The 143,547-nt window shown below is 43.6% G+C and overlaps 6 protein-coding genes across 11 annotated transcripts in view; 3 read left to right on the forward strand and 3 right to left on the reverse strand.

Moving 5' to 3' along the window:
* The first annotated feature begins 234 nt into the window (after positions 1-234).
* oga (O-GlcNAcase) lies at positions 235-19,634 on the forward strand. 2 transcript variants are annotated; one of them, XM_088635995.1, is made up of 17 exons: positions 235-1,042; positions 2,506-2,557; positions 4,100-4,197; positions 4,383-4,513; positions 6,469-6,640; positions 7,031-7,129; positions 7,406-7,690; positions 9,096-9,254; positions 9,412-10,058; positions 10,530-10,704; positions 12,791-12,844; positions 14,546-14,631; positions 15,759-15,863; positions 16,556-16,644; positions 17,014-17,206; positions 17,638-17,797; positions 18,337-19,634. In XM_088635995.1, exons 1-17 carry the CDS (start codon positions 877-879, stop codon positions 18,471-18,473), a joined length of 2,808 nt encoding a protein of 935 aa, XP_088492121.1. In that variant the 5' UTR covers positions 235-876; the 3' UTR covers positions 18,474-19,634. The 2 variants fall into 2 exon arrangements, with proteins under 2 accessions (XP_088492121.1, XP_088492122.1); XM_088635996.1 differs by lacking the exon at positions 12,791-12,844 and having other exon boundaries at positions 239-1,042.
* A 2,769-nt stretch (positions 19,635-22,403) lies between these two features.
* npm3 (nucleophosmin/nucleoplasmin, 3) lies at positions 22,404-28,043 on the forward strand. Its single transcript, XM_088635998.1, has 6 exons — positions 22,404-22,628; positions 23,387-23,472; positions 24,139-24,258; positions 25,698-25,791; positions 27,253-27,367; positions 27,613-28,043. The coding sequence occupies exons 1-5, from the start codon at positions 22,550-22,552 to the stop codon at positions 27,351-27,353; spliced, it is 480 nt and encodes a 159-aa protein (XP_088492124.1). The 5' UTR covers positions 22,404-22,549; the 3' UTR covers positions 27,354-27,367; positions 27,613-28,043.
* Positions 28,029-44,457, reverse strand: sfxn2 (sideroflexin 2). The gene is made up of 12 exons (XM_088635997.1): positions 44,309-44,457; positions 41,359-41,523; positions 40,254-40,424; positions 37,205-37,303; positions 36,304-36,379; positions 32,737-32,822; positions 32,301-32,361; positions 31,090-31,156; positions 29,974-30,023; positions 29,019-29,068; positions 28,788-28,835; positions 28,029-28,705 (listed from the first exon to the last, which is right to left on the reverse strand). Exons 2-12 carry the CDS (start codon positions 41,511-41,513, stop codon positions 28,606-28,608), a joined length of 963 nt encoding a protein of 320 aa, XP_088492123.1. The 5' UTR covers positions 41,514-41,523; positions 44,309-44,457; the 3' UTR covers positions 28,029-28,605.
* Positions 44,458-47,117: 2,660 nt separating this feature from the next.
* Positions 47,118-62,930, forward strand: arl3b (ARF like GTPase 3b). The gene is made up of 6 exons (XM_088635999.1): positions 47,118-47,274; positions 50,095-50,238; positions 52,853-52,969; positions 54,612-54,662; positions 55,618-55,803; positions 58,065-62,930. Exons 1-6 carry the CDS (start codon positions 47,272-47,274, stop codon positions 58,110-58,112), a joined length of 549 nt encoding a protein of 182 aa, XP_088492125.1. The 5' UTR covers positions 47,118-47,271; the 3' UTR covers positions 58,113-62,930.
* Positions 62,931-75,019: 12,089 nt separating this feature from the next.
* Positions 75,020-95,709, reverse strand: LOC148661769 (E3 ubiquitin-protein ligase TRIM8-like). The gene is made up of 6 exons (XM_088636000.1): positions 92,848-95,709; positions 80,044-80,139; positions 78,533-78,766; positions 77,688-77,719; positions 77,473-77,588; positions 75,020-76,957 (listed from the first exon to the last, which is right to left on the reverse strand). The coding sequence occupies exons 1-6, from the start codon at positions 93,418-93,420 to the stop codon at positions 76,335-76,337; spliced, it is 1,674 nt and encodes a 557-aa protein (XP_088492126.1). The 5' UTR covers positions 93,421-95,709; the 3' UTR covers positions 75,020-76,334.
* A 9,203-nt stretch (positions 95,710-104,912) lies between these two features.
* Positions 104,913-143,547, reverse strand: part of sufu (suppressor of fused homolog (Drosophila)) — a 41,199-nt gene continuing 2,564 nt past the window's right edge. For 2 of the 5 annotated variants that reach the window (XM_088636003.1, XM_088636001.1), the window contains exons 3-14: positions 142,067-142,201; positions 133,354-133,490; positions 129,309-129,451; positions 127,680-127,765; positions 124,596-124,668; positions 124,129-124,285; positions 122,273-122,375; positions 117,450-117,488; positions 113,786-113,920; positions 111,583-111,721; positions 110,855-110,923; positions 104,913-110,066 (exon numbers count right to left, since the gene is read on the reverse strand). In XM_088636003.1, the coding sequence (XP_088492129.1) occupies positions 109,977-110,066; positions 110,855-110,923; positions 111,583-111,721; positions 113,786-113,920; positions 117,450-117,488; positions 122,273-122,375; positions 124,129-124,285; positions 124,596-124,668; positions 127,680-127,765; positions 129,309-129,451; positions 133,354-133,490; positions 142,067-142,201 (1,306 nt within the window). In that variant the 3' untranslated portion in view covers positions 104,913-109,976. The remainder of the gene's footprint in view (positions 110,067-110,854; positions 110,924-111,582; positions 111,722-113,785; positions 113,921-117,449; positions 117,489-122,272; positions 122,376-124,128; positions 124,286-124,595; positions 124,669-127,679; positions 127,766-129,308; positions 129,452-133,353; positions 133,491-142,066; positions 142,202-143,547) is intronic. The other 3 variants (XM_088636004.1, XM_088636006.1, XM_088636005.1) reach the window with 3 other exon arrangements.

The raw sequence follows: 143,547 nt of genomic DNA on the forward strand, positions 1-143,547 counted from the left end.
TAAATAGCCTCATCTCATTTTCTAACCTTTCAGATATTGCAAATGAATCTGAGCGTCTCAGAATCCCACACCCAGCTTTGTCTTGTGTTTAATTATGACGCGGTACCTTTAAGAAATGCCCGTCTCCTCCCAGAACCATACTGCGCATGTGTACAAATTCGACTACAACAAAGAACCAACGAGTTGATTTTTTAAGCAGCATGTTAAAATAATTTATTCGTGTTTTATATTTTCTAAAAAATATTTGGAAACACATTTCGACGCTGATATTTTAAAACCAGCCTTACTGAACATTTTGAAATCAGTATGCCTGGTGGGTTCCCTGGGACTGTCCGGTTAGGACTGGTCTGAACCGGTTTTCTGCGGCTGCGCAGTTGGTGTAAACAGGAAGCAGTGGTGGGAGCACAGCGGAGGAGACGAGCAGCTTGAAAACAATTCGATAAAAATCGGAAAATAATTGAAAAAAGTAACGTTTCGCCTCATGATATACGTACAGCACCGGTGACGGATCGCAATGTACAGATTTTAAAGGGAGGATTGATGTTCTAGACTTAAATAATTTAGCCATACTTGTGCTGCAGCTAAGAAAACGAGGAAAATTCCGAGAAGGCGTTAATAACTGTCGTTTTAGCCGAGAACTCAGTGCACTCAACGCAATTCTGAAGAAAGAACTAAAACGTCTCCCCGTTGCCAGGGGTGGCCTGTGCGGGTACTGCTACTCCCAGGTGGTGTGACGAATACAGCTTCCCGTTACGTCTTCCAGCCGAGACTCAGACACCTGCCTTCATACCGTTTCGCTACATGGCCTGCTAACCGCTTCTCCAGCCGAGAGTCCCGCATACTTCGTTGACGTTCAGCCCCGCGCAGCCCCGGACCATGGTCCAGGAGGAGAAGGCGGCGGAGCCCCAGGCGGCCGATGGCGATCAGACCCCCAGCCCCCTGGCAGCCGAGGCGGCGGCGGACGCCCCGACTCAAGTAGAGGAGCCCAGCCTCGGCACCGAGACCACTGGTCGCAGGACATTCATCAGCGGCGTGGTGGAGGGTGAGGAGCACATCGGTCACTTCTGCGCTCGATCATTGCCATACTAAAAGAACGCCGAGATAGTGACCGTTATCATTTTTGTGACATCCGGAAGCGTAGGGTCTTATTTTTCATACACAGTGTACGATAAATCGCTGGTCTGTACGCGTATCCGGATGTATTCGTATGTTTTTTGCCTTTTAAGAATCCAGTAGGCCTATCAAGCTATCCACGAATATTAGACTGACCTTTGTTCTCTTGATAAAGGTTAATGTTACTTGTTATTTTCTGGAGGGGGGGATAGTCACTTAGAACTGCGGCAAGGGGGTACTTATTTACACAAAGGGATTCAGGAATCTGGAGCCTGTGTCATGGCTGAATGAGAAATTTATTACCACTAAATACACCTCTTAATTGTGTTTTTACTATCGAATCGTTTAAACGTTTTTATTTTGTTGAATACGCAAAATGGTAGCTAATCTAATGTGGGTATCGTACCATATCGGGTTAAAAAAACGTCCCGTTTTGTTAGCTTTCGTTAGGATTTAGTTAGTGTTGCTCCTCTGCTATTGGGGCGCGATGTTGCTTTGTGTTCCGTGTTCAAATAATTTGTTGCGACTACGTGTGACTAGTCCCCGACGTTTTTACTTATTGAAGCTAAGAACAAGAAGGAATTGCATGCAGAAGTATTTTCCCGTGTATCTTGAGATAGGGCTCTACTGTGCACGGATGAAATTTATGAGAAGCTTATTTAACCTTAACCTGTGGAATTAAGAGTTTTCTTTCTTGTACAGGTGGCGTGCAGCGTTATCGAGTTCTTCAAAAGAGCATTACTTTGTGCCTTTGCTTTTCTGCTAGAGAAGCTCAGATTGAGAGTACAATATGCTAATATAATGTGCTAGGTGATATTTATTTTATGGCATTTTACATTAGTACAAACTATGGTCTATATAAACTCCCACTGAATATCATATTTGGGTTTTAAATCGTTGTATCCAGTAAGAGACGAAATAAGGCTTTACAACATTCTTTGCTCCTTTGGGTTTGTGTGTGATTATGGAAATCGGGTCAGGTATTGGTGCTGCAATCTGTTATTTTTCTCAGTATTTCCAGTTTCCAAGCCTCTCCAATGTCAATGCATTTTTAGTTTATGCTCTCCATTAATATAGTTAAGTGTGTTTCCACCTGACAGTGAATGAACCTCTGCTTTTTCCTCATGTGCCAGTAAGCTAAAAATTCTATTACCACTAAAAGTTTCCACTTCCATGCCTTACAGTATATTGGCATGCTACAATCCTATATCAAATGAAAAACTGCCATTTTACAGATTGAAAAACTACCTTTGCGAAAAGGAGCCATATTGATGTATGCTAGGTGTGCTGGCAGTGGTTTTGAGGGGTGCTTGTCAGCTGCTAGCTGTGATAAGAATGTTGTTTTGCCATGGCAGTAAGAAAAAAACACTGGTGCTCTTCTGTTTTGCACAGGTTTCTATGGGCGCCCATGGACTATGGAACAAAGGAAAGAGCTTTTCAGGAGGTAACCTGTTGGTATTTGTATTTTTTAAGGTCTAAAGATTTATGATGCATGATCCAGTGATGAAGAGCTATAAATTATCCTAATCTGAATGACCATACTTTCTACAAGTAGCATAATAGGCATTGTCTTCCTGGTATGCTTACTGTAGCACAAGCAGTAGATTTCAAACTGTAAGTAATGGGCATTTACCAGTTTTCCAAAGTCAGATTTTAACATTCTGATAAAATCCATCTTCTGATTTCATATAATTTGTTTTTTTGGGAAAATCACACATCCAAAACTTGTGTACGGCCAGTTTTTGTATTCTACTTACAAATGGCAATACAGAGTAGTTAATTCTATCTTTGGAAATGCTGAAGACTGTATATAATCTATCATGAAAATTAGAAAATACGTGCAGAAAGGCATGACTATTAAAGTAATATATTTTATAAAACTAAATGATAAATGGAGGTGGTGTGGTGGTTAGCTGCCTCACAGCACTGGGCCCCAGGTTCAGTTCTGGACCTGGGGTACTGTCTGTGCAGAGTTTCTATGTTACACTTGTGTTCACACAGGTTTCCTCTGGGGGCTCTCATTTCCTCCCACAATCCAAAAAAACATACTGGTAGTTTAGTTGCCTTCTGGGAAAGCCATAGTAGTGAGTGAGCGTGTCTCTCCTGCAATAGACTGTTGTCCCATCCATGGTGTACTTGTGGGAATGGGGTTCGGCACCCTTTAGACTCTGAATTGGAAGAAAGTTAGAAAACCGATGAATAAATGACAAATGCAAATTCAGACACTGTTCTCAGCATGTGCATTGAAACTCTGGATTGTAAAAAGGCTGCGTGTGAGAACTTCTGTATGTCTCCATTTCCACATAGTGAACATTTCGTTTAACACACCTTCCAGTGGCAACTTAGCATGTATTATTTGATTTGAAAATACCTGGGAATTTAGAACCATTTATATGATGTAGTTAGTGTTTTGTCATGTGGTGTTGGGTAGCCTTGATCCTGGTTTTGCACATTTACTAGGTCGATTGACATGTAGACAATACTGATTGTACTTGAAACATGATCCTGCAAGTATGCAGTTGCCTTGAACTAACTTAGAGTAGTCTGTGCATGACTTTGGGAGGCAGGAAGGAATCGGAGCACCCAATGAAAGCGTCATTCAGATGCTGGGAGGAGGGTCATAAAAACTCTTCCCCAGTTGGGATGAAACGCAGCACAGTGGAGCTGTGAAGCAGAAGTATTTTGTTCACGTCCGTCAAGTAATTGACAGCTCATGTGGAAAGAAAGCTACGATCCCCTCCAGCCTTTGAGGCCCATCATTGCCCATCACAGAAATCACCAAATAGCTTTCTGTTTTGTGATTGTGTCCTGCAAAGACATTTTCAAAATGTATCCCTAACCCTATGTTAGTTTACATTTATCATGTAAATGTTAAGAAAAGTGTCAAGTTGAGATCTGTCCTATTAATGGAAAGTGGAGCAGTCATTTCCACTGCCTGTTTTATTGATGAAATTGTGTAAAGGCAGCATTTCTTTTCTTTATTCAGACTACAGAAATGGGGACTGAATACATACCTTTATGCACCAAAAGATGACTATAAGCACAGGATGTTTTGGAGGGAGATGTATTCAGTGGAAGAAGCAGGTAAGAACTAAATCAGATCTTAGATTGTATAAGACACATTGAGATCCTAGGGTTAGGAAATACCTATGTGTATGTGAGTATTTTTCATGTCATAGTACGTGGCACAGTTCATAATCTGCTGAGTCTGTTATCGTATGAATGTTAATAAGATAACATCTAAACATTTTATTTTATCCCCTTTTAAGAGCAACTTATGACCCTTATTGCTGCTGCAAAGGAGCACGGAATTGAATTTATCTACGCTATCTCCCCTGGTCTCGATATAACATTTTCCAACCAGAAAGAAGTTTCAACATTAAAGCGGAAGTTAGATCAGGTGAGTTTGTGTACGTCTTGGTGTTTGAGATAAGCTCTTTAGAGACTTAACTCCCACTCTATCTAAAATTGGATATATAGCAGAAATGTACAAGGAGCAACATGTAAAACTACTCAAATTGATCCAGTGTGGCAGTGGGTGTTAAGATGTTGTAGGGTGATATTCCTGTGTTTTAATATGTTCTAATTTAACAATGGATAGCTTTAAAATAATGGATTTTAAGCTTCTTTTCAATTTGAAAGTCTGATTAATTTGGGTTATTAGAATTTTATGCCATTTTATAGCTTTCAGGTTTCCATGCAACATGAAATCAGAGGTAGGAACTATATGTGGGCCCCCAATTTACAACTGTGTGTGAAAGAGGGCGCTTGGGCTCCTTAGAGTCTTTTATTATTTAACAGTTTGCAAGCTCTACATTTATAGGAGCACAGGCATGTTCTGCATCTGCACCAATTGCATGGTGTTCTTTGACAGAAAAAAATATTTCAGTCAAACTTAACTTTTTACAATAAAATTACACATTTTATTTAAAAAATGGAAGAGTGTTTTTTCACATTATTAAAACTTTGGTATTCTGTACCTAGTGTGTGCTTGTTAATCCTGAAACAAAGTTACAAGCTGGGCAGCAAAACTGCTCTGTTCATTGTTTTTTTACACAATTGTTTGAATTCAGTTTATTTTAAACAATCTTAAAACAACGAAGTAATTTCACCTCACAAAGTCTTACTAAATAAGTAATTGGAAGGTTTCAGAAAAAGTACAAAAAACAAACAGTCTGTAAATTGTCCATAAGTCTGTGTCCTACAATGGACTGGCATCCTGTCCAGGGTGTGGTCCTGCCATGCTCCCTGTGCTTCCAGGGTTGGATCCAGGTGGCTGTGAGCCACACTAGGAATTAGTGACTGTTTGATGATGGATCAAGAATGGATATCAGATCCTGAATTTAATCCAGTGATAGTGTTCTGGGAGAATTAGCAAGGAAGTCAACTAAAACAAGATCATTCACACTTGTGGTTGTTGTTTGTTTCAGATTGTACAATTTACAGACTGTCATTTGTATATATGAGTGTATAATCGATTAGAACACAAAACAATATGTGTATATTCAAAATTTTGATGAAGCAGAGTTCTCTTGTTAATTGCATACAAAGAAGAAATTAAACTCCTTACCCCCATGCTGTAAACTATAACTATAAAAGAAAATAGTTATATTCAAAACATCTTAGACATTCAGAGTAGAGATAACTGAATTTGAAAGACTTCAAAATCAAAATAATCAAAATTAGAACCTTGCATGAATTGCAGAGCTTCAGTGCAGAGTAGGTCTTGTAGATATACGATCTGAATCACTGAAAAGGGTTTATGAGTCCTAGAAGGCATTTGCTTTGACAAATGTTTTCAAGAGACTAGTTTGTTTTGCTTGAATTGAGTAATTTTCAAATGCACTCTTAAATGGGGAAAGCAATGTGTGTAAAAAATAATCTCGGAATGCTTTAGGAAAGGTATGTATAAAAAAAGGAAACAATTTCTATGGGGAAATGTCCTCCCTATGGGGGGGGGGTTCCATTTCTCAACTGCTCCCTGTGCTCAGCGTACCTCAGCGTACCTTGGCACTGCTGATCATGTTGGCAGTGCACCTCTGAGGTTGGTTGCTGCCTCCAGCAGCTGGCAGGCACCCTTGGCCAAGTGGAGAGGTGGTGTTTCCCTCTGTGACATCACCACAAGTCTTTAGGCAGCTAAGAAGTCACAGCAGCTGCTGTTTCACAGGGAGCCTAGCAAACTGTGACTAATCTCCACTATATCCCTGTTGGCACTGGGCCAAATCTGCACAATATGACCCACACTTGAACTCATGGCATCTGTGTCATCAATGTTGAGTGCTCAACATGTGCCCAGTGTAAGTGTTTTTGGAGACTGAAGTGTTTTTGATTCCAAGCTTATCTTTCTTTTGCTAGGTCTCTCAGTTTGGATGCAAGTCCTTTGCTTTGTTGTTTGATGACATTGATCACAACATGTGCCCAGCAGACAAAGAGGTTTTCAGTTCATTTGCCCATGCCCAGGTCTCCATCACAAATGAGATCTTTCAGTATTTGGGAGAACCTGAGTCTTTTTTGTTCTGCCCTACAGGTGAGAATATAAGCATGTTGAGATGTGATCTCTCATTGCTCTCATGACTGGGGTTTCCACCCCATTTTAGAAAGTGAAATTAGTTATAACCAAGTATTCTCATGGACAGTGCTGCTTCAACAGCATGAAGCTAATGTGGAGGCCTTGTCACATATTTTATATAATCTGATGACCTTATCAAAAATTACAACATTAATGTCTGATTTTTTTTTTGCTGGTGGCAATTAAAAAAGGAATAAACTAAAAGTTTACATGTATCATGTATCACTAACATATATGTTAGCAAAACAAAATCCTAGTAATTCTCTCAAGATATTGGTATGAAAAGCATATACACTGAACAGCTTAACTGTTTTACTATATTTAATTTATTTTGTGTGTCTATAACAGAATACTGTGGAACCTTCTGTTATCCAAATGTATCTCAATCCCCTTATCTGCGGACAGTTGGTGAAAAGCTTCTTCCAGGTATTCAGGTGCTGTGGACAGGTGAGGATACATTAGAAATGCAATTTTTCCACTGTTTTATTTGTTGTGATTCATAATGCATTGTTCTACGGATCAGAAAATGTTCTCGTCATTGCTGTTGTTAATATTAAGGAAAACACTCTTAATATTTTATGTGCTATTTTAGCTGGTAAACAAAAGGTAGAGTTTTGTGTGGCTTTACTTCTGTTGTAGTGTAGAACTCGGGACATTGTTTTGGAATGTGTGTGATGTATGTGTGGGTTTTAATCATATATAATTTCTGAATGGTTTTGACAGGTCCTAAAGTAGTGTCAAAAGACATTACAGTGGAGTCCATTGAAGAGGTATCCAAAATTTTGAAGAGGGCTCCAGTTATCTGGGACAACATTCATGCCAATGACTATGACCAAAAGAGACTCTTCCTGGGTCCATATAAGGGGAGGTCCACAGAACTCATTCCCAGACTTAAGGGGGTCCTTACCAACCCCAACTGTGAATTTGAATCCAACTTTGTGGCCATCCATACCCTGGCCACCTGGTACAAATCCAACATGAATGGAGTACGAAAAGATGTTGTAATGAGTAAGTACTGCTGTGTATTGAGTTGATAGGAAGTTCGTTAGTAGTTTAGCTTATTTTTTGTTTGCTCTCTGTAACACTTTGTAGCCCATTTTAAAAAATATATGTGGCTTTAAAGTACATTCACGTGGTGACTCATTTGTTGTATACAAGGCCATCGTTGAAGATGACAGCATTAAAACATAACTGAACATTTCGCATGTGACAAATATCCTCTACTAATCATGCACTGGCTTAATAGTCTAGACCAGGGGTGGGGAACCTTTTTTCTGCCAAGGGCCGTTTGGATATTTATAACATCATTCGCGGGCCATACAAAATGGATCAATTTAAAAAATTAGCCTGCTATATTTGGTCAAACATTTAATTAACTCACCCCTAATGTGATGGCTGGAACTGCATCTCTTTGAGGCATGTGATGTTAGCTGGTATTGATGATGTTGCTACTCGCAACTGCTTTTCCAGGTTTGCGTCGGTCAGTCTGGAGCCCAGTCGATCAAACAGCCACTTGCTATCATTGAGTTCCCTGACAGGTTTTCCCTTCACCTCCATGAACTGCTTGACTTCATCCCGCAGTTCGTAAAACACAGTGTGTTAACACTTTCGCAACGTGTACACTCCCAGCCTGCCTGGCACTGACTGTCCTCCGAGTCACCGCAATACAGGCAGACGGGCCACGGGCAGACGGCGAGAAGCATGCGTGTCTGTCCCGTCATGTACTCGTATGTGTCCTGTCTATCCCGTACGTTCCTGGACGTTCCTTGCTTGTCCCTCAAAATTTAAGTTATTATTATGATTCACTTAATATAAATTTATATTGCTATGAAAAAAGCTCCTAGATTTATTGAATTTCAAGTCCCGCCTGCGTAGGGCTGGGCGATATGGCCAAAAACATTATCACGATAAATTTTGTATCAGTCGATATCGATAATTATCACGATAAATGTCAAATCATTATTTCTTTCGAGTTTAAAGGCAGATTTTTTTCTCCTGAGTGAAAGTTGAAGAAACCAGACAGTTAATTGGTGAATTAAACATCTCTTTATTTTAAGAACACAACACTTGCCAAACAGCAGAAACATTAAACAAATCTGTTAGCTGCCCGGTCTGCAACACGCACGCGCACTTGCGCAGTTTTTAGGGCGCATGCGCGTATCATGCGCAAAGCATGAACATTTATCGAACTTTTGTTCAAATTATATCGAGGAAAATTATATCGCGATAATTATCGTTATCGAATTATCGCCAGGCTCTATGCCTGCGGTTGCCTTGGCAGGGCTGGACCAAATGATTTCGGGCCGGATGTTCCCCACCCCTGGTCTAGGCCCTGCCAGAGTTGCATGGCTTCATTAGCCACTGGTATGAGCTGCCCCTTATCACGCTGTTCTGTTGTGTGTTTTTCTCACAGCAGACACTGAGGACAGCACAGTGTCTATTCAGATCAAGCTGGAGAATGAAGGGAGTGATGAAGAACTAGAGACAGATATGCTCTACAGTCCACAGCTGGCCCTCAAACTTGCCCTAACAGAGTGGCTGGGGGAATTTGGAGTGCCACATCAGTATAACAGTATGTAGCATCTTGTTTTTTTTATTACTTTTCTGAGTTAAAAGATAGGCAGGAAGGTGGGGATTTAAATATAGGTAAGAAAAATGATGGAGCATGATTCTTTATTAACTGACTTAAGAAGCTCAGTTATGAACATGATTGGCTTTCTATTTGATAGGTCGGCAGGTACCTCACAGTGGAGCAAAGAGTTCAGCTCTAGATGTGGCCTCCCTAGGGGCACCAAATCTTGGATCCTCCACAACCGTGACCACTGTCTACCAGCAGCCAATCATGAGTCAGGGGGCGGCACTTAGTGAGGAGCCCCAGCCACTTGGCAAGGAGGAAGAGGAGGAAGAGGTCGAGGTGGAGAAGAAGGAGCAGTTGTTGCTGCAGTCAGACGAAGAACCCATGGAGATGGTGGTGGAGAAGCAGGATGAACCAGACACCAAGAATGTCAACCAGATCCTGACAGAAATCGTGAAGGCAAAGATGACGGAGGAACTGAAGCCCATGGACACTGACAAAGAGAGCATTGCGGAGTCCAAGTCCCCAGAAATGTCCATTCAGGAGGACTCAGGAAGTGACATTGCCCCCATGCAGACTGATGAACAGTTAAACAAAGAGACCTTTGTGCCAGGCCCCAATGAGAAGCCCCTGTACACAGCAGAGGCGCTGACACTGGAGGACCTCACTCTTCTGGCAGAGCTCTTCTACCTGCCCTATGAGCATGGTCCCAAGGCTGTGCAGATGCTGAAGGAGTTCAACTGGCTCAGGGCCAACAGCAGTGTCGTCAGTGTCAACTCCAAAAGGAAGGAACCTGAAAAGGTGAGCATGGACGCCGTTTTGACACTTCAGTGTTTAGTTTTCTATTAACATTATTTCCTAAATTAAGTGATTGGGCTGTAATGGGATACCTATCTTAATGCATACTCGAGGTTAAGTGTAAATAAGTTCAAAGCTATTATTACCTTGGAAAAAAGTTTTCAAAATGAAAATTAATATGTATGAATCTTGTTTCATATTGGTTCTAGTCAAAGATAGTATTGGTGCCTGAAACCGAATGGAGTACACTGTGCCAGATGAGTTTTAGAAATTGTCCATCAAGAAATGAATGATTCTGAATTAACACATGAATGAAAGAAATTATTCTGATTAACACAATCTGGAATGAGTTAACTATATAAAATGGTGTATGCTGTTGTAGCCCAGGTTTCAGCAATAATCGTAAACGCTACAAAACACTACAAATGCCATGTTTCTAGAAGTTTTAAAGTCTGCTTCTGTGGGTTTTTGCAGGTTGCAGAATGGCAGTCACGTGCGGAGACATTTGAGGAAATGTGTTGTTCAGTCATCCAAATGTTCACCCGACTCTCAAACTCTGCCAACAGGACAATACTCTACGATCTATATCCCTACATCTGGGATATAAAGAGTATCATCTCAATGGTGAAATCATTTGTTCAGTGGTTAGGTAGGTATAGATCCAGATACCATGCTTGTGACAATAGCAGGGCTTTACATTTTTCATTAGCCCATGAAATAAAACAAGACATTGAAAAGCCTGTAGTTTTTTTGAACAGATACATTCTTTAAGATTGAAAGATAATCTCTTATTACACATTACTGGAAAACATTTGGCTCTGTCTCAGAGTTCATTCATTTCTGTTGAGAAATTCTGGAATGACAACTGTCATTTAAAAACTGGTTCTTGTGTTACATTACTCATTTCAAAATAATGTCTTTTGAACATTGCAAAGCCTTTTTACATTTTAACAGAAAGACGTGTTATTTTTAAATCAACAGATGAGTTTTTTTTAAAGGTGCCAATTGTAAAGTCTCACATGTACATGCACACTTCTAGCACACCTTCACTTGACAAACCTTTTAACATTTCTTGGGCTAATATATTCACTAGTTTGGGTTACAGGCTGCATTGTATATATTTTTATTTTGTGTACAAACCTTCTTCTGCCTGACTGAATGCTGACTGCACTGTAGGCCTGCTCCTTTCATTGCCAATGCCCAGCTCAATCCTGCTGTTACACAGCAATTTCAGGAAGCTTTAATCAATGGAAAAACATTGGAAACTGAACGGTGGTCATCATGCCAGTAGACCCTGCTGCTTGCTGTGTCCGGTAACATTGCTGTGTTTATACAGTAACACCTGCTGTCATCTCTCTCTTGATTAAGGGCCTGGTCAGGAAGGAAAGTCGATCCCTTCCGCCCTAGCGCGCATGCGAGCTTCAAATTGAAGGCTCTGTAAGGCTATTCTGGTGCAAAAGTCTAAAAGGTTAAGGGGGGAAATTAAAGATAAATAAATGTAATTCAGCCTCTGGTCTGGTGGATTGACCATCAGTCTTTGAATATGTTCTCCACATCTTCTTTCCAGATTGTATCTGGTGAGAAGAAGTGTATTTTTAAAGATACAGGCAATTGCAAGCTCACCACAGAGATCCTCTATGCTTCTGATTTCCTAACTGTAGAAGTGTACCCAGGGCTTATTTGTATTCACTTTTAATCACAGTGTTCTTCTACACAAAGCAATGGTTACTAAACTTAATGTTTTGTTCTTGGTGATTTCTGAGCTGTTTCTCTATAACAGCTGTCAATTAAGCACATAAGATGATTGACCAGTGGAAATTGAATCTAAACGTACTGGGCACTGCTACAGTTAGAATCAATTGGATTTAAAATGAGGTATCACTGTTGGAAGCAGCTTAGATTCTTTAAAGCACCAGCATGGCCTGGGTTACAGTAGTAACCTCATTTCATTCACAGGTTTCTAGCCAGCTCTAAGGAAAGCTGAGGACTTGCAATTATTTACACAGCAGGCAGCAATAGAAGCTGGTTGGACCACTGCGGAAACAGAGTTTGGTACAACAATATTGAGTAATGCAGTGGGGTGGATTAGGAGATGGACATGTGGTAATTATATTCAGGTCAAAGTAAAGAACATCATTTAAGGGTGATGGATACAACAGGACCTTTTTTAAAAATATAGGTCATAGACACAACAGCCATTTTATGTTTATGTATGTAAACATTTTATGTTTATGTAACTATTCATCTCCCCTATCCTGATACTCATGTCTCACGCTTATGCCATAGGCTTGAGAGATGGTGTGGCTTTCATGTATAAACATGAAGCACTTCGCAACAGTTTGGAAAACCCATCACTTAATTATTCCCATTTAAAGAAGGGAGAATTAATTAATCATTATAGCCTTTGGGACAAATATTATTTTAATAGATGCTTAATGCAGGTTTTTTATTTAAAGGGAACTATTACCTAGCAACTCTGAAGTTTACAAAAAAGTTTAATTAGAAGATTAGGTGTGAAGCTGGAACTGAGGCGTTAGTAACCTACTCCCTGTAAATGTGACCTATCTTATATGTTTGTTTGAGCAGATCACATTTGTCCATCAAAGTTTTGGGGTAGTCCATGCTTTGTCCCCCATTGAACAAGTGCAGACAGCAGACTGTCAGTGTCACTGATTTTGTGCTTTGAACAATTACTAATAACCTCTTCTATTGTTTTCTTCCTTCACTGTGTACAGATGGAAGAATCCTCTGCACAAGTTTCTACTGCTATTGGAGGGACAATGGCCGATGTATGCACAGTGCTGGCGTTTTTGTTATGGGTTTTTAGTTATTTAAGTGTGATATGAGAATTTTACAGAACTTATTGTCCTTCAGTAAGATTAGAATGTATTCAAAATGAAGTCACATTTGCGCAGCGAAATTTCAAATAAGAAATAACTTTTTTTTTTCCTCTGACAGCTTACCCTAACATGTTTTTTTTCTATTATTAGGCCTAGTGAGCTAATTCTGACACAGCCTCTAATGTGCCTTCTAAGCAGAATTCATAGAGATCTTTTAAGATTCTCAAAAGTCTCCCCTCTACTCTCCTTTCATGTTGAAACTGTAAGAAAAATGGCCTAGTTCTTTTGAGAAAATGAATTTCCAATGCATTGTGCTCACTAGTGTTTTTCGGGATCTTTTTAAAGTTTGAATTCTTCTTAAATTGTGCTTTTAGGGGTTGTGTCTTGCTAGCTCATCGCTTAGGTTTTGGTGAATCAAATTTGGTGCAGGAGTGTTTATCCTGCCTTTGCGCTGCATACGTCCTGTTGCATGACTTGAAAAGGAGATACCCCTTAACTTTGTAGTACTCATCTTAAAAAATCAGAAGGAGATTAGTTGACATCTATAGTTGAACCTTTTCATATTTAAATGAAGTAATAGGTGTACCTGTCAGATGGTTCAGTTTTGCTACCTTTCCCCCTGCCTTCAGTTTCATATTTGATTATGTCTGTACCATAACAGTGGCAGACCCTTGACCTGTATACAGATTGAATTGTCTCCGAGTTTTAGTGTTGGTTTGGAACATTTTGACCAAAGATCTGAAACAAAGATGCTGTTTCTGTGCATTTTCTAGCAGAACATGGGTTTGATCTTCATTTTTGGTAGTCATGTGACAAGACAGATATTTTAAAATGTGACTTCAGATGAAGTGTGATAATTCAGGGGCTTTAATGATTCAAGCATACTAGCTTCATAACAGTCCTTTCTGGTGATTTCCCCTTGTTTATTCAAATCTAAGACAGGTTCTCACTTGCAACACAGGTTTTTACATAATACTGTGGAAGGAAATATGGGCCCTGTAATTTTGACTCTTATTCAATAAACCACACTTAGGATTGTCTTTTACATTATCTTCATCTCCAGATTAATTTTAAGAAGAAGTTTCACATGAGATAATATTGAAAATTTGTTTTTGAAAGCTTTTAAGAAATGCAAAAAAGTGTTCTTTTAAAAGAACTGAAGATTTTCTAAATAAACTCAAAATGTTCGCAAGGCTCTTCTGTAGCAGTCTTTTAAACTGGTACAGTATTATACATTATTTTATTTAAATAATTTGAAAAAAATCCTTGGAGAATTTGATTGTGATATATAAGATGTATCAAATGTGCATGCATGCACAGAAGAATAACAGTAGCATTGTAATGTTTGTAAATGAACGTGCTGCGCCAGGGTCTCTTATAGATCAGTACTTCAAACACATTTTAGATCTGATTTTTTTTTCAGATTTATTTTTGATGTAAGTGTAAGCTTTAGTTGTTAGAGCCCCAAGGTTCACTTCTGTAGTTCAGTTGAGTATGTATAGGGAAAAGCAATAGAACTGTTTAAGGCTAACTTGAATTTTCTTTGAAGTTATTGGAAATAGACACTTCTTCCCCCAGTCCCCCTTTCCCTCATTCTTTCGGAAAGCGCCCCCTCACGTAACGTTCTCCGCTTGGATCTGATCTCAACAGGGTGTCGTAGTCAATCATCAGCACAGTTCTTAAGTGGAGACCAAGAGCCTTGGGCCTTTAGGGGCGGTCTAGCAGGAGAGTTCCAGGTATCCAATATTGAATTCACAACTGATTGTTCAATTTAAAAGCAATGGTATGGCACTGATACGGAAGGATTGGTCTGTTGAAGGTGTGCTGATTGTTTCCTGTTTTGGCCCTAATGGTTATTAATCCTTTCCCACTTAAAACAACCATAACATGAGTGGGAATAATAAAAGCCCAGAATTCTCACATAGCTGAGTATTTAAAATTGAAATAAAATTACACTGTTAAAGGTTTTAAATAAGGGGGAATGGATTAACTCCCCCAAAATAAAGATTTGGCATGATGATAATCCTAATCTGATTAAAATAATTTCAAGTTTGATTTCTTTCAGCGACTGCCCAAAGGCGATTCTGCTTTTCCCAGGCGCCAGCGAGAGCGCAGCGTGGCTAGGGTTTTATTTTCATGACATCTCATTTCTTTGCAGGAAGCACAGCGCTAATTATCCCCTTGCGCAAGCGTTTGCACTGATGCGCCTGCGAGTACGCAAGCATGCGCTCCTGCGAGAGAGCTCCATGATCAATAGGACAGAAATACCGTTCCTACCCAGCTTTGGTATAGTGCGTTCCTCACACCTGATTTTGTTATGCTTTGGGTAGATTAAAAATAATTAACTTCAAAGTTACAATTTCCATTGACATGGTACTTGGATTAGCTCTGTTGTTTGTGTTATCGGAGTTTGTTCATGGAGTTTTCCAAACCCTCCTGCCCCTGCATCATTGCTTCTCTCTACAGGAATGTTGGCGCAGCGATTTGCGATGCCTTGCAAATGGGAAGGAGCATCTCCTTTAGCCAGTTAGTCCCTTTTCAGACCAAGCCTCTCCACTCAGATGTTTTGTTTTCCTTTTTCAAATCATTTTGCAATACCTGCTCTGATAAAAAGCTCTAGAAATGTGTTCAAATTTGCTATTGATGTTACAAACTGAAACACCATAAAAAAACTGGCATTTCAGTGTTATCCACATGGGCTCCTTAGAACCGATGTCAGTCCAGGGATTGACTAGCTAGCCCTTTTGGTATAAGGTTTGTACAGCAATAGCATACTAAATGTTGTAAGGACAAGCACTGCAGCAGATCAAGGCAGTGCTGCATTTGTATGCCAAGTTTCCTAAATAATATTTAATTTTCACAGCGATTGTTGCCAATTGATGGGGCAAATGACCTTTTCTACCAGCCTCCGCCTGCTATGCCAACCTCTAAAATTTATTCCATAAGGCCATACTTTGCAAAAGATGAGGTTAGTGGGATTTAACTTTCTAATGCATGTGTACTGTTATTTCATTAGGTTTTGTGATGATAGTCCAAGACTGTTTCATCATTTAAATCACTGATGTGCATAAGTGGGCTCTTTGAGGGTAATTTCGCAGTTGTATGTTTTGAATTTTGTTAGATTTGTTTTTGCAGATGGCTTACTTTTGTGCTACTTTTAAGTGTCACTTTTAAATCAGTTTTTGGCAGCTTTGTAGGAGTTTCTTTAATTGGAACAAAAACAAGAACATGAAAAAAAGCCTTTTATATAAAGTAGTAAAATGCTCTTTATGTTACCGTTTTTGAATATTTTAGTTGGAATTATACAATTATTAATAATGTAGAAAGTATGATGTATGTTTCTTACAAAAGATTAAATGAAAAACTTTTTTTACAGAACAATTTCAAAGGCTTCTACAGCAGCAGAATAAAAACAATCTTTAGAATCTGTTTCTCCCCAATTACTTTCTGGTTTCTGCCCTGGGGTTCAGCTGAGATGCTTATGGTGAACTGTGCCTTGTCAGCAGTCGCTCTACTTGAATGCATCTTCAGAGTTGGCAAGAGTGAAAGCTGGTCTTGTGTGGGGGACTCCTGGGAGGGCCTGTGTTGAAAACAGTTGTGTGAACCACTGTGTTTCTCGTAGTCTTCTAAAATGTTGTTGATTGATTTTCTTTTTCCCAGCCTGCTGTGTACAAGATATGCAGAGAAATATTTAACGAAGGAATAGATGGGGTTCCTTTCTCTGAGCAGCCAGATTTAATTGGAGACAGGTAAGTTCTGACTAATTAGATTTTAGGGGTTTTGCACCATTGCTTAACTAATATTTAATAGTTATTTACTTTAACTGTAGTTTTAGACCGCACTCCTTGAACAAATTCTGCACAATACAGAAAATGTAACCTGAGTGTTTCTTCTCATATACAAAGGCTTTTAGTTTTCCAGAAGTAACCTAATAGAAATGCATTTAATTCATATGAGACTGTGCTAGCTTGACAATGAAGGGTTTATGTGCAAAGCAGACGTATGTGCATTGTCTGAATCATGGACATTGAACTGTAAGAACTTTTTTTTAACTTTAAATGTGAAATTTAAACTGATACCACATGAATGCTTCACAGTGTTAATTTGTTGTCACTCAGGTTAGTGGGAGGCTTCTTGACATTGAGCCCAGACTATGGCTTTGTCCTGGAGGATGAAGAAGGAATCTGTGGCTATGCTCTTGGGACAGTTGATGTCAAACCCTTTGTGAAAAAGTGCAAGATGAGCTGGATCCCAACAATGCAGGAGAAATACATTAAACCAGATGTTGAGAAAGATCTCTCTGAGGCAGAGGTCAGTATTATCTGGGTGGCCTCAGGGAGCAAATCATACCATCAGTGTTATATATATATATTTTGTGATACACAAAATAATTACATCAGTAATAATTAAAAAAATTAAAACTTAAGATTACTTAAAATTAAAAATTAAGAGTTAATTGTTATTTTTAGTAAACTAGATTTATTAACATAAACTATTTTTGTCCTTTTCAAGTAAAAGTAGTTAATACAATTTAGATTTTTTTAAATGGCAATCAGGAAAGTTAACAACATATAGAGCTGGTCATTTTACAGAAGCCATCAGTGTTGCACCTAAACTTTTCAGTTTGGAGCCCTAAGCATTACTCCACACTGCTGCCAAATTCTATCAAATATTTTAATGGCCTCATAGTCATTTATATGGTTATTACTATGTGTTTTGTGTTTTATTTCCTTGTTTTCTAGAAAATGATGTTGAGTTTCCATGAAGAGCAGGAGGGCCTGCCTGAATCATTCCTCAGCAATTTCCCTTCTCTGATCAAAGTGGACATCCACACAAAGGTCACTGACCCTAGTGTGGCCAAGAGCATGATGGGCTGCCTGCTTTCGTCACTGAAAGCCAATGGTAGGTGAATCACTGGAGCTGTGATTCTTCTAATTCTTTCCAGCCTAGCTGCAAGGTTATCGTGACCGGTTTATTTGCCTTTGCAATCTGATGCAACAACTCTCTGCATACTAAAAGCATGGGTCTCTTGACTTTCACATTTTTTCTCCACACTATGTGACAGTTTTGGTAAAAATGTTATATTGTACTGGCTTTGGTTAAAAGCTTTGATTTGTGTAGGCTGAAATTTTAGGAATGTCTATCAAGTGTCTTTCATCTGTCAGGGTGGTCTCACCTAAGTCACTCCTACTTATCACATAAACAAGGTTTGGAGTAAGACAGATATTGCAAACTATTTTCTTGGTCTTATAATTATAACATTACAGATGAAGTTCAGGGAGTTTAAATGAGACTGAAAAAACATAAATCTTTGAAACTGAAAAGTCAATTCTGCATTCATTACATAGCAATTATAGGGTTAACGATGGCTCAGAAATCTGCGCTGAAATTTTAACAGCATAATTTTTTGGTGCTGACTGAAATGCCTTTTCTCTACACAGGGTCCCATGGTGCCTTTTGTGAAGTGAGGCAAAACGATAAAAGAATGTTGGACTTCTACAGCAAATTGGGCTGCTTTGAAGTTGCAAAAATGGAGGGATTCCCAAAAGATGTGATTATTATGGGAAGGAGCCTGTGAACCCCAGCTGAATGTGAAGTAAATGAATATTGCAATGAAAACTGTACAAAGCTTCATTGTGAAAAGGCCTACATGTTTGCCACAAAAACCACAAAAGGCGTAAAAAGGTGTACATATATAGTACCAATACTATCAATAGGTGCAAGTTAGTGTTTTTAAAATCTGCCCTTAATTACAAAATGCATTTGTTAAATTGAAACTCCTCCTTTATTTGGGCTTTCCTGCAGTGCCAATTAGGGACATCTGTGCTTTGATTTGAAAGCAAGGTGCTACCACTGTCTCCACTGTTGTAATTTAAACATGTAAGCTTGACTGTGTGAAGGGTTTAGGCCTTTCTGAGTACTCATCTCCTTTTCATCCGCAGCAGCTGGCTTTGGAAGTGTCATCTTGTCTAACCTTCCTGAAATTGCTCTATAACATTTTAATGTTATTTTCTCTTAGTATTTTATGTGGAAGGGCACACGAGCGAAAGGCCTCTAGTGCGAGCAGAAGACCTTGAGATGACACACCTGGGAGCCTTCTGTGTAGTTGTGCACATGACTGATCTTGCCTGGCTTGGTAATTCTCAGTTTAAACACTGTGAGCTGAGCAATGTGGCTCCACAAAGAAGTGAGAAATTTATGGTCACTGGTACCTTTCTTCAGTTCCATGAGTGTTGTGCATCTTTGTGAATACATATGTAGCCCTTAAGCACAAGAAACTGAGCAGCAGCAGCAGCTGCAGGAGAACATGGGTAAGACAGCAAAATGTTTTGGTGCTTTCACTTCCTGATGCCTTGAAGTGTGGTCCATCCTCAGAATCAGTAGTGACTTGTTAAAGAGAAAAGCATGTACTGCTTATGGAATGTAAACGATTTATACTATTGTGAGGTGAGTTTTGGTTGTGCTCAGTAAGTGATAGGGTTTACATTAAAAATGCATAAGATTGAATCAATCACAAAACATCTGTTCTGCTATTCTAGAATGACTTAGGCTGTTTTTCTATCTTACATCATGTTATTATTTGGAATTTGTATGTGTATATGAATGTACATAGTATGTATTTTTGATGGACACTTGCTGCAGAGAACCTTCAGAAGAGGGTTTCATTGTTATGTACTAAATTACAAATACAATGTGCAAATCCTTTACATCTAATAAATAATACAGATGAAGTGTGAAATGTGGTTCCTTGCTTCTAAGTTGTACAGAATGTTATATTTTTATTTTAAGTAAATGACCTGTCCCTGCAGTTGGGCCTGGGGCTTTGTAAAGACTTGAGAAGATCTAAAGACGTCTGTGACTTCTCTGTAGAGTAATTTATTTCAATTTCATCCTTGTGCCCCAGTACATGATGGCTATAATTAAAATCAATACCCACAAGAGAAAGCAAAGGATTATATTTTTTATATCAAACTTAACAGCCAGTTAACACACTCATACTCACCTACTAAGGCTTTTAAATATTTTGGTGGCACGAACTGTCGTAATCTAGCATGCTTTTGTGCCTTGATGCACGCTGATGCAACTTCATGCATTACTGCTTACTTGCAGAGGGGTGTTCACGGAGACTATCCCTGTTGCAAGTATATGCTTGTCTTTTACACAAAAGTGTCGTGATTTAAGGTATTGGTTAAGACCGTATTTGGTGAATGCTACTTTTAGGAATTAAGTGAGCTCTTTATGTAACTTTTCATGATATAAGGTTAATAAGTCCAGAAGAGCACTTACAGACACAGAGCAGAGCTATTGTCTTGAGAGGGATTTGTTCTTCCTGCATATTTGAGGAAAATTAAATGTTGCAGAATTATCTTAGAAATTGTAATCCGTATACTTTTTCCACCATTTGAAATCTAGTGCAGTGAATTCAGACAATGTATTTGAGGAGGAATTATTTTTTTCTGAGTTGAATTGAAGAAAATGCAATTATTTCTGCTTTCTTCCCAGAATTATGTACTGAAATTACATTACTTTTCTTTTGATGTAAAAGAAAAACAATTATACATTTCAGAGTTTCTTTTATGTATGTTGACTACATGGTTGTAATCTAGTTTTATTATAGTGCTCACTTGTGTTTCATTACCTGATTAAACCATTAAGTGAAGACTTTGTATCACGAGGCATGGCCTTGTTCTTGATTTGCTAAACCTAAAGAAAATTCAGTAACACGTTTTTCACTGATGATCTCCTAAAGGGTACGGCCGATATGCTCTTAGGGGTAATCTAACACAGCGTAAATTAAACTAGTGAACCATGTTTTAATTCTTAATGTGATCACCTAACGTAATTTCAATAAAAATATTTAATTTGAACCACCTCTACATCTCACCCATCCAGTTGTCCAACTAACATGATTTAGATCAACCAGAATATAATTTGGCCATTCAAGCAATCAAAAACGTGCATTTTTTTCCTAAATGAACTGTTATATACAATGTGAGCCCCTAGCTTAGTGTTTGCCACACAAGATCTAATGTGTCCCAACAGTTATTGTAATGTCATAGTTTATCTCATTGTCGAGATGAAAACATTTCTTACGGATACCTCTTCTGAGCTTAAAAAGTACTAATTCTTATTAAAGATTTGGCAGAGCAGTACCTTACCTATTACTGATTGTTACCTCAGTGTTGCCAGTTAGGTTGAAGCAGGATTGTCGTAGATTGTTGTATGATTAGCATGGTGTAAGTACTAGAAGACTCTTTCACTGACCATATCTGTACTGAATAATGTTCATTCTGATCTGTTTTTCAGTTTGTTTTATGGCATATTTCCCAGAACTAAATTGGAAGTATATTCTGTAGCACTACATTTTTTAAAAAAGGAACAATTTGGCTTCTAGAGTAAAATCATTTGCTCTGTCAACATGTTTGTTAAAGAGTGTATATGATTTATGTAATATTTGTATTTACTTATCATAGTTGGATTGAAATTAATTTAAATAGTTTAATGTTTGCACTAACTAAGCTGTGAATCCCTTTACACTCTGCATTTTAATTCAACTTTTAAATGTCTAGTTTCTCCTGCAACCTAAGAGTTTGTAGTTTTCCTTTCTTAAATAGAAAGCAAAGGGGCACAAGGCCTTGACTTAAATCAAAGGAAATATTTCCTGTTTTATGCTGTGAGTAAGGAAGATGTGCCTTTTGCTTTGTATTATTCAGAACTGATGGGCTGCCAAGAAGCTGCAACTTCTCCTTAATATAGCAAGACTCCAAGGAGGATGAATGCCTAACATGGTGCACCTCTAGATAATGTCCTTGGAGTGCTGATGGGGTGTCTTACCACTCCCATATCTGGGCCGGTCAGCACACACGAACCCCACTAGTTACCATTACTAGCTAGTGTGGGAAATGAACGCTTACTACAAACCTGTCCATGTAAACTCGACCCTGTGCCAGTCGCACGCCATTAGCTCTCCTTTCTGAAATGGACAAGAGCATTAAGGCAGAGATAATACGGGATTCAATTTTCAACTTGTTCAACAAAAGCGACCGTGGATCTGTCCCTTGCCTGCTGGTGGTACACAGAGCTTCAGGGCACTGCGACGAACCTACATTTTCAATTAACCTTTTTCAGTGTGAAAATGACCGGTTTTTGTCGGTTGACGATGAAACAAAAACCTCTTTTTTTCAGGTGTTGGAAGGACACGCACAACGTATTCTGGAAGCATTAGTCGATGTCTGTGCAGACGTTTCTGAGCTTAAGTGTTGTGCAAGTCTTTTACAGTTCGTGTACAAGAATAACATGCAAACGTACGTCGTCGTGATTGTCTTTAGGGGGAAAACACAGTTACTGTGTTGATGGTAAGAATTAAACAGATTTAGCCCTGCTCTTAATCATGGTAAAAAAAAAAACTTGCTAATTCCGATTGCTGGAACCTTTAAGAAAGAGTACCAGCGCTCCAGCAGGCACCTTATGTAAGACGTGTGTAGCATGCGGGAAAGTTAATTTTGTGACACTCCTCGTCCTCGCTTTCCGCATGTTGATGACATACACTGTTCTGCGACACTGTGTTTGGTGTCGGCGTCCAACGGTAGATGTGGCTGAACTCGGAGACAGTTTTGTATATATTTATCTGATTGGAAGCCGTTCCGCTTAGAAATGTCGTTTGTGGACGAGGAGTGCTCGGAGAGCTGTAGCAGCGCCGGAGGTCGAGCTCGGATGGAGAGTTTCTTCTTCAGTGAGTGTTGTTGGCAAAAAAACGTGCTCAGTGCGCCAGCGAATTTGGCACACGTGGGGCGATGTGCCTATTAACACAAGATACCACTGGAGTACAGCTCAGTTCAATACTAGTCAATGGATTCATTAGCTATTCCAAAATTATGTTTTTTCTCTTGTGATAACGATTCTGTCCTCCGTAGCGTTCAGTGGTAATTACTTCTTACGAATATAGCATCATCGGGGGAAAAAAATGTTAATCAAAGATATCGTTTCCAAGCGAGATTAAAAACTCTGTTCTGTTTTTGTGCCGTGAAAACGCGCACACTGCACATAAGACTTGAGTCGAGAGCCACATGTTTGTTCGCCTCTCCATGTGGTGCAGTCGGGCTGAGCAGCTCCTTGACTTTAGTTTGCTCTGCTTGACTTGCCTTTCAGAGCGTTTTGATTTTTGTATATATACATAACTCGTAATCTGACGTTGTTATGTTTGTACTCATCTTTGGTGTTATTATTCCTGCGTATTTAAGAAAATAAAGGGTTCAAAGTACTAGACGATCGACCCTTCGTGACTGTGAGATTCCCTGAATATCTCCAGGAAACTCTTGGTCGATTAGTTTCAGGCTGATGCGTCTCGCCGCGTAAAATGCCGCCTGTACTCTGTTTAAATGTTCTTTTCCATCTGTATCCAAGTGTTCCCTAGTTGCAGGAGAAACCAGTAAAGCTCTTTGAAAAAAGAATCATCTTTGGTGGACAGTAACAACATTATTGCATCTCCAGGTTGTGAACTGTCGTCCAAAGCCCCTTTTTACACATTCCAGGGTGACGAAGAGGAGGATCTGGAGCAGTTCCTGGAGTTGCGCACAGTAAGTGGTTTTCCTCCCGGCCCTTCCATTTCTTAAAAGTTTCTGAGAACACCTTCCTCCCATGACAGTCAGTGAGCACCAAAAAGGACAATAAAAAGGATTTATCTCTCAAAATGTTAATTGACAAAGTGCCATAATTGCAGAATGCCGAGTTGGTTTTATTCGTAGGGAAAATGGCAAGGAGAGATTTTTGGAGAAGATAATTCCTTATACTTATGTAGCACTTTTCTGGACACTCGCCTCAAAGCGCTTCACAGGTAATGGGGACTCCCGTCTACCACCACCAATGTCCAGCACCACCTAGATGATGCGACAGCAGCCATGGTGCACCAGTACGCTCCCACACAAAGGAAAAGAGTCATATCAGTGAATGCAACTGAGTTATTTCCTTTAGTGTTCTCTAATGCCAAGTTATCCTTTGCTATCTTTTATATAGGAATCAAAAGGCCAGTGGTTTCCTTCAGGGGTTACTGCATTGATGCAAGAGGGTCTCCATCATGCTGTTTAGATTGAAGTCATTATCACTAGAAAGAAGTGAACCTTTGTTGTGATTCTCAGTGACGGGTCTGGCAAAGAGATGTTTGACCTTTTCATTGTGGATCAAGGCCAGCTGGGCCCCCCGCCTCCCTCCCTGCTGCCCTCAGGCTCAGGTCTCTCTTTCCGCAGGTGTGCCTGGGCGATGGAGCCAAGGAGGAGAGCAATGTAGTGGAAGTGACGGCCCTGAACCATCATGGCAAGAAGGTGTCGGTGCCCGTGGCCAACTTGCACCTCTCTTGCCTGCCCATGGTGAGAACATGAGACAGGTCACAAATCAGAGGAGGCCATTTGGCCAATCAGGCCTGTTTGGTAGTTAGTAGTTAATTGGTCCAAAGATCTGGTTAGAAACTAGGGTATTGGCTTCAACAACAAGTACCACGCTCCCACTACCCTTTGTGTAAAGACATATCTCCTATTTTCGTGTTTAAACGCACTCCCCTGTAGGTTGCACTTGTTCCCTCCGTTAAGAATGTAAGAAAAAGGCTGTGGCAATCACTCACAGCCTTCACTGAGGCTGGAATTTTGTCCTAAACCTAGTTCACAAGGGTAACGGATTTCTTGACCCTTTCCTAAACTGCAGTTATTTTTTGCATTTAGATTGCTGATTTAGAATTGCCCTGCTAGTTACTAACTCTGCCTCCTGGAGAGAATATCAATGGAAAACAGTAAGCAGATACTTCAGAACTCCAAACATTATGGCTAGAATTAATCTTAGTGCCACTAGCCATTGTTGGAGGGAATGTGGGGAGAGTATAGCTACATATTTGCATGTCTTCTGGCATTGCCCTAAATTAGAAATTTACTGGCAATTGGTTTATCATGCTATAAATAACATTATAGACATAGATTTGCCAAAAGACACTGTAATGTCAATACTAGGGGTGAAACCAAAGGTTATTCATACAACAAAGCAGGCTTACTTGCTACAGATTGTACTAGAAGCTGCAAAAAAGGCAGTCACACTAAATTGCCTTAAAAAGAACCCTCCAACCTATGGGCAGTGGTTGTAATAAAATAAATGTATCTGATGGAAAGGATTACCTTTTTATTGAGATTGCAGATGAATAATTTTACTGAAAAATGGAAGTCAACTATAGACAAGGTAGCGGGACCATGGGACAAATTAGTATAACTTAAATCTCGATGGAGAATAGCAGTAGTAACCACAGGTATCGGAACAGTTCTTCCCCCAAGTTAATAGAAATATGAAAGTAATTATGGAAAAGTAAGACTCCGGTAGATCACAGCAATATTTTCAAGCTCACCTGTTTATCTTGTATGGTTTTTTTTTGTTTTTCTTGGTAGGTTTGTTTGTAATATCATTGAAATGAATGGTGATCAATTATATCATTGGTATTTCTAGTGAAAATGTACATACATGAGAATTTAATGCAAGATATCTATAAGTATAAAACACAGAGCAATAGCTGGCTATTTCACTTGAAAACCAATAATTGCCTATTCGTCTTGTGAGCTGAAACCATTATTGATACTCTAGCGAATATTTAGCCGTACTGCCATGCTTCCTTCTGTCAAGTCATTAACTGGATGAATTGTGCCAGTCAAGGGTTTCTGGTTAAAGCTGACCTATTTTAATATTTTTTAAGCTACAGCCCCGGTGATAAAGCAGGTCAGTCCATGTTATCTCTTACATTTTCCTCCTCTTCTTTTTTTGTTTCTTCACAAAGGTCAGTCTGGGAGAGTTTGAGCTGAGGACTCCAGTGACCTTTCGCTTGAAGTCGGGCTCGGGACCAATCTGCATCAGCGGGCAGCATCTCATTGGTGAGAGCAGGGCCTAGTTCGTGGGATGGGAGCCCCACTCAGTTACTACATGTCAAAGAGTAGTGTACACATTAGTTGGATTACTTGGGCAGCGCAGTAGCACAGTGGGTTGCATTGCTGCCTCGGAGTGCTGGGCCCAAGGTTTCAATTCCTGGGGTACAGTCTGCATGGAGTTTGTATGTTCTCTCTCGGTTTGCATGGGTTCCTCCCACAATCCAGTGAAATACTAGTAGGTTAAAAGGCTTCAGAGAGATGTGAGTGTGGTGTAAATGTGTGCGTATCGGTGTCTGTGTGTGCCCTGAAATAGACTGCTGCTCCTCCAGGGTTTATCCTGCCTTGTGCCCATTGCTTGCAGAGATAGGCTCCATGGCACCTCCCCAACCCTGAATCGGATAAAGAGGTTAGAAGTGCATCAAGACCTTCTCTCAGTTTGTCGTTTAAACGGGAACTGCAATTCAATTTTTGTATTTCGGGGTTAGAGAGAAGCAGCACTGAAGAGTGCATTTCCAACCACAGTGAAAATAAAATGTACACAGTAACATGAAAAGACTAATTCACATCACCACACAGACAAAATTTCCAGTAATGCGCAGCGCCCTGTTGTCGTCACAGTCTGTGATTCAGAACGAGGCAACAAAACAGCCAGTGATGTGAATCGGCCCTATTCCATTGTAAACAAGCAGGCTTGTGAATACATTCCAATAGAAATATTGCTCTCAACTTTCAAGAAAGGGTTTTGCCAACAAATACTACTTGTTAATTTTTCTTGCAGATCATGTTAGAGCATTTCTGCGGTGAAATGTCTGCTGCACTACCTGTAGTTATTTGCTCGTACATCACATTATATTTGTCATTACAGAGACTAGTAGGCAGGAAGGGCCACATCATGTCACAAAATGTGTAAACACGCGCTTTTGTCCGTGGCATGACCAGGGGTTTGCGACAACAATAACCTTACAGTAGTTACACAAAGTTTTCTAATTTGCAATTGTAACATTTTTCTGTACTTTCAATTTGTTACCAAGATTTAAGAAGCAGTCTGAGAAATAGGGACTTCAGTTTCCCTTAAACCTGAAACCCATAACAGGGTTCTCTCTAAAATTGTTCAAACATTTCAGGAAGACCGTAATCAAAATGGGACAGGTTGCCCGGTTTTATTATTCTGTACCCACATTATTTTACTTTTCACTAACCACATAAAGGGCTGCTAACCTGAATCTGACCTGACCTTAACTCCTGAATGAACAGCCGTAAGAACCGGACATCTCCGGCAACAAGTAGAGTGGGCTCATGCTTGGACCTCAGGGTCCCGGGCCTTTGTAAGCACTCGTTCCTTTTGTCATGGCTCTCGGGGAATTCGCTTTTCGCTGATTCAGTAAAAATACAGAAATAGGTGCTTCGCCACCTGTCTTCTGAGGAAGGCTAAATGTTGACCTGCGAGGTGCTCTTTTTCCCTCGCAGCATACGAAGACGAGGATTCCGATGCGACTGAAGAGGACGAGGAGAGTGAAGAAGAGATTGTTCCCATCAAACCAGCGAAAAAGAAACAGAGGAAGTCCTAACTGCGGCCATAAAGGTATTCCTCTTTCCCTCCCACTTGCAATGGCCGACTCAGAAGTGATTGTGTTCTGCCCTGACCTAGCTCTCCTAGGATCAGAATAATTTTATATTACAATGAGATCTGAACTGCAGGACTGACATATTCGCTTCATTTGTTAACTAGAAAATAAACGCCAACTGGACATGAGCAGTGGGTTAGGGCCTTCTGGAAGACAGCAGTCTTCACAGCTGGAGATCTCACACTTGCCTCTTGTTTTTCAGCTGCAGCCACCAGCGACCTTTGAAGAAATTGGATACATTTTCTAATGTATTTGATACTTTTTTTTATGATTGTCTTCTCTATTACGGTATGTCAAGTTGGGAGAAAAAGAGCCAAAGTCAACAGAGAAAGGACTGATCCACTGTCTGGTACAGGATAGGTCCCAACAGGACCTGACTGAGGTTTACAGTTTTCAAACTGTGACAATTTTCAACATGTATATGGTCTGCTGTATGCAGACTTTACCTGTCTTCAACTCGGTTCGGCAGCATGGTGGTTTCACAGCTCAACACCAGCACTGCCCTCATAGGGTGGCATCACAGCCCGTTTTCGGTGTTGAAACCATCGTTCTCCCTTACATGGAGGACTGCTGGGACTCTTTTTGTATATTTATATGCAGTGTATAAATAAATCAGTCTTGTTATTTTTAGAATTGTTGTCCTCTTTATTGTCATTTAGAGTGATATTGCACAGATGCAGATACATTTCCCGCAGCATAATAGTTTGAGCAAGATCGGGCTGTTTTGCGTTGTCCGAGAAGTCACTCAGGCGTGGACTCGGGTGTGATCTTCAGCCCAGTGTCGCTCGGCTGCGGACTTCAGCCCAGTGCTCCGTCCTACTCCAAGCTTGACCTGATACACTGTATTAACCACTGTCTGCCCAAAGGTCACTATAGGTCCTGAAGAAATCTTAGTCTCTCGTAATTCCAAGTCACCACTTCAACTAGCATTCTGACCAGCTTTAAGAAAACACTAGGAGAAAATGAACCTTTCTGCTGCTTGTTGTAACAGGTTAAAGAGGAGTTTCAGAAACCTAAACATTTAACATCTTTTAAAAGAACATTTGCACAAGCACGTTCTTAAGCACTTAGTAAAAAATCACTCCATGTCATGTTGCCCGCCCACCCCCAAACCCTCCTCAGGTCCCACAGATCCATTTAAAATCAAACTAGTGTCGCAGGATGGTCTAGGTCGTGCGTGTAGCCCTGTGGCAGGTCACAGCCCTTTGTTGAAGTACACATAGCGGACACTGTCTCCGTACTGAGAGCGGATGGAGTCCCTCAGCTCTGGTTCCAGTTTGGACACGGCCATGGAGCTAGAATTCAAGGAAACAGACCGTACATATACACTGGAGGACAAACCAGGACAGGACAAAAGCAGTATCGTGGATTCCTTACCATCTCTGGGGAAACAGGGAGCAAGCAGCAGGCACCATGAAGGTCAGACTGCAAGAGAAGGTTTGAGTTTTAAAATGGTTTCCCTCCAACAGGAGCTCTGACACTAGAGAGAAGGGCAACGTCCGGGGCAGCCGAGGCTCCTGGGACAATCCGCTCTCTTGGGAAGGAGCAAGGACGGAGGCAAGGCCGTGCCCAGCGGCAGCAGGAGCACGTGAAGCCATCATTACTTACAAAACTCCCACCATCATCACTTGTAACGGCGCGTGGAGAAAAGCAATCCTCTGCAGAAGAGAGAAAAAAAAAACCAACTTACTGGAGAAAACAAATCAAAGTCCTTGTCCCTGCCCCTTTTGAAGCATAAACGAGTTAACTAGTATCTCCACAGAAACGGTTGTGTGCATGAAAGTTCTCCTTTATTGACACCAATGTGGCCTTAGTGCCTGAAGTCTGATGGAAGAGAGCCTCTTGTTTTCAACGACTGGTAGCCCCACCACAGTAATGGACAGAAAACGAAGTTACAATGGATACCTTGTTACTTCAATTTTCTTCCAGAATAAAACCTACTTGAATCTGCTCACACCAGACCTGTTCCTCCCAGCACTCTGATGGAAACACTGTTCTGTGCTGATATTGATGTTTTAGTAGTTAAAAGCAGCATCCTGCTTCAGTAATTTTCTGCAGTAAGCCTTCTGCTATGGCCACCGCTCCGCCATCATCCTTGCACACACCCCACAGAGACGAGATTCTGCAGAAGATCCTTAGCTCGCAGGACTCTATCAGACATTTAGCAATAGGGACAGTTTTTAATTGGTCAAAGGCACAGCTGGAGGTGTTTGATTGCCACTAACAACACTCTACAGTCTGCCTGCCTGCCCTGTGAAATCACCGCTCACTTGGCGAGACGACAGAATCTGCTTTATTAAGCGTTGAGGTTTCTCCTGTGGCCATACCAGCCTCCTGAATCCAGACTCTTTCAATTCATTTCTTTAGATTATTTTAAAGACGTTATACATAACATTTAACAGCAGCTACAACCAGCAGACCTTTCCTCCTTTAGCCGATACAGCATTACAAACTCAGGATTTTTGCAGAGACAAATTTGCAGTCAAAAGATCTTGAAGCACCTGGCTTTAGGGGAGAATAAAACACACGTGCTATAGTGCTTAAGAAAGAGAAGACAACATACCTGCATGAATTTGTATTTTTCAATCCTCTGCATTACAATGGGCAGGATAACTAAAAAAAATAAGAAAAATAAAACTATGAGACCTCTGTGGAGGCAAGGGCACATTTCCTGTGGCTACTGGGGAGAGTTTCCCTTACCCCTACAACCTGTTAAGACACAAACAAGTAAGAAAAAGAATTCATAAACACACTTTTCAACACGCAATTCAATAAAACACATCCTGCTACAAGATCGGTTAGCAGAGAGCTGTGTATTCCTGGCAAGGATCACAGCAGCCTAGGTCCTGTCTTGGGAAAAAGCTGAAGGCAGACGAGCACGTACAGGGACAATTTGCAGACACCACTTAACCTGTAGTACCTGACAGGTCTCCTGTGAAACTGAATTAAAATAAGTGCTTTAGCAAGGATCCTCAAGACGTGTAAACGGACAACTGCACAACGGATTTTGGAGGAATCTTGAAATAGGTTTGTGTATGTCCAAAAATTGTCTGCCTTTTTACCGTACACACGTGATCATGAATGAATTCGAGACTTGCTTGTTATCCTGCACTCCTTATAGCAGGAGTAAGTGTCGCATACAGCGAGCGTTCTGACAGTGATTTTTCCCAGGACACCCTAGACTCCAGGCCCCCGGGTTTGTGCAGTAGTCCGCCCCCCGGTGGAGGCCCAAGAGTGAAAACTGGAGCAGGTCCTTTTCCTTCAAATACCCATCGCCGTTTGTGAAGTTCATACCATTAAGATTTATTTAACCCCTGTGGAGGGTTACAATCTGCTTTATTTCATAGCAGGAGAAATGTGTTTAGTCAGTTTTCTAAAATCGGCCGAGGAATGCTTGGCCCGTGGTTACCCTGACCCTACAATCTACAAACATGACTGGTATAATTCATGGTGTTGGACCATAAACCCCATGTCTCTCCCCTCAGTGGAGGTGCCTGTGCAGCCCCAGATGGATAAAATCCAGGAGAGCTGTGGGCACAGCCGGCTGGCAGCAGACGGCCCTGTGGCACCGGTGAGTGGGGTAAGAGGTGGGGCGAGATCCAGATGTCCTCGCCCACTCTGCTCAACAGCTGGTACCCAGCCTGCCGGACACTGCTGAGCCCTGGGGCGGCACACTTACTCATCCCCGGGGCTGCCATGGTGACACGAGAGACGACCACCTGCGCGATCCCTTTTATGGCGGCTTTCTGAAACATGGCAGGAGAGAAAGAGGGCACTCAGGAAGGGTGCACTAAACCCGCCTCTACCACCCAAACCACAGCCAAAGAAAACGGGCAGAAGACAGTCGCACAGCGATCACAAGAAGCCGACTACAGACTTCATCTCCAAAACACTGTTTGGAAACTACAGTGGTACCCAGACACTTTCTATGCGTAAGTATTTGTTAGACAAGTTTACATATACTGTATACAGGTAGTCCTCGATTTACGATGGGGTTAGGTTCCGATGACCCTGTCGTAAGTTGATTTCGGCGTAAGTTAAAAATCGCGATCTCGTGTACTACATGAATCATACGGATGCATCAAGAATTAACCTGCATAAATGCTACATGTTGTAATATGGCTTTGGTATATTTTTTCACTAAGTTTACTCTTTACTCATGGTAAAATAATACAATGTAGATATTATAAAGTGAAATACACCAAAAGTAATCAATAATGAAAAATGAATACAAAAGTGCTGCTTTGCACTTACCGTTAATGTAGTCAGCTGAATGTACACCGGGCCCGAACACTGACTTTTTTGCTTGCTAACCACCCAAACAATAACATGAGGCAGCATGGTGTCACGCAGGCTGATGATGTCATCAATGTTGGACGAAAATAATACACGATACTGTTCAGTAATACGATTAAGGGGATGGCCGTCATAAGTGCGAGTGGTCGTAAGTCGCATACGTTGTAAGTCGAGGACTACCTACAGTATATATAGCATGTCATGTACACAACTATACATGAGCTCAAAAAAAGTCTCATAGCATAGGTATAGGTGCTCATGCTCAGAAATTGTGTTTCAATGCACTATGCAATGCCATACAGTATATACTGTATATGCACTTTTACCAGGTAACAACACCTGTGCACTGTGTGTATTTGCAATACATCCAAAGGGATCCTAAATCTGGTTCATTCCGCATGAAAATCAAATGAACTGTAAAGTCTAATAAAAACATACTACCATTCTTTCAGAAATCACTGTGGGTCTAACATACACAATAGTTCCAACCGGCTTCTAAAGAGCTCATTGGCCGGAAAGGAGAGTTTTCATTATTTTCCTTCAGGATAAGAGACAGGGCCCACAGTACAGAGTGAATTAAGAGCCAGCACTCACCCTGGAGTGGCCCAGCTTGTTGCCATTCTCGTCTGTGACCGAGATGCCATTCAGGATCTCCCTGACGGGACAGGAGGAGAGAAGATCTGACAGCTGCCCCAGCTGAAACAGCCCCGCAGCCTGCCCACTGTACCATGGACACGGCGTCTGCACGTTCTGACCGCATCGGAGGGCAAAGTTCGTTTCACCCTGACTTTGCAGGGCTGACGGAACCTCCCTGCCCTTCTTCTTTACATTACAAGCCTGCGTCACTCAGAAACAAAATCATTCTATTTCTGAACTAGCAAGGGAACAAAACAAACACAGCTTGCAAGATTTCAGGAGTTTAAAATAGCCAAGAGTCAAGGAAACACTCTTGAGCAGTGCAGTGACAGTCACAGTCTATTGAATTACAAGGCCTCCGATCCCACACAGCCCACAGGACCCCAGTACTCACTGCTGCCTCATCATGGGGATGTTGACACAGTTAGCTGCTGCCACGGCGACAAAGGGCACCCAGCGGGCAACGAGGGGAGAAGCTTTCTGAGAAGGAATGAAAAAAGTGCGAATCTCACCAGGCTGAGGGCACACAAAGCTGGACTAATACATTGTTACTTTGAATTTAGTTGTTGGATGTTGTTACCCAAAGTGACTGGTATCTGTACTCATTCATGCAGCGGGGCTATTTTTTGGAAGCAGTCCGAGTGAAGCACCTTGCTCAAGGTAACGACAGCAGGGTCTCACCTGGGATTCGAGCCGAGGTGGTAGACTGGTAGACCTGAACGGTTTGTGTTCAGGTATTTGCCTTAGAAAATCGTTTGTTTTAAATTCACTGATACGCAAAGAACGATATAGTGGCGTTTGTTGAGTTGCGCCATCTCACATCCTCTCTTGCCCTTCTGCATGATAAATACACAGAGCGAGAGAGCTACACACGAGGCGTCGCGATGAAACGGTGCCATCTTGAATCTGTACATATTTATGGTTCGCCACTACATATTTATTTATCTGGTTATTATTTAAAGTTTTTGTAATGTACTGTCCACATTGTGTGGCGTCGTCAGTTGTACTGTGTCGTCTGCTGTACTGTGTCCATCCTGAGAGATGGGCGTGAATAAGAATTCCAACATACGTGTACTTGTGGCAATGAACTCCTCCACTCTACAGCTGAAAGAACTTGCTCTGGCTCAGTGTTGTATCCGTGCAGGCCTCATTTCTGTCACTCCTGACCCAGGTTTGTTTGAATAGTCAAATATATTTTTCCGCAGCATTAAAAAAAAATCTATATACCTTAATTAAAATCGAAACAGGGGCCAGCAGCCATATCACCCTGCAGCCTGGCAACTGCAACTGGCAGCCCACTGAAGCTAAGCAGGTGTGAGCCTGGCCAGTACCTGGATGGGAGACCTCCTGGGTAAAAACTAAGGTTGCTGCTGGAAGAGGTGTTAGTGGGGCCAGCAGGGGGTGCTCACCCTGCGGTCCATGTGGGTCCTAATGCCCCAGTATAGTAACGGGGACACTATACTGTAAACAGGCGCCGTCCTTCGGATGAGATGTAAAACCGAGGTCCTGACTCTCTGTGTAACCCCGACGTCCCGGCCAAATTTCCCATTGGCCCTTACCAATCATGGCCTCCTAATAATCCCCCTCTATGAATTGGCTTCATTACTCTGCTCTCCTCTCCACTGATAGCTGATGTGTGGTGAGTGTTCTGGTGCACTATGGCTGCCGTCGCATCATCCAGGTGGGGCTGCACACTGGCGGTGTTGGAGGGGAGTCCCCGTTACCTGTAAAGCGCTTTGAGTGGAGTGTCCAGAAAAGCGCTATACAAGTGTAAGCAATTATTATTATTACTATTATTATTATAAACATACGTTGCCACAAGTTGCTGCTGCAATTGCTTGTAATTTTTCCGCTCTAATAGTCCCATCCTGTGAAGTTTCTGAAATGCCCTGATTTGTAGCTGCAGCAAATTTTAAGAGGTGCCTCCCAGTCTGCGCAGCACAAACTCATCCTCAAGGCGCCTGTCAGTCTGATGCCACAGCAGCTGCTGGAGAAACACCCTTCCTGCAGACTCAGATGTGACAACGGGCCCGAAGGTGCTGTTTCTCCAGCAGCTCGGAGTGAGCTCGGTCTTGCAGACACCCCGCCAGCGCAGTCAGTGAAAAGTGACAAATTGAAAAGGAGAGACGCTGCACACTGGAAATCACACATCTCAAACCCCCGTCAGGGTCAGTGAAAAGTGAAGGCCGATGTTTTTTTAACTTTTAACTCAATAGTTTCCCAAGCCTCGCTAGTTGCTCTTAATGGACAGTGAGAAACAAAATGGCAATATCCACATTCAAACCTCAGCAGTTCTCAGGAGCTCACAACATGTGTGATACCCAGTAGAATTAACTCCATTCAGCATGCTGTATACATAGGAACAGGCAAAGGTTTATTCCATGCTGAAAGGAAAAGAAAAGAGACAACATTTCGGCTGTGGAGCTTCAGGTGTTAGCAGGTGTGAAGAAGCTCCACAGCCGAAATGTTGTCTCTTACCGGTTTCTTTGGTACCTACGCATGCTGACGCAGCTACCTACTCGAACATGTTATATACATGCTGTATTGCCAGTGAGCTTCAGATCTTAGAAGCTAAGCAAGGCTGGTCTGTTAAGCACAGAGATGGGAGACCTCTTAAAAAAAAAAACAGGTTGTAGATGCAAGTGGTGGTGTTAGACCAGTCGACCAGTAGGTGGCGCACTTCCTACTGGACTAGAATTTCCATAGCAATGTCACGGTATGCTGCATGAGATGTCATCCTTCATATGAGATGTTAAACACAGGTCCTGCCTACTTCATTGACGATCCCAGCACTATCTGTAAAAGTAAGGGTGTAAAAAAAGTTGTGGCTAAATTCCATTCCATTACAGTCTAGCCTTCCTAAAACTTGCTTTTCAAAACTGGTGAAGCAGTTTCTTTCACCTCCCCCTGATCTTCTCTGCAGTAGGTGCTGCTGGGGCAGAATGGCTGTTGTGTATCACCCATGACAGATGTGGCTGCACTGCAATGGTGAGCGACGTAGATGCTAAATATACTAAGTATCTTGGGGTAATTTTTGAAAAGCACTATATAAATTCAAGGGAAAGTAGTAACAATAACAATAATATTAATAAATAGCAGTTCTTATCAAAACGGAGTTAGTCACTCCTGTGTCAACTAGATAAATCACTTTCAATATTAATCAAAAACAGATTTGGGTTACGTTTTTATAAATGGATCATTAAGAGTGAACTGTGAGACCTGGTGCACTGTCTGACTGACTAATATGAATAATAAGTACAATACAGAAGTCTCATTTTGTCATGATTCCATGCATACATTTTACCATAATAAAACAAAAACAAACTATGTGTTCAACCTAGTGATTTCAAGCATCCATTTCAGAGTGGAAAAGTCAGTACTTTGTTGTTTTTCCTCACTGAGACAATTAGTGCATTAAGTTTGTAAACCAAACTCTTTGTGTAATCTCTCACATCCACCGTGAGCTCTTTGCTTTTCTTGGGGTATTTTCAATTTAAATCGTCTTTTCAGCTTGGAAAATGCTGCGCAATTGAAATTAGAACCTGAGATGGCTCCTTTTTTCTCCCCTTGGTAGCATGAACCCCTTGGTAGCACCGGTCTTATGTTTTGGGTCATTGTCATGCTGCACAGAGTTACAGGTTACAGGTTAGTTACAGGTGAGTGAGCCAGTGCCAGAGGCGGCCATGATAGGACCTCTCTCAGGCTTCAGAACCTGGAGAGTTACAGAATGATGATTTAGGAGTGAAGGAGGCCAAGATAAATTCAAAATGAAGGAAAGGTAAAAGTGTGGAGAAAGAAAAAGCATGGTGGAGGCATTGTTAGGATTCATCAGGAAAATGTAAAATACGCAAAACATATGAAATCTGCATGGCACACACGTGCATAAGTTGTCATTTGAAAGATTCATAAGAAGTGATAAACCATATCTTGGCCGCAATGCCTCACAGTGCCAATGCCTTACCTTAGTGTAGAGGTTCAAGCCCACTGCTGTAATGACGGCCGTGTTGGTGGCAGTCACATAGGCCACTCCAATCTGCCTGAGACACACAGGGCACGTCACACACTGCCTCTCCAACACAGCCCCAGCGGGGCAGCTGCTCACACACTGAACAAGGGCCTTGTGTCTGTCAAACGCCCGGAAACACCATGGGCTGCGTATATCCGCCTTGACCCCAGACATCAATCCAACACGGCTGTGGTCTCAGCCTCAAAACAATACTCTTGCCAACCCAAGAGTCTCAGGTCAAGCGGGTCATCTTTTCAGTCAGGCTGAAGGTCAAGTGTTAAAGATCAACAACTGCATAGCAATGGGTTCGCACAGCTGGTCTTCACATTAGACATTAAAACCCCACAGGGAGGACACTAAATCATGAACAGTTCCAGAGGTTCTTTCTGCTGCACAGTGGAGTCCCGCACATCTCCAGCTTCCACAGACTCCAAACCTGTCACATTAAACATTTATCTTGTTGATGCTTTTTTATCTGAACCAAGTTCCATTTTGACCCATACAGACAGGGCATTTACTGAAGCGATCGGAGTGAGGTGCCTTGTTCAACAGTACCCTTGGCTTTCAGTCCCCACCCCGGATTCAAACCCATAATTCCAGTTGTAGGTACTGTACATAACCACAGTGCTGCCCCTCTCACTCCTGGTCAGTTTCAGGGCTACAGTCCAGCAGGTTTTATGGGCAACTGATAAATGTCAACAAGTAAACACCTGGACCACAGACCTGAACACGGACCACTGAAGTGAACAGCTGTCTTACATTAAGAGCCAGGAAAGAATGAAATCAAGACGTGGCCAAGAGTAAAAAGCCAAAGGTTAATAAAAGAAAAATAAAGGATTGAACCTGCCAAACTTACTTTTGTGTAATGGGTGATGCTGCATTCCGATTGGTATAGTTGACCAAGGCATTGAAGGACTGGTTCACCCACTGCCAGAACACCACTGCCGGCACCGTCCTGAAAGAAAACAACTCATTGACCTCAATGACCACCGCAGCCCCGCAGAGTCAGTACTCCCCCTCACTGACCACCACAGTCCGGATGAGTCAGCACTCCCCTCACTGACCACCACAGTCCAGATGAGTCAGGACTCCCCTCACTGACCACCACAGTCCAGATGAGTCAGCACTCCCCTCACTGACCACCACAGTCCAGATGAGTCAGGACTCCCCCTCACTGACCACCACAGTCCAGATGAGTCAGGACTCCCCCTCAATGACCACCGCAGCCCCGCAGAGTCAGTACTCCCCCTCACTGACCACCACAGTCCGGATGAGTCAGGACTCCCCTCACTGACCACCACAGTCCAGATGAGTCAGCACTCCCCTCACTGACCACCACAGTCCAGATGAGTCAGGACTCCCCTCACTGACCATCACAGCCAGATGAGTCAGGACTCCCCTCACTGACCACCACAGTTCGGATGAGTCAGCACTCCCCTCACTGACCACCACAGTCCGGATGAGTCAGGACTCCCCTCACTGACCACCACAGTCCGGATGAGTCAGGACTCCCCTCACTGACCACCACAGTCCGGATGAGTCAGGACTCCCCTCACTGACCACCACAGTCCGGATGAGTCAGGACTCCCCCTCACTGACCACCACAGTCCAGATGAGTCAGGACTCCCCTCACTGACCACCACAGTCCAGATGAGTCAGGACTCCCCCTCACTGACCACCACAGTCCAGGTGAGTCAGGACTCCCCCTCACTGACCACCACAGTCCAGGTGAGTCAGGACTCCCCCTCACTGACCACCACAGTCCAGGTGAGTCAGGACTCCCCCTCACTGACCACCACAGTCCAGGTGAGTCAGGACTCCCCCTCACTGACCACCACAGTCCGGATGAGTCAGGACTCCCCCTCACTGACCACCACAGTCCAGGTGAGTCAGGACTCCCCTCACTGACCACCACAGTCCGGATGAGTCAGGACTCCCCTCACTGACCACCACAGTCCGGATGAGTCAGGACTCCCCTCACTGACCACCACAGTCCGGATGAGTCAGGACTCCCCTCACTGACCACCACAGTCCAGATGAGTCAGGACTCCCCTCACTGACCACCACAGTCCAGATGAGTCAGGACTCCCCCTCACTGACCACCACAGTCCAGGTGAGTCAGGACTCCCCCTCACTGACCACCACAGTCCGGATGAGTCAGGACTCCCCCTCACTGACACCACAGTCCAGATGAGTCAGGACTCCCCCTCAATGACCACCACAGTCCAGGTGAGTCAGGACTCCCCCTCACTGACCACCACAGTCCGGATGAGTCAGGACTCCCCCTCACTGACACCACAGTCCAGATGAGTCAGGACTCCCCCTCAATGACCACCACAGTCCAGATGAGTCAGGACTCCCCCTCACTGACCACCACAGTCCAGGTGAGTCAGGACTCCCCCTCACTGACCACCACAGTCCAGGTGAGTCAGGACTCCCCCTCACTGACCACCACAGTCCAGGTGAGTCAGGACTCCCCTCACTGACCACCACAGTCCGGATGAGTCAGGACTCCCCTCACTGACCACCACAGTCCGGATGAGTCAGGACTCCCCTCACTGACCACCACAGTCCGGATGAGTCAGGACTCCCCTCACTGACCACCACAGTCCGGATGAGTCAGGACTCCCCCTCACTGACACCACAGTCCAGATGAGTCAGGACTCCCCTCACTGACCACCACAGTCCAGATGAGTCAGGACTCCCCCTCACTGACCACCACAGTCCGGATGAGTCAGGACTCCCCCTCACTGACCACCACAGTCCGGATGAGTCAGGACTCCCCCTCACTGACCACCACAGTCCGGATGAGTCAGGACTCCCCCTCACTGACCACCACAGTCCGGATGAGTCAGGACTCCCCTCACTGACCACCACAGTCCGGATGAGTCAGCACTCCCCTCACTGACCACCACAATCCGGATGAGTCAGGACTCCCCTCACTGACCACCACAGTCCGGATGAGTCAGGACTCCCCTCACTGACCACCACAGTCCGGATGAGTCAGGACTCCCCTCACTGACCACCACAGTCCGGATGAGTCAGGACTCCCCTCACTGACCACCACAGTCCGGATGAGTCAGGACTCCCCTCACTGACCACCAGTCCGGATTAGTCAGGACTCCCCCTCACTGACCACCACAGTCCGGATGAGTCAGGACTCCCCCTCACTGACCACCAGTCCGGATTAGTCAGGACTCCCCCTCACTGACCACCACAGTCCGGATGAGTCAGGACTCCCCCTCACTGACCACCACAGTCCGGATGAGTCAGGACTCCCCCTCACTGACCACCACAGTCCGGATGAGTCAGCACTCCCCTCACTGACCACCACAGTCCGGATGAGTCAGGACTCCCCTCACTGACCACCACAGTCCAGATGAGTCAGCACTCCCCTCACTGACCACCACAGCCCCAAACTACTGAACACTGGCCATTGTATTTAAATCATGTAATTGTCATGCAACCCAAACTTTAGCTTGTTTGGCATAAGGTTTGTCTATATTTTACAAAGTTCCTATCATTGAAATCAACCATTTAATTAATTGTATACAGAATTCATTAAAATGTATTTTCCTGAATTTATGATTACAGGAATTGGATTACAACTGATCAAATGCTGACCCAAACAAAGACAAAGGTAGGAGTCTACTGTATGTGTGTTTAGAGGGCAATTTTCTTTTTGCACCAAGACTTGTAAGTGTTCGGAAGAAAGAAGTGACGGAGGTTGGGAAGGCAGCAGCTCAGGTCCTTGCCTAAATAAACTAGTAGATAAACCAGTAGATTCTGATCACTACATTGAACGAATCTCCATTTCCAAGGGGTCTGTTACACCTGGGTATAATACCTAGCCCCCTGTAACCTGCTAAGTAAACGCACAGCACCAGCGCCCAGAGCCTGCTCACCTGTAAAACTGCAGCATGAAGCCTGTGATGGCCATCCCCCCCGGCACCTGGAAAGACATCCGGCCAATCAGGTTCATGCGGTCGCCAGAGTCGGGGTGGAAGGCGGAGTCGTACAGTTTCTTGGCGTAGTGCAGCTGCTCCACAGTGGTGCCTGGGGGCACGGTGCCTGACCTGAGGGGCAACCAGGAGGGTCAGACAGCCACAGCACACCTCAAAAAAAGAGAGCCTGCCCATATCTGGACAGAGCCCCCAACCATTTGGAGCCCTCTTAGGGGTTTGATCCCAGTTCAGCAACAGTCCACCTGATTCAAAAAGGCCTTAGAAAGCTAATATCATACACCGTTTCAGATACGTTCATGAAGAGCCCACATGAATAAGCCTTTATAAATATTAATAATTCCTTACACATACGTAGCGCCTTTCTGGATACTCAACTCAAAGCGCTTACAGATAACCATCATCAGTGTGTAGCCCCACCTGGATGATGCGACGGCAGCCATAGTGCACCAGTACACTCACCACACATCAGCTATCAGTGGGGAGGAGAACAGGGTGATGAAGCCAGTTCATAGACGGGGATTATTAGGAGGCCATGATTGGTAAGGGCCAATGGGAAATTTGGCCAGGATGCCGGGGTTACACCCCTACTCTTTTCGGGAAACGCCCTGAGATTTTTAATGACCACAGAGTGTCAGGACCACAGTTTTATGTCTCATCTGAAGGACGGCGCCTTTTTACAGTATAGAGTGCCCGTCACAATACATTAGGACCCACACAGACCGCAGGGTGAGCGCCCCCTGCTGGCCCCATTTACACCTCTTCCAGCAGCAACCTTAGTTTTTCCCAGAAGGTCTCCCATCCAGATACTGACCAGGCTCACACCTGCTTACCTTCAGCGGGCTGTCAGTTGTGGCTGCTGGCTGCCAATCATTTAAAAACTGCTGTGAGAAAGGTGTCTCGGTACGACGCGAAATTGTGTATCTGTGGAGTTGATGAGTTGTAAGGCGACCTGATGGACGGGGGGGGGGGGGGGGGGGGGTGTTGGAGATGGTGTTTAGGGGGGAACAAAGGGGAAGGGGTGAGGTCGGGAGGCAGCGAGCGAGACCTGCAGCTGAGGACAAGCTCCTTGGCCTGGTCAAGATGGGCGTCGGGCACCAGCGCGGTGCGGGGGTCTGTGATGTTGAAGAAGTGCTTGAGCCGTCCCATGAAGGTGCTCTGGTCCCATCGAGGCGCATCGATGTCAAACGTGCTCAAGTCCATCCTGTCTGTCCTGTGCAGGTAGAGACCACTGCAGGTCAGCACTGCGCAACATAATCCTATCCCACTGATTTGGGTTATTTCAGGGTAATTCATGCAGAAACGAAATTTTAAAAGGAAGACAATACACAAAAGGTGAGGGGGTGTTGCTCAGCTGTAGCATTATGACAGAAAAACAAAAAGGACTGTCCTTCAAGGCTCCATATTCATGAACAACAAATATTCATAAAGTGCTTCTGGAGGATTACTTGTTTAATGACAAGTACAACATCGACATTTTCTCACAACAGTTAAATTTATACAAAAAATGAATCACACAGCATTACCGAAGCCAGCTCATTACTCTTGGGTTCGACTCTGGCGTGATGTGACGTGTGGAGCTTGCGTGTTCTTTCTGTATTTATATGGGCTTTGTAGGGGTGCTCCGATTTCTTCCAACACACCAAAGACATGCTGACCAGGTTAGCTGACATCTCCACACTGCCCCTGTGGGTGCACACTGTGACAGACCCCTGTCCCTTTGTCCCAGTGCTTAGTCCTGCCTTGCTCCCAGTGCCTCTGGGAAAGGTCCCAGGCTATCACAACGCTCACTTGGAATAAACAGCTTCCCGATAATGGATAAGTGGAACAGTTATTACATTCATACTGACAAAGGCCTAAAATCCAACTCTGTCCTTGTTTGCAGGTTAATTATTCACTTACTGTTTTTTAAAAAAACATCTTATCCTCTCCCTTTCTGCTCAAGGTCGGGTCTTTTTTCTTTTCCACATGTATCCTTGCTGCAGCAGTGGACTTGCCTTTCTCAATCAGGATCAGCACCCCTGTTTTAAGTCTATGCATCTATTATGCATGACAAGATCAAAGCCTTTAACAAAATACTGAAATATCCTTTATTTCTATAGGAGGTCCAAAGAACAGTCCAGGTCTTTACTGCATCTCCTGTTCAAATGAGCTTTTTCCAGGCTACAAAAGCGAAGCCATTACAAATATTTAAAGAGCAACCGTCAGCTCAGAGACAATCAGTCTTGAACAGAGAGGACTATGTAAGGAACCGATCCAAGTATTCAAAGTCCTCAATGTCAGCCCAAGAAAAATATTTCTTCAGAAAGAAGAATGAAACACAGGCCAGAGGACACAAGTGAAAACTATGAGGAAGTACATTTAAAACCGAGATCAGGAGGCACTTCTTTACACAAAGGGTTGTGGGAGAATGGAACAACAACCATGTTGTTGAAGCTCATTCCCTGGTTTCTTTCAAGAAACGGCTGCATAAGATCTTGGGATAAATTATCCTAGGAACTATAAACTACTAAACGGGCTTGAGGGGCTCTTCTCGTTTGTCACAGTTCTTCTGTTCTGTGTCACAGAACAAACAAGGATGAAAGCAAGTTTGTTCTGGCCAGGGAAACTGCAAGCAATGCCAGCCACAGCAGCCAAACATTAACAGGATTCTGCCTTTCACACATAGTATTTGTTCCTGTGTCATCTAGACTTGTGATGGCCAGTTTGTGTGTAGCCAAGAGTCACTTATAAAGGGATAAACTCAATCCTGTGGAGAGACCACTTTCTCCTGAACATTTTGTATCTTCATTTCAGTACACAGCCTGAAAATGATTTATTTTTAAAGAAATAAATGCCTGTACTTCTAACAAAATAAACACATAGGACCTGCAATTTAACAAACGCGTAATGAGCTAAAAAAACACCTCTGAACTATATCATCTCCTGAATTCACACTGGCAATTTCTGGAAACATGCACAAAGATTGTTATGACAGAGATCAAAATACTGATTCATGTAATGCATAAATCTATAGTCACTGGGTCGGTCAATTTTTATACTTTAGTACGTTTGCACAGTCAAAAAAACAACATACAAAATTTCAACTCCACGAGGAGAAAACCTAATTGTCAATGCCAACGTCACATACTGTAGCACAACCTGGAAACTTACAACTCTATTTGAAGACGTATACTGTGTTGGAATGTGAAGCCGTTTCGTTTTTTTTGTGATAACATAGGTTTGGGCCTGCTTTTAGAAGTTTTTTTTAATTAAAACTGTTTTTGGTAAACAATGCGACAAAATATGGGGTAAAATTATGGAGGGACTCTATTACCGACCTATGATCCTGCACAGATTTTACCCTATGTAACTTTCTGAGCTTCCAGCGCAGTTTGAGCTGGTAACTGAAGTAGACTGAGGTAACACCAGGGGATTAATTGAGCCCAAGTGTGGCTCGTTGGTCACAAGCCATGTCAGTAAAGATTCAATTTCAAGTAGATAAGCGTAGTGCTGGAAAGGCTGTGTGTCTTTTGTTTGGAAGACTAAGGAGTGATTTCATTTCTATCATTTCTTCTGATTTAGCAGTTAAGATACCCAAAGTTGATGATAAAGACAACGGGGGGCAAGACCCTAAATTTAACTACTTCGTGGGCACAAATTGTAAATCGTTCCCTCGATATAACTTTTTTTCCCCTACTGATGACCCCTCCCGGGCTCCGTACCTTATATTTTGTCGCCATTCATGCAAAATGTAACTACTCCCTCTTTACTCTGCAGATGAAAGTTGAGATCATCACAACGTAAGAGCTGTGAATAACAAGTTACCGGTTCCTTCCGATTGCACGGTGCAATTAAGAACTTGACGTGGGTTCTTACAAGACTGTGCATCTCAAAGTGATGCCTTTCACTGTAAATTGACCCCGCACTTGGAGATGCTGCCGCTGTGAACGTGAAAAGCGCTCGTACCTATCACCCTCGGGTGTTTGATAGCGCTATCATAAATAACATTACCGTACCTCTTTCAGCGTGGCAGTCCGCACAAGCAAGGCACTCTGCAGCCAGGAACCGGGGAATGGGAGCACGCGACACGTGGCACGCTCCCCTCCAATCGCAAGGAAGAGGCGTCTCCTGTTGCGTCACACCCGGCACCTGAAGTCTCACTCGAAGAGTCTAATCCGGCGGGCATAGGGTTTAGGAGCCGTTTATCCGCTGCAGGACAGCGGCTAAGGCATATGTTCTCATGGCTCTTTATGAACGCCAGTTAATCTGACCATGTCTTTGAACAGTGGGAGGGAACCGGAGTACAATACCCCGAGAAAACCCACTCGAACACGAGGGAAACATATAGACTCCACACAGACGGACCCAGATAAGGGAGGAAAAATAGTCCCCTCATAAATCCATATGCCCTTGCAGCAAAACCAGACATCGCGTATGTTTTCTCAAATAATTTTACAGTCCGATACGTTCTTCTCCTTTGAAAATAAACTACAGTTGTTTTATTTGCACTAACCCCCTAAAAGCCTGTTTCCCCGTGGATGCATTTACAATTCTTGTATTGCTCAAATACTGCGATGTGCGGGAAATATATTATTATTATATTTGTATTATACGCCATAATTTTTTGGAGCTGTTGTAGGTTCCAAGCACGCTTCTCCGGTCTGAACACAAAGTACTCCGCCATGTTTACTCAGTTTCTTTCCGTCTGGAAACAGCCTGTGTCAGCACGTTGTTCCGTTTAAGCCCTTTGGCAGAAATGCACGAAGAGTCCTTTTCGTTTTAGAATACATTAAAAAAACATCGCTATAGTCATGAAATAGTCATGAATTTCATATGACTATTGACAGTGACCTGTTCCTGGCCTGAACACATCTACACATCTACTGCTACATCTGTTCGTTTTCTTTTCCCGTTTACAACCGTTTTTTGTGCAATATATGCCAGGGACCCGTGCAATACATTTATATTTAAATCTATATTTACATCTATATTTATATTCATATTGTGCAATACGATTTTTCTGCAAACTGTTCTGTTCTATTTTGTTCTTTGTATGTCCTGGACTGTGAGTAACTCTTTTAGTGCACCCCTCACTGTACTGATTGTATTGTATGTATTGTATTATTATTATTATTATTATTATTATTATTATTATTATTATTATTATTATTATTATTGTATCATTCGTTACACTGTGGCTGTATTGTCTGTGCTAAGCTGCTGTTGCACTGCAATTTCCCTCACGGGATCAATAAAATATCTATGAAATTTATATGATGTGACAATTTTTCGATGCATGCAGCTACTCAACTAAGATCTTTATACAGCAAAGTTTTTACAGGTCATTTGTTATTGTATATGTAAAATACCAAGATAATGCAGTCAAATAAATACATTTATACATATATAATAAACTCTGGGTGGCACAATGGCTCAGTGGTTAGCATTGCTGCCTCACAACAGTAGGGCCCTGGGTTTGGTTCTGGACTTGGGGAGCTGTCTGTGTGGGGTTTGTATGTTCTCCCCATGTTTACATAGGTTTCCTCTGGGTGCTCCAGCTTCCTCCCACAGTCCAAAGACATACTGGTAGGTTAATTGGCTTCTGGCAAAACTGGCCTTGGAGTGAGTGAGTGTGTGTGGGATTATTGAATTGTCTTAATTATGTTTGATCTTTGCCAAAAGGCTACCCCATAATCCTGGCTAAACTTCCCCTGGTCTTTACCAATCATGGCCTCCTAATAATCCCCATTTATGAATTGGCTTCATCACTCTGTTCTCCACCCCACTGATAGTTGGTGTGTGGTGAGCGTACTGGCACACTCTGGCTGCTGTCGCATCATCGGAGCTACACTTTGGTCCTGGTGGAGGGGAGTCCCCATTACCTGTAAAGCACTTTGAGTGATGTGTCCAGAAAAGCGTTCTAGGCATACGGAATTATTATTAATTAATGTCTGTCTGTCCTGCCATGGACTGGCGTCATGTCCAGGGTATATCCTGTCTTGCTTCATAGCCTCCGGCTCCCTTGCAACCCAGTACTAGATAAAGTGGTTAGAAGATGGATAAGCATGCCATTTTATTACCAGCGTTGTTTTATTCTAAAACCTCATTTAACACAGTAACACAGACTTTCTTGCTAGATGACAAGTGTTTGAAAGTTAGGCTGCTGGACTCGGCCTCATTGAGCAGTTGTGGGATGAGCTGGCATGAGGCATCTAGGGCTCAGAGACCAGTGAACAGACACCTGCTTGTCCAGGCTGTAGGAGAGGAAAGGGACAGAGTCCAATTCAACAGTGTCTGTAACCTAATATTTGCCTTATACATACACCTTGTATTGCTTCCAGCAGTGTGAACTACCAGCCTATGACTTTAACAGTAAACCCCATGTTGATGACAAATATTAATCAGCATAATAAATCTTCCTATGCCATAGCTGTTCAATAAAGTACAGTTGCTACAAAAGAGATGTTATAATTTTCCTGGTACTATTGTAGAAGTGTTGCGGTGATAAGTGGTAAGAGTGATCTAAAGCTCAGACTTTTTAAAAGGGTCTGTTAAATTAGTTTGTTCTGGTTACATTTTGATTTATGCACGCGTATTAAGGGTGTAATACTAAGGAATTAAAGGTATGAATTAAGGGTATAAACTGAGAAAGTGCGACTTTTTGTTCGTATAAATGCCGGTTTTGCAAATCTGCCAATTGCACTGATGTACGCAGAGAATATGAGCGCTGCATACTCAGAGAAGAGGTGAAGAACAGTTTATTGATCCTTTTTAATGCAGAAAGAATAACTACTTTGAAATATAGAAATAAATAATAAAATATGGAAATACCCATTTCAGCCGGTTAGAATCGCTAAGGTTACCAAACATTTTGATTTACGTCATCGAAATCTGTGCTCTTTACGTCGTCGTCTCAGTGAGCTGTTCGTCATCGCCCCTAGTAACCCTTGGCGGCGTCTCGGAGAGATAAAGCTAGAGGATGGTGAGTTCATTTCGGTTTTTAATAGCTATTTGACGGCGATGTAAAGCCAGTCTTGCCAGTGATCAGCCTTGTATTTACTTATGACGACACACATCGCGCGCAGTCGAAAGCGGGGAAGGGTTGTGAAAGTGTGAAGCGAGAAAAAAATGGATTTGTTGAGCTGCGGTCTTTGTTGCAGGAGATAGTAGATTAAAAAAAACACCCGTTGGTTTTCGTGGCAAGCCACGGAGGACCTTGGAGGAATGGGTGCAGATGAGCACGAGATCGATCGCTCCTTGGTTGTTAACAAGCGCCGTGTGTGGGAAAAAAGAAGCGCATATCAGTGCAATTGGCAGGTTTGCAGGAGGAGCAGGTAGCAAGCTGGGACTCGGTGCTTGCTTACGGCTCTGGCCTGCGAACTGTAACGTGCGAGGAATTACTGTATCCCTTCTCCGCACGACCCCGGGGCCAGCAGCATATTTATTAGTGTTCATCGTGTAAGGGGGGTGAAGTCAAAATCTGACTTGACACGTATTCAGCCTGTATTTATCAAATCCTGCCACGTACTGTGCCTTTTCAAAGAATCTCAATTTCAAATTCTTCGTCATGAGTGCTTTGTAGGGATGCCAGTTAACATTAAATACGACCGTAAATCCTCTACTGTTGATGAACTGGTTTAAATCTGTTGCTGGGTTGGAGGGGGGGGGTTGATAGCGCAGGACGCGTCACTTTTACTGGAAATCGCCAGACGTGAGACATAGCGTCACGGATAGATAATACTCCCTTAAGGCCCACATGCCTCTTATTTTTCGGCTTTTATTCGGGTTACTTAAGCTAGTAAGGTATGATTCACAGCATACCTCCAACAAGTGATTCATCTTTGCCCAAGGTGATGTTAGAGTCTTGCAGGAGCCCTGTTGCTTATTTTAATAAATGTGTTGGACACTGAAGCTATTGGTGTCAGCACACCAAATACTTGGTTGTCTGCACAAATTCCACTCATTAATTATTTTGATTTAAAAAAAAATCTTTACGTATAGTGTGTTGCTTGTCTGACACAATCCTTTATGTACAGAAGTGCCTGTTGCTTGCTGTTTGAAATGCACCTCGATATGGACGCTGGAGAACACTTCTTCACACAAAGGGCTGTGAGGAGATGGAAGACGCTACACAGCCATGTGTTAATGAAGCAGATGCTCTGGCTACTTTAAAGAATCACCTGGATGAGATACTCAGATTATTTAACTCTCGGCAGCCATGCCTGTTGTTATGTTCTTGTGCTCTTATGTTCTTGTGTTGTTGTGGGTACCACAATGTGTAGTCTGGATTCCTATACTTATAAACCCATCTCTGTGGAGAGGGACACATTTTGCATTGGAATATATTCAGGTAGAGGCCGACATGGTGACAGAGTTGATTAGCATGGCTCTGTCACAGAACTGGGGTGCTGTCTGCGTGGAGTTTGTATGTTCTCCCTGTGTTTGCCGTCCGGGGTGTATCCTGTCCTGTACCCTTTGTGCTTTGGATAAAGTAGTTAAAAAGTGGATGGATAGATGAATATATTCAGGTGTACAGTAGCAGTTTCTGTGCTAATAGTGGCACTGTTGAGCAAATATTTTATCTTTTTTATGTACAACATATTTAACAAAGTAGAGAGTTCTTCAGCTGAGTGGAAAAGACATCCATATTCGGAATGGGCTGAGTGGAGGAAAAATAATCTGACAATTAACATCCAAATTTAAAACTAAGTATTAATGGAATTTCACTGATCTAATGCATTGCACATTAGGAAGCAGGCCTGGCTAGTCTCTGCCTCTGGGAAAATCCAGTTTTGTCTCTTTATTCATGCATACAACGATTTTAAGTTGCTACTGGTGGACCAGTAGGTGGCACTCTTTCCCCTGGACCAGTACTCTAGTATCTTGTTGTTTAGATAAGACATGACACCGGCATCTTGATTTCTTCATCATAAAAGATCGCATGGCACTGTTCAAAAGACTAGTAATGTTAACCTGGCTAAATTCCACCCTCGGCTGTGCAGTCTGACCCCTGAAATTCCCCCCTTAATTCAGCTGGTGATGCAGTTTCTCGCTTCTCCCCTTGACCTAACTGTGTAGTGTGACTGCTGGTGCAGAGTGGCCGCTGTGCTCCAGTAGGTCTCTTCCTGTATGTAAAGCAATTTGTGATCATTTGGGATATAAAGCTCTATGCCGATACAATGAATTATACTGGACACATGACGTGCACCATACTTTACAATTTTAAATAAACATGTCTGAGGTACATGCAGTGTACGACAGAGTAGATTCTAAGATAAGTGTTTACCTGGTTAGATGAAATCACCGGACTGACCACATGGGTCAGTTGTGTCCCGGATTCTGCAGTCAGAGCTGCATGGTCTTCATACTGTCTGCTCCAAAGATTGAGTTTGTCTGGGTCGGCCTGGGTGTCCTAGTGACCAGTGTGACCTAGCGGCCACCTGTGAGCTGAGCCATCAGGGAGAGTTGTATCTCCAGTGATGCTAGCTCTCCTGCAGTGGATGACAGGGCAGGCTTCAGAGGAAGGTGTGTGTTGTTCCTCTCCATGTTCCCTCAGTACAAGGGCCATAGTGGAGAAGCAACACCATTAGCTCCTTGCAGTTCCAAGATAGCACGGCGTTGAAAATGAAACTGGTATTTTCAACATTAGAAAGTCACAGGCTGGGCAGAGTGTGCCTGTGTCTTAGTGATGCGCGGGGTGACTCACCCCCGCGGGCTGGGGTTAAAAAAAAAAAGATTTCAGATCGGGTCAGGCGAAAAAAAAAGCCGCCCTGCGCATCACTTCTGTGTGTCTGTTTCCCAGGGTTTGCTGTCGATCCTGCGCAAGCTGAAGAGCGCCCCCGACCAGGAGGTGCGGATCCTGCTGCTGGGGCTGGACAACGCCGGCAAGACCACTCTCCTCAAGCAGCTGGCCTCAGAGGACATCAGCCATATCACGCCCACTCAGGTGCGCCACTACACCAGTGTGTATATACCTGTGCTGCTTACTGCGTCCCTGACTGACCTCGGACAACAGAATATAGCAAAGGTCGTAGACAGGAAGTGGCCACTCAGCCTGGCTGTTCACCACCGAACAACAGAAACTACACTGGGTTCACTTTGTCAGTAACTTTTCGGATTTTTAATACCCGTGTCATCTTCTCGAATGAACTGACGAGGTTTAGTTCCTTAGTTAACCTTTGTGTATGATATTCCTTTTGAACTCTGACTTCTCCTGGTCATTTACATTTAAACATTCCCCTGTGCAGCTTTTTTTTTCAAGTCTTTTTCTATTTTTATTGCTGTCTCTGTGGTGTTTGCATGTCAGCCTGGGCTGGAAATAAGACTCCCAATTCAAAGCCATTTGATCCGGTTCAGGTTTTAGAAGTTGCAGTCTCTTGTACAGCCTACCGTGGAGCTAAACAAGCAGCTGTCTCCTTTACCAGTGTTATTGCCACCGACGGGCATTTACAGAGTTATACAGTGCCTATAGAAAGTCTACACTCCCCTTGGGCTTTTTCACATTTTATTGTGTTACAGCATGGAACCATGATGTATTTAACTGAGAATTTGTGCCACTCATCAACACAAAGTACTCTATAAGGTCAAAGTGACAAAAAAAACAGACATTTTACTAATTGAATTCTAATTGAATGCACAAGTATTCACCCTCTTGCTTTGACACACCTAAATTACCTCTGAGGTAACCAACTCTCTTCTCCAAGTCACAGAATTACTTGACTGGAGTCCACCTGTGTGCAGTTGATTTTGGAATATTTCCGAATAAATACACCTGTGTCTGGGAGCTTCCCCACTGAGTTAGTGCATTTCCAAGGAAACACTACACCATGAAGACCAAGGAACATTCCAAGCAGATCCGAGAGAGGGTCCTTGAAAAATACCAGTCGTGGCATGTATATAAGAACATTTCCAAGGCATTGAATATACCTCGAAGCACAGTGAAGTCCATCATTTAAAACATACAGCAAAAGCCACACTGGAGTGGCTTAAAATCAAAAAGGTTAATGTCCTGGAGTGGCCCAGTCAAACCCCAGACCTCAATCCAATTGAGCATCTGTGGAATGACTTAAAATTTGCTGTTCACAAACGGTCCCCATCCAACTTGATGGAGCTTGAGCAATATTGCCAAGAAGAATGGGCAAAAATTCCAGTGTCTAGATGTGCAACGCTGATAGAGACTTACCCAAAGAGACTCACAGCTGTAATTGCTGCCAAACGTGGTCCTACCAAGTATTAACTCCAGGGTGGTGAATACTTATGCATTCAATTATTTTCTGTTTTTTATTTTTAATTAATTTAGTAAAATGTGTGGATTTGGTTTTAACTTTGACATTATTGATGTGTTGATGAGTGGAAAAAATTCTCAGTTAAATACAGCATGGTTCCATGCTGTAACACAATAAAATGTGGAAAAGTCCAAGGAGGGTGTAGACTTTCTATAGGCACTGTATAGCCAATAAGTACAAAATGACGTCTAGCTGCTAAAATCTGAAATGGCTCAAACTGCTAGGCACTGGAACTCCTATCACCACTTCTGCCTAATATAGACCTGAGAGACCTTTTTTTTTTCTAGCACACTTACGTTGAAAGACACATGCGTTTGCATGCTTTCCTTTATTCTGCTTGCATATATATTTAGCCCCCACACTACCAAACCTGACTCAGATGACACTCCTGCACTTGAGCTCGTGTTGTTTTTCACGTTAAATGCTGCAGTGCACCGCACCGCACTTACTTTCTACAAGGACGTGCAACGACAGTGGGCTATCCTGTAGCTGTGGTGTAAGTCTATGCACAGACGGGTTGATGTAAGAAGTTTCCGTTTGCAATCTGGCAACTGCAGACTCAGAGTGAAACAGTGAAATCTTGCCTTTGAACACTCACCCGTTCCTGCAGGCAGCGGGACTGTACTTCTGCAGCCTAGCAGGTGTAAAAGGAGAACACATACTGTATGTAGATTTGACATTTCATGCTGATTAGTGGTCAGATGACTAGGCCTTATAACCTGCTAACTTGGGAGGCAGTTTGCGTGGTACTAAGTCTAGTTGCATATGTGATATACAAAGCAGAATATGTTTTCATTTTTTTTAAAACAACAAGTTAAACTTCAAAAGAATCCATTATGAAAAATATGCTTAAAAGAATCCATTCTGGGCACTGGCCTAGGAGGAATTTCATTTTCAAAGCCGAAAGTCTGTAATCACCTAAATCGATTATAAACGAGATGTTTACCATCTTACAAATTACAGATTTGAGCCAAAAAAAATTAATCACAGCATTGAAAATTAAAGCTGAAGAAAAACATAAGAAAGTGGATGTACTGTAATTTGGTTGGTCTTATTTGATTTCATTAACAGAAGCTAATTTATCCAACCTTTGCTATTAACCTTTGCTAAGCACCTTGTCGAAGAAATAAAATAACGCTTTTCCCAGTAAATATAGTAAACTGTGAAACGACTTGAAGAGCAGTGTTTTTTTTACAGCTGAAGGCTCAGGTGCTTCAGGTGCTGTTTACGATGGACGAGATTGATCACAGAGCTTTTTGTTTCTCTTGCTTTCAGGGCTTTAACATCAAGAGTGTCCAGTCTCAGGGTTTCAAACTGAACGTGTGGGACATTGGAGGTCAGAGGAAGATCAGGCCCTACTGGAGGAATTATTTTGAGAATACAGATGTGCTCGTAAGTAAAAAAGAAGAGTGTTTATACGTCTGGCATATATCTGAGTAATGGTTATGTGACATCTTGGTCTAAAAAAAGCTTGTCCATCATTTGCTTATTTAGTTTGGTCAAGGAATTTTTCCATCTAAAAACCCTACAGGTACACAGTGTCGACTGGATCCAGCAGAATTGTTAAAGGCCTTGAATTTTCTAAAGTGCAGTAACTATAGCCTGTGTCATTTAAACCTTGCACATTTACACATCATGGGAATATGATGGAAATGTGTAGTTCCCATTACAAGCAGTTAAGCTGATCTCTGATTCACTATGTTACTGTTTAGTTCCATAAATTGAAGCTGAACATTTTCATCATCGTTATTGAAAAGTGTAAAGACAAAAAAATGGACTGCAGAGGTGTAACAAACTGTCGAGACAGAATTTTAAAATAAAGGCAGTTTGAAAATAAAAGAAAGTTTAAGGGCTACCGTAGCTCTGTAAGACCAGATTCAACTGGAAAGCTGGGCTGTGCTGGAAGAAAAGACACTTGGCAGTGGCTCAGCCAGTGAAGAGCTCCTGGATTTCAGCTTGAAGTCTATGGCTGCTGGATCGTTCCTTTCATGTGGGCTGTGTCATGTGCTGTCTGGCTGGGATTACCCGTGATGAGGCACACAAGTAGCACCAATGTAGCAGAATGCCTGGGCTCTTGGGTGGGGCTGCAGTTGGCCAGCCTTGACCTCTTCCTGCCGCAGTGACCCCTGTGGCTGGGGTGTCTGTGAGTGTGTTCTGTGCTGGGAAGAGAGCTGGAGGGGGGGGGGGGGGATTTCTAAAACATGGGATTGCAATGCAGCACAAAAAAAAATGGCCGTCGCTTCTGAATAACATATGACCCTTCTGTGGTTGACTGTTGTGGCTGACCTACAGTTTTGACTGTCCTGTTCCGCTTTTTTATACTTCAAGTCAGTTCCTACACTTAAGTTTGCTCCCTGGCCAAACTACTGAGCACTGAACAAGTGAATAGGCTCTCTTAGAAGCGAGCAACTTGCTGAGCAGACACTCTTCCATCACTTGTCCTGGCCAGATGATGCCTGAGATGTCAGTGCTGTGGAGTACTGGTAGAATACATTGGTCAATCCCACAAAACGTTTTCCTAACCCCACACACGGTGAAAAGGTGAGGCTGATTACAAGAATGGGAGGGGACCAGGCTGCACATATTTCAAAACTTGGGGAAAAGCATGTCACAGTCCTGTGCCAGCTGCTTGGCAGAGGCCCCATGTATATCATTTGGGGGGGATCCTTAGTCAGCAGTGATGACTGTATCAACATTTCTATTGCATTACACAGCATTCAACTGACTTTTTATTTTCTCTCATATAAGGATTTGGAGAGCATCAGAGGACAGTCATTGATTCCCCAGAGGTGCTGTTTTTGAATGCATCATGAGCATATTATTGGACACGACTGCTCCTTTGTTCTCTGAAATCCACCACATAAGGATTAAAACAGACTACTGGCCTTAGCCTCTCTGCCCTGTTCAATTACCTCATTCAAAGCTGGACCAAGAAGGGCCCCAGAGCCCAAAACGCCTACTTTCAGCTGAGTTTCACTCTTCTCCTTTCCCTTGAAAAGTGCAGTTGATTAAAAAGCTGTCTTTTGTGTTTCAGATTTATGTCATTGACAGCGCTGACAGAAAGAGATTTGAAGAAACAGGACAGGTAATGTTCGTTTTTAAATTTGATTATCCCTGTGAGAGAGTGAGGTGATCTTATCAATATTTAGATGTTCTTAAACCTGCTTATCCAGGGAAGGAGTATTGTGCAACTTTTTGATCCATATCTGATTCTTCCAGCTGCACGCTCTTATGTAAGCAGTCTCCACACAGATCTTGAATATTTCATGCTTTTAACCTGATCTTGAGAATGTCTGTTTAGACACACTGGTGGAGATAAAATATGCTAGTATTAATACTAGTACTAAAGTACTAATGCTTCTATGTGACATTAGTACTATGTGTCAAGAGTTTCCACCTCATAAAACCTGAAATGGTGCTCTGATATGATCGTTATCTTTGTTTCCCCTGCTGCTCAGCGAGTGGCATTCAGATTATCTGCAGAGCTCGACTGGGACAGTGTCTGGTGTCGATCGTGCCTGTCTCTGTGATAACTGTGCCTGTTGTGTGCGGGGCTCGACTGGGACAGTGTCTGGTGTCGATCGTGCCTGTCTCTGTGATAACTGTGCCTGTTGTGTGCGGGGCTCGACTGGGACAGTGTCTGGTGTCGATCGTGCCTGTCTCTGTGATAACTGTGCCTGTTGTGTGCGGGGCTCGACTGGGACAGTGTCTGGTGTCGGTCGTGCCCGTCTCTGTGATAGCTGTGCCTGTTGTGTGCGGTGCTCGACTGGGACAGTGTCTGGTACGGTCGTGCCCGTCTCTGTGATAGCTGTGCCTGTTGTGTGCGGTGCTCGACTGGGACAGTGTCTGGTGTCGGCTGTGCCTGTTTCAGGCATAACTGTGCCTGTTGTCTGCAGAGCTCGACTGGGACAGTGTCAGGTATCAGTCATGCCTGTCTCTGTGACAACTGTGCCTGTTGTGTGCGGGGCTCGACTGGGACAGTGTCTGGTGTGGGTCGTGCCCGTCTCTTGATAACTGTGCCTGTTGTGTGTGGCCATCAGGAGCTGGCAGAGCTGCTGGACGAGGAGAAGCTCAGCGGGGTCCCTGTGCTCATCTTTGCCAACAAGCAGGACCTGCTGACGGCCGCGCCTGCCTCCGAGATCGCCGAGGGACTGAACCTGCACACCATCCGCGACCGCGTCTGGCAGATCCAGTCCTGCTCCGCTCTCACGGGGGAGGGCGTCCAGGTGCGGCCCTCCTCCTTGTCTCTTTTCCCAGGCTTTGCCACAGCGTTGGCGTTGATATGCGTTGTCATGCTCTCACAAAGCCCTCAGAATAAGGCTGCTACTTCAGTGCTTCAGAAACCCTATCCAATTCTCTGTGCTCTTTGGACAAAGCTAACGCTCAAGACAGAGTAATATATTTTTGGGAAAATCGCCTCATTTATTCAGAAAAGCTTGACGATGATCTTTTTTTCCCCTTATTTTATTTTCAGTACTGTTTAATTTGATTTACCAGTCTGTCCATCATCTTAGAATAAATCATCTAAAAAGGGCCTTTGAAATGCACAAAATCTGCATGGAAGGTTTATTTTCAATCACAATGACAAAGGGTAACCTAGTTTGTAGTGTATTTCTGTTATATCTCTTTGCCTCACACTCCAGAATATCACCTGGGAAAAGTAAATGAATCCCTTTTGGTGCTGCTTTAATTTTCAGATTCACCCCCAGTCCAAAATCAGTTCCTGGTTCTTGCTGATGAAAAGACACGGAGTTCAAGTCTCAGTTCCTTCTCCCAGTTCTTACCAGTGCTGAGTGTCCACATCTTTCTGCCCATCTGTCCCTGGGCTGCTTGTGTTGCCCAGCCTCCCTTCCAGACAGTAAAGCCCTCCAGCCTGTGTGCAGCCTGTTCTGCCTTTGCCTTGCCTGACAAATGATGTTTTCTGTGGAGGGATGCACGCCACCTTACAGATCATTAGAAACGGGTTCACTGTTTAGACCAAAGAGTCGTCGTGCAGCCCATTTGCTCTAATGAGCCTATTGTCGTGTTAACGAGTAGTAGAGTGATCATGGGTAAGAGGAATACCATGGTTAGAGTGCCCTGCAGAACACCCTTATTGCTCAACAGCTCAGCCTTCTGTCTGCAAAGTCTGCAGCCACCACACGTATCAAAGCATTGCAGCCCACTGGAACAGACATCTGGCTTTAAACGACATCTTGAGCATCAGTCCTGTGAGAACAAAAATGAAGAAAAACAAATAGTGCTTTTCCAAAGGGATAGGATTTACATGTGTTGCTTAGCTTGTTGGCCTGCAAGTAATGTTTTTTTCGGGAGCAGTAAGTGGCATCGGATGAATATCCATCCATTTTCTGACCACTTCATGGTCAAGGATGAGCCGTAGTCTATCCCAGTGAGCAACAGGCGCAAGGCAGGATAACACCCAGGATAGGATCCCAGTCCATTGTCGCGCATACACTCACACCAGGACCAGGTTCCCCAGTATCTAATTAACCTTCTAGTGGGTCTTTGTCCTTGGACAGTGGGAGGCTACCAGAGCAACCGGAGGAAACCCACATGTACAAGGGGAGAACGTATAAATTCAACACAGATGGCACCCCAGGAATTGAATGCAGGGCCACAGTGCCGCAAGGCAGCGCTGCTCTGCCCATCAGAAGAACAGGTGGAAGCTAATGCTTTGAAAATGAAATGCTTGGGACTTACATCAGCACCAGAACTGGGTGAAGGACACACAGTAGTGGTCATAGGAGGTGCGGATATCATTTCTAAACTGAATTGGATATTTTCACCATCGTCAAATCCTGCGTTGCTGACGAGATATGGATCAATGATGGATGAAAAGCAAGCAAGTTTTCCCAATACAGAGCCAATTAATGAACCCTGAGGTATAGACTAGTACACAGCAATCATGGCTCCTTCAGCTAAGCTTGACTGCTCTATTATGAAAACCCAAGGAAGCTTATAAAGAAAGCGTTCAGCCCAATTGATGATCATCACTTATTTGATGTGGCATCTGCTTATTTTGTTGATGGGGCGTCACTGCTGGTAGTTCAAACCAATGAGGTTTCAGAGTATATTAAGAGTTTGGGATTTTCTATCCATCCATCGGTTTTCTTCCTCCAGTTCAGGGTCACAGTGGAGTTGCAGTCTACGCTGGTAAGCAATGGCCACAAGGTTGGATACACCCTGGACAGGATGCCAGTCCATCCGAGGGCACACACAGACGCAAACACGCACACGTGTGACAGGGTCAATTTCTCAGAAGCCAGTTAACCCACAACTAGATCTTTGGGCTGTGGGAGCAAACTGGAGCACCAGGAGGAAATCCACATGAACACAGGGAGAACATACAAACTCCACACAGACAGCACCCCAGGTCTGGAATTGAACCCAGGGCCCCAGCACTGTAAAAAGGCAGGAATGCTAACCACTGTGCTAGCATTACTTCCTACAGAGATTTTGTAATATCTGTTTCTTCTTTTGTTCTCAGGATGGCATGAACTGGGTCTGCAAAAATGTGAATGCGAAGAAAAAATAGTCGATTTGTTTCTTTCGGGGGTTCTCTTTGGACTGGCAGATGAATGTAAACCAAGATGGAGGGAGGAGACTTGAGGAGATCAGAACTGATGGACCAAGAGCAACACTAATTCCTAAACCCACCAGTCAACCACCACCACAGCAGCAGGACCTCCATGTGGACCGTCGGGTGAGAGTGATGTCTCCGCCACAGGCAAGCCCACCACTCCGCCAGCTGTCTCCCGGCAGCCCCCTCTCAGATCTGTCTCTGCTCAGGTTACTTCCCTGGAACTGTATTGACAGCGTGCTGTGTTCGTATTATGAGTGAGTTAGGCTGGGAAGTGTGTTATACAAAGTGTAATTTTAGAAATCAGGGCTTCTGTGAAATCCCTACATCAGTGTTCCTGTGAGGTTAGGCGACACTCAGGTTTTTTTTTTTCAGTTTATCCTGGTGGTCTGTAGTGTCAATTAAACTGTAGAGTCTCCCCTAGTCAGCCGTCGCTTAAGTACTAGCAAATACTAATGAGCGTGGGTCTGCTGGAGCCATCGCGGAGTAGCACTTCATTCAAGTGAACAGCAGCACTGTTTGCATCAGTGATTCGAACCCACGACCCACCTGTCATCAGTATGTGACAGCACAGAGTCTTAATTCCATTTCCAGGAAGCCCCATTCACATTTTTCACATTCACATCAACACTCAATCTCCAGGTCTGGCCGCAGTCCTGTCACAGACCTGCTGATTTTCAAGGACTTCAAAGAGCCTGGTTTACAGCATGCAAGCTCGGTGACCACCCTTCAGACAAAATGGGAAGAATCACAATGTGTCTGAAGTCTTTTCTTTCAACCAAATGGAAAGCCTGCCAATTGTGGCCCATCTAGAAAGTAAAGTGTTATAAATCACAAGACTTACTTCAGGAAATCAGAACTGGGATAAGGCAAAGTAAACAACATGTCCTAAAAGATTGCTGAAGACATCTAATGGTAAGAGACCCCTGTAAGGCATTGCTATCAGAATCATCTCTCATCCTAATACAGGGCTTACAGGGTGAAGATGTATACACATTTCAGCTTTCCCAGTAGGCTAGTTAATTGACTGCTTTCCTTAGTAACCGAGAGCCGAGCCCTCAGTCCTGGCAATAGAAAGGCTCACTCATCAGCTGGCTATGTGGCTATGGTCTTCTGTCACAAACTCACACTGCCCCAAGTGGAATGGAGGTCACACTGCTTTGTCTTCATGAGCACATTTTGTTTTTTTCTCTAAAGGTAAGAGACATCAAGAAGGTATTGTGATCAGAATCATGATAAGGCTTAAACTTGAAAAGTCAAACAAGGCAAAAGCAGCTCAACCTTTATTAGATATAAGTCAACTATTGTAAAACCTTCATATTTTAAGTTTTGTGGAAAATGTTAAGTGCTTGTTTTTTGATTGCATTTCAAAGAGTGGCAAATAGTTATTTGTGTGTGGAATAAAGACTCTTGTGATAAATTTCTGTTCTTTAGCACATAAAACAGTATTGCAACACTGTGGAGAGGACTGTCCTATACTACACTCTCCTGCCCCTGATGTGTCATGGTTTCTTGTAGAGGAGCACTGAAACACTGCGTCAAAGTGAGACACAAAAAAATCCATGTTAATCACAAGCGGAGGTACAATTAAAGCTCATGAACTCATATATAAAAATATAGAACGGTAACTACTGAAGTGCTGGAGGGCAAATGTTTCCTCTGAAGAAGTTGTTACTGTGATAGATACGTACTGTGTAGTCATCACACTTCCAGTATAACAGTTCACAAATGCAGTTTGTCAGTAAAAATCAAGGGCAAGGGAATAGATAATCAAATGAATGATCTGCAGTTTCTCTAGATGTCTTTGATAATGAGGACCTTGCACAATGTTCTTGAATGACTATAGTTTCAAAATGGCATTTGTTATATATCGGGAAGGAATTCTGAATTTCTGTCTAACCAGAAATGTGATAAATAGGAATTCGTATCAAGAGATCATATGTATACATTGATCTTTGATTTATAGATATTCTTTGCAGGATGTTGACTGGCTAGGTTAGGCTAAAAACAACTCGTTCTGTGTCTTAAGACCACCAGGACCTCTGTTGAAGATGCAGGAGAGGTTCCTTACTAGCTGGGCTTAGTTCTGAGTATGTAAATGGCAGTATCCTTTAGGCCTGCTGCAGTACATTTATTTGCATTATTAAGTTTATCTACGTTTAGTGCACATATACATATTTAAAAAGCAAGTCGGCGCGCCTCTGTGTTCTCTTTATCTCTGTAGAGACAGTCTCTACTTGGCCCTGGACCAGGCTTGTCAGTGTTTACTAGACCAAACAACATCTTAATGGGATTGGCAGAATTGAGCTTGCTTCACACTCTTTGATTTTTGATCAAAATAATTATCTGCAAAGACCAGCCTTCCAGACAGGACGTACAAATTGTAATCGCCCTGTAAGAGAGTTCCATTCTGTTCTGAAACCCTAAGGTACTGTATATCTAATCACAGCCCACCTCACGAGTGAACTCTTTGAAGTCACGTAACCTTTTTGTAACCAAGTGAGAGACAGTAAGTGGGAGTCTGATATAATTGAACAGGGTGAAGGTGAGATAGGCAGCAGGATTTAATGACCTTTACCAAAGCCATCTTAAAAGTTTGACTTTGGCTTTAAGAATTTATTTAAACATAAATTGTATTGCAATGACGTCAGGTGGGTGACAGCAGTCCATATTGGGGTCATTGAGCTTGTTTAACATTTATTCATGCTGAGACAATCCACAGTATAGCGGAAGGCACTGACTTTGGCATCTGAATGCATTGACTATGAAGCCCAGTGGGTACAGTCAGCTTTTTGGGTACAATACTTAACAAACCCTTTATTCCAGGGCATTCATAACTTTTTCTCTTTACTCTGAATAGATAGCCCAACTCTTGTTAAAACACTGCCATAATGTAACCTAGGAGTATCTTTGAAGTTTTCAGGCCAGTTTTATTCAGTTTTAGTCTTGTGACCTTTTGTTCATGTCAGCACCCGATATCAGAGGAAATTTGTTTTGGAACTGTACTTTAATTTATGAATTTAATTTAAACAGAACTGACCTGGAGAAGAGAGCAATGTTTTAAAATGGATTTAATGATGGCTGCCAAACACTAGCCGAAACAAAATGTGGGAGACTTCAGAGAGTTAGGCATGAGGGATTGATCTTTTGCTGGAGAAAAATCTCTGGAAGTCAGCCTGTACGTTTCTTTTCAGTATTCTGCAGATGGTGTGAATTGAGGCTGAAAAGGCTGGCTTGTTTGCTAGAGTCACTTTTGCGGTTTCCTGGATGCAGCCAATACTCCGTCATTTTGTTCATTTCCAGCTCTAAAATGTCCGTTATCTCTTAAAGAGGTGCTTGATTTTCCTAATGCTCTGAGGTAGATCAGTCTCAGGGTTGAAACTTCAGCAGCCCTGAAGACCTGATGCGCTGCATTCCAGCGCCTTCTTGTTGACGTGGTTGGCTAACATTGTTTTCATCCAGTGAAACTGCTGTTATGTCCTTGTGAGAAACAATACAATGTCTTTGTCTTTATTTCCCTTTCTGTGATTGAAAGGCAGTTTAAAGCGTGGGAGTCCTGGTACAGTGAGATGTTCAGCAGACAAAGATCAGTCACATGCAGTGATGAGGTGAAAGACAGTTATGTCACTGATACTCCTGGTCCTGGAGGGCCCTGTGTCTTCTGCTTCTCATTCTACCTTGGATACCTAATGGCTTAATTAGGATCATCTGATTGCTCAACTGCTTTTTTATCACCACTGTTTTCAGTGACTGAAGGAGGATAAGTTCCTTTTAAAAGGAGTGAATATCACTGGGTTAAGATCTTTGAGCTGTTTCAGTCTCCCCTTTGCCTAGTCTGACTCCTGTCAGGTACAGGAGGTTTGGTGGCCTACCAGTGAGGAAAAAAGTTTTGTTACCAGAAATTTCCTGGTTCAAACATGGGTTTCTGCCGCTGACAAACTGTCTCACCCTGAGCAGGTTACTAAAACTCTTGGTGCCTCCCTACTCTTGAGGTTTATGGATGATTGTGTCTGCCATAGTGTTCCATGCCATAGCTGTTGAGCCCACTTTTTGTACCCGGCCTGTGTACACTGTCTGGAAGGAGACAGGGCTGAAGTTTCTGCTGTATCTTGGGTCTGTGTCCCTAAGGTTTTATTTTTCTGCAAAAGAATGTGTTAAAATGTCTTTTAGAGTCCAAGCAGGTTCTCTAGAGCTGTTTTTTTTTTCTTTGCGCCTCCAGTCCCGGGGATAGTCCAGGTCTCCAGTCCAGCCAGCGTGTGGTTTCTTTTGAAGCTTTGGGTATTTCATCTACCAATGCAGCCACTCGCCTGCTCTGGGAGAGGAGCCTCTCACTCCCAGTAAGGACTGAGGGCTCCCTATCGGGGGGTCCCCAGGGAAGAGGCCGCTGCGGGGCTTTGTGGTGGCTGTCTGAGGGAGCTAGCCCGTGACTGGGGCGCCTTCTCCAGATCAGGAGGCGGCTCTCATGTCATGGTATTATCAAGCCTGGCGTAACTATGGCAACGGGACATACACAGTCCTGTTGAGCAGAACCTGCTGTATTTGTCAAACCCTCACCCGGAGCACACAGCATGCCGCCGCCTCCCATGGGCCTGTCAGCACAACATGCTGGCCTGTTGGCAATTGTTCTGTGTTCCTTTTTCTTTCTGGGTTTTGCTTTGTTTTCTTAGCTGAAAGCAAACGATGGGTTTTTGTCGTAGTGGCCTGCATCTGAACGTGTACTATAGATGTTGTACTGGAAGAAATAAACACTGTTTAATAAAGACGTTGACTTTCTGTGGAGTTCTGTGCTTTTCTGGGTCTTGTACCTGGCTTTCTGATCAGTTTGGAGGATTTTCATAAACTAGAAGAATTGCCAAGGGAGGGCAAGACTGTTAGAAGCAAAACTCTCTTTTGCTGGATACATTAGACAGTACCAAGACCTGGAAAGACATGCCATGTTATTCAGTGCTAATTGCTAAGCTCCTGGTAAAAATGTCTGTTGGGTTTATTACATTTTTAACTGCGAGACATGACAGAGTGAGAAGACGGCCGGGGACAATACAACCCTTGCCTTTTCTGTGCAACATGCGGATCCTGTCCCCAGTATTTTAGATCCAATATAATTTGACATGGGAACATTAGCTAATAAATCAGATGGATAATGGAGACTTAGGCCAGTCACACTTGAGTTTTTTTTGTGAGTCGGGTGATGCCTTAACAGACTCTGAGAATTAAATCTTACTGACTGCAACACTTTCATCTTAGCACCACCCTGACATGCTAAAACAACCTTTAAAAAGTTGGAACAAAACTCCGATAGAAGTTTCCAGTTAAAAGGATCTTGTTGTGACACACAAATATGGCCTCATCCTCCTACTTTGTTTCTCCTAAGTCGCGGCAACAATCAGCTGAGATTCAAGTGAATCCGTGTTCCCCAGGAGAGCTATGACTAAGAATATACGACAAACGAAGTGACACAATCGGCATTCAGCTGGGGACAAAATTCCAGGAAGTCCTACGGCGCGGCAGACAGGGCGGCTCTGGTCGGCAGCTGTGGTGTCAGTGCCACCACGGGGATGGCTGTGACCCCTGGAGCACACCAACTCGGAGACACAGCTCCACAGTCGGTGACACATATCGGCTCAGTTAACAAGTGCCATCACAACATCTCCGCGACAAGACAAGGCGTGCATTGTGCCCCTCGGGCTATCAAAACACAGCGGGAGAATTTTTAAGAGGCCACCAAGTTTCCCGTGAATGACGCTGTTTTCTCTGACGGGCCCCCCTGCAGACGCTGCCCACTCGGAGATGTGCTGCCACGTGGTCTGGAAGTCTGGAACAAAGAGCTCAGTCTTCGCTTGGGTCTCTTTTTTTTTACAGAGGGTGCAGGGAGGCGGGGAGGGAGGTCTTTCCTGCACACATTTTTATAGCTTAAAACATCTTCAGTTAAGCCAAAGCCATCACAATGCAAGGGGAAAGGAAGGGTCACAATTGAATCTTCTGAACCTGGCGCAGCCCAGAGAATTTAGTCGGTTGAAATATTGGCTGCTATAAGTATTGGCTCAAAGCTGTACCTCAACAAATTAATTTTTAAGGAGAAGTATACCAGGGACGTTCATTTCCCATATTTCTGTGTCATTTAGCAGTGTCACAGTGAACAGTGAAACACAATTGTATTTAAAACTGAGAACAGAGTTGTGGGAGTCTGGAACAAGCTGCCCCGCTGTGTTGTTGAAGCTGATACCTTGGTTTCTTTCAAGAAGCAGCTGGTTGAGATCCTGGGTTCAATAAACCACTTAGGATATTAGTGTCCCTGGAACCCGCTCGGAATTTAATGTGTGGGACATGATGCAGATATGGTTCTCTCAATCACATTAACTTGCAAAAGATAATTCAATAAAGCAATTAAGGATGCATTGTTTCAGGAAAAGAGGCTGGTCCACTGCTCCAAGAGGAACATATTGCAGTAGGGAGGACTGTACCAACACAAACTCCATGAAATGGTTTGGAATTTGCTTTCCCAAAACCAAGGTTTTGGATCGTCTCTATTTTGCCTTAAATTGAGCCTAAGGTCCGCTTTCATATCTTGTTACTTTTGCAGATGCAAAAGCCATCGTAAGAATTCACTCCAAAGAGTTTGGTTATTAAGAGAGCAGGTGACATATTGGAATAAATGTATCCATCCATTTTCTAATCGCTTTAGCCACCACAGGGTTACGAGGGAGCCGGAAGCCATCCTGGCACCATCGACAAGCGCGCACTCACACCTGGGTCACTTTCTCAGAAGCCAATTAAATTCCCAGCATGTCTTTGGACTGTGGGAGGAAACCGGAGCACCTGGAGGAAACCCACGAGAACACGGGGAGAAAATACAAACTCCACACAGACAGCACCTCAGGAATTGAACCCAGGGCCCCAAATGCTAACTACTGTGCCATTGTGCCACCTACCCAAACTAAACTGATGGTATTTAAAAAAAAAACAGTTATAATGCCCAAGATGACTTGCACCATAGTTTCCATAGTAACTGACAGAGCAACAACAGATTCCTGTGGTCAGTCTTAGGACCTATCACTGAATAAGGCTGTAAAGTAAGTTAGAATAGGAATAATCTGAATTTCACCCACAGCCTTCATGAACACTCATCTGTTGCTTGCTTCCATTTCTGTAGAAAGCGCTTATTCTGGAACCCTGTCAATGGCAGTTTAAGGCTTTAATGGAATTAATTGGCCGTCTTCCCAACCAATTCTTAGAAACTCTATACCAGCTAATAACCTTTAATTTATATTTACCTCTATGGTGAGCGTCCCAAAGAGTTGTGGGAACCTAGAAAATTAGCTTTTGTGTTGTAAAGTGCTTAATTTCACAGACAAATATCTCAGACCTAGTGTGTCAGGGGGCGTTGCAGTCAGACAGCATGAGCAGAGCCTTGCCAGGCAAAGCAGCCATTACAGCATGGCAAGAAAAAAGGTTTCATGCATGAAGTAAGTCCCCGTCAGGTAAGGCTGGAGGCACAGGAAGAAGCAGTTGTGTGAGAACAGATGAAGACGTACAGATTTCTCAGCAAGAGGACAATGGTAAGGGTTATGCCACACAAGGTCAAAATATCAACTGTACTCATCACATAAGTAAAGTACGGGAATAAAATAACAATCAGGAGCCAATTATCTTCTGCATATTTGAATTATCTGAATGTGTGGCGCTGAGCTGTGTTAAGTGAAAAAAGAAGGTCGGTAAGATTGCAGTTATAAAGTTGTAAAGTTGCAATGATTGTTATTTATCAAGCTCATTATTGTAAGAGCAGGTGGTAATGCTGCACCTAGCTTTTAATGTCTAAAAACATGGAATTTGTGCTCAATTGTGTAAGTAAAATATACACCTGCACCAAAGAGACTGTTTCCTTGGGATAGCTTTAACTCTTACTGATGCACACACTCTTGGAGAAAAAAACTGCTTCCCTTTCTTCATAGAGATGAAGTCATCTGCATGAGGCTACCTGCAGCTAGCTCTTGTGACACAGACAGTTCCAGTATTTATTTCAGTATTTGTTCCTGCAGAAGTGAGAGTGCTGTCCAATATCCATGGCAGGCGGTTTGCCAGTCTCATATCTGGATTGACAGCTCTGTGTTAGTAGCCAGTGGAATGATTTCGACAGCACTCTCAAATCTTGAAAGGATAAAGATCCACAGTAAGGGTGCCGTTTTTTACGGAGGGATTTCTTCAGGTCACTGAAACCAGAAGATACCACATAAGTGGGCTTGTTGATTGCTTCTCACCCAGACACAGAACCCAGCTGGGATCGATCCTTCTAATAAACAAACCGGGAGCTGGAACTCTGCTCTTTTCCAGAGACTTGGGTGAGTGGTGAAGACAACCCCATCTCACATCACAGTGGGATTATCCAGAGAGGATGATCTTTTCGAAGCTTATCTCTGTATTGTTGTCGACACTATTCATTCTGCTGTTGCTTGGCGGTACTCTAAAACTCCTCTGTGTGCTGTGGTTTCCTCCCATAGTCCTCAGACGTACTGGTTGGTTAACTGGCATCTGTAAAAGAACTGGTCCTGCTGCAAGTGTGTGTCTGTGTGTGTCCTGCGACGGACTGGCGTCCTGTCCAGGCTGTATCCTGCCTTGTGCCCGTTGTTTTATTGGAATAGGCTCCGGCTCCCCAACAACCCTTTTTACTGGATAAGCAGATTAGAAAATGGATGGGTGTATCATGTGCTTTTGTAAAGTTCATCTGGCTTGCTGTGTACACAGCATTCATTTGAAGTTGTTCTGGTGACTCTGCTTTGGACTCTTCCTATGGGCAGAAAGCCCAGTTTTGCAACAACACAGAGCAAAACTGAACTCAATATTCTAAATCAGGGGCTTGAGGTAGGTGGCTGCATCAGCATGAGTAGGCTGCAAAGGAACAGGTGAAGGTTTATTCCATGCTGAAAAGAAACACAACACTTCGGCTGAGGAGCCTTCTGAAGGAAGCTGAAATGTTGTGTCTGTTTCCTTTTCAGCATGGAAGAAACCTTTACCAGTTCCTTTACATTCTAAATGAGGTCTCACTAGTGTAGTAGTTTTCAGTCTGGGTCTTGGTGGACTTGTCTGCCTTTCAATTCAGCTGAGCTCTTTATTCATGAGACTATCCACTCCTTCCAATTCAAGGTTGCAGGGGAGCTGGTGCCTATTCCAGTGAGCAACAGGCATAAGGCAGGATACACCCTGGACAGGACGCAAGTCTATCCCAGGACAGATAGATTAACCTGCCAGTATGTCTTTGGACTGTGGGAGGAAACTGGGGAACCCAGCGGAAACCCGTGTGAACACGTACCCATGGGAGAACGTACACACAGACAGCACCCCAGGTCTGGAACTGAGCCCAGCGCCCCAGTGCTACGAGGCAGCGATGATAACTACTGTGCCACTGTGCGGCCAATTTATGAGACTAATTGAGTTAATTGAGTTACGACCATTTTTCAGCAACTGGAAGGATGAATGAGGTTAGTAACTGACACCAAACACGTCTCAGAGTATCACACCCTGGATTTAAAATCTGCAGTTTTCACTTCATTTAGAAAAGCCCATTTCTCTATATATACAAGTAGTCACTGACCATATAAAGAAGATATAATTAAACAAACACAAACCTTTTGATCAATAAAAAATCTGTCCGGTCTGGTCAGTCCTGAATAGTTTCTAAATCTTCTTGTATTTCTTTAACTGCTGTTACAGCGACAGTATTAACTGCAACCTATTTTTCAGTCTATCCAACCCATCCATTATCAGAAAGAGGCGCATGGACAATTAACCCAGCTAGAATGTCTTTGAAAGGTGGGAAGAAACACCTGGAGAACGCCCACACACCTGGATAAAACATACAAACTCCACACGGAAGGTACCGCCTCCTGGAATCAAACCCAGGACACAAGAGCTGTGAGGTGGCAATGCTAACCACAATGTCGCCTTGCCTGCCTTATTTTTGTCTTATTTTTAACAAAATTACTGTACAGAAAATCAAACCTGCCCAGCAATCAGGTGGTCATGTTGCTTGTCTTTCACCTTGCTCCAGCTGTAACAGAACCAAGCAGCCACACCTCTCCTGACTCCAGACACAGCTACATTCAGAGTCCAAATCTTCGCGTGTGGAGACGACTGCATCATCCTCTCCGAATTAACAACGCCTGCTTTCACATTTTGAACAGAATTAAAAAAAAGCAACAAAAGAGTTTCTGTCCCCTCGGTTTTGTGGCCAAAGTGTGATATGGAAGCAGGCTGGCTCCCAGGACTCAAAACACTTTGGTATGAGCTATTCTGCACCACAGGGCTGGAGAGCCAAGATTCACTCTTCATTAAAATTCTCCACCACCGTCTGGATGGGAGGTGATAGAAGGTGAACGTTTTCTGGAGTGGAGAGGAGTTTGAGAGGGGATTCGGATCCAAAGCGGAAGAGGGGCTTCTCTGGGTTCCACCCAGGGTGTGCTGGGTAATTGTTGTGAATGGAAAATGTGGAAAATGTCAAATCCCAAGGCTAAGGCAGGGCTACAAGAACACTGACTGGAGTCATTCCACACTTCAGGCTAATCACACACAAGGGGTCTAAATTAAACAGTTGCCTCCGCCACAGAGTCTACCAGATGAAATGCATGTACAACTTTTTACTATTAACACGAGCAGCCTAGGCGCTCATACAATATGCATGGTGACAGAATTTTTTAGACGAAAAAAAAAAACTACAGAAACAAACATGGTTTTGTGTGTCATGCAGGGCCTGACAGAGACGCTCATGCAGGAGACAGCTGTTTATACCACAGGACTTCTGCGGCAGAGAGATAACCAGTTCCATTAATGCACAGGGGATGCTCAGGCTGCTTTCATTACCTTGAAAAGGGTAAACTTTGAATGCAAAAAACACAGCCCTGCGTTTTATATGCTTGTGTTAGTGACTCAGCTAGGAAGCACATCCCCTCTCATTTCCTGTCTCTCATTTCACAACAGCAGACACAGTCTCCTCTCACATTGTTCTTTCATGACTAACTAGCCTTTACACTGAGGTAAATACAATAAAACACATGGCTAAAAAACAAAAGAAGGTACCTGCACGCCCCAGCTGTCTGAGGTCAGTCTGTAACTGAGCCATTCAGACAGGGTGCATAAATGCTCTCTGGGAGAAAATGCATGTGTGCCCAGGGAGATCATGCAAACCCCACACAGAAGGGCTGGTGTTCAATCCAAAACGCTAGAAATGTGAGGCAGTAGCACAGATTTCCACTCCTGGGTCTCAATACTTGTTCTTTGACATTATCTCCACATAATTAAATTATTGGTTGGATCTTAGTCTTTGAGTGTTGGAATTCTAATCTCATGCAAAAAAAACTGTGCAAAGCCTGCTGCACACCAAATAGAAATAATATATAAATGAGTAACACAGTTCTGTACTGGGCAGATTAGTCACACTTGATATTCCCCCTGGGAAACAGAATGCAAATTGGCAATGAATCCAAATGCTGTAACACAAAACCCTGCCATATTAAAATGAAAACAGGTGGATTTGTCCCTTTTTCCTTCTGTTCCACACCTGTGTGCATACCTCATCTTTCTGCACAAGTGTCAGCACCAAGCCCTACATGGCACACAAAGCCCCAGATATTGCTGGTTTGTACCTGGCTCTCAGATACTGCTGTGTTGGTGCCTGCTCCTTTAGGTGCATGGTGTTGTGCTGCATTTACTGTCACATGAAACAATACTTACTGCTTTATGCCAGTCCATCCACACAGGGCACACATTCACCAGGGCCAGGTTTCTCAGAAACCAATTAACCTATCAGTATGTTTTTAAACTCTGGCAATAGCCCCAGAGGCAGCATTGCTAACCACTGTGCCACGGTGATGCCTCATAATTATTAAAATATTATCTTCAAAGCATATTCAGAGCTATTAAGTCCTAGTTAGCTAGTTGCAGTAACGGTGTCAGTAAGTGAAATGAGTGCTTGGCTTTCAAATCCTCATGCTCACCTATAAGGTTCTGTATGGCTTGGCACCTCAGTACCTGTCTGAACTATTATCGTCCTACTCCCCACCTCGCAACCTCCGCTCTTCAAATTCTGCCCTCCTTACTGTCCCCCAAGCCCGTCTACATTGTATGGGTGACAGGGCCTTCTCCTGTTATGCCCCCAAACTCTGGAACTCTTTGCCCAAGGATATCAGAGAGTCACCTTCTCTAAAGTCCTTCAAATCCAGACTCAAAACCCTCTTCTTTAGAAAAACTTTTACTTAACTGGTTCCATTCTTCACCCCTCTGCTCTTCTTAGTACCACCATCCACGGTCTCCTCTATATATTGTCATTGTGTCTTATCTATCTTATCTTATTATTATATCTTATTCTCCTTATTTATTGTTATTGTCATCCTGTAAAGAGCTTTGAGAAGCCACCTTTAAAGGTGCTATATAAAATAAAGTTTATTATTATTATTATTATTATTATTATTATTATTATTATTATAAGCATGTGATATTGAATGCTGGTAGAGTACGTGACACCCCAATGTTGTCTTCAGTTCCCCTGGTAGATTGAACTGTGACTGAGCTCTTTAGAATTAGTGAAAAGGGATGTGCTGTTTACAGAACTGTTCTTTAGTTTCACATGTTTCATTGTAAGGAGCTGGTTGCCAGCTTGAGGTTTCAGAGATTGGAAACCAGGAAGTCGGGTGTTGGGCTCCTGGACTGGTGCTGGAGTTTCTGCGGGCCCGCGCCTGTGTGCGTGGGAGCGCTCTCACGCTCCGAGTCTGCTTGCTGGGCGGAGCCTGCTGGGCCTGACAGCTGTGCGTTGCCGTGGCAGCCTGTCTGCAGGGCTGCGGGGAGAGGCCTGGGCAAAGGTGTTTTACGGCTGTTCTCTTCTGGGGATCGGACAGCTGTTCTGCAGCTGCTGTTTGCCATCACGGCCCTGAAGGCCTGCGGATTAGCGCCGCCGCTCTCTGACAGATAGCACTTCTGTTATTCCAAACTCCTTGGCTAATCTTAGAGATCCGGAATATACGTGTCTTTGGACAAATCGGGCATGTACCCTGTTTGCAGTCATGTGGAAAGGCACGAGTACATGTCTCATAGTAAATTACCTGAGACAGAAATGAAGCCCTGCTTTTGTCTAGTCCAAAAACAAAGGGAATTACCTGTGAGGGACAGCGTTATGGTGCATTATAGTGGAAAAGCGTTCTGTCCAACTTCTGGTGCAAAAACATCCCCATATAAATTCATTAATAATATTTTGTTACCATAGATTTAGTTCTAAACTCAGACACTTTATATTGCCTTATGTTGAGGACTACGTATCCTGAACGCTTATTATTGACACACAGCCCTGCTGTGGAAAATTCCACAGCCCAAGAAACACACGTGTACAACACAATGCCAAGCCGAACAGCAGAGCAGGCACAAACACCACAGACTCCTACAGCCTGGCCCCATGCAGCAGCAGCAGGGCCCTGCCACCAAAGCTCAAGCAGACTGCCTGTCCTCATGTGTGGAAGGCCTATCATTCCACTGGGTCTGGAGGTTTGCTGGTTTTGATGCAGCAGAGCTCTGTGGATCGATGTTCTATAATCCTTGCGCTAAAGCAAGCATAGGCAGGAGCCCGCGTCTCGGAGCAGAGTGGAAAAATTCTGCCTGTTCAAATCCTGATGGATAAAGTGACGCTGTCGAAAAGTGGTTTAAAATGGGCATAGAGTTTTGGGAGCGGTGGTGGATACAGTACAGAGCTCCACTAATCAGTGTGAATCGGAACACTTGAGCCCCATAACCGACCCCTCACTGGATTATAACAGACTTTTACAATGTGTTATGATTGATACACAAAATGAACACCAGAAGTACGAAAGAGGAATGTGAAAAAAACTAATTTTCCACTAATCCACACTATTTCGTCACGGCAGCATTCTGCATGAGAAACACCAAGCGTGCCTTCCAGGTATGGATGTGTTTGTGCTGGCTCTATTTTGTGACTGGTGTTTTGTCACTGCGACAGCTCTGGCTTAAGGCTGCTTTATTTTCACATACCCACATATATAAAATTATGACAGAACCAGGAGAGAGGGGCTTGTGAACTTGCTTTGATCTGCCTGTCCCAGACTTACCTGCTCTTTCCTTTCCTGAGGCCTGTTCACTCTCGCAGGCCCGAACTCGAAGAGTTCAGAAGCTGACTCTCCCACAGGACAGCTCGCTGTGCTCTGGCCTTTACCACAAAATGGAACAGACAGAAGCAGGCCAGTCTCGGTTTGCCCCCTCCAGCACCACAGAGGACCTGACACACATTCGCATTCTGAAGACACGTTTGCGCTAAGGGGGCTGTGACGAAAGACTCATTGAAGAGCCAGGAATTTTGGAAGAGTGAGATGTCGTCTTCTTTAGCAGAACTGGGCTCTGCTCTGGGCGCACTTGGAGTGCCTTTAAGACCCCCTACTGCAGCCCCGCCCCACCCCACAGGCTTTAAGAAGATTTCGGATTATCCCACACGGCTTTAAGGATTGGAATTGCAATGTTGCTGGGTGGCAGAAATTTTAATTCTGCATGGTAAATAGATTATTCAGCATGTGAGGCCTATTATGAATCAGTTTTCAGTGGGCAGCCGTTAAAACACATCGTTTCTAGCCCCTGGCACTCTTTCACGCTGCTGCATTTCGAATCACATCCTGCAATACAGGAAGGGCAGGGAAATGGGTTAACAGGATGAAGAAACGTCAGATGAAGCCCAGGAAGGACATGAGAGTGTGGCTCACGGGTGACCGGACAGAGCAGAGGGGGGAGTCGAATGACATCAGCCGGCGAGCCCTGGCGATTTGGGTCACGCAGTGCCCAGAGTCTCCAGCTGACTCACGTGTGACTGGAGAAGATGAATGTCACGTCGGGACAGGGAGAGGCTGCACCCTGAGCCACTAGGGGGTCTGCTATCCAGCACAGTCTTAGGCCCTTTCCTGTGAAGGGCTGTTCATATGATCAGTTCTAAGGAAGTCAGAAGAAGATCACACAGCATCTCCCACAAATCAAGTGACCAAATCTGTCCCTCAACTTAGGACGTTCTCTAGAGCTCTGCCGAGAGACTGAAGGCCGATCTTAATGGGCTGGGAGGGAGGCAAGACAGGTTAGAAACATAAGGTGGGAAAGGACTTGTGTGGCACAATCTTCTTTCAGACAGAAGCTGACAGTCCAGTCTGATCACATTCCCCAGACAAAGTCTAAAAGCCTCAGGATATACACCTCTTGCTGGGAGAGACACTGGTGCTTCTCCTCAGCGACTGCACTCGAAGTTGCCAGAAAACCCCAAGACAAGCTCAAGTCTCATTCCGGCAAATGCACCCTTTTCTTGAAATGCGTTTTTACAGCATGAAAGCCAAACAAAAGAGGTATTTCTTTTCATACCCATCTCATAACTTATTTTTATCAATCGAATACTGAAGCCGGCGCCGAGTACAGCTTTCAACCTGAGCCCCAGCTGTATGCAGACTTGTTCACAGAAAAAAAAATACATCCTTCCCTCGAGTCCCAGGGATCCGTCCTTCAATGAGAACGTCTCTATCAGCTTGGCAGCAGTCAATATCCTTGGTTAAAGAGCCCGCTTCCTGGGGCAACATCTGAGATCTTAAATTTCAGTGCTGTGTTTTTAAGGGTTGCTTCTGCTTAACATGAACTAGTGGCTCCGAGATGCCTTTGCCCTACGTTTTAGCAATTTATTCTTTCATCAGAACAGGATCTACCCACCAAAACAAGCTGGATCAGATACCTAGCACCTTGGTTTGTAAGTACAATTTGGTGTTGAGATTCAAGAATTCATTAATGCACTTAGACATGTTTTAGACATTAATACTAGAATGTAGAGCTGTCCCTATTGCTCTACAACACTAAATTCGAACTCTTGATTATACAGTTGTGACATGACAGTTCATATCCATTCCAAAAGGGGCAAGAATATTGAATTAACTTGCAAGTAAAATGTACTGAAACGGGCACTACTGAACACAAGTGAGTCTGCACAGAGTAAGATCTTGGCAAAGATACTACTAAAACCTGCAACTGTGCTAGGAAAAGCCTCTGACCCTTCTCCCCCAAAGATACTTGGCTTACCTTCTCAGATCCTTTATACTGACAGGGCTTGTGGTGAGGGAGGTTTTCAAGAGTTCCAGATAAGGCCGTGGAAAGCAATTACACAAAACCCCAGATTTGATGATGGATAATGAAACAGAGGTCCTGTCTATGATATGAATTTGCATTACTACTTGCTTTATAATTGAACCCAGAGGCGGCAATGTTAACCGCTGGGCCAGCGTGCTGCCCTGCCATCATTTAGAACGTTGGAATTCTGGGAAAGGGAAACGAAGCAGAGGACCAGTGCGGAGGAGTGGTTAGGGCTCCGGACCCCTGAAACCCTGGCTGAGGGTCCAGGGTTCAGTTGGGGATACAGATGCTGCAACTATAACAAACCCCTCCGCCCGGTTGCTCCAGATGTATGAGCCAGTACCCTAAATCTGTACACAACAAAAACACAACATGTTTTATCTGCATGACACTGGGAATAAAAACAAACAAGGGCCAAACAAATTTCTTTGAAGACTAGACTCCAACAAGTCTAGTTCCCACTTCTTACATTCACTAAAGTCACTGACCAGTTAAGGAATGTCTTGAGAACAGAACCCGTAAAAGTAGGATTTAGTCATCCATTTCGCGACTGCTGCTGTGTGTACATCTGTGGCACTTTATTAATCCAAAAGGGTGTTCAGCCCAACAAGAAAGCTCAGCTACCCGAGCTGAAGAGTGCGTGTCAATTCTCTGACCAAACCAGAGCACTCTGGACAAAATCATAGTGTAAAAGCCCACAAACTCCCTTTAATATTTCCAAAAAACGATTTTTGCCTTTTTTTCAAATCACGTTGCCTCCTTTATTTGCTTCACAAAATATTTACAAAAAGATATCGGATACATTTTTCTCAACCAGCCTTTTGTTTTTAATAATTGCTTCTTTCAAGCACGTTGACCATATGGTTGTACACAAGTTGAGCAGTTCAAAGTCTTTTTTTTATATAAAACTTCTGGAAAAAAATTCACCATTGTCCAACACCCCCTCCCCCATTACACACGCACACACCCCTTTCTTACCGCTTGCAGTTCCTAGTGCTCCTCAACTGTCCCACATGCTCAAAGCTATAAACAGGAAGTTGAGAGCTCATGTGCTTGGTGCAGGAAGTGACATCATTCTGCAGGAAGTCATGTAAAACAGCAGCCCCCATCAGATGGTGATGCAGTGTCACCATATAGTCCAGAAATAGGCTCCTGGGTTCAACACTGATCACTACACACACCCAGTCTTTGTATCCAAAAGCCTTCCTCTGTACTCTTATCCTGTAAGGATTTCAGTCCACAGTGTTGCCTTCCCATCATGGTACTTGGTTATAAAATAAAATATTTAAGAGATTTCTTTGTTTTCACAACCAAAGAAAAAAAGCAAGTTAATTTAGAAAGCCACATATCGCTTGGACTTTCAGCCCATTTGATGGAGAGGGAGTCTCGACTCTCGCACGGAGCTCTCACCCAGTGGGTGGGATCCTACTGGCTCTCTATGGAGATGGCTTGGATTTCTGAGCCTGACTCATACTTGGCCACCAGCCAGCAAGAAGAGCCTGCTTGTGGCAAAAATGTCGAAAGACATCTGGAGCCACAGCTACCTAAATTTATCCTTGACCAAGGCAAAAAAAAAAACTTTTTTTTTTACTCCCTCTCCCCCCCCCCTCTGGCTTGAGCCAGAACGGAAACGCACTAAATATTCCCAATTTAAAACCCCAGCTGGAGGGGGAAAAAAAAGAGCTGCGTAAGTGAAGGGCAGAGAGTCATGGATTCAACGCCCCTGGAAGAGGGGAGAGGCGAGGGACAACGGATGAAATCCATCTCGATTAAAATAATCTGCAGGGGGGCCGACTGCTGCTGCAGCCTTTCCCCCCCCCAACCAGGATACAGCCAGCGCTAGTCTCTTCAGCGACAACAACCTTCCCTTTTATTTAACCTGGGAGTGGAAAAGTAAAGTCCGACGTCTGCCGGAAGAGCGGGGAAGAAACTGGTGGGCTTTCGACATGGTGGAACCAACAGGGGTGGGCGAGAACCCCCCCCCCCCTCCCCGGACTCTGGACTGGCACGAGCCTCTGCGCTCCCTCACGCCTGTCGGGAAGGTTAACTGGTGACGTAGTGTTTCGTGGAAGATTGGCCGTAGAGCCCGTAGAAGTCGGCGTGTCTGTGCCCCTGCGAGGCGTCGATCCAGTCCCGCATGGACAGGCCCTGGAGGGACTGGGGCACGGAGGGGGTGGAGGGCAGGGGGTGGTGGGAGTACTCCTGGGAGCTGACAGTCCAGGGGAAGGAGCTGGAGCGGGGGTAGGGCGGGTGCCCCCGGTGGTTGGAGACGGACGGCACCCCGGAGCAGTAGCAGTTGTCCACCGTGCACATCAGGATCTTGCGGCCGCCATACTGGGGCAGCACGGGCTGCTGGGAGGAGCCGCCGCTGGGGTAGTGTGAGGGGGTGAAGACGGAGCTGGAATGCACGGCCTGTGCGCTGCTGCTGAGCCCCACGATGTGCTGGGTGGAGCTGCAGGGCACCATGGCCTGCGAGGACTGGCCTTCCCCCGCCGCCGAGCCCTGGCCCAGGTACTGCTTGCTCACGGGCCCCGAGGAGGACTCGAGGAACCCGCTGCTGTCCGGGAAGGCGGCGGAGTGCTTGCGTTTCTCTGCCCCCGAGCCGCTCAGGCTGCAGGGGTAGGCTGGAATGCTCTGGAGGAAGTGGGCTGGAGCGCTGAAGGGGGCTGTAACAGAGGTCAGAGGGGCAGGTGCTTAAAAACACGTCAAAGCTTCCTGAGTCCTCCAAACCCCTGAATCAATACGACCTGGCTTTCTTCTTCAATACGACCTGGCTTTCATGATTATGCGTCCTGTACTGAGCGTGGGAGCATGAAGACTGAACCTGTGCTTTCTGACACACTGGAGGGTTAGCACCAATTGGAGGGGGTTTGCTTGGCGTCACTGATGCACCAAAAGTGCAATTAATGCCTGCTCCACCCTGGCTAGGTACAGCTACTTTGCAAAGCTTTTCAAACCTTGGCTAACCCCTTCAATTTACAAAAAGAAACATGCTTTCTGAAAAAAGCTTTTAAGAAACCTGTTAATCGTGCTTTACAGCAAAACCACGGACATTACAAGCCTGCTGCTTCCGCATGGTTACCTGTTCAGAGACGTCTCCCCCTCTGCACTATCACACTCTTCAGTTCAGCCTGATCTACTACAACGAATCAAACACAACTGCAATGCAGCGATCGGGTACCTTCAAGCATCTTGCGCAGATTCTTCTCTTTTTTCGAGATCTCAGACAGGAAGAGTTTGGAGTTCAGGTGGCCCACTTTATGAGACGGCAGCGCGCTGCCCGTACACATCTGTGCCCTGGAGACAATAACAGGCCAGACAAAGTCACGATAGAGGAAACGGATTGCCATTTGACAAACTCAAAAACGGAAAGAGAAAATTATTTTGTTTACTCACCTGTCCATTAAAATTTTTACTGACTTTGTGTTCTAAAAAGAAGGAAGAAATAATTAAATGACAATGTCAGTAACTGTTTCTTTCTATACGTTTCAAGGTAAAGACAGACAAAAGGCTCTGAAATACTCCTGACCAAAAGCATTTCATTACTGCAGGAAATTCCCTGGCATTCAGGGGAGAAAAATCCCTAAAACACCTTTGATCATTATGAATTCTCAAGGCCCTGCTGTGGTTTCCTCTACCGGACAAGTATTTTTGTGATCAGCGCTTCTTCATTCTGCCTCGTGCTGACACTGCGCAGGCTGGAGAAGAGCAGGGTGGGGTTGCGCGCTGGGAGGTGAAGAGCAGTGAATTGCGTGTGGGTGGGAGAATCGGAACAGCAGGAATCCCAGGGTGGGGAAAATCCTTCAACTCATCTCCATAAAGGGCTCGTTCAGTTACATCTGGCAAACTTATCAAAAACCAGCAGCTTCAGCATAAGAAACTCCTGCAAGGAGGTCAGCTGGGGACTTCCAGCAACTGCCAGCACTCCAGGGAGTTAGGTTTCTACTTTGGTGCAAACCGGCCTCTCCTGTCTCTCTAAAGACACGAGAGAGTTATAATTTGAATTGCAAAAAACAAAAACCAAGTAGTATTATTTTGCATAATTTTGACTTCTTGTCTGAATAATTTTTTACTTTCTGCGCTTCATTTCCTGGGGTGTGCAGTGCAGCCTAGCAGTGTGAGGCAGGAAAGGCCAAGTGACTAAGTGGAATTCACACAAAAAGAGAAAACCAATCCCAACAGGCTTTGTTACGAAAGCAAAGGCAGGTCTTCCTCGCAGGGCGCCGGGGAAAGCACGGCACCTTCATGAAGTTGATGTCCTCCGCCTTGTCGAACACCACCTGGACGGAGCTCAGCAGCTTCTTGGCCTCCTGCCGGCGCTCGCTGAGCTGCAGGGCCTGCGCGGAGTTCTCCTGGCAGAACTTGGAGCGCGCCTTGTCCAGCACCTCCAGGGTCTTGCCCAGGTCCTCCTCCAGGAGCTGGTGCATCTTCTGGTACTGCAGCCGGACCTCCTCTTTCAGCTGCTGCACCTTGTCCTGCGGGGACAGACGGTGGTCACTGTGCGGGGCCCCCCCCACCCTGCGTCACCCTGAGTCTCCCCGCAGTCACCCTGGGACACCCAGATCAGCCAGGCAAAAACATGACACTCAAACACACACTGTACTATTTCAATTCAATTCATTTCAAGTGAAATTTATTTTTATATAGCGCCTTTCACAACAAGGCTGCCCCAAGGCACTTAAAGCTGTGTGACAGTACATGACATGTACTGTACAACACATCTTAAGATCCATTGTCTTATCTGAACTCACTCCTCCATTAGTGCTGCACATCTTGTTTTAAAGGTTCTGAATGGCTTTTATAGTGCCTCTTCACTACCTACCTAGACACATTAAAAAAATCAGACTCTTAAAACTGCCCACAGGGACTTTATTGGGTGATAGAAGGGGGGTCAGGTTCTGAGCACAGCACCTCGACAAGCAGAGGGATTGCTGCTGAATCAGAAGAGCAAACAGTCAGATTCTGACGAGTAGACTGTCCTGCCCCTGAAGTTGCCATTTTTTGTCAATTCCAGGTAATTCCAGTTTTGATCTGTGAACTGGTTTTGCAATACGAAGGCTAAAAAGAAGCCCTTGAGCCCTAAAAAAACAACAGCAACTGCTTCGGCTTGTTTCCCCATACATTTGACGACTGAAGAAAAGTCACAGTTATTTTTAATTTGCTCTTCCTGCTTAGGTCAAAACATGTGCTGAAGGGGGGGGGGGGTGGGGGGGTGTCACACTGTGCCTCTGCACCAGAAACGCTGATGTATTAGAGAAGACGGACTGCTCGTGGACCAGCAGGTGGCTCACTTCCCTCTGGACCAGATTTTAAAAATGATGCCCCAGTCAGGGGACCTGGGACACTGCGTGCTGTAGGATGTTCCCTACTTGGTATGTGATGTTAAACTGAAGTCCTGACCTCTTGGTCAATAAAGTTCACCTGGCACTAACTGAAAGAGCATCCTGACTGAATTCCACTCTGGGTTCGGATAATCTGGCCTTCTAAAAATTGCTCATTAATCCTACTAGAGTTATTTCTCCCTCCTCCCCCTGATCTGCTGCAGTGGGGCTGCTGGTGTGTCACTCAGGAGCTGTGGAATCCCTTTGATGTGAAAAATGCTATGTAGTTATAATTATTATTAAAGACATGCATTTCAGAATGTTAATGCAAAAAAAGAATTAGCGATACGGTCTTTCAACAGCGGCAGCAGCTCACGAGTGACCACAATGCTCCTGCTTTCAGCGTATTCCTCCCCCCGGCCCCTCCTCACCTCCACCAGCCTCTTGTCCGACTCCAGCTTGTACAGCTGCTCCTCGATGTCCTGGGCGCGCTCCTCTATCCGGTCCTGCTGCTTCATCAGCATTTGCTGGTGGGAGAGAGGAAGGAGGAGGTTAAGGTCTGCCTGCTTTGAGAACATCTGGCTGTGTTTGCCGATCACAACGGTTCTGCCACAAGTTGGGGGTGGGTGGGTTGGGGGAGAGATCCGGTCCAGGAGCTCCCAGTGAAAGTGAAGATTTCAGGACAAAGGGATAGCCTGGCAGAGATAAATATGTATTTGGGTGAAGAAATTCATGGGATTCACTGAATTCACCGTTAGGTTATCTCACTAAGTGCTGTGTTTTGCTTATTCCTGGTAGGTGTCATGGAAACCTGGGGCCAGAAGCACAGGCTGTAAGGCAGGACGACACTTTGGATGGGACTCCAGCCCATCGCACTGAACATGGACAGAACATGCAGACTCCGTATAGAAGGATCCCCGGATGGAAAACCGGAGCATGTGCTAGCAGCCATTCCACTGTGTACTTCGCACGCATTAACAATCGACATCAAAGAGTAAGTCTGTCCTGAGGCTTGAACAGTGCCAGCTCCGAGCTGTTAGGTGTGCTGATCTTGTTCTACTTGTCCTCCATTGTTTAGCACTCTAATGCCATTAATACCGTCTATAGTTACTATAACTTTGAAGAACGTATAGGAGGTTAGGATGACATGGAAGGGCAAAGCACACAGCAGCTTATTTAAGTTCTGCAGATGAAATCCGCACTGACTCAAGGGTTGAATATGATGGCAATTGTTCAAAGCCGTTTTCTCAACTGGAAACGAAAATCACATGACCTCAATTAAAAAAAAACACCCACACGCGCTGGGCAGGACCTCAGCCTTTAAATACCAGACGCAGGATGTGCGGTGCAATGCTTGGGAATGTCCTGTTCCTCCACGAGGACCTGTAACCCAAAGAGCACGCTGGACTTTGGTTTCAGCAGAAAAACAAGAGGAGAAATAAAATCTTCCGCCTCTATTAAGTCAAATAATCTTCACAGAACTACAGAAGTTCACAGACCAAAACCGTTCCCTTTGACTCTATATATCCCATTTTTAAGAGAGAAACTGGGCTTGGCTGAAACTCCCAAGTGAAACCCTTGACTTCACAGGGTTACTGCCTTCCACTCCTCCTTGTGCAGAAAAACAACGCCAATAACAATTAGGTTATAAAGCCTGCCAAAAGTTGACATGTAACAAAGGAACAAGCCAATTTGATTCTAATTAAATAAATGTTTATACAGGGGAAAGGCTGCCTCAGCAGTGTGAGGGGAGCCGCTGTCATGACAACGGGGCTGCTCCGCGCGGCCGGCTCCGAGCGCGAGCGGTCAAGGCCCCCAGCGCAGACCCGGGCCTGCCCTGCGGTGTGCGCAGACCAGGCTTCTCGGGCCGGGAGAAACTACAGGCTGTCTAGACATGCGGGCTGGGGAGCCAGCAGTCCCCAAACTGATAGCACCAAGAGCCAGGCTGCCTCCGGGAAGCCCTGCGAGTTTATGGGGTATCAGCAGTTGGGAACAGGCCCCTCCTGGATACACGCTTGCGGCCCTGCCGAGACTCTTCGAGGTGGCCTTTCGGAGTTACACCTGCATAAAGCCTCATATATATAACCAATTCTAGTCTCTTCCTCTGCAGCAACAAAATATGAAGCCATTCTGTTGCCTGTATTGTGCTGAATTTATGTAAGGGGCAACACGCACACAGGGAGGAAGACTCCCCATCTCCTGAAATCTGACCCAGTCCAGGTCTGGGATAAATCAGCAACAGGATGATGAAGCCTTAAGCTCAGGCATTTTCAGTGGAATTGATTATGATCGAGATAATGGCCACGCTGCCCATGCCCACGCAGCATAACCAATAAAGCTGCAAAGCCCCACTTCTCCCATCATGAGTGAGTGTTCATGGTCAAGCACTGCTTGTCTCTGCTTCTTCAGCTCTTACTGGTGCGAGTATCAGCTGAATTGTCAAAGGTTAAAACAGCGGGGGATTTCAAGGTTCCAGTCAAATGGGGCGGAGCGGTGGCTCTGTGGCCAAGGATCTGCGCCTGTGGCCGGAAGGTTGCCAGTTCAAATCCCGCAGCCGACAGAGGAATCCTACTCCGTTGGGCCCCTGAGCAAGGCCCTTAACCCCAGCAGCTCCATGGGCCCCATATAAATGGCTGACCCTGTGCTCTGACCCCAAGCATCTCTCCCTGTCTGTGTGTCTTGTGGAGAGCAAGCTAGGGTATGCGAAAAGACAAATTCCTTATGCAAGAAATTGTACAGGGCCAATAAAGTGATGTTAAATCTGTTACGTATGCTTGAAAGCACTTTGATTTCAGGAGCTGTAAACCAAAAAGAATTAAAAAAACAACAAAAGGTTATTTTATATAACCAGTTACACACAAGCATGAGGTTAATATGGCAGTAGGTTCACTGGGTCGCTTCACCAGTAAGAGCTGCTCAGACCCCCAGCAGCTGGTAAAACCTGAAACGGCTCGAGCTGCTAATCAGCCGGATTCTAGTTTTCTTTCCCAGCAGCAGTCTGACCTGCCAGGCATCTACAGTCTCACACTTAAAATCTGGTCAGATCAGTCAGTCCTGTGGGAGTTACAAAGCAAACGATGATACAGAACTTCCTCCTCAAGAGGAACTAACAGGTGAAAACAGCTGATCACAGCAGATTCCACTGCACATCACTCCAGGGCTGGAGGTGGACTTTTTTAAACCACAATGAGACTTGGTGCCAAAAACGCAAAGAGGACCAGCGTTTCACTGTGTCTCTTTATAGAACTGATCCTAATAAGTACCAAGTTGTTAAAGAACAAAACAAGACAGACACGTTATCCTAGCAAAGAAGAGTACACAACAGGTATCAAAGGTTAATCTTACAGCCTGACAAACAGACATAGACAGGAAATCATATGATTACCATCTGTTTTCATATACGAGACCTGTGTATAAAGAGGATGTTCTCAGTGCATGGGTGAAGACTACAGGCTACCTGTGCAATCTTCCACCCATGTCAGTGAGGGGATCAAGTTAACAACCTGGGCAGGTGATCGAGACTGGAGTGTTTCTCAGCGGCTGCCACACTACTAATTTAAAGTTCTTAAACCCAGGGAAACAAGGCCTCCTGAAGAAGTTTCACTTTGTAAGAAAAACTTTGTTTTTAATCAAAATTCCATCCTGCTGCTAATTAATCACAGATGCACTTTTCAAATGAGTGAATGTTTATTAATAAGTTTATTAGTTCATTAGAAACATGCTTCTGTGACTAATTACCTAAAGCTTGTAATTAGGCCAGTTTTTCAAAGCTTTTGGTGGTAGCATGTGTATGTTTCATTGGGCAGCCTCAGCAACTAAATTTGGAAAGCAAGAAGTCATTCTGTTATTTCTGAAGTGCCTCTCCTAAGAGTTTCCTTAGATCTTCCTAAGAGAACAGGGAGGAACCCCAACACAGCCCCCAGCTACTATACAAAGCAAACACTGTGCTTAAATAGATACCCAGGCCACAGAGACATGACACTTGTGTAAACACAGGGTAAGTAAAAGATGGGTTTGTACACACGCACACACAGGCGGGACACACATCTGTACATACAGCTGCAGGCAGAAAGAAGCTCACATTCTTAACCCAGTTCAGTGACCAAAGACCGCTTCACCACTTGCCAGAACAAAACGCACTCCGAGTGAGCACGAAGACACTGCCGATTAGCGAGCGCAGTCTGAATCGGCGCGAACAGTGCACTACTGCTCATCTGGGACTGAACATACACAACGGGCGAAGCGTGCCAACGTCCTGCCGCCCAGGGATTTTTAGAGCTGAGTTATTAATAAAGACCAAAACGTTTAGGTGGGACAGCCTGGAGAGTGGGGTGCTTTTCAATAAGGTGTGCCATCTGGAAACGGGACAGTGCTCGTAGAGTACGGACAAGTCAATATTACAAATCCCCCATCCTTATTGGACATTTATGTTATCAAAAGGGGGACCTTTTAATACTCTTTTTAAGAATGATTATACCCATCTTGGTTTTTTTGGCCTCTCCAGTTGTGTTATTTTTTAAAGATGGTGAGTCCCACCACCACACACAAGACAAAGTGAGGACCTGCAGGACGACTCCTCCCCCCGCTCACCACATCACAGGAAGCCCCTCCCCTCGTGCCCACAAACACCCCAGAGGCTGAAGGGATAGCTGAGACCCTCCTGGCTGACTCATCCCCACCCCACCCTGAACTGCAACACGTTTACCTACAAACGTGTCTAAATGAGCAAAAATATGTTGCCGTTTATTTTTGGCCACCACAGTTAAGCAATCTTCACTACACATTGGATTCAAGCACACAGAGGCGGCGGTCCTGTGTACCTGTCCCAGAGACGGGAGTCACGCAGCATGAGAGTCCATCTCTTTGTGCTGCTCATGGAGAGTGGCTGGGTGTTTTTCCCGTGTGGTTCGGGCAGCCACACTGAGCTGCTCTTCGTCTTGAAAAGCAACGAGCCTCATTTTACAGCATGATCTCCCGGGATATGTTATGCCTCGATCGGAGGGATACGAGGATTAAGCCTGTGCACAAAGCCCATATACCAGAGAAAACTACTTTCATCAATCAACACCCCGATTTCTGCATTTTCTTGTAGAGCCCTTAAAATAAAGGTCTGATGGGAAAAGGGTATTCTTACAATATGACATTCCACCACTCCAGAAATAATACCTCCGGATATTTGTTTTCTCAGTTCTTCCTCCAGTATTGGGCAGTAGTTTCCCCCTGAGCATTAACAGAACATGCATATTCCCACACAGGGGAGTTTTACTGATCCTGCTTACAGAAGGAGGGCCCTGCATACTGTATGCTTATTTGCCAAAACAAATTAAGGCATCAACGCGAGGTATTTAATACTTCAGTGGCTTTTATAAGGTCAGGGGCCAGACAAGACCAGAACATCCACTTCAGAGCCCGTCCTTGCAATTGTTTACTAGCGGAAGTTAACTTCGGTTCAGTATTTCCACATGCATATGGACTGTGGGCGCAGTGAAACATTAAATACAGATCACAGGAGGGCACTGCCAGCTGCTGGTGAACTCAGCAGCATTCTTTCTTAACGCCAGAGGAGAAAGGAGGGCAGCACTTCCCCTCACCTTCCTGAGTCTTGCCCTCCGCAGGTCCTGCTCTCAAGGCCACCACAGGCTGCCCGCCCTGCTGCTAGGGTCACCCCTGGAGGAGTCCACCCTCAGACTCCCCCTTCTGGGGATCGGATGCAGGGTCCCTGCGGAGGTTCTGGCGGTTTCCGAGCCGCGGCGCAGGGCAAGACTTTTGGATTTCAGACTTAATTCTATTTTCAGTGGCTCAGTCAAACTCCAATAATGACGAAACAAGCGAACGACTATATGGGATAGGGTTCTTAATACTAGGGGCTTAACTCTCCCGGCAAAAGAAACGACGTGCTGGTCGGAGATCAGTGATGTCTCATCTCCCCTCACTTACAGGACGAAAGATGGGCAAGGGAGGAACTGTTGCTAGGGCGATGCTGGCGTGGAGGGAGAGGTCCCATGTTCAGCTAGGGAGATTTTATATATATAGGGAAGAGGAAGTGCGAGATTAGAATTTGACCTCCACCCGAACTTCTGTTCAATAACACCATTAATCACTCACAAAGAAACAAAACACAAAGGATAAGCCGAGTACACCAGGCAGGAACGAGGTTTCAAGCTTCCACCACTGCAAAGAATCTCATTCCTAAAACAACTGCGTGGTCTCGGCATATATGCTGAAGATGTATTCTTGCTTCGTACAGCCAGCAGTCCAATACAGCTTTGATCAAGCTTTTTTTTTATTTTTATTCATGACACTGCTTTTCGTTCAGCAGAAATCCCCGTTCTTGCAGAAGTGATTTAAAAAAAACACAGAAAATGTGAAAACAGAAAAAAAGGGAAAAAATCATCTGAAAAGTGTTTATTCACACTGGTACGCCACAGAAGCTCCGAGAAATGGCGGGGCGACTGTGTCTAGCGAGGGTGACAGTCCCGGGCCCATAGAGAACACACCTCTCTCGAACTGCTCCTCCAGGGCCAGGAACGTCCCCACAGCTGGGCCGCAGGAGCCCCAAAACAGCGTTTCTGTCGGGGGTACAGATGACCTGCATTTAAGTCAACAGCAGCAGCAAGGTGTGACCCCCTGAGGACCCTTAGTGAAGAACCATTTTTTCATTTAAAACTAAAGGACTCACAAAGCCTGAACCTGTTTATCCTGTACTGTAATACTTATTAATTGGAGCTGAACAAAGGCTGCAGCAGTTTTGTTGGCTACAACTGCAGTACTGTCTGCGTCGATAACTGTCAGTTGGACAGATATCGCAGGATAGTGCGTCATCCTGAGGATTACTGACAGGGCTCAAACTGGGCTGTCCAGTGCTTGTCTGCAGGATTTCATTCCAATTTGCTCTAATGACCTAAACTAGTGCATTATTGGCTTACGCAGACCAACTTAACCCATCCTTCCAGCTCTTCAGGTTCTGCTGCTTTAAAGAGACCAGACACACCGACCCTGCAGGACCAGGGCTGGACAGCCTGCAGACACACCGACCCTGCAGGACCAGGCCTGGACAGCCTGCAGACACACCGACCCTGCAGGACCAGGGCTGGACAGCCTGCAGACACACCGACCCTGCAGGACCAGGGCTGGACAGCCTGCAGACACACCGACCCTGCAGGACCAGGCCTGGACAGCCTGCAGACACACCGACCCTGCAGGACCAGGCCTGGACAGCCTGCAGACACACCGACCCTGCAGGACCAGGGCTGGACAGCCTGCAGACACACCGACCCTGCAGGACCAGGGCTGGACAGCCTGCAGACACACCGACCCTGCAGGACCAGGGCTGGACAGCCTGCAGACACACCGACCCTGCAGGACCAGGGCTGGACAGCCTGCAGACACACCGACCCTGCAGGACCAGGGCTGGACAGCCTGCAGACACACCGACCCTGCAGGACCAGGGCTGGACACCCCAGCTATAAACAACGTACAAAACAGGATCAGCTTATTAAAGCCACTCTACAGATAGAAACTGTGCTCTGCAAAGTAAATTGCTTTTCCTAAAGCTTAAAAACCACAGTCAATTTAGTTTTTCTTGCTATCTAGAGAGAAAATTTTAGGGCCCGTGTATAATATTCTGAAAGCATGTGGCTCTGAATCTGAAAAAACAAACTCAAGCCAAGCAAAATTCAACATTATGCCTTTTTCCCTACCCAAGGTCCAAGCTGGGCTTTAGAGATGACAGAGGAAATGGGTTATACCTTATAAATAACAGGGATAACTTACACAGTTCACCACTTTAAAAGTCGAATCTAACATGCAGTTCCCCATGCCTGATGTCATCCTACATTAATGCAAACATCAAACACTTCATTAATGATTCAAGATCACAGAAATCAAAGTCTTCGGAATAAGGCACATAATGCAGTTCTGCATGCGGTTTTATCCTTAACCTCCCTTAACTAAACCCTTATTTCAGCAGTCAGAAGAAGTTTCCAGCTACAGGAATTAGCCCACCCCACCCCCAAAAGTTATATTATCCAGTTTTTCCTGACCTCCACTGTACTGTAAATATCTATTTACGGCTTGACATTCTGTGCTGTGCCTGATGCATAAATCTGTGCTACACTTGCTGCTGTGTTTGTGTCCACCTTGTGCTTGGTGCTGCTGCACACTCGAAATTTCCTCGTAAAGGCCAGAGCTCAAAGGATGCGAGACGGGGAACACAAAAATAAAAAGACCTACCAGGACAAACGGGATTACAAATGATGACTTAAAGCCTCGTCAGTACTGGAATCGAGAAAGAAGCACGAAAGCGAAATGTTTCTATTTTAGATCACCTCTTCTGTTGTTTTTACTCCTGAGATCTTGCAGGGCGAGGATGGGAAGCGTGAATTGCCGGCAAACCGGACCTCAAGCCCCAAGCCGTGGGCTCAGTATTCACCAGATTCACACCAGCAGGGCCGAGCCCCATTCACAGGGCTGGTCCCGCCCCGCCAGACTCCGAGAGCCGCGCAGCTGAGATGAGCCGGGGCGCTCCCCATGATCTCACCGTGCCCCGCCCGGCAAAATCCCCCGCTGAGCTCCGGGACAGACGCCTCCGCCCGCCAGGAACTCGGACGATCCCTGTCCTGGGGGGAGGTGTTGGAGTGCCGGATGACTTGAGTCACTCTCAGCCTCTTGCAAAACAGCGCGAGGCGGCAGCTGCCGGTGGGGGCAGAGCACAGCCCAGCAGAGCGGAGCGGAGCGCGGCCCTCCCTCCCGGCCACTCCCGGCGCTGGCCTTCCGAGCCACGTTCCTGCACGCAGCCGGCAGCGGCTCCTCTGGATCGACACTCTGCTCCAGCGATTATCTCCACTGCAGGGGGGGGGGGGGGGCAGAAGAGAGCCGGAGCCGGGTCTGCTTCAGTGGGTTTCTCTGCCCCCGATTTGGGGGACCCAACCCAGACTGGCGGCGCGGGTCGATCAGGGCACTGCGCACCGGCCGGGGGCCCATGCCAGATCTCGCCACTGGGCCCACACGCTGGGCTTTGGCTCCGACACGGGACACAGGTTTTGCCGGCATCCGTTAATGCCAGCCCACCGCGCTCCGGGCTCCGATTTCTGTCACTTCTGTCTGCGCCTCCAGCGGTGGCTGCAGCCCTGCCCCCGGCTTGATCGGCTTCCTTTGTTTTGGCGCCTGTGCCTGAGGGCCCCCCCCGCCCAGCTCCAGCGCTCCTTCACAATCCCGCCCGCACCCCAGGAACACAGCCCTGGCAGGAGGCGCTGAAATCCCCCAAAAAAACAACAACAACCCAGCAAACTTCAGGTTCAACCCACTCCCACGGGCTCCGCGTTCAGGCCTTCGCCGCGGCTGGCTGGCGGCGCACTGGCGTGTCTCGGGCGCCTCGTCACTCAGACGCGTGGTCCCAGTCTGACTGTGAAGCGCTCCTGTGCCGCTGCTGGGGCCGGTGGAAAAGTGAACAGGAGGGCGGGTGGGCAGGTGGCAACGGGGCCTTTCAGGAGGCAGAGCTGAGTCACCAAATGTCAGTCGGGACCCATCGCGGCACTGCAAGAAGCAAGCCTCCCGTTTTTAGTTCAAATTTGTTCTCTCCTCCCCCATCCCAAAAAAAAACCTTGATCAACCTCTGCTGATCCCAATGTAGTACCGCGGTACAAATAGACTGGTTATCTACGGCAGACATCCACCAACACTTCCTGAGTGCTTTTCCAGCAGCCCTGCAGAGATGAAGAATTCAGCTCAGGGAGCCTGATAGCAATCCTGTGCGTGGCTGTTTGGCTCTTAGGGGGCTGTGCAAGGCTCAGCTCTCATGCAGAGCCTCCGGCGGCTGGAGGCTGCGGGACCGCTCAGCCGAACCAAGCCCGGATCAAACCGCCGCGGAGTCAGACCCCGGTAGGCGGGAAGGCACATTCGTGCGGTGAACGCCATCTCTCACCCGGAGCAACGGCGTGGGAACCGCCCCCCTCTTACGAAACTGAGCACACAGCATCTCTCTCTCTCCCTCGCTTCGCCCCCCCCCACACACACACACACACCTTCACGAGGATGCACCTGTGCTGGCGAGATAAGCCGTTCAGCTGAACCTCACATTGTTCCCTGCTGGGCCCGCTGGTTTAGCGCTCGAAAGGAGACGAATAAGAAAAGGGCCGGATCCACTGTCCGGCTGCCATTCTTTCGCCTCTCGCCATCACTCGCAAAACGCATTGAAAAATAAACCCCTTTTGTTTCTCCTGGACTGGCTTTCCCCAAGCACTGTCATTGCCGCAGCCTCAATCACGAAACCAGTCCAGCCAGCGCTGCTGAAGAAGTGGATTCCAGACCATGAGGTCAATCCCAGATCACCTTCGCGCACGCGACGGAGTACTCTCCCTGCACAGCAGCACCAGTTAAGAGCTACACACTTCTGTGAACTTAATTGTTGTTCTTTTACAACCGTGTAATTTTCTACGTGCAAAGAGCCTGCTTGAATCACGCGTATGAAAGGGACACGGAAAGAACCGTGAACACCGCGGGGAGTGAAGGGAGAGCGGTGCAGACGGAGCAGTCCCCAGAAGTGACATTTCCACCGTGAACTTACCAACAGACATGATTTCGGACTGAGGGGGAACTGGGAAATGACAAGGTAAAAAGAAATCTAAACAGTTCACGCTAAGTGTGAAGTGAGCTCATGGTATTTCAACATCTCGAAAAAACATAAATGGTGTTCAAGCGTTCAATAGTGAACTCTGTTTCGGATTTCTTAGCTCAGTGGGAGCCAGCCGAGTTCTTGTTTCTTGCCTCTTAGCTATGAAACAAGTCAATCCGTGCAGCACTTTTTCTGCCGGCAGGCTCATGAGAAATACGGCACAGGCGGCCGGAGAGAACATTTAGTGCAGAAGAAAGAAAGACGACAAACAGGGCATCCAAAAGACCTGTTATCACAGCAACCCCCTCCCCTTTCCTCGTCCCCGAGCTCTGTCCTTCCTGTCCAGAGCACACCGACACGCAGACCCCGCACGGTCTGCACTGGTGTCAGCCTGTTGACTTTTCCGTGGTAAATGGGCTGGGAGAAACTTCAGTGGCTCTCTGGAACAAGCATGAGGCTCGGATACTTTGAAATCCCACCAGATGTGATGGATTAAAATCAGAAATGACTTTGATAAGGCTCTTATCTCACTGTGCCTGCCTGGAATACAGCTGTGGCAGACATAACGCACTTTTAATAAGTGTGTAGAATATATATTAACATACATACTGACACACTTACGCATTACATACAGGATGATGGCTCATCAACTTCAGGCTTTATTGATTCACAGATGGAAGGAGAACTCCCCAGGATTCACAAGCTTACCAGAATACCTCAGTATATAATACAGATTTTCACTCCTATTAATTATGTAACAGAAGCCCATTAACCTACGGGGGTGTGATATTATGAAAGGCTGCTGTAAGCCTCTACAGGATGTTTGAGCTCACATCATGTTTGCACTCCTTGCCGTGGCCGTACTTGAAACGCGACCGTGCCAAAATGTGGCGAAGCAGTGCGTGGTTGTGTTCGCAAGTTCAAAGGTAACATGTACAGGCATCAAAAAAAGCAAGCAGGTTGGCCAGTTTAACAGTGCAGCCATAACGCCAGGGCTCAGCGACAGAGGGAGGAGCAGTCTGGGAACGTTACAGAAACAAGGTCTCTATGGCATTCTGCGCCCATCCATCTCGAAGCGATTCCAGCTGTGCAACCAGCAGACAGGAAACACCCGCACTGGGCTGACACCCTGCCAACCACCTGCAACGACCCAGAACAGCTACCCCAGTATCGAACGCGAGGAGACTTGCTTCCACGTAGAAACAACTGCTACGGATCTCCACACAAACACGTTCCATGGAAGATCCACAACCCCAGGTACAGACCTCACCACTCAACAGCTCTGCCCTCCATGGCTATGGTCTGTGCATCCGACTGGAAGACAAACCCATGCTGTCAGCAGAGGGTGGCGTTTTCAGACAAACCCCTGTTCTCAGCTGAGACTAAGGAAGAGAAGATACTGCAAACGTTCCCATGAGGACCGTGAGACTGCACAAGCAGAAAACCGAGAGTGGGAGCAGGACACCGATATCCACAAGGTCCAGGAATCAGCCCCATTCTCAATGGCGGTACCAGCACGCTGCATTAGTCTGAATTCATTTTAACAATGAATCTCTGTCTGCTACCGCACGGTCGTTAAAATGTATCCGCCTTTAACGACCAAAGGCCACTGCAGACCGTCTGCTTCACTCTGAAATCAGCATCCTGCACTGCGTGCTGCTGGACCGTAATCCACCTGGTAGATAAATAAGGTCGTCAACAGCAGCCAACTGCCTGCTGGTGCCTAACGTGTAAAACATGGATCTGACAGGCCTTCAGCAGCGGACTGGATGAACATTGCTGTGATCCATGTGTACCATCAGTACTGTCTGCATCGCCCTATCTCTACGAGCTGATGGCTGACAGGCCAGTGACTGACCCCTTGCCTGACAGCATCTGCCTTGACTGCACCACGTCACCCATATTCTCACGAGATTTCCCACATTTCTCATGTCCCTGTCCGACACTTGACTACGAATAATTACATGCCTTCATAAGGTCATATCTGCAAAGACAACATGGGTAAAATTTTGTCCCAGGCTTCATGAAAGCTCTTACTATTTCTGAAGCACATTCTTATTACTTTAAGAATCACTAGCCTATAGACACGAGACTGGAGAGAGTATCATGTTTCCTCACAGTAGCCTCACAATGATGGACAGATGGACCCTTTATAATAACTAGCCACAAGTATCCAGACTCGCAGACACCCATATGGAACTTCGACACAGGCATCTCCAACCTACCCCCTCGAACAGGCCAATCCAAATCTGTAGGTCACCCCAAATCATTCAATCCTAAAATCTGTATCCCATGTAGTCATGTAATACGCTCACTTAAATTAATTCCCGTCATTGGGAGCACAATTTCTCTCTGGAATATCTTGGTACGTCACGTGTACTTTAAAGCTTCGGTTGATTTATAACCGCCCATAAATATTTTAGGGATGAATACGCTTTACAGGAGGAAACGTCATCCAGTACATTTTCCACACAGTTGCCTCCCTAAATGGGCGAAATTAAAGGGAGTACGCTATCATTCTACACATGCCCACTGTCAGGACACATTAGAAATGAGGATTTACAATTAACCCACTCTGTGCTCATGGAGGCGCGTACCCCCGTGCTCGCTCGAGCCCACTCACCCTGATGTCGTTGCGTCGCACTTCCACGTCGCACACCGAGTGACCGTGGTTGGCCCCACACCTGGAGAAGCAGCAGTACTGGCAAACGGCCACTTGCTCCGCTTCACAATGATAAAGTCTGTAGGCATCGTGCTGCGGGCAGCTCCAGGCCCGTACATCCTCGGCCTCGACTAGCAAGTGCCCCGGGTTGGAAGAGGGCTGCTGTAGGTGCGTCTGAACGTGGGACTGACAGCAAGGAGCGTTACAGCGGAGGCAAACTTTCTGGGCCGGAAGAGGCGGCCCCCGCCGGCAGAAGATACACTGCAGGATGGCCGGGGTTTTCTCCACGTTCAGCGCGTTGAACTTCTCCACGATGTTGGTCAGCTTGAGGTTCTTCTCCAGGCTGGGCTTCTGGTTGTAGGCGTGGTTGCACTCCGGGCACCGCACCATGCCCGTGTCTTTGGACCAGGCCTCGCTGATACATCCTCGGCAGAAGTTGTGTTTGCAAGGCAGCTGTATGGGCTCCACGAAAACGTGTAAGCAGATAGGACAGATCAGCTCCTCCTCGAAGCAGTTTCTCCAGTTTTCGGCCATGGCAACGTCTCAGTGGAGCTTTCGGCCGATGTTCGCATTAATTATCAAATTTCTGAATTAGATAGCGAGAGTTGTGAAAGAGGAAATATCTCGATCCCCGAGTGCCGTAGTGGTATTTTGTCCGTTTCAAAATCCCAATTGACGCAGCTTAGATCAAATTCCACTAGTTTTGTTTTCCCCGTTTTAATGTTATTTTTTTCCGTGCGCTTAAAAAGATGGCTTTAGCTATGAATGAACAGCCCAGCAAAGCGCACTGAAGTCCTACCTCCCTCCCGACCTTGTTCACAATGTTGGTAAGCCTCCATAAACAACGCACAGGAGCGCCTCTTCCTCTTCACTGATGTATCTAAATTTGCACTGTTCGGTTACAGAGAAAATAAACGAATTTTGATTTTCCTTAAGAACGTGTTTGCGAAAATAGATCTATAAAAACGTACCTAGCGTTTCCCTGACACCGTCCCTTCCCTCAGATCAAACATTAACCCAGGCTGGGAATAATGGTTGAACTGCGTCCCAACTGTGACGAAGTTTAATGTAGCGGCAGGCATTCAAAAACTATTTTTTAAGCAACGTCTGAGCTAGCAAGGCACCAGAAGCGAATAACGAAAAAGAACAGAAAAGGGCGTACAGTTCCTTTTTTTTAAAAAAAAAACGTAGCTTTCTTCACAGGTTCCGGTTCTGAGAGACACTGGACGGGGAACCCGTGCGATATTCCGGATAAAACTCCAAGTCTGGCAGAAAACGGGAAGAGTTTCCAGTCATGTACTATACTCACAACATAGCAAGTGGAGTATGGTTCCTTTAATCGCGTTTTCTTTTTAATGTGGGGTCTCTCTGTGGTCAGGATGTCGACTCAACTCTGAAATAATCCAGAATTATTCACCATGCCACATTTAACGACATTGAGCGCAAACGGTCGGGAATTTCTCGAATGCAGATGACACCAACTCCCAGATTTTTTCTCCCGGCTCAGCGCGCAACTATCCGTAATTGATCCCTGTCAATTCTTACAAACGTAACAACATCGGGTGCGAAAACAACACGGACTCGAACTGCGTTGTCACTTCCCCGCTTTGTGACGATACGCCTCGTTAAAGGCGATAAAAGATACAATAAAAACGTAACTTCGCCACGACAGTTTTCCTTCTTCTTTTAAAAACGGAAACAAACCCTAAAAGAAACTGGTCTTTCCTTCGGTTAAAGTTCGTCAAAATCCCGAACGACCTTAAAAAGTACCCTTTAGCCCTTTTAAAAATACCTTTTATCACGTAGCAGCATCAAACACTAGCTGTTGCCAGCAGTAACTACAGTACAGTTTTGTGTTTTCCAAGATGTATTAAAAATATCGTATCACATGAAAACCGGATCTGTACACAAGGCCTCTGCCATCTTCCTCTCGAAATAATTTAGTATAAAAGTAAGTGAAAAATAAACATCTGCAATATATTGATCGAAATTAGACTATTATATATATAATATTTAATTTATAGCTGCTTTTATGTCCCCGTCATTTGAAAAGGAAGTCGGTCGCGCAGAACAAAAACGGCGTTTCTTTAAAATATTTCACTAAAATATACATCTATAGAGTGCTATAGGTTGAGATATTCAAAAAATAAATTACAAACTGTTTTAGTCTCCCGTTCTCAGCTCGGTATAGTAATCCGTCCTCACCTCACCTAGCTATCTGTCTTCATTTAACAACGTGAAACAATTCTCCCCAAAATACCGATTTACCATTTCTGCCTTCTCCCTCGTCTCAGAAATGCGTATCTTTAGGGCTGAGTATATTTCCTCAGAAAAGAAAGCCAGCTCGTTCCACGTATCCCGTTTTATTGTCCAACTTATATAAAAAGCGAGATTTTATACGGTTTTCTGCTCTTAAAGGGGACGGCGCCGTTCTGCCCTTTTTATCGCTTGCTGTCATCAGCCATCTTGTTTTGCTCTTTAAAAAGGGGGAAAAAAGCGACCTTTCTGCTTATTTTTTCCACCTCCTGGTTCGTTTTTTTCTCCCTCTCCGCTGTTTTTTTGGTCTGCCAAACACATATATAACATATAAAACCGAAACTTCAAATGACTTCACCGTTCCCCCCTGCGCACATATACTTCCATGGGATGCAAGCTCTCTTGTAAATCCGACGGCTTCCCCCGGTTGGTACAGTCCAGTCCGTATCGGTGTTATTATTAATGATTTTTTTTCCTTTAGAGCAATCTTTCTAGAGGACAGGAATGCAGGCACTGAGGCTGCAGGACTGAACACAGCTCGCATTTACTCCCCCCACCCCCCGAGAGACACGTGATCAGTCACCGACTTGATACATTAAACCAGGCGGAGCTGAAATGGAGGGGGGGAGGCACCACATTTAAAAGGGCAACTCTAGCTCCGGTGCTTTCCTGGACAGAAATACCTCTGCGCAGCTGCGCGGCCTCCAAAGAGCGAATCCAGTACGACCCGTCCCCGGCACCTCTCCTTTGTTCCCGTTTTAAAGAGCAGGACGTTAAGAGGTTCAAGAGACTAGCATGTTACGCATAAATTGACACTTCTGGGGCCCAGAAATGGATTGATGAATATTGTTCAGCTACCTTGTAATATCGCACAGAAATGCGTCCTCACGAAATCTTTACATTTTGTGTGGCCCAGGTCTTCTCTCGCGACTGGGATGGCTTAAAATGTTGTGAACGTGGGCTTGAAATGCGCCAAAGAAGTCCAACAATTTGAGTTTTTCATTCTTGTCATATTTTATTCCCAGTGTATTTCGGAATTGGGTAAATGCCAAAAGGAGTAAGGAAGCCAAAAATGGTATAACTATGATCCAAAATGGTATAACGAATTTTAAGGATTCAACGTGGTGGTCAGATAATGTAGTCAGAGCCTTATTTAGAAACCCCTGTTCCACGTGTGAAAGATGTACACCTACAAAGACATATATAGTGTAGGTTATATAATGGATATGCATTATGTATTGTATACAAATTACATCGAGTGCTATTAAACAGGTTCAGGTTTTGCGCTGTTGAGAGCGCCTCATTTAAAAGGGAAACTATGCATAAGAAGGAGGTAAATGGTAAAGGTTTATTAAGATCGCTGTGCCAAGACTGAGGTTAGACCGAAAAAATGACACATCAATTAACAGGCTACAGTTTGGCGAAAGAGTGGCCGGTATTTTAAAAGGGCAACACCTGTTCCGACAGCGGGAGAAGCCTCGCAGTGTTTGTTAGAAAACAGATTGCACCGGCGGCCGAGGGACAGGGGAGCCGGAGGTGGTCGCCACTGTACCGGTTAAAGGTGCAGAGAGGGCTCGCAGGAAAGACAAAGAAGTGGCTTCATGGCTGTTACTGTAAAATGGGTCATTCTGCACGGCTGGTTGAGTGTAGGATTTTTGGAATTTTCCCTGCACGGTGTGAGTAATCTAGACCCCCCACGCAGCGTGCAGCGTCACCCCAGTGGCCGCTCCCACAGCGGCCCGGGGGCCCGTCGGCCGCGAGCGGTGTGTGTGTGTGTGTCCGGCAGTGCGGTCCAGTGAGCCGGGGGAAGAAATGGGGCCCATCCCGTTCACCAGTCACATGCGAGGCATGCTGGAATGTCAACACAGCCCTGCAAGTGTGTGCGTGTGGGCGGGAGGAAGGCAGAGAAAGGGCGGTGTGTGTAACTGCCACTCGTTATCCCCGAATGAGAATCTGCTATTGAAACAGTTCGCTGTAATTTTTTAAAATATGCACGATACTTTGATCATGTACATGCAGAACCCAATGTAAAAGTGCTATTTCAGATGGGCATTATTTCAATATTTTAATAGAATTATTATAATTAGGTATTGCAATAGTAGTGACGTCTATAAACCTCTAAGGTCAATGTGTAATTTAAAATATTTGTGTATTATCAGGTGTAAAATGTAAAACCTCTCAGTAGTCTGGAGGAGAAAGTCTCAGCTTTTGCCAAATGCTCCTAAATGCAAATCAGACCAAAAACGAAGAACATCTACTTGTTTTTCTGGAAAATCAAGTAGTTAATGATGTTGTCGAAGGGGGAGGTATTCAGAATTATTCTCGGTGATGTAAATGCTAATTTATTAGGCTTTTTATGCCCTACATTATGTAATTCAACAGTGTGGTAGTAAACTTACATTTGGAGTCCTCTTACAGTCTTGCTGTTCTTCATTAGATTAAGAATATATGTCACATTCCATAAAATTAAGATTATTTTTTATATTTTTATTAACGTAACAAGGTTAATTGCCATTTGGATCAATGCAGGTTCTTCTGCATTACCTTGAAGTGATATAGAAACTGAGGCAAGGAATTAGCAACAAAGATGAATAGATTCATGTCTCCTGAGCTGGGCATTCCCACATCATCTCCAGCCCACTGGGACGGTTGGCTGTGTGCACTGGGGTCTCAACAGAATTGTAATTACTCTCACTGCATGACTACTATTCCCACCCGGAGGAAGGAAGGGGGGGCACTGTGGGTTAATTCTTTAGCCTTTCACCTGGATGAAAAGCAAACTAATTGGGATATTCTCATCCCATCCCAAACAGTCCCAAGGCAAGGGAGATGCCAGCAGCAGCACATTATCACCATTTGGAGTAAAATGTATGTTACTTTCACCATTTGTAGTAAAAGGCACATACCTATCACCAGTTAGAGCATAATTAACATTACTGTCATCATTTGTAGCAAAATGCAAAAGGCTGTTTGCATCCATTAAAGGACAGACAGGCCAACAACAAACAGATCAGGGAACTATGGAGAAACCAGCCTATGCTCATTGCCACCTGGATTAAATTTTTGTCCTTTTTTAAATGGTATTGATGCTTCCCAGACAAAATAAAAAGAGGTTTTCGTATTCATAGCTTGAAATCATTGCTGTTGAAAACAACTGGGGGGAATTCTTGTAGGTGGAAATGGTGTTATGTCGTCATAATGGTATTTTGTAAGAGATGGATCATTTCTGGGGGCAGCCTTATAGTCTCAAATGAATTCTGGAACACCGAGGTACTGGGTCTTCAGAAATCACACCTCCTGGCCGTGGTACTGACACCGCGGTTATCACAGTACTCTAGGGGGCCAACGATCGTGGAGCCTAGATCTAGTACATTGTACAGCCGCTTTAGGGGAGATACTACGATGTACAATCGCGGTTTACAAGTGCCATGGCACACATAATCAAGCGTGTCCTTAACATATTCACTGAAAACGCGGAATGCTGGTAACCAGTCTGAGGAATTGCCTCAGTCGTTTAAACTGCAGATATTGACCATGTGACCCAGAGCGGACAACATCCCTGACTTGCGCGGTCACAAGCGGAGCTGCTTGGACTGTAGATGTCCTCCCTCCCTCTACTGCCGTGACAGAACTCGCACTGTTTGTCGCGGTGTCTGTAGCGACGACCTTATTTTTCTTGTTCAGCAATTGGGATGTGGACGTGACATTGATTATCCGTAATGGGAGGGCTACATCAGAAACTGATACAGGGGGTCAGGCGTACCTTGAGATGGGAACACAGAAAAAAAACGGGCTGGCTGTGAGAAATAATAATAAAAAAATATATCGTTATACCCTTAGCGGAATGCTGTTGCCCTTTTAAGGACCAGGAAGTTAGCACTTCCCAGCAAACTTCGCAGCACACTGGACACACTGTATCCTCAGTCAATTTTGAAGCAATTGAAACTTCGGTTTTATTAAGGTCTCGAAATTTTTTACACAGTGGCCGCTTACAACCGGTTATAGTTCGGAAAATCCATTATCTGTTAATGGGCCTTGTAATAAAAGTCCTGGCCTGTCTTAACCTTGCAGTGGTATATTAATAAACGACTGGAAGAGCGGGGAGGGATACCAGTGAGGTTGAGGGGAGAATAGGTTAAACCTGCCCATAGTATTGACGAATTATTTCTTAATTCATTAAATTCAAAGGTGGATTTCTTTCTCATGAGTGTTTGCCGCAGCCCCAGGCCTAGCACTGGATTAGAGGTTGCCAAATTCGGGGGTCCGCAAATAGTCCCGTAGCGTGAGCTGGAAATTACTCATTTCCTGCTTAAGACGGCGCTTCGCTCGGCTCTTAATCACTGCGCTTTCAGTCTGGCCCCGGTTTCCCGCAACATTCCCCTAGAATCCGGGAGAAGGGAATTTCAGAACGGCTACCGGAGGTGTCATACCACGGCGTGTCCTCAATAATTCTTTTTTTTTTTCTTGAAGTTACGCCACCGGAAGGCGTGTAGATCTAAATCAGGGTAAGATGTAAGAGGAGTGTTTTTTTTTTAACAAGTGTCAGTGTAGGTGCGCGCTGCTGGGGCGGCGAACGGACAGACCGCAAACCCAGACTGAGATTTTAGCCCACTGTAATTTACCAGCACGGGTCTGTTCCTATGTAAGGGCGAGCCAGTGTGCTCAGGAAGCTATCTCACACCGTGCATAGCCAAGCAGCGAGATCCGGCGAAGGGATGTCCCTGGCGCTGCGTGTTGTGTCCTCGCCAGGATGACAGGACGCACTCCTCGCAGGGACTTCCGACACGCATGAACCGCTTGAACTCTCAAATCTCGAGTCTGAGCTGGTTGGGCTGGTTAACAGATTACCCAGAGACTGCTGGCGAGTGGGTGGCGCAGACCTGCTTTGCCCCTGGCCGTTATGACGCACTAATTTAGCCCTGATTTCAAGTCCCTCTCCGGGTCACTGGAATCTGGTTTAGTTACTTGTATGCTACCACCAGGGCTGACAACTCTTACTAAGAGTCTTAGTACGAAATCTTGCTCGGCTCGAAAGCCTGTGTGGTGTTTTCAATCCCTTGAAGAGAAGGACACGTACACATATGCACACCGAAAATGCCAGAAACAAACCAAACAGGTGTTGAAGAGACGCTTTGATTCTCGGGCGTCCCTGTAAAGACGAATTCATACACTTGCCATCTCTCTATTAGCCTGGACTCGTCTCCAGCAAATCTGTCTGAGACGATTTTCAAGTCATATTCTGAAGCTACATTCTCGGTCCAGATCTTTGTTTTTCAGTATTCCCTGGTAGACTCTGCCAAATATAGAGACAACGTGCCTTCCCTTCTCCATTATCAATTAAAAGATTTGATCGTACAAAGCAAAACCAGTGTGCATGTTTGTTCGATAGTTGTACATTATTCACAATCATTTTCTCTTAATTAGTTTAAGAAATGAGCGTGAAACATTCCTTGAGAAAAACACTTGTAATTACATTTCTTTCTACCTTGATAAACATAACTATTCTTGTGCCATTTATTGGTTTGAAGTTGAAGTTTAATTAACACATCCTTAAGTGGAAAAGGATTCTGTTATTTTGAGTAATATTGTTGTCCAAAACTGTACTGAGATTCATTTCAGTATTATTTTAGATGTTGTTAGATTTCTTTCTTAATTTCTCGCAGTGTCACTTGCTCGTTGCTTACATTTAGACCTTTTTGACTCGGAGAAAGACTGCAGGTTCCAGAGTTTGTACAAACATCCCTTGGGCCAGATGTGGGGTTGTGGTCCCCAGAGACAAGGAAGACCATCCTCAGTGAACTGACAGTGCCATGGAGGCAGGATGCAAGGAGGCCTTTGAGAGGAAAAGTGCCAAATACGTAGATCTTGCGCGAGACTGCCGAGGGGAAGGGCAGCAGATGTGGTTGTTCCCTGAGGAGGTTGAGTGCAGAGGATTCCCTGCACTGTCAGTGTGGAGAATGCTGACAGCTGTTGGGCTGCCTGGGGGGGTACAGAAGGCTGGGAGAGGCAGCAGAGAAAGCCTCACGCCGGCTTTGGAGCAGGAGAGAGGAGTTAGGCCGGGGGCAACTATTGACTAAGGAGAGCATCAGTAGATGTATATAAGACGCATTGCAGTGTCTCATGAAGCCTTGTGATATCACTCATTATCTCGATTTTAATGTTTCAGTATCAGATGAATCCTGTTGTAAAAATATAAGAAAATGTGCAAATGAGAGGAAGCCATTTGGCACATTTAGACCATTCGATAGTGGCTAATTGAGATGCTGTAGTTGACCTCACCTAGATAATTCTTAAAAAAATCCAAGGGAATAGCAACAGACAACATGGCTGGATACCTTGTTCCATTCTCCTACCACCTTTTGAGTAAAGTAGGGCCTCTTATTCTACTTTTTGTCAATGCACTTCCACATAATTTGCTGCACCCTACTGTTGCTGAAAAGAAGCTTTATATTCAGGGGCAATGAAAACTGGGTTCACACTTGTTAGTTTGATAGAACATGCATTCAGGAATCTCGCATACCACTGTCCACACCGTGTTCCTAGCAGATACACTCTGGTCTACATAATATTTTCTCTAGCAAAGCCAGATTTGCAAAACTTGTCCTTCTTGCTCTTGCTTCTCAGTTGCTCTTATCTGCAAGATATAAAAACAGGGAGGGCATGGCGGTGGGCAAATCCTGGGTCCTGGCTTTGATTCTGGAGTGGAGTGACTCCTGGCTGGAGTTTTCACATTCAGAAGGTGGCTCTGTGGCTAAGGATCTGCGCTGGTGGCTGGAAAGTTGCTGGTTCAAATCACGCGCCAGCAGAAGAATCCTACTCTGTTGGGCCCCTGAGCAAGGCCCTTAACCCCAACTGCTCCAGGGGCGCTGTATAAATGGCTGACCTTGTGCTCTGACCCCAAGCTTCTCTCCCTGTCTGTGTGCCTGTGTGTCTCATGGAGAGCAAGCTGGGGTGTGTGAAAAGACAAATTCCTAATGCAAGAGATTGTATATGGCCAATAAAGTGACCTTATCTTATCATCTGTTATGGCAGGTTTCCCCTCCTCTTCCAGACATGTTGGCTGGGTTAATCAATCTCTGGATTGTCCCTGCGTGCAATGCAATAGACTGGCTTCCCTCCAGAGTGTGTGGTCCTGCCTTGAGCCATATGCATCCTGCATACTCTCTGGGTGATAACGACCCCTACCAGGACTGAGCGGTCTTCTGATGGAGCACAGTCAATAACTCATTGACTCGATTAACTTAAACCCTAGACCAGAAACTGCAGCCCCTCTCAGACTCGGTGAATCCCTTTACATTTGGTATGAAGGCAATTTTATTTGATTCATTGCAAATCATGAATCTGCAAGTGGTGGCAGGTTAGTGTTTGCCTTCGGAAGCTGGAGCTGCTGGGACAGCAGGGGCAGTGCAGACTGGATTTTTGAGGAGACCCAGCTGCCTTGACTGCACCTCAGGACAGGTAGCTGCCTTCTGCCGTGTTTCTGATTCTGCTGTGTTTATTTCACAAGCATGTAGTCCTCTTTCGTGAGCCACAGCTCATTCTAATTTATTCCGCGCTGCCATTCCTGTACAGCCAAAGTCATTGATAAAATGATCAGAGCTCTGAGATTTCTTATGAATGACCAGTCTTGCGTGCGTGTCATGAAGAATGAATTAAAATATTGCTCTAGAACTAGACAGTGCTCAAAAACTTCACCATGCGTGACAACTGCATGATGGTATTTATTGGAGTGGAAATGACATTGGGTGGTATGGTGGTTAGCTGGGCTTCCTTTTAGGTCTTGGGTGAATGTCCAATCTGTGAGACCTTCTCTTTGGAGTCTGCAGGTTCTCCCTGCATCTCTTTGGGTCTGGGTCTAACTGGTGTCTCTAAATTGACTGTGTGGCATGATAATTTGCACACTGAAATTTTTTTACATCAATTAGGTAGCAAAAGATAAAGATGATGATGTGAAAACAGCAACTGTTTTAGCAACGTGCTCAGCCTTGCTTTGCATTTTGATATATATATATATTTGTCATCTCATGAAGTTAACAGCTTGCAGAAGTCAGATTTGCATAGAATACTTTGAAAAAGATGCTGAACATATGGACTAATATCTGAATTAGCATTATGATTTGTCACCAAGGAGGTGGTTTGTGTGTTTGCACGGGGCTAAAAGCCTACCCAGGGAGCTTGGAGAAACTCGAAAGTTGCATGATCTCAAAAGAGCAATGTATGAAGAATAAAAAGCATATCACATTTAACGTCCATAAACTGGGACCTCCCAAGAGACTCAGCCAGTGTTGGCACTTGTCAGCAGGCAGGCTAGGCTCTGGGGCCGGGGTGTTGCTGGTTTGATTTTGGGTGAGTCCTTCTGGGTGCTTGCAGGCTTGTGAAGCCTCTCTCCTCCAATCTGCACTGAACTCCATTAGAGTCTGAGCTGCCTGCGACGCGGTCACTTCCTCATCCTCTCTCCTGTACTGCTGTGAGCCGAGAGCTAAAGAACAGGCTATACAGCATACATGGTGTACGAAAATCAATCATATTGATGAACAAATCAACATGCTCGATCTGTAGGAGGTCTGTTGTGAAAGGCTTGAGCTAGTAGCACGTAGGGCCACAGTTGGAAGCAGTACAATCTGCAGATCTGTGATGGATGCAACAGTCAGCAGGTGCTGTGCAGTGGGAGTGGGAGCTTCTCACAGAAGCTGGTCAAACGTGCCTGTTCACTGGTCCCAGCTCATCCCACAGAGGTTTCACAGGGCTCGCAAGAAAGCTGTTGTTACATGAGCGGCCAGAGGATGGGTGTTGTTGAGCTGGAATTCTGTCATATCAGCCTGAGCCTCAAGGAAGGGCAGTAATGACATCCTGGGGCTCAATTACTGTAGCAGTCCGTTTGTCATCAATTCCTACAAGTGGAGTATCTGTAACAACCTGACCAGCCCTTTACATTTGGAGCTCACCATAGATTGGTCTGCTGTACACAGAGCTATCATTCTCTGTGGATATGCCACACTCGCAGACATCTGCTCACGGTGGGCAACACGACACCTAGTTTCACAACTCAAGGGGCTGTGTCACACTGCTGGCATATTCTGCTGAAGTGCTACAACAACATACTGATGCCACAGAGGCATTATTCTCTTGCTCAGGGGCTAGAATACAACTATTGTTTTTTTTCTAGATTTCCTCTCTAGGCTTGATGTTCCACAAGTTAAATGACCTAAGCATCATATGCCTACTGTATCTGTCTCCCACAAATGAGGCCATTTAACATTTCTGCAACAAGGTAACTTGTCATGACCAGGTGATCAAAATACTAAAACACTCCCGATACTTTATTTTTCCCCAATACCACACACGCAAAGAATTGAATGTTTCATTTGTTTTATGTTATTTAGCTAACGGTAGCTTAAACGTCCATTTATATTCTTAGTCTCAAGTGATTAGTGAGAGGAACAGGTCCTAGGATGCCAGAATCAATGTATTTTTTTATTTAGCACTTCTGTTTTTATCCTGAATAGATCATAGCCTAACAGTGTGAAGTCTGGGAGCAGTCCTAGGTAGGCATGAGATTTCCTATGAGGGCATCCCTAGGTGCTATTCTGGGTGATCACTTTAGAATACCAGGCTGGACACAGGCAAAAGCTGAATCCTTGCAGTCCCTAGTTGAAAAGAAAAGGAGAAACTGAATTGGAAAGGTTTTTTAGAAAAACATATTTTACCACAGACTCGACAAACCCTTAATCTAGCAGAATCCCAAAGCTGCAGAAGACAAGCCACACATGTTCTGTAAATAGTTTTTAATGCACTTAGGATTACAGACACGGGCAGTTTAGTGATTCACAAAACAAGTATTACAAAAGTCGATGCGCATTCATCTTGCACTAAAATATACTGTCACTTTTTACATTAAACTACAATATTTAAAAAAAAACTAATGAAAAACTTCTGTAGTCTCACTGCTGAGAAATAAGCAGGAGTCAGTCCATAACTGTTTTTACTTTTCCCCCATTGAAAGCTGAACATTCTCTCTCGGAAATCCGAGATTTGAACGAACTGTGAAAATATTCAGAATTACGACTAATAAAATCCAGCAACTCTGACGAGAGTGAAAGCCAGAGGTTTAAGTGTGGTTCGACTCCCAGTGAAAAGTGATTCTTTGCCAGATTGTGCTGAAACACAGGAGATAGAAGTTGGCGTCCCATGTAATAAGGATTCCAAATGCTATACACTGTGCATGACTACAAATCCATCTAGCACCCAGTATGTACCACGCAGTGCCAAGTCAAGGGCAGAGGCAGGAGAAATGTAAAATGCTCTGCATCCCAATTGAGTTGCTTTATTTGCAAGTCATCCACTGCCCCTGACTGCTATCATGCAGCAGCAGCAGCAACGCTGACACGATACTGCAGATCACGGCTGGGATTCAGAGATGGAAGCAGCACTCGAAGGTGTGAATTCACCCTTCCAAGAAGGCACTGCCAAATTTCCCCACTAAATCTTGCCTCAGGGATTGGCACTTGAGAAAGTCGACACCCTCGAGTTTGAGACAGTGCAAGTTACAGGTCGAGGTTTACTCCATGCTGAAAAAAAGAGACTATTTTGGCTGTGGCGCTTACCTCACCTGAAGAAGGCTCCACAGCCAAAATATTGTCTCTCTTCTTTTCCTTGCAGCATGAAAGGAACCTTTACCTGTTCCTTTGCAGCCTACGCATGCCGACACAGCTACCTGCTTGAAAGTGCAAGTTAACCTCAACACCTGACATCTCAATATTTAGGAGCTATTTAAGTGTTTGCTCTGAAACATCATAATTTCAAAAATGTTAACCTGTTTTTAAATTTTTTCAAATGCAGAACCTTTCTTTTTTTTTTTGCCTCACAATTAGGTCTACCCAGTTGTCACACTCGGCTCATAACCAGAAGCAATATACCAACACGGTGGGGATAAGCTTCCCATGTCTGAATGATCTGCCATTTTTCATATTGCAATCTTCTCAGTGCCTTGTACAGTAGTACAAACTGGAGGAGTGATGTCACCACTGCCTGCCTGCACACTGCTGTGTGTCAAGCTAAAGCCATTCCTACCTGAGACAGTCAGCTAGCCTGGGCTCAAACAAGGAACATATCGACTAGAGATCACTGGCTTTCAACCCAGGTCCTGGAGCATGGCTACGTTTTAAGTTTGATTCAACTCATTCGTTCATTAGAACATTTGCTTACTCCTCGGCATGCTTGTTAACAGATATTAATGTCCAATAAGTGTGTGCAGACAGGTGGGAGTGGCCCTGTGTCAGACACTGTTCTGCAGAGGTCCAATTACCTACATGAGGGCAGGTATGAAATTCAGAAAATGTTAACAGGTTAATACTAATTAATAACCCCAACCAAGTTCCTAGGAACTGAAAAAGGTCTTAATCAATTAGGCTTTGTGAAGAGCTCAGTTGGACTGTGAACCAGAGGAGATCAGGGTTCTCCAGAGTCGGGGATGAAAATCACTGCTTTACAGGCCTGACTGAACAAGGTAGGAGCCCAGACTGTGTTCAGACACGCATCAAGTCCAGAACTTAAAACTACTTCAAACTTGGCAAATGTGCCTAAAATATCTGATCTGAACTTTCATTAGAAATCAACTAAAGAAGAAAACAAGATTAGTCCTCCATCAAAGTGTTTTGCCGAAAGTCCCATCTCAACATCTGGATTACTCAGCCTGTGGCCTTTCCGCTTTTCTCGATTACAGAATTTTGCTAAAACCAGTTCTCCAAATACCTGGATCTGGATCGAAGAGCTGGTTGTATTCAGGTACTGCAATGAAGTGATTGGATGGACTACAACTTCAGAAGCTCTCCTCAACAGTATGTCAATGGTTCCCTCGCCTGTCTGATAAGCTCTTTCATGTGGTCACTCTATGACCACTGATAGGTGGCCTACAAGCAGTAAATATGCAAGTGCAGAGCTGTACGACACTCTGAAATTCAGACACACAGCTCCAGTCCTCTTAAATGCAGAATCCGACAGGTTTTCTAGGTCTCTTTAAATCCACAGCTGATGTTGCTACAAAAGTGGTCAACTGGCCTCTTTATGCTGACGACCAGCTCATTTGTTATTGAGAGCAGGGATGGAAATGAAAACCTGGAGAACTGGGGTGGAGCTGTGCATCACTGCTCAATTGTAATAACCAAGCCTTCATAAATAATATCATAAAGGTCCCTTATTTAAATGAGTTTTAGTACTGGTCAGAGAAACAGTTAAAAATACTGCTGAAATACCTAAATGAATGTGAACAGTACTAACTAGAACCAAATCTGTTTTTTCCCTTAATACAAAGTGGTGGTCATTCTATGATTTCAAATACTTGCAAAAATCACAAATATTTTTGTCTAGCCTCTTTTTCTCTCTGACACTAATTGCTGAAACTATTATGAAAAGGATCAGTTTGGGGATCCAGAAAACATTCAGTATTTTTCTTTCAGAAAAAAATCTTTTTTTTTTACCATTAATGTGGCTTAAAGCATCTTTCCACTACGCTTCAGTGCAATGTGTTACTCTTTTGCTCACAGTTACTGTATTCAATTCTAAAGGACAAAGTTCCATTAAATTTGTTTTCTCCCTTTTAATTGCATGCAGAACCAATTCTTCTTGTAAAGAAGACTATTGCTTAAGCGTTAAATGCACTGGAAACTACATACAGGCAGGCGCCTGCTGCTAGCACTGTGAACGATTTTTATCACACTGACTGCAGTGAAGCTCACAAAACATGCAGGCTGTATTGTCTTCTAACAGAGCCCTCAGCTTCTCCAGGATCAGAACCAACATGCTAACAAAAGCACATTTTCAACAAGGAAACATGTTTAAGAGTGTGTATTTTAATACAGGATTCCCTTCAAAATGATCCATCTTTGTCTGATACCACTGAAAGACACGGAAGGAGATTTTACTGACGATAAACGGATGTTTCAAATGACTTTCTGGTTTGACATTCTATTGATTTTTCAGATAAACATTTTTTAAATGTTTGCAAAAATGCTGCAGCTGTGCTGTTGCTGTTCCTTTGACCAGCTCTCTCGAGACCTTATTCTCAAGGCTACTTAAATACTGTAATGTGTTAGAATCTTAACTGTTAATCTTACAAATTCTGAAGTATTGTAGATTACCCTCTGCATGTACTGCACAAGGGAAAGCAGAATTACAGTTTTTACAGTCACTGTAACATACTTTTGGCAAATATTTTTACTCTTTAATGGGAAGAGAACTGCAGTTTTGAGGAACTACAGTTAAATGGTTTAGAATTTAGAATGCTTTTGCATTTTCATGTTAAACATTACCCGGCACATATGCAGCTAAGGTAATCCTGAAACACTAAACCATTTGTAGAGGAACTTCATTTTTATAAACTGCTTTATACACTTAAAATGGATAATTCAATAATATCAGCACAGTGTCACAAACTTCATTTAAATGCCAAATATGGATTATGATAGATTATACCAAATATTTGGAATATAATTTATTCAGTGGGTTACTAGATTAAAACAAAGGAGCTGTGACTGTCCTGGATTTATTGGAATATACATATTGGGGCCCATAACCTAGGAATCTGCAACTTTCTTTTTTTAAAGTCAAGAGAAGTGCAAAGTGTTGGAGGTCAGGGCTGTGTAGAATTTTCCTTTTATGGAATGTTTTGTACACTTACCTCAAAATGAATTTGTAGGTGTGAGAAGCACTTCAAAGAGCAAAAGGAATTAAAATATTACTTAAAATATTTAAAATAAAAATGACCTTTACAATACAGAAATAGGAATTTTGTGCTTGCTTCAACTAGAAACAAGATAATATACAGTGGGTTTTAACAGCGAGTCAGTTAAATGGTGATTTGTAATCCTAGACCTTGACAACTTGGCACTCTGTTCTGAGAACAGTATCAGCATGAACTTCTCCGTAAACCTTAAGATCCTACATCAGCCCAGGCACTGAATAGGTGAACAGCTCGTCAAGTCACAGAAGAAAAAGTAAAAAGCAATATTTCCTAGAAATTATTATAATGTCAGATATGAAACTGATTCTAATAAGTTAACCTGCCAAACGAATACATCTTTGGCATGATCGTAAGGTTCAATTTACAAATACAAAATTGCACGTGGTACAAAATTGTATGGTCTGCACTTCAGTCAACATATTAGAAAAAAACACTGATTAACGAACGGTTTAGAAATCTGCTGCACGTGTAGCTTGGGATCTGCATACCCAGCCCTTGGTGATGACACTGAACTTAATAGTGTCAGATGTGGTGACTCCTCACTCTGGTCACTTGTAGTAAACCCACAGTCCAGCACTGCCATGTGAAAACTTTGTATCCAGCTACCCAGTGTTTTGAATGGAGATCAATGCTCTTATGTTACAGACCAGCCCAGGAAAAGAGGTCAGTCCATGTGTTGCCTGGCAGACTTTGCAAACATTCTGTCACAACATGGGAATCTCTAGCCAGTGTTTGTCTTGCACTGAAAAAACCTTAATAGCCATTCTCAGTGAGATCTTCAAGAACATAGGAGTCCAAACACACTGGAACAATGCGTTTCACTGAACCAGAGTAATGGCAAAACGCACTGTTGGTTTAGGATCAAAATAACTGATTGCTGAGAAAACAGCCAGTGCAGAAGGATGACGTATTCAGACAAAGGGCAGCAAGGCAGAGTCGACAATCAGGTGTTCGAAAGAACCTATTCCCAGCCCCAAGGGCAGCTACAACACAAACAGCAAAGTTCCGGCAGGGCGATTTCAGCCTGTCTGCTCATCTCTGTTGGAGGGTCCCCTTGTCAGCTCTGAGCTGCAGTCTGGCACTGTAGTCTTCTGTGTTACTGCAGAGGGCTGTCGAACACTGAGTCTGGCAAGATGGAGATTTTCAGCTTCTTCTCTGGCCAGCTGTACTCCTTCGGCAATTTAGGCTTTAGAGAGGAAAATAAAATCATTAAAAAAAATAGATTGGGGGACTTTTTAATAAAACTAAACAGCAGGTTGTGTACTTCAACAAAAACCATACATATTCTGGGATTTGGTCAATTACACAGTCTCGTTTTAAATTCCACAAATTAATATTTAATAGATATTTTATTACTATTTACTGAAATCAACTGAAGGTTCATAGAATGTCAATAAAGAATATGTAAATGGTAATCAAGAGGATTATTTAAGATTATGGTTAGTGTGAACAATGCTCATTAAAAGCTTAAAATCTTCAGATTACAGCAAATTAAGATACTAATGATACATCATCCTACACAGGGTCCCGGGAGAACCAGAGCCTGTCCCAGCATGCAACAGGCACAAGGAGGGATACACCCTGGACAGGACGCCAGTCCACCACAAGGCACACACAAACATACACTCACACCAGGGCCAATTTACAGAAGCCAGTTAACCCAGCAATATGTCTCTGGGCTGTGGAAGGAATCTGGAGGAAACCCATGTGAACACGGGGAAGAATATACCTAACCTTAATATAAAACTTTGCAAACACTTCGTAAAAACAAAGGCCCTCTTGGATAACCGCATATACTAAGGAAACCAATATTAAATCCTTTATTATACAATACCCTAACGCACCACTCAATATTTGTCACTGACCCCTTAATTCATTATTCCTTAAACACAAACAACAAACTCTACAACCCAAGTCCTAAAGTAAAATGAGAAGAATGACTGTGTTTTTTTTTTTAAATAAAGGCATATTTACCTCCTCATGTGCAGTCAGATCTTCCAGATCTTCAAGCATTTTTTCTACAAACTCCTCAGTTAGCAATATCTGGAAAAAATAAACATTTGAACTCAACTGATTAAACCACTATGCTAGACTGATCAATTTTTAAATTCTCATATTTCACTGTTCAGCATCCTGACACATCTAGGCATCCTGACACATCTATTCTTCTTTTGAATGGCCCACTTTTTAAATCAGTGCCTTCCAATGTAGTCAGCACTGCACCATGTTCTGTTAATTTAGGGAAGGAAACTGAATTGTAACTCTGATCATTTACTATGAATCTCCCAACAACATGCTGCTTTGCCAGAGAAACAGGGAAACCGGTTTTATTTTTTGTTCCTGGTCTCCGATCCAGTGGTCGGACTTGGCTCGAGTCTGCCTTATGTAACGGTGGTTACTGGAATCCTGCTGCCTGGGGTTTATGATGCATTTTTCCTCATGTGGGAGCCACGTCTGTACTGTTTATAGCTGTGTGTGATCTACCTCACAGATCACAGCAGGAAGCAACTCCCACAGGCCCAAGAATGCTCCACCGCGTTTAGAGGGCTTTCAACTGGATGTGGAGAAGAATAATGTATTTTGACGGCAGATAATTATATTTCCATATTTGAAATGCAAGTGGGAACATTATCTCAGGGTACGAGAGGAAGGGAAACTAAATGCTCCTGGATGGGGGCCAGGCGTCCTGGCAGCTATCTTACCTGCAACCACGGCCCGTGGGCAGCATACGGGTGCTCCTCTGTGGCGAAGGCACCCTCCACTCCTGTTGACACGAAGGTGATCGCCGTGTCGCCAGTAATGCTTTTGTAGGTGAAGTGTCTTCCGTGAAGCAGCCGGCCCCTACAGGGAGGGAGCAAGAAACACTACAGCTGTCTGCCTTGTCTGATCACCCTTCTGTCTGGGATCCATCTGCAGCACAGCACGTGTGCCTGAATCTCAAACCCATCACCCATCAAGAACAGAAAAAAAGTCCCTGCATAGCCCTTTATCTCCAAAAATGAAACCTTAGTTTCCCTGTTCCCTAAAATCCACAAGTGCCTCACACTTTCCATTAGATCACTCATGATCCCATTTCCTCTTGCACAAAAAGATGACCGAAGTCTGTTACTGTCAAATGTTCTGCATCATCTGAATGCGATATTATTGTTAATTTACTGGTACTGAGAACATTAGACAGTCAGATAAAATCCTAATAAAATTATGGCAATTACTCATAATATATTTGCTCATACCAAGAAACATTGAGCATTTGTGAAAACGGGAAGCCAGCTGTAATTGTCTTGTCAGAATCACCTTCTAAATGCAGAACAGCATAAAGGGATATCAAAAGCACCTGCCAACGTTTACACTGACTGGACTCGTTCACTCTGGGATGGCCTGCTCTAGCGGTGCCACACTAAAGCAGCACTAGGAGTTCTTGGCCTCTTCCCTGGTATATCAGTGTGGTTAAGTGCAGGAATTTAAACCTTTGGAAGAAGTTTCAATGTTTTCTAGTTACTTTGGTAAGAATCAAGTATTCTATATATTTTAAACAGTAAAGTACACAACATTATAAACTATACCCAATTAAACAAGTAATAGGTTGTCTTTCTGTCTTTCTGACTGCCCTGTCTTTCTCACACCTGAAGAAGGCTCCACGGCTGAAACGTTGTGTTTTCTTTCTTCTCTTTTCAGCATGGAATAAACCTATTACTTGTTCCTTTGCAGCCTACACATGCTGAAGCAACCACCCACCTGAACTACTATAACCAATTAAGTAAACACCCACAAAAAAATAAAATTAACTGAAGTGGGAATGAACCACAAGACTTACGTTTGACACACCTATTCTCTGAGTGCTGGAGTGACTGTACATTTCTGTGGTAAGCCTTTACCAAATTACAACCATTTCAGTCACAGTAAAAGATTAAATTGAAACAAGCGTTTTCCCTGTACTGTAACTGATTTCTGTAATCAGCAGTTGTTAACATACTGTTCCAACAGGCATACCAGAAAAGGAGAGGCGAAGATAAATACACATCCCTCAAAACATCAGGTTATCTACATATTTGGACTCTGCCAGCCTTGGTATAGGGTAAAAAACTATTATATCTCACTGATACTCAGGGCTTTCCATCTACAGTGTTTAAGATGTCCCATTTAATTTATACTGAGCTACTCTTGTTTCCCAGTTAAAAAAAAACAATGAAGACAAGGCAGCTGCTTTCACATGTGGTTTGTCTCATCAGTCCCTCAAACACAACTTATAGGTGAGGCACACTAAACACTTCTACCAGAATTCTGTGTGCAGTTTTCAGTCTAGCTCCAGGTGGATATGGACCTGGTGTATGCAGCTGAACCAGTAAGAAAAAAGCAGGAATAAGTGAACAAGACTAAGATCATTCATTGCCACAAGTTAGAGAGCAAGTACTTTAACCCATACGTTTCCACTTATCATACAGCTGTTATGAAATTTTTAACAAGCATGCCTGCACTTTATAAATAGTGCCCATTAACAGCAACACGTAGTGAGTTGATCCTGGAATTGTTTTTTGTTTCATTCTGCATACATGACTTAACAACGAGTACATCACTCATGTAACTAACAAAATTGCATGCTTTCAACAAGAGATTCTTTAGTGTAGGTTGTATGAATTAAGCAAAGAGTCCCTGCCATCAATTCTAGTCCTGATTTAAGGTCAACTTTAAACAATGCGTCTATGGCAGACTGGAACTGGACTGAAAACAGAACATAGAGCTCAAGCAGGAGTAATTCAACTGCACATTGCTGTTCAAAGGCTGCTGGGCTGTTGAGAAAAAACACCAAAAATGAAAAGCCATGACACTGTAAGCTTAGAGGCACCCAGCTAACGATACTGGTCACTGCTGTGCCATATCCGCGCGAGCCTGACAGAGCCGGGGTACCTCAGGCACAGAGGGATGAGCGTGCCGGACTCCTTGTTGAACTTGAGGTGCACGCTCTCCAGCTGCCGGGTGCGCACCAGCTCGTGGGGAACGATGGCTGCAGAGCTCTCACTCTCCAGACTGTCCTTGCGACTCCTGAAAAGAGGAGCACAGTAGTTTACGGGGGAGGGGGCGGGGGAGGTTGGCCTGGGCAGGTCTGGAAGCTTACAAAACGTTTATCAAGAGTCTAGTTAGGTCCACTGCAAATTTAAGTACTCTTAGAAGGTGACATTTGGTGAAGATGGTTACTGCATTTAGACTTTTGTTGACGCATATGACACATACAAAATGTCTCTACATACATCCAATGTCAATGCTAATGTAATTAAGACACTTATTTTTGGCATACTTTTCTGGGAATCCATTTTGAAAACTTTCCTTTATGGAAAAAAGATAAAAGCTGGATATGAAAATACTAATTTCATCCGCTAACAATCACAATGAACATTTATCAGAAATATAGTACATAAATCTAACTCAAAACGTATACCTAAAACAGTCCTGAGAAATTTTTAATTCATGAAAATTAAGTAATCAATCTCTAGCAGCAGAAAAGCCCTAACAAAAGTGTCAGACAGTCCTGTGCATCTCAAGGAGGTTTTGATTAAGTGGTATGAGGTAATTCAGACATTAAAATGTGACTATGCAGACTATGCCTTTAAACCACAGAAAATTAGGAAAGCAAATTTAAAAGAGCAATTCACCAGTTTCTTATTTAGAAGCAAGACAAGTAGCCTGCTTTTCATCTTTGTTGAAATGCATTAAAACAATCAGAAGTTATTTAATTGTTTGTTTTTTGAGCTGCGGCTGAAAGTAAAGCTTAGCACAACCAGTGTGCTTTCTCCCAAACACTAGGGCTCCTCTGGGTTCACTTGCCTTCATCAAAGTGAAGGTCATTATTTCATGGAGATGCTATCTTTCCCTAGGGGTCTTCAGGGGGCATGTGATCATCAACGGGGTTTGCAGAATTTCTCTTGTAAAACACTGTATCGTCTAATGGCATCCATGTTGTTCTATGTGTAGGCATTAAAACGTGGCTTCAGTTTTCAGTAGAGAAAACTGAAAAGCCACTAAAAATGACGATTTGCAGTCACCTGCTGGCGCTGTCAACCAGACTGGCTGCAGGACAAGAGGCGCAGAATGCGAGGGCGTGACCCTGCCATTTCACTCTAAATACCCTGTAATGTGTGATGACAAACCTCACACACCAACTCTAGTGACACCCACTCTCCCACACAGAATAAGGTGATGAAATTGTCATTAGTTAAAATGATATCCATCAAGCAGTATTCATTAAATTCACAATTTGAATACGGCTGTGTGGCACAAGTGAATACGCTTAGCTGTAACTAAATTCTCAACCAGTAAATCTGCTTCATGAAAGTTGAAAGAAGCTTCTGCTGTCTGTTGAGGCTTACAAACTGCCATGAAGCCAACTCTACCGTGCTACTGCACTGTCAACAGATTGCCATGCACAATACAGACCTGCTGAGGTGAGAGTCCAGCCTCCCTACTGCTGTCACACTATAATACCCAAATGCCTATTCCCCACCACAGAAGCATGCAAGCTGACAGGAGCCAGCGCAGTAAATGTTAACTTCTACTCATCCCCTGTACAGTCTGCATCCTGAACCAACACCCACTCTACTCTCTTACTCCAGCATGCAGTTCTGTGAAGTATCTGCATAAAACTCAAATGACCAAAAACATGCAAGTACACGTTAAGTATACCAAATGCAATTGGTCAAGAACGGCACAATGTAAGGATACAGCAATAAGCATGAGTATACACCAACATCAGCAGCACCATTTTGCAAACAAGCGTGGTCCATTTTCTGCCATTTTTTCTTCAGATTTATTCAGAAAAAAATAATCTGAACAATACTAAGAACTGTCCGTGCATGCTTCTTTCCGTGTGAACCTATTCTTGGAGAGTTGTGATACGACGGTTGCTAAAACGAAATGACTAATCTGGTTCTTTTCTTCTCCATATAAGAGGCAGATGAATTCCACGTCGAGAACCAGAAAGGCAACCATTTCGGCTGCTGAGCCGTCTTTAGGACTTCAGGCTTTCTTTCCATCGCAGGTTGCGTGAGGAAGCGGCTCCCTGCCTTTCCTATATTTAGTCTCAATACAATAGGCCTGGAGTACTACAGTAAGTGAACAATGGGATATGAAAAGTATGCAACAGGAGAACTGGCTGTTCGGAAACATTCACTTCACTGTGTGCAGCAACAATGCAGTCCACCCTCCACGCTCACGTCTCAGTCTGGCAGCAGAGTTGTATACACATATTCCCATGTTACTTCTCTATAAACATTCTCTGCCTCATCTGAAGCCTATGTGAGGACAGGTTGTCAGCCACATCGGACCAGCGCTATGAAACACCGGAACCCTTACTGCATTCCTCCTCGTCTCGTTCAGTACATGTGCACAGGGCTGCTGGTCTGGTCCAAAGTCGTCATCATCATGCATTTGCTTGAGTCTAAGAGGCTCCAGACTTTCAACAGACTATCATGTCAAACACTTGCATACGTTCCATCTAACTAACACATGTGAATAGAAAATTCAGAACCTGTTTAGCAAAGATAACTAAACCAAATATCTTGGGCAGAAGCATTTAAATAAATGTAGACTCAAAACTCTGGGCTTTCCTTAAAAAAAAGATGACTGGCATAACTTTTTGAAAATACAAAAACAAAAATTATTCCACTTGGAAAGTTTTTCCCCCTTTTCTGGCAAATCTAGTAAAGTGCTTGTGAAGTTGATCAGATTTCTTAATGTAACAATATATTGCAAGAATGGAACTCTCAATAGACAGCTCTTAATAAATCTACCTGGTCCTTTGGTTGCTATACCAGCTTTACATCTTTGAGTTTCAGGGCACCTCTATTATATAGGCATAGGTACTGAGATGAAAACAGTCCTTGAGCAAAAACACTGGACGTGATTAAAACCTTGTTTATAATGTCAGCAATACTTCTCCATCAGGGACAGAGAGGAGAGTTAATGGTCTGAATCCCTGCTTTGCACCTGCAGGATGTAATTTCACCTCCACTGCCTACCTCCCCAAAATGAACAGAAGAAAGGATGATTGTCAGTTGAATTTAGTTTGTAAAAACAGCACAAAATATGAGCTCGAGCAATCAGTCCCCTGCTAACTCTTCTCCGGAGAAAACGCGTAAAATCAACTCCGCGCCCTTATTAGCCCCCCGGACAACTTCCATTAGGTATGCAGTTAATGAACTACTGAGCTGACAGCCTGCCGTGTTAACTCTGCAATGCAGGGGAGTTTTACTGTAGCCTTCAAACCATGGATTACTTATATACAAGGCAGATGCAAACGTTTTCTCTCGGAGGATTTGTTTTACACCAATTCTCCAAGATATGTTTGCAAAAGCCACTGCAGCAAAATCTAATGACAGTCTGTTGATGGCTCTGCAAAAAAACCCAACAATCAAGTGTGACTTTCCATACTAACCCCCCCACCCCAGTTTTTAAAATCTAACTCCAGCCTTCGTCCATGAGCTGAACCGTCAGAGAATCATTAACAAAAAGCTCCGTTCTTTCTGAGATGTCACAATGAGCAAGAATGATGTGTACTTTCTTCATGGGTTGCGCTTACCTTGAAGTCTGCTGGTTCTGCAAGTGGCCCACTGATTGTCTATGGAGAAATTAGGGGGAGATCTGTACTAGAGCAAAGTCAAAAATATATGATCTATAACAAGTAATACTAATGCCAAGAGAAGGTTTCAAGTAGTTGCCTTCCAAGGTCATTAATTAAAAACAGGTTAAAATCTCTTTAGTTCAATCTACTTTCTACAAACATCCTTCAAGAAAATTAACACACTGAATGGGCATCATTTAAATGCTTAATGGTTTAAATTCATTTAAATGAATGGTTCATAACCAGCTGGAAAACTCCTGCAGCTAAACATTCTATAAGGAAGTTGACACTGGAGTATAAAACTAAAACATTCCTAAAAAGAGAGTTCAGAGAAGGGAAAAAATCATTCTGTATTCTAACAAGTAGTTATGTCATGTAGAGTTTGGGGAAAAGGGTATTCTCTTCTTTGGATTACTCACTGAGAGCAGAAATGATAGCATTAGTGACCACCAGATGGCACCACAGAGCAGCCCTGACTGCCTGGCAGCACCTCTGATCTGCAGTACAAGAGCCTGCAGAGGTCCTCTATCCCCAACAGCTGGAGAAAACGGCTTGCAAAGCCACCTCTGTACAGACTACTAGAATTCTCAATGCTTACCTTTAAAAATGAAGCTGGAGGACACCTGTTAGACTGAGCAACTAAGGGTAAACAACCTAGACAGCAAATGCTCAGTTTTATCTCCCTGAATTGTACTTCCTCCTGAACGCAGGAATCCAGAAATGGCTTCCATGTGCACACCAACGTTCCGCCTGGATTCCAGGTGTTCAGAGGTAAAATCAAGTACATTTGAGAGCTAATTAAATATGGGAAAGATCATTTCACAATTTAAATCTTTCAGGTGGATTTAACTAAAGGTCATCTACACTATAAAAAACACCTCCCATATTTCCTAGCAGGGGAAGCAGCTGAAAGATCCCCACTGAGGCCCCGCGATGCCGAGCCGAGAGGCTGGCATCACATGGCGAAGCCAGACAGCCAAGACAGCTGTTCACTGTGCACAGTCCATATCAAATAGACAGGGTGCATTTGCACACACAGCATTATTTTTGACATGATCGGTCAACATTTGATCCTGTGGAGATGTTCGAAGACAGAAATATTTAATGTTTGCTGCAAAGCCTCATGTTTTGGTGGATTTAGAAGCTTTGTGGGATGACAATCTACACTTAATGTAAATGTTCAACATCGCATGATTCGTGTTTCTAGGCAACTACAAATAATCAAAGCCAGGATCGCTTAAGTCTAAGTGTGTGGATGGGAGAGAGGGACACTCCATGGCAACACCATGAAACTAAATCAAGGTCATCTACAAATAACCGCAAGATCATCAGACCAAACACTTGTGAAAAGCTTTTCTGACATCTTAAACTATGGAAATTACCGATCAAAGTACAGGAATTCAATTAATGTCAATTTTGGAAAGAACAAGCTGCATATCCCACAGATTATCACAGGAGGTGTTCTTGTGCAAGAATGAAAAAACACTTTTGCCACCTTTGAAAATAGCAGATCTCTCTCAATTTATCAGGAGTACAGTACTGTTAGCTCACAGGCTCGCAAATTCAGATTAAGCACCTTCAAGAGTTTATGACACAATCAAAATATACAATTTCCAATTACACCTAAAACATACTAGCTGAACATCATGTCCTTTGACCCAGAAAAGGAAACAGTAGGGGCTGTTTCCAGATGCTCGTGTCTTCAAAGGACAAGTAGTTTGTGGTCTTCAACGCACCCATTAACCTGATTGGTGTAGAGTCCAGATTTCCTTGCCTGAGTTTTACTCACATTGTAGGCAAGATCTGTGCAAGACCAGAAGAAACATCTTATGCTGCCTTTGAATAAAGGTGGTGAATTATTTCAGTAAGCTAGTATAGAACCTGTTTATCTTAATTTTATTAAACCTGCTGCAACATAGCAACAGAAGGCTAGGGGCCAGGATGGTGGTTCTTGCTCACAAGTCTTCAGGCAATGATCCACTGCTTGCTGTTACCCGATCCAGTGTAACCTTCGAGGTTGGTCAGGTGAGTGAATACAAGTAGGAAGCTCAAGACTTCCTGGGAGCTTCACAAATCAGCTGTTCAGCAAAGGTAATAGGAAATATCTCTGACAAGAAGAACGCAGGAATCAATCCCCTCCCCTCTTAAACAAAATGTCTCAGACATGTTATTGGCTTCCACAAGTTCAGATTAATATAACGTGGACCTCACTACATTTAAGGTCTGAGTGGAGCCTTTTTGATTTTTAATAACAATTTGGCAGCCAATTAGATTACAGTGTTCCGGGAAGAAAAAATTGTAGATATGTTCTACACCAGCAGGTCCTCAGTGACTTAAAGCTGAAGAGAAAAGGTAAAATCCTTGATTATGGACTGGAACCTGATTCCTGAATTTTGGCTAATGTACCTTAATCCTTTTTAGCTGCCAAGTTATATAATGGGAGATACGGAAGTCCATGCCGTGCACAGATTCTATCTGTGGCTTTGTAGAGGTATATGGAAAAAAAACATCACAGTTCACAACTTGTGCCACAGATGCTATTTCTAACTATGCTGAAAAAATGCTGCATTTTAGAGATGAGCTACTTTAGCAATTAATGTGCGTATGAAGAATGAAAATGAACATTTTGTATACAAATAAGTCATTTATGCAATACATTCTTGTGAAAATGTGAACTCAGAGTGAAAAGGTACACAACAGTACACCACCTTCCTTTAACAACAGTACACCCAAATCTGTACATTGCCAGACTCAGAATTAGAAATGTCAGCTTGGCATTTGTGCCCTCGATCATTCCTAGGATGAGAATGTCAGCTACAGTTTTGGAGTGAAGGGTGGTGCTAATGCACAAATCAGTTAAATATTCAATCATGTTTATTTTCACAATAAAATACTGCATGGTTGTCAAGTTGTGCCATTAGCACATTAGAAATGCAGTTGTGCTTTTGTCTGTCGAGCGGGGAGGGGGGGGGCACAGAGGTCACTTTTTAAGTATCGCTCTGAATTTTAGTAGAAGACAACTTCTCTTCAGAGACTTTTTATCCACAGAGCAAATGTTAACGGTGGTTTCCAACACCCTGGGACTAATGCAAACTACCAGAAATGGCTGCTGTAGGAGGAGGGGGGCTGAACAGGCCTGTTCAGTGCCAATCTGCAACACACAGCAAACACCAAGCCAGGACAGACACAGGGAGACTAGCTAGACAGGCACTTAATCATTTTACTTTGTTCCTCCCATTTCTGCGGAAAAACATCAGAAATGCTCCAACATGCAACATTTCTTTTTAATAGTAATACTCCCAATGCATAGCTAATTTGCCAATTCTGCCATTTTAATAGGTTTTCGGAAAAAAAAACCCAACTCCAAACATTTTTTAAAGTCTCCCTCACACGTCCCTGAAGATCTCATTATTGGCCGTCTGTTTTTGTGCTGCAACATCATTTTAGCTTAACAAGCAACTCAAGTTATCAGCTGCTTGGTGCATTTATATACAATGCAAGTCAGATAGGTGTGACATTTATTGCATTTGAAAGTTTCCAAATACAGTAGATTAACGATAAATGCCAAGCAGCAAGTCAGAAGGAAAGGTAGATGTAAATTTAAACCATCCAAGTTTACAAGCCTATGCTTTTGAGACCATAATGCAGCACGTCAGTTTTACTTACAACTTATCATTTGCATCCCTCTACAGTGTTGATCCTGATCATGATTTGTTTTGTTTTATTTCTTTTCTTTTTCATTTCCTTCTTTCCCCCCACTCCAACAGTCCTTTGTTAATCGCAAGGCCTGGCCCCTTTCTGGGGTCTGATCTCGGAACAGAAACCAAAATAAACGCTGGGGAAGGTCTAGAATCAGCACTGGGAAATCGTCTGGTTTTACCTTTGCCTCCATTTAAACTAGAAAACGAAACTAATCCCAAATTAGGTTCCCATAGTTTTAACGATAAATATGGATCATTTGAAGGGACAAAAGTAGTTGTGTGTGTGTGGGGGGGGCTACCACTTCATGTGATAGTGTGACAGTGTCTCCAGGGTCACCCATGATCAGTCGTTTATCCCTGGTAAGGGTCGCAGTGACCCGGGGACATCTTGTATGGGACACCAGCCCATGCCAGATCAGATGCATAGGCTCCCCCGTGTGCAGACAGAGACAATTTGGGTCACTAAATAAAGTAACCCAGTTAGCGTGTCTTTGAAAGCCTGGAGGAAACTAGTGCACCACAGAAACCCATGTAGAAGCAGCAAGAACCTGCAAACTCCACACATAAAGTGGCCCATTTCAGATTCCAGCCCAGGACCTGAGAGCCCTAAAGCAGCACTAAAAGCCACATGACGATGGACCAAAGTGATCAAACTAGTTTAACTTTTTATTGCTACATTATGTTAGCAATTTCAAATAATAATAATAGATTCCATAATCACAAGTTTCTTGTTACACATGACCTTTATATATTATATAAATGAATAATACGAATGTCTCTGTTGCATAATGACATCTTAGTCAATCTCCCATTCCTGCAGGAGAAGCACGTCACGGCTTTTGTTTAGGCCATCCTGCTGCCCTCTACCACCAGCAGACAGAAGACAGAGCCAGCGCAGGGTGTTACGTTTCTGGCTTGCATCAAGACACCACAATCTCCACCGCAGTCAGGCTCGTTAAATACAGATCCTCTCCGACGGCTCCAGACAGTAAACAGAAATGTACTACAGTTGTCGGGAACACTGGCAACAGCTGCTGCACTGCGGTTAAATAAAAAAAAAACCCAATAAAACAGACTTACTGTGGCCGGTCATGGTTCTGCCTCTGGCCACTGATGGGAGGTAAAACGGGTTTGCTGTTGATCTCCAATCCCTTCCGCAGGGCCTCTCTGATCTGCTCTGTGTCTGAGGGCAAACACACCAAAAATCAATTCAGGCGGTTTCAAAAAGCTGTTGTGTCCTCAATCGATTTTGCCACTTTCAGACACAAACAACATATAATAATAATAATAATAATAATAATAATAATAATAATATCACTTTATTAACCCTTTACAATTCCTTGCATTAGGAATTTGTCTTTTCGCATATCCCAGCTTGCTCTCAGGGTCAGCCATTGTACAGCGGACCTGGAGCAGTTGGGGTTAAGGGCCTTGCTCAGGAGCCCAACGGAGTAGGATTCCTCTGCCGGCTGCGGGATTTGAACCTTTCAGCCACAGGTGCAGATCCTTAGCCACAGAGCCACCGCTCCGCCCCTGTCACGTAACCCTGTCACATATGCTCGCTGTCACATAACCAAAACCTTTCCACTGTTTCAGAGTAGATGCGAGGTCGCAGTGGCAGGCGTGAACGAAACAGGCTCCCCACATTCCCCATGGAAGGTGCGCTGGGAGGGCCCCTGCTCTCCACCCACCTGTTCTACATCATGTTCTGGGAGTGTCCTGGAACAGCGTTTCTGCATACATGTACTGTATGTGACTCCTGTTTATGGACGTGACTGCTGTGACTGTACCTATTAGATCTTGACCTCTCACTGATGATTCCCAAGTTACCATCCATCTTCACGCACAGTGTCTTTTGCTTGGGGTCTAACTGCAGCAAAAAAATCTACAAGGTTCAGGGAATTCTTCTGTTCTAATGGGAAAAATTACACCTTAGGTACGTTGTGAAAGCGTTAAAACCGACAAAATGGTGAGATACTTTCTCCCACCTACAGAATCCAGTTAACCACCCTTTCTTTCTTATTGTTAGCACCTTTAAATGTGTTTATATTCTTTTCCTCCACCCAATAAAATATAAAATCTGAAAGAATTTGTTTCACCCATGAATCCAGATTCAGTCGAGACTGTCCTTGTGAAGGCCACAGCCAAAATATCCAATCAACCAAATTAAGAAGAAGTAAACGCTTCTTCAGCAATGCAAATATTAGCCATGACACAGATGGGAAAATGGCAAGCTATCGCCCAGCACAGCTGTACAATCACACTATCCTAAGTTATACACATTGAGCATTCCATCCTGGCAACAGAGAACAAACAGGAATAAATTAAAAAATGATGCAGACTTCCTTAGAAACATCAAGGACAATCATCCACAAAGGCGTGATGTATGAATTCCATGTGCATTTTTCATTTTTTTAAAAATAAGCTTTGGCATTTCCAGAAAACTCATATCGCTCACATTTCAATATTTCCATGGTCAATTGTGAACCAGGATTTGAATTAAGTCTTAGTTTTAGGAACAAGTAGATTTATTCCATGCTGACATTTCGGCTGTGGAGCCTTCTTCGGGTGTGAGAATGGTCTTATTTTTTAAACAACCTTTCTGGATTAAAATCAGACAACTTTTAAATGTACTGCTGTAATGGAGACTTACCTCCACATTTTCCATCTACATTTTAATCCTAGCTAGAATTTCAAAATCATGAGTGCTACAAATAAATGAAGAGCCCAGCTCTCCAAAAATCCAGCCTCTTTGGAAATATTTGCCATGAACTTTTACAGTGACTTTTGGAAAATTGAGAGAAAAGGTAAGTCTGAATAGAAAGATGTATACAGAGTAAGTCTGCAGCAGTGCCCCTGGAGTTTCCCAGCTCCTCTGCAGTGTCCGTTTTGCAAACTCTCTACCTCCTTGGTCACACAGAGGCGAGTGTCCTGACCTTTCTCAGACAGGCGGCGAGGCTGTGATCCGATACAGATGCTTCTGCTGTCATCCTCGTCTTCTGGGGGTCGGCTCAGGTCATCCCAGGCGCACTTAGCACTGACACCACTCAGGTTCGAGCCGTCGGTCTCAATCCCCTTGTCCACCCTCTCCTGCTTGAAGTAAACGGGGAAAACGTGGAAAATCACCACAGGTCCAGGCAGGAGAATGCATTCCAAGTACACTGAAGGCACTCCATCCACCACAGAGGATGGGCGTTTCTGCGTTTAAACAATCAGATCCTTGCTGCGAATTAATTTGGGTTCTTTATTTGCCAGTAAAAAAAACTGGGTGAGTATTTGCAAGCCTTTTTGCTCAGCTTGAAAAAATAAAGTGCAAAGAGAAACATCACCAGCAGAGGGGAGCACTGTGCTTCCATTAATAATGTATGCACACACAGGAATATTGCTCTATTCAAGGCCTTACTTGTAGGTGTGGGTCAATGTCAAATATAGTCTCGCCTCTCCTCATGTCTGTTATCAGCCAAGGGCCTCCGGCGCTTCACAGGAAAGAGGAAGAAAAGATTAGATATCGGCACAAGTAGTTGAGTTTGCTCAGACTGGTAATTACGGTTCTATATATTCAGAGATCTATGAATTCAAATTATTTCGATTAATTAAAATTTGGAACAATGAAAGAATTTCTGTGGAAAATAATTATTCCATATCTACGGGAAGAATTCAAACCTATGATCTTTAACCAGATCTTAATGGATGCTTCCCTGCATTGGTGCAACATTTTTAATATTTTGCCATTTACTTTTTCTTGGGAGAGCATACCATTAGACATGTTTTTCTAGAGTCTTCAAGGTGACAAATAAATTGTCTATGCTTTTGAAAATAGTTTTAACTGCAGGGTGAAATCATAGATAAATCATTTTCTTAAATGTAAGAACATTTTCCTTACAGATTCTCAGCATTTTGGCACAGTAGCTTAATTGATTTTTTAAAATGTTTATTGATTTAATTTTACATTAACTCAAGCAGAGCTATTTGAGATATTTGAAAAATCTGTAAGGAAGAACCCAGGAGATAGCTGGGGGACTGGAAGAACACAGACAGATCCTTCAGCTATCTTGACACCCAGGTGACTCACCTTCACCCCAGCACACAAGGAGGTTAATGTGCAGTGTGTACCGTCTCCAACACACCATCAAGTCTCCTGTTGCTGAATGCTCCCACGCATGTTACAGTGAGAACTAACTTGTCACATTAAGAAATGGTATATATTTTTTAGGTGCACTGTAAGGCTCAGGCTCAATTCCACATTTTAATTACATTGGGCGTCTGACTGAGAGCAGAAAAAAAGATCCCAAGAAACAAGAACAGATGTCAGTTGTTCAGCTAATAGGTGCACATAAATTGTGCCACGAAATATATCATTTTTTAGCTGTCTGTATTTACAAATCTGCCTGGAATTTGGCTGACAATCTTTCGCACAATAAATTTACAAAGAACGTCTGTCACAACAATAAATGAGAAATATTACTCCATATGTTAAACTAAGGGAATTTTGCAAGTAGAACCCTGCTTTATTGAGTTACTGTCAGCATATTATTCCTCGCCTTCCCAGCAAAAACTATGGAGCCGTTACTTTGGCCTGAAGAAGAAAACCCCAGGAAGATTAAAGGATAAGAAAAGTACTGATATAGCTTTAATAACAGGAAACAAGGTGGTAGAAATAAGTCCAGAATTCATTTGCACCTATTGGCTGAACAACTGACATACAGTGTAGTCTGTAACTATTTGCACAGTGACACAATTTTTGTTGTTTTGGCTCTGTACTCCAGCAAATTGTATTTGAAATGAAACAATAACAATGAGTTTAAAGTGCAGAATGTCAGCTTTAGTTCGAGGGTATTTACATCTGTATTGGGTGAACCATATAGGAATCACAGCCCTTTTTATACAGTCTTGCCATTTTAGGGAACCAAAAGTAATTCGACAATTGGCTGCTCAGTTGTTTCTTGGCCAGCTGTGTGTTGTTGCATCATTAGTTCATGCACAAGAGCCCTAACTAGTTGATTCTAGATGTGGCATTTGCATCTGGAGTCTGTTGTTGTTGTTTCTCAACATGAGGACCAAAGAAGCGTTAAGGCCATTAAAGCAGGCCATCATGAGGCTGAAAAATGAGAATAAATCAATCCGAGACATAGCCAAAACATTAGGTGTGTCAAAATCAACTGTTTGGTGCATTAAGAAGCAAGAACGCACTGGTGAGCTTAGCAATAGCAAACGACCTCGTAGACGACAGAAGACCACAGTAATGGATGACCGAAGAATACTTTCAATCGTGAAGAAAAACCCCTTTTCAACTGCTGAACAGATCAGGAACATTCTCCATCATGTATAAATGTGTCAAAGACTACCATAAAGAGAAGAATACACCAGCATAATCTCAGAGGGTTCACTACAAGGTGCAAACCTTACCACAGAAAGGCCAGGTAAAAAAAAGCCTCTAGAGTTCTGGGACAAAGCCTTGTGGACACATGAGACGAAGATTAACCTGTACCAGAGTGAGGGAAAGAGAAAAGTGTGGAGAAAAAAGGAACTACTCATGATCCAAAGCATATCACCTCATCAGTGAATCTTGGTGGAGGTGGTGTCATGGCTTGGGCATGTATGGCTGCCAATGAAACTGGCTCACTTGTCTTTACTGATGATGGGACTGCAGACGGCAGCAGCAGGATGGATTCTGAAGTGTACAGAAGCATCTTATCTCCTCAGATCCAACCAAATGCTTCAAAATTCACTGGACGATGCTTCACCTTGTAGCAGGACAATGACCCCAAACATACTACTAAAGAAACTATGGAGTTTTTCAGGGACAAAAAGTGGAATGTATTTGACTGGCCAAGTCAGTCACCCGACCTGAATCCCACTGAGCATGCATTTCACTTACTGAAGACAAGACTGAAAGCAAAAAGCCCCCGAAACAAGCAGGAACTGAAAATGGCTGAATTACAGGCCCGGCAGAGCACCACCAGGAAAGATACCCAACATTTGGTGATGCCAATGGGTCGCAGACTTCAGGCAGTCATCAACTGCAAAGGATTTGCAAACATGCCAGATTTTATTTAAGGAACAGGTAACGGGTTTATTCCATGCTGAAATGAAAAGAAAGGAAAAAACGTTTCGGCTATGGAGCCTTCTTCAGGTGTCAAATTTTAGGTGTTAAACTTTATTTAAGATTATGTTAATGTGTCCAATTACTTTTGGTCCCAAGAAATGGGGGGTCTATTTTTAAAAAGGGCTGTGATTCCTATATGGTTCACCCAATATAGACGTGAATACCCTCGAATTAAAGCTGACATTCTGAACTCTAACTCATAGTCATTGTTTTATTTCAAATCCAATGTGCTGGAGTACAGAGCCAAAACAGCTCATTGTGTCATTGTCCAAATCCTTATGGACTGCACTGTACATTCTCGGACACCCAGTTGAATTACAAACCAGGAAATCAAATCTGACACACAAAAAATAAAATGGGCTTCAAAAGGACATGACTTACACACTGACACCGCGTAACAAGTCGAGGATCCCCTGGCCGTTCCACTGCTGGGCTGCCTGCAGCTCCTCAGTACAAACGCCAACGATCTGGGGAGAGTGGGAGGGTGGGTAGGAGAACAGCACATGATTGTGGACCAGGGGAGTCAAAACTCCGTTGCTGAACAGCCCAATTTTTAAAATCTTCATTAAATAACTGCATCAACACCATTGAAAGAACCTTTAATTCGCATTATGAATGTTCATGATAAATCGGTAGATTTAAGATTTACGTTTTAGTGTATGTTTTATTACACAAAACCTGCCTTCTGAATAATAGAAGAAAATCCATGTTTCTAAGGGGGGTGGAACAGTTGCCTGGTAGTTAGCACTGGTGGCTCAAAGCTGCATGATCCAGGGTTGGACTCCCTATCTAGGGCACCTTCTGTGTCAAATTCGCCTATTTTCTCCAGAGTGCCTGCAGGCGTTCTGCCTTCCTCTAAATTGCCCGCCTGTGACAGTGATGGACTGGCTGTCGACCCGGGGTGTATTTGTGCCCTACTTAAGTGATGGGCTCCCTATTGCTGCGACCTGTGTCAGACATAAGTGGCTTTCTGGTAACACAGATGGATGCTTGAGAGCGGCTTGCAGCACAAGCGTGGCCTTGTGCCACCTACATTGCAGCATTAAGTCACCAGCAGCAGTGAGGAGGATTTGTTCTGGAGGTATTGACAATTCACTTAAAAGGGCTCATCCGGAAAGATACACATTTTAATTACCATTTCCCGATACAAACTTGAAAAACTTGAAAAGTCTGGCTGATATCTCAGTGTTGAAGCTGTATGAATTTTTAGGTAAGGTGTTCAAAGTTTAAAGATGACTGGTAACATTTCCATCTTAAGAGATGCAAAGTGGATAACACTGTGGACATCTCTGAACTGAGATACATAGAATACATCTTTTTACATATAAGGATACAAGGAAGTGGAAGCTGTTAAGCACTGTTCATCCCAAAACACTTTCTGTAGAGGAGGGGAAAAACGTCACTGACCAGTGCAGTGCAGCCCACCTGGGTGACATGCAGCAGCCCCACTGCACAGCATGTAAGATAGAGAAGTGACAAACTACTCCACCAATTAAATAAATAGCCAAACTCTTTGAGGTATTTTCTGGAATTGTTTTGTATTAAGGAAACCAGATAGTAGAATTAATCCAGAAGCGCATAGCTTATGCACTCTGTCTAAAATTATCTTGAGATGTTTAATGACTCCCACAGCAGTGTCCCCCATTCTTAATAGTGGGGTATTGGCTAGTCCACCAACACCACTGACACCACTTCCTTAAAAGAGCCTTTCCAAACCCAAGCACGCTGTACACAGTGATAAAAAAGTACAACAAAAATTGAAAGAAAAAATATTTATACAGGCTTATACAGATGCAATGTAGGGCAATCAGAGACAGACCCAAGTAAAAAAAGGAGAGTTTTAAGCATAGATTTGAAGAAAGTTAATGAATTTGTCCCTTGCAGAGTCTGAGGAAGGTCATTCCAGTCTTGGTAGGTTTCTGAGATCTGATGCCATCAGCCTATAAGGTGGTAACATTGTTGTTAAAAGTCTTTAAGATGAAGACAGACGTTTGGCACTAAATGACTCACCTGCAGGAAAGTGATGACTCCAAAGGGGGTCTGCACCGGCTGTAACTGGGGGTCCTCTGTGAGCAGCATGTGCTGGATGCGGGATTCACTGTTGTCTAAGGGACTGTGCCATGACACATGGTCTCCACTGCAAAATGTGTTTTCTGGAAGAGAAGACCAATTCTAAGTTTTAAAAAAGATTTAGCATTTGAAAATCTGAAAGAATTTGGTGATTTTTGATACTGTTGTCATTTAACATAGAAAGCCTTGCTTTACAAAACTGAAGGCCAACTACAATGAACCTGAGAAATATTCAGCTCCTTATGGAATGGCATCTTCTGCTTTTCCAGTCAGACTTAACATTCCAGCTATGAGCGTATGGCATATCGTTGCAGTGTCAAACATTTATAAGGATATGCAAACTCTAGGCTATTTGTTGGCATGAAATATCCACAGCAGTATTGTCTGCTGTAAATATGCAAATCTACTCTTTTTTTTATATTATCCTGTAATCTCTTTTGGGTGTGCTCTTTTTATATTGTTTTGTTACAGTTCACCTCCACATACTCTTTTAATAACAATTAAAAACCAAGAAAACTGGCAGAGCATGACAAGGACTTTTGTCAAGGAATAGTTTTGTTAAAAAAGGAAAATAAATTCTAATAATTTACTTCCTACAAATTTTGGTGTTCATTTTTTTCATGTGCTGAAGCAAACATTGAAAGGTACAGACAATCAAGTATAAAATAAGCAGTGTAATATATGCAAGAGAACATCTAGAACTAGAAATCTCTTTAATCAAAAAACTGAAGCAAAGATTTAGGTGATCTGCAGTAACACAGCACTATCCAGAGAAATGAAGAATGTAAACCCACAAAGAAGCCATTCCTATTATACATCTTCATGCTTGGACCATTTTATACCAGTGATTAACTTAATTCTATGGTGACCAGCCCAGCAAAGCTGTGTCCTACTGGGAATCCCTGTCCTGATGTGGCCTTTCACATGCTAACCTCACTGCAGGAAACCCACCTGTCCTAGTCTGTCTGAGACTGGCCAGACCTTCTATTCTTACCCAGCAACCACAGCTACTCTCCAGCTGCAGCCAGTGGAGATTATAGGATTAAACACTTTGCTAATAGGCTCTTTAACATTCAAGCAAGCTCACAGAGTAACTATACTGGTCTCATCCTTCAATGGATTCAATTGTTTTATTATACTCAATCCTTTGTAACTTTCCGAGTTTCAGTTGCTTTGAAAGTTTGTATAAAATAACTTTCAAAAATATTTTTCATGATTAAAGGTTTTTAAATAAAAGGGTAGATTTTCAAAGTTTCAAGGCATTTTAAAGAATGCAACAGTTAATGAACTTATATGATGTGTAAGTACATATGCGCTATGTACTTCATTAAGAATTGAAACGTTCAAAATCCAATGTTGAAATAACTTAAGTGACCATCAATGCAAAGTCCCCCAGTGACTCACCTTTTTAAGTGAACATTAACTTTCTGAAATGACTCCTTCTTAAATTAACACCCACAAGGGCTGTCAGACCCTTTAAATCTCCACTGAAGGCAAGCATGTCATCGCTTGCTCAGAGATCCCTTGAAGGGCCGCAGGACAGAGCCATTAGCCAGCCCAGTGAACTGTATCTGGAAGTGAGTGTAAAATGTAACCAGTCCCTAAATGTTAAACATCTTGTGCATAAATTCTTAATAGGAACGTAGCTCCTCACAATATGGCATTAGTGTTTATATGGTTAAATTCGTAACGTACATAATTCGTTTTGAGAAGTTTTTTCATTAAAAGAGATTTAAAGTTAGGTCTTTACTTGCTATGATCTACTTTTGAAGTGAAGCAACTTCAATATTAAAGCAGGATCTCATACAGTGAGACTGGGGGATGTTGAAAAAACCCTAATAAACAATCAATCATTTAAATGGGTTTACTTTATATCAAGAACTACAGGAAACGTCTTCTAAATACCAGCACTGCCTAAGTGGGTACAAGGCAACCGGTTTCAAAACCCCCCCTTCGTCCTAACGCCAAAACCCTCATCAGCGTTAGCTTTAAAACCTCGAGCTTAAACACCACCACCAAAAAAACAAGACAACATAAGTCCTGTGGTTTTTTAAATAATTTTATTTTAACTGTAAAACTCAAAAGCAAAAGCACCTTGTGTATCAAATTTAAACAACAGCTTGCTGAACTACTGTGAAGTGCACAAAATTCAGAAAGTTTATCTTGGGTGGTAGCCCACTGGTTTTGCATGTTCATTTGAGCGCAGTAGAAACAGTATTTTCCCGTCATATTTGAGGATGAATGTCCTGTGCTCGACTGAAGCGGGAGAAGGACAGGAAACAGGAGTGGCAAGGGCGCTCCCTGGGAATGCGTGTCAGACAGGCTGAGCACGCACAGACCCTGCGGTAATCCGTGACGAAGACCGGAGCCCACCCAGGTGCAAATTGAACCCAGCTGGAGTAGCCCGAGCTGGAGAGTAGCCTGCAGCCTCAGTCTCTGACGTGTACAGTACACAACGGGCAGCTCTGGGGTTCAGGGGGCTTAGAAAACTGACATCACGAGAACAACATCATATGTTACCATCTATTTAAAAAAAAACAACAACTACAAAACCTTTCTGTAATCTGCTCTTTGGCAAGTGCATGTCGATGTGTCAGGCTGTGTACCACAGCACCAGAAGAAAGGTATTTTAAAATTAAACTGCGCAACAGTTTAAAAAACTTTGGCTCCCCGTATGGGAAGAGGCAGCTACACTTCATGCGTCCATAATTACCTTGAAAAGTCTTGGCCTGTAATTGTTAACCTGACATTTCCATACAGGTCCCCGGGCTACTTCTGGAAACATTAACTTGACTTTGCTGATGGTGTCTCCTGACATCTCACAGTCCACTTACAAATGCCCCATTGATGTCACCGCGGGATACCGAAGACCCAGCCTTGCTGTTAAAAATTCTTCTGTATGACAAAGGGCCTGGGAACAGTAGGCAAAGAGCTCACCCTTTTGAAAGCAGAAAGCTCAGTGCTCCCTTGAAGCTCTATGGCTCAGACGCATGCAGTTATAGTGTACTTTACCAGCGATTCATGCATCTTAATGTCACATTCTGTTGATTTTGAAGCCACATCTACAACTTCAAACGGTCCATCAGAAAATGGAAATTCGATTAAGACAAAGCTTCGGCCAAATAATATTTTGAAATTCTTTTGCTAAAATTTTTAAGGGGATGAGCTTTTATTTTTATGATGCCCATTTGCTTCTAAAATGTTAACATTTTCTAGAGTGCTATCAGGATGTTCACTGGGAATGTTCCTTAACATCTTCACCTCTTTGACCCACACGGCAGAGACCCGAGTTCCTTTCATCTGAAGTAAGTTTCACAAGACCAAGAGAATGATTTAAAAGGTATATTTTTAACAGAATGCACTCCTATTAAAAAGCTTACTGCAAAGCTGTGCTTGACTGTTGAAAGAGACACTAGTATTACAATGACAAAAAACAATGGAGTGCAATAGATTTTTTTACTGTATTTTTGGCATAAAAAAGGGTGAGAAAGGGCAGCTGGCTCATGTACTCGACGACATTCGTGCTTGCTCCTTGATGAAGGGTGCACTTCAGGACAAAGGATGACCTCAGTTGGTGGTGTTAGAAAGAAATGTATTTTCTGAACAAAAATCCCTCGGGGTGGTCCAAGAGGGACCAGAGCCAATGGCCTCCTGTCTAAAGAGAAGAGCGTCTGTGCAGTAGAGGGAGCTCCAGCTCACATTGTCCATGCAACACAAATTCGGGAAGTCAGTCAGCTACAGGAAACCCATATACCAAGACTGTCGAGCAGGAGACTGAGAGTCAGTCTCATATGGATCACCACTCTAGAAAGTGGGCTAGATTTACCAAATGGCCTGGTATCTGTTCATATGCCCTTGAATAATCCACAGGCCACTGGTATAATCTTAAGGCCTCCATTCCTAGTGTTGTGTACATTTCTACAACAATCAAGCATGTGTTTTGGAACATGGGCTTCTATTATCTTGTCTCATCGAGTTACTGTACCTGACTGGAACACATATCTGGCCAGTCCTTGCATGAGCTCTGCTGGCCAGGTAGGGGGCGCCGTCTCTCCTGCTTCCCTCTTCAACCGGAAGGTCAGTTCAAACCCAAACCCACTGGCACCATCCTGTCCCGTAAATCTATTACAAATAAAATGTGAACAAGGCTTTAGAAACATCAAAGAACATATTTGACTAAGCAGCTGAATTGCCCTCAGAGAAGGTTTGAGCAGGAACTTGGACCAACCATCAGAAATCTGCAAACTGACAAGAAAGAGGTCATAGGTATCCCCATACCTTGAAGATCAGAAAGGAGAGGAGCTCAGTCTAATCAACTTCTCATTCAGAATTTCATAGATATCACACACGCAGTCGTTCGCTAGACTTCAGAGCGTAGACTTTTTGAAAAAGCTTTGGGTGAAGCAAAATTCTGGATTAAGCTTCAACTATCCATCCATCTTCTGACCAGTTCTTCCAATTCTAATTTGCGGGGAAGCCAGAGACTATTCTGGCCCATCGCTGGGCCCGCGCCTGCGCCCACGCCGAACACACCCCAACCCAGGGCCAATTCTCCCAGAAGCCCATTAACCCACCAGCATGCAACTGGAGTGCAGAAGGAAACCAGAGCACCCAGAGGACACCCATGTGAACATGGATAGAACATGCAAAGTCCACACAGATAGTACCCCAGGTACAGAATTGAACCCAGGGTCTCAGTGCTCGAAGGCAGCAATGCGCCACCCAGCTTCAAACATCAGCTAAGATCAACTAAACCCTCTCTACATATACTATGCACCGATTTGTCAAAACAGGATACTATTCAAATTCTAGCAATAAAGATCCCATTAACAATTAAGGTCTTAAACATCTGTCTTAAGGTTTTAAGTATCTGTCTTAATCAGTCTCAATGTTTTAACTATGCGTCTCATTCTTGTACTTGTTCACCTGGATGGAAAAACATTTACAAAATAATAAAAAAAAGAAAGGGTTTATGGAGCAATGTTTCAAGACCAGTTAGAGCCAATTCTTAAATGTCTGTAAAAAGCCTCCCTCATGTTAATGAAACGTTCTTCCGTTATAGAGGAGACACTTTCTCATTTCACGTGTCCAACAAGAATGAGAAAAAAAGCTTCTCCCTCCTTCTCAAAGGCTCTTGACTTGTATTTGTTTCTAGGGTCCACCCCCCTTCCTTCCTCCTTCCTAAACTAACCGCACACGAAGCCCAGCCAAGCGTCCCAGGACCTCTCCAGCGCTAGACGTCCTCAAGTCCAGTTCCCATCAGCGACAGAGGCAGATTAGAACCTCTGCTTGTGCTTGCTCTGGAATTACAAGGCACACTGGGGGGAGCTTTCCCTTTTCCTCCTCCTCTTTTCAACACCAAAAAAGGAAAGTCTCAGGGAAACAGACCCCAGACGTTCTGAAGGTGGGAGAATTGAACATCCCTAAGAGAATACCCAGAATGTTATATTCTGAATTCTACACAATATACAGCAGGAGTTTAAAGCCCGTTTTGACCAGACATTTCAAAAGAGCCACGTGTCTTAAGGGAGGGAAAACTGTTCAAATTGGGAACACCCAAAGAAACACTAAGACAATCACGTTGTCCTGGTTTCAAACAAAAAGGAGAGGTCACGGCCACTCCCTCCAGGCCATTGATGATTTTCAAGATGGGATAAGAGAGATTATGGAGTTGTCACTCAATAATGCAAACACCTAAAGACACTACCGCCTAATAAGTCTTTCCATTTAATGTTCCTCAGATTACAATTGGCTTGAAAGTAGTGATAAACACTTAATCAGCACACTGCATGTTGATTAAGCCCCTCATTTTCCAGAGCTTTGAGAATATAATGACAAACTGAATCACATTGGAACCCAGTCTGAAGTTTTTTTGGTACTGGTTGGCATTAAAGTCAAAGGTACACAAGGATGGGGCTCTCTTAGCGGGTAGTAATAATAATAATAATAATAGCTTACACTTATATAGCGCTTTTCTGGACACTCCACTCAAAGCGCTTTACAGGTAATGGGGACTCCCCTCCACCACCACCAATGTGCAGCATCCACCTGGATGATGCGACGGCAGCCATAGTGCGCCAGAACGCTCACCACACATCAACTATCAGTGGGGAGGAGAGCAGAGTAATGTAGCCAATTCATAGAGGGGGATTATTAGGAGGCCATGATTAGTAAGGGCCAATTGGAAATTTGGCCAGGACACCGGGGTTACACCCCTACTCTTTTCGAGAAGCGCCCTGGGATTTTTAATGACCACAGAGAGTCAGGACCTCGGTTTTACGTCTCATCCGAAGGACGGCGCCTGTTTACAGTATAGTGTCCCCGTCACTATACTGGGGCATTAGGACCCACATGGACCGCAGGGTGAGCGCCCCCCGCTGGCCCCACTAACACCTCTTCCAGCAGCAACCTTAGTTTTTCCCAGGAGGTCTCCCATCCAGGTACTGACCAGGCTCACACCTGCTGAGCTTCAGTGGGTTGCCAGTTGTGAGTTGCAGGGTGATATGGCTGCTAGTATGGTAGATAACACCAGCATACAGATTTCTTGACCTCTAAATTTGATGAGGTAAATCAGAAGCAGGCCTGCTGTACTGATGGTGGACTGCCGTATAATAGACAGGAACACAGCAGCCTGAAATAAAATGATCTACCTTGATTTTCCCCTTTGTACAATAAGCAGCGGTGTCTCACTGGTGAGACAGTGCATTTTGCCCCACTAGGGCATGACAAGAATGGGGTGATTGTACTTTTCAAATAGGCTTACCATTGAAAAGTACATTTTAGTTTTAAATCACAAAAATAAAAGTTTAGTTTTAAATCACATTTTTGTATTATATACAAATATTACATGAAAATATGTGCACATTCATACTACAGCCTGTAATTAAAATGTTGTGCTCTCAATTACTTTAAAGGTATATCAGTGGCTTTCACTTCTTCTTTTCTATTATTAAAATGAGCTGATTATTGCCTTTATCAAAGTTAAAGTTAAGTTATGCCTTTAAATTACGCTCAGGAGTTATGTGCTGTTACTGGATCTTCGTGAAAATTAACCCTATTTAAAATATGTATTGCTTAATGTTGATAAATGTATAATATGACCATATTATACATATATATTATACACAATTTTGTCACTCCAAATATGGAGCACTGTAAAAACATCAGCCTTCCTTATTTTAAACAGAAGACTGAACTGCAACTACCCTGTCGTGTCTGTGAAATACTGATCCATAAATTAAACACTTGCAAAACACCCAGGACTGGCTGCTACAGGTATGACACTTGTCTTGAAGACCAAGTTCTCTCACACAGTATGAATAATGTACATTTCAGCACAAAGTATAATTGTTTTCAACCAAGATATCCCACTTGCAAGACGTCTGCCTTTGTCACTGCAGCGATCTCAATCCATCTCGATTCATCTCGACCAGATTCAGGGGACGACAGAACAAACTCTGTCACCTGTGGCTGAAAGCAGACAAAGCTTTTCAAAGTGTTCTGACTGAAAGAGAGACACCTGGGGCAAGGACCATCAACAGGGGTGGCCTGCACAAGAGCTTCGACCACGGGACGCACAGAGTGCCAAGTCAACCCGTAATAAAGCACTCAAGACTGCAGTGATGCAGAGTGGAAACAGGGGCTATCTTTCAGTTGCCAGCTCCAAGAGCTTTGTATTCTAACTCTGGACCACAGTGATCACTGAAATAAATTTAACACTGGTCGCACAATATTGCAGGAGATTTTAACTTTGCAACTTTGGGCTCATAGATTGAAATTTGGGCAAGTTCTGGACAAGCACTGCGGTACAGGCCATGTTTGACAGATCTAGCATGAATCACATCTTTTGAGACACACTTGTAGTAGTTCTTATATTCATCTTTGTCCGCTTTTTGTTTGAACAAAAAAGCTCTCTCAGAGCAAAACAGTATCCTAAATGGGGGTCTTTGTGCCTTCAGTGTCTCTGCTCAGTAGGTGGCCTCCTCTCCATTACCAGCTCCACATTCATTAGCTGTTCTACTAACCACCTGGATACAAATGGTGGCATCTGGATCTGGCCCATCTGGAGGTCTAAACAATGTCAGGACATGGCCTGCTACAGGGGAGGTCTGCCTCCAACAATGCTGCTCCAGGACACAGCTGATTAAGCACTTTTTTCAAAGTGATAAGGGAAGCTAATACCCCACAGGGCAGCCTGTATTTCCTGCAACTGCCTTAAAACCCCATTATGCACAGTCCTTCAAAATGAAGTTTAAACAAGTCTACTGGGACAGTATTTAGGTCTTAAAAAAGTCTCGTATCATACATTAAGCAATCCGTCATACTCAATATTGCCACCTCATTCAACACAGCCTTTAGATATACATCCACAATATGACAAATCCGTTTTTCCATGCCTGCCTGGCGATTCTGAAATAATGTCTTCCTTTCAAGGGCAGGACAGACTTCAGAGAAGACATTCAGTGGCTTCTCATCACATGCTGTTGTTTCACAAAGGTAAAGGGATATAACTTATAATAGTTTTGTAATTTTAGAACAAACTGCAAGACATGTAGAATACTAGAGTGGACACAGTCTATTACAGAAAGTAATGTTCAATAACTAGCAACTGAGGTAACACGATCTTTTTAACATCTGAATTTTGTTGTTTATTTAAGGGATCACAATCTGCATGTCTCCTGATCTTTGACCACTGGTCACTTAAACAAAGACTAAAAACAGAAAGAAATAAACTCTGGCAAGGCTATGGGTCTTTAGAACCACATCTGGCCATCTGTGACATGTAACACAGCAATGCAATGCTACACAAGCACAAATATCAGAAATTGAGTTTACTAGGAAAGAAGTTTTCAACTAAAGAGCCTTTGAAGAGTAAAGTGCCAACAAACACTATTATGTTTCCCATATTTTCTTTATGTCTTTATGTATACAATGGTATACCAAACTAAAGCCTTTTTTCTTAAATTGCAAGCCACTGCTGGCATGCTTGTTAAACTTTCTTGCTCAGTGCCTTTTGACCCAATCTCACCAATTGTATTCATTTCTGGATTTCAAGACAGACAAAAAAAACATTCTAGAGGTAAACTGTTACCTTTCAGATTAAAAGTGCTATTTAAATTCAATTAATTTCTTAAACATCACATTTCACTTGAACCAATGATTGTTTCTAATGTATTTAGTTTTGTCTAGCTTATTAAATGCTTTTTTCAAAAGAATCTAAAGGAATTATGTCATTTCAGATAGGAAGTACACTAAAACTTTAATTTCTTAAATATTCTCACAATGAATCATTTTAATAAACAACTGAGAAACAGTAACCCTTTAGCTGAATATTTCAGCAGTATAATTAAGCTCAATTAGCTATAGCACTGTGCCAGTGACAGTGTTTTTGTGTGTAGCAGTAGAATTCACCTGTTCTAGCCCCTTGCATATCGACTCACTTGACACCTTGATCAGAAGGTCTGTCACGGTTTCATTGTGTAGAGCTAAGGCAGTGAACACACAAAAAAAGGCATTTCAACAACGGTTCATGCTTCTGCACACTTAAGAACTAATGTTTAATGCAAGTTAAAGATCGAGTCATTTCAGATTTAAAGAGCTACAGCATATTTTTGCAAAGCATAACATAACCTGACCTTTTAATACTAAACTTTTTAAACATCACGATCAACAATTTATAGTATTAGTTTATATCAAAACCATCATATCAATGTAATGCATTAACACTGAAAAATAAAACATCTAGAAACTTCCAGTGAATAACAGCCTCCAGGATGGAACAATTCTTATTATTTTACTGAAATTGTAATTTGGTTTCCCGAGTGGCTCTTGCCTGAGCACAGGCAGAGATCTGTGATCCTGGATCTGGTCACTACTAACTGAACCCCCAAGGGGCTCATCTTACCGATACCCCCAAAGGCTGCAGTTAGTTAGGGTTAGCTGGCCATGGCTCTCTCAGCTCTCAGGGACACAGCGCCCCCTGTGGCCTCCCAGGCACTTGCAGGCCGGGCACTGAACCTTTATTATGGGGCTGTGTGCTGCCTGTGACGTGTTCAAGTGGAACTGCAACACTACTTTTAAATTTCTGGGCTAGAAAGAAACAGCATCACTGAGTGCATTTCAAACCACAATAAAAGTAAAATGTCCACAATGTAAAAACTCCAATTTACACCACAAAACGGACAACATTTCCAGGTATGCAGAGCACCATGTTTTGATTCAGAATTTTATTCAGAATGAGGCAACAAAACCTTCAGTAACGTGAAGCAGCCCTATGACATTGTAAACAAGCAATGAATACATCTCTTTTAATTCGATATAAATATTTCTCTCAACTTTGAGACAGTTTTGCAGACAAATACTATGCACTTTTTAACTCTGCATGCAGATCTCGTTGGAACATTTCTGAAGTGAAATCTCTGCTGCACAACCTGTACTTATTCGCTCGTAAATCACATTACATGAGTCATTATGGTGACTAGTGAGCAGGAAGGGCCAAAACACGTCACAATTCCGGTGAATTCTCGTTCTTGCCTGTGGCGATACCAGCAGTTTTCAACAACATTGTGACCTACAGTAATTTCACAAAGTTCACAGTGCTTAATTAGAAATTCTAAATTTCTTTTCTATACCATCAATGGATTAATTTTGTTACCAAGACTGATTAACTGGTCTGAGAAACTGGGACTGGAGTTCCCCTTTAAAAGATGAGTGTCTCGAAGACACTCAGTGGTCAGTGGAGTCGGCATGACAGGCACAACTGCATTGAAATGTCAAATTTTGACCAATAAATGAATGAAAAAGTATATCCTTTTGTGTGTCACTTGTTTTATTAGGTTCTCTTTATCAATTTTTATGACTTAGATGAAGATCTGATCACATTTTAGGTCACATTTATGCAGAAATTCAGACAATTCACAAACTTTCTCGCACCACTGTATATCCATCTTACCGCTTCATCCAAATCAGGATCATGGGGGGGCCGGACTCTATCCTGGCAAACAACAGGTGCAAGGTAGAGCACACACAGACTCAAAAACAGACACGCACACTCACAGCACGGCCAGTTTTCCCAGAAGCCAGTTAACCTTCCAGTAGGTCTCCTGACTGTCGGAGGAAACCCAAGTGAACACAGGGAGAACATACAAAGTCGAACAGATTGCCGTGAGGCAGCAAAGCAACCCACTGCACAACCACACCACCCACGGAACTTTCTGGTTTTAGGATAAATGTCCAAGTGGTGCAAAGCTCCAATAGTGACAGCTTTATTTGATGAAAGTGTATACACGTTCATATAGACATACACATGCATTTCACACTTGACTCGTTTGGGATGTTTTTGGTAAACTGGATACCTCGTAGTTTTCAAAACATCACAAAGTGAACATGTCACAAGAACGCTTCATCTAGAATCAAATCGAACCAGGACTGTCTGGTATATTTTGTGCATTGCGTATCAATTTTGAACCACATTGAAAGGTGAAGGCTTGTTTGTGCTCTTCCATGAACAGAAACAGGAAAGAAAGCGGACTGTTGCCATAAAAAAAACACTGCGCACAGCCTTCTGCTGTTGATCACGTGTTCACACAATAGCCATCGCCTGCACAACACGTGTACATGAAGCAGAGTATTTTTCACTGTATTAACAAATCTATTAAAACGAGTTAAAAACTTTAATTTTCTGCCCAGAGCTATTGGTTTGATTTGCCCCCTGTTTTTATACATTTTACTGCAGTAAAGTTCGACAGTGGCTCATATTTAAAATGAAAAGGCAGAATCATACACTAAGAAAAATAAGAGACTCTGCACTCTTATGTGTGCTTTCACGGAATTTAAAACAAATATAATTAAATTAATTTTTACAGAACAGGACAGGATGTTGTGTTTGCAAATCATCTTACCAGCCTTTCTGAGATGGGATTTCATTACAATAAAGCATAGGATAGTTGGAACAGGAATTCACAATTAGTAAAGACTCGTCCTGGATCATTTTCTTTCATTCAGCTTATCATTACAAGGCTCTAAGGTTTACAATAATTATGTTATTACATCATATTTACTATCATATAATTAAATGACGTATTTTGTATAATTGTGATAATTATGTATTCATGTAATAGTAAATTATCACGTAAACCTATGATATTCATGCAATACTGCAATATTTAATTTTGCAATGCACTTCCGTACCAACTTGCCAACACACTTTTAAAACGCACGCTATAGCACTTTCTACAGTTTCATGTACTGGTTTGTGATGATATTCACTAAAAGCTGCATAAAATCTGGGAAAAGACAAAAAGCCTGGAAAAACCCACAACTTCCCTGGCAGCCATCTTCACCGGTTTTCTGGGAAGTAGTCTTTGTCGCCATGTGATTTATGAGACCAATTACAACCAAGAATTGTGAAATCAAAAAAAGAAATCAGTCCACAAAAAGGATCAAATGTGTACTTTTTTCTATGAACTAGGCTCTGTTTCATATGCGAACACAAAAGGAATTGAGCTTTGTTTTTTTAACCCTCAATGCTAGTTTCCAAGCAGGGTGATTTAAGTTAATTAAAGCACCTAAATCACCCTGACTGTGAATCAACTAATATGGTACACTAGGCCAAAGAACTAAAGACAAATCCAACCCTTATGATAGTTGACTTTTGGTAGCTTGACCGTCTGTATAACAAAAAAAAAAAAGACACTTACTCGTGCACTCTGTTGTCTCCATACAAGTCACTGAGTCCGAAGCTGATGTAGTGCCAATGCTCTTGGATGTTCTGTGCTGGACAGCCCACATTCCTATACATACTGATGTAATCTAGTGGGTCAGGTCCTCCCAGCCTGTGTGAAGGAACATTACAATTATTTCACAAAGCAGTGAGCAGGCAGACACAATCGGGATGTGAATAAACAGACCAGAGCTCCCCTTAATTGAATCCCCTGTTTAATTGGCTTTTAAGTGTGCCCAACCTTTAGAAAGTAAAGGTGTATGGTTGATTTTAACTATCAGACTTACAGGAGATGCCACGCATCTGATTTTTATAAGGAGTTAGAGTTGTAAAAAGATCAATTTGTGTACTGAAGTGTACTGAATGCTGATTATAATGGCTTTTTCAAGATAAAACAATCCATTCTAACTCCAAATAGTGCACAAGCCAGGGGGGTTTAAGATGCCTAGACATGCACATCACAGTGATTGTGCTCAATGGACAGAGTGCTTATAGTGAAATTCATTTGACTACCAAACCAGCTACTCATATGACAGTTTCATTATAATCAAGACATAATATGATTTGTTACTAATTCTAGTCCACACAGCTTCAACGTGCAAGCCTTAAAGGGCGTGTGAAAGGGAATTTCAAAAGATATTTAATCCGTTTTCTGGAGGGGAAAGGGACAGAGATGTAGAAACTGCTCCCAAAGAAATCAAAATACTGATTGGTTCTGAAAGACATCCAATTCAGATCCAATACAATGGACTCAATGTCTTAGATCCAATCACCCACCACAGCAACTGCCTTGGACCTCTTGCACTACAGAGAACAATTACTTGCCCTTGTTAGCTGTGCATGACATGCAAAGGGATTCATTAACAGCATCTAAAATGAGAAAAAATAACTAGGTTGTAGTGATGCAATACCGTATACTGTCTATTAGTGCGGCTGTTTTTCATTGTGGGCGTGTGGACAAGCTAAGTTTAGGAATAACTTAATATTCCATAATATTAGGAAGAACATTGAGGCCCAGCTTAAGGTTTAACCACTGATTTCTGAAAAATAATCTGTGTGTACAGTATATACAGTAAATAGCCACTGAAAGTCTTGGAAAAGTACATTTCAGATAGGTCAAGAGAAACTAAATAAACTGCTTCGCCTGGGAATATTCAAAGTAACAGCAGTTGCATTCCCATGGTAAATTAAGCCATAATTAGTGGATTTTCTTGCCTCCAGCACCAGAGATCAACAGCACAGAACTTAAATGGCAACCACCTCCAATCGCAGGCGCCCACAGTCCCAGTCCGCCAGCCAATCGCACCCACAGTCCCAGTCTGCCAGCCAATCACAGACGCCCGTTTACGGATCCACAAACCCAACACATACATCACACTATAGACACCCCTGTGAAGGGTACACGGCATACTTGTGTCTCCCCATCCCTACCATTATCATGGGATGAATATTAAAGTC

Source organism: Lepisosteus platostomus, chromosome 6, assembly GCF_059453375.1.
Source record: "Lepisosteus platostomus isolate fLepPlt1 chromosome 6, fLepPlt1.hap1, whole genome shotgun sequence".
Lineage (NCBI taxonomy): Eukaryota > Metazoa > Chordata > Actinopteri > Semionotiformes > Lepisosteidae > Lepisosteus > Lepisosteus platostomus.

Excerpts from the sequence above, each read along its gene's own strand:
- oga (XM_088635995.1), top strand. The coding sequence starts at position 877 with ATGGTCCAGGAGGAGAAGGCGGCGGAGCCCCAGGCGGCCGATGGCGAT. Across the intron at positions 1,043-2,505 it reads CATCAGCGGCGTGGTGGAGG|GTTTCTATGGGCGCCCATGG; the intron begins GTGAGGAGCACA and ends TGTTTTGCACAG. Across the intron at positions 6,641-7,030 it reads TTTTTTGTTCTGCCCTACAG|AATACTGTGGAACCTTCTGT; the intron begins GTGAGAATATAA and ends TGTCTATAACAG.
- npm3 (XM_088635998.1), top strand. The coding sequence starts at position 22,550 with ATGTCGTTTGTGGACGAGGAGTGCTCGGAGAGCTGTAGCAGCGCCGGA. Across the intron at positions 23,473-24,138 it reads AGTTCCTGGAGTTGCGCACA|GTGTGCCTGGGCGATGGAGC; the intron begins GTAAGTGGTTTT and ends CTCTTTCCGCAG. Across the intron at positions 24,259-25,697 it reads ACCTCTCTTGCCTGCCCATG|GTCAGTCTGGGAGAGTTTGA; the intron begins GTGAGAACATGA and ends TTCTTCACAAAG.
- sfxn2 (XM_088635997.1), bottom strand. The coding sequence starts at position 41,513 with ATGGACTTGAGCACGTTTGACATCGATGCGCCTCGATGGGACCAGAGC. Across the intron at positions 37,304-40,253 it reads TTCATGCTGCAGTTTTACAG|GACGGTGCCGGCAGTGGTGT; the intron begins GTGAGCAGGCTC and ends GTTTTCTTTCAG. Across the intron at positions 36,380-37,204 it reads GCATCACCCATTACACAAAA|GCAGATTGGAGTGGCCTATG; the intron begins GTAAGTTTGGCA and ends TGTGTGTCTCAG.
- arl3b (XM_088635999.1), top strand. Across the intron at positions 50,239-52,852 it reads GCCATATCACGCCCACTCAG|GGCTTTAACATCAAGAGTGT; the intron begins GTGCGCCACTAC and ends TCTTGCTTTCAG. Across the intron at positions 55,804-58,064 it reads TCACGGGGGAGGGCGTCCAG|GATGGCATGAACTGGGTCTG; the intron begins GTGCGGCCCTCC and ends TTTTGTTCTCAG.
- LOC148661769 (XM_088636000.1), bottom strand. The coding sequence starts at position 93,420 with ATGGCCGAAAACTGGAGAAACTGCTTCGAGGAGGAGCTGATCTGTCCT. Across the intron at positions 80,140-92,847 it reads TGCGACGCAACGACATCAGG|CAAATGCTGATGAAGCAGCA; the intron begins GTGAGTGGGCTC and ends CTCTCCCACCAG. Across the intron at positions 77,589-77,687 it reads GTAAAAATTTTAATGGACAG|GGCACAGATGTGTACGGGCA; the intron begins GTGAGTAAACAA and ends TATTGTCTCCAG.